Source organism: Ascaphus truei, chromosome 5, assembly GCF_040206685.1.
Source record: "Ascaphus truei isolate aAscTru1 chromosome 5, aAscTru1.hap1, whole genome shotgun sequence".
NCBI lineage: Eukaryota > Metazoa > Chordata > Amphibia > Anura > Ascaphidae > Ascaphus > Ascaphus truei.
The window spans coordinates 13961-158139 of record NC_134487.1 but is presented as its reverse complement, the minus strand read 5'-3'; the positions used below and the strand labels follow the sequence as shown (position 1 = coordinate 158139).

The 144179-nt window shown below is 45.5% G+C and overlaps 1 long non-coding RNA gene across 8 annotated transcripts; it reads left to right on the top strand.

Moving 5' to 3' along the window:
• Window positions 1–77772: 77772 nt before the first annotated feature.
• LOC142494773 (uncharacterized) lies at window positions 77773–133694 on the top strand. 8 transcript variants are annotated; one of them, XR_012801574.1, is made up of 32 exons: window positions 77780–78017; window positions 79383–79502; window positions 81651–81754; window positions 82983–83093; window positions 85536–85655; window positions 86676–86771; window positions 88216–88319; window positions 89548–89658; window positions 92110–92229; window positions 93250–93345; window positions 94790–94893; window positions 96122–96232; window positions 98656–98775; window positions 99796–99891; window positions 101336–101439; window positions 102672–102776; window positions 105175–105294; window positions 106316–106411; window positions 107856–107959; window positions 109192–109296; window positions 111696–111815; window positions 113235–113330; window positions 114773–114876; window positions 116101–116211; window positions 118620–118739; window positions 119761–119856; window positions 121299–121410; window positions 125028–125147; window positions 126134–126231; window positions 127796–127906; window positions 131219–131330; window positions 132693–133694. It is a non-coding gene; the product is annotated as an uncharacterized LOC142494773 (long non-coding RNA). The 8 variants fall into 8 exon arrangements; XR_012801581.1 differs by lacking the exon at window positions 93250–93345 and having other exon boundaries at window positions 77773–78017; window positions 92110–92231; XR_012801579.1 differs by lacking the exon at window positions 114773–114876 and having other exon boundaries at window positions 77779–78017.
• Window positions 133695–144179: the final 10485 nt, after the last annotated feature.

Sequence of the window (144179 nt, the reverse complement as noted above, 5' to 3'; positions counted from 1 at the left end):
ATGCTGGGGAAAATGGGGATCGATGGGAAGATCATGGGGGACGCTGGGGAAAATGGGGAATGATGGGAAGATCATGGGGGATGCTGGGGAAAATGGGGAACGATGAGAAGATCATGGGGGATGCTGGGGAAATGGAGAACAATGGGAAGATCATGGGGAACGCTGGGGAAAATGTAGAATGGTGGGAAGATCATGGGGGACGCTGGGGAAAATGGGGAACGATAGGAAGATCATGGGGACGCTGGAGAAAATGGGGAGCAAGGGGAAGATTATGGGGGATGCTTGGGATAATGGGGAAGGATGGGAAGATGATAAGGGATGCTGGGAAAAATGGGGAGGGATGGGAAGATCATGGGGTATGCTGGGGAAAATGGGAAACGATGGGAAGATCATGGGGGATGCTGGGGAAAATGGGGAAATATGGGAAGATCATGGGGGACACTGGGGAAAATGGGGAAAGATGGGAAGATTATGGGGGACGCTGGGGAAAATGGAGAATGATGGGAAGATCATGTGGGATGCTGGGGAAAATGGGTAGCGATGAGAAGATCATGGGGGATGCTGAGGAAAATGGGGAAATATGGGAAGATCATGGGGGACGCTGGGGAAAATGGGGAACGATGGGAAGATCATGGGGGATGCTGGGGAAAATGGGGAGTGATGGGAAGATCATTGGGGACATTGGGGAAAATGGGGAACGATGGGAAGATCATGGGGGACGCTTGGGAAAATGGGGAACGATGGGGAGATCATGGGGAATGGTGGGAAGATCATAGGGTACGCTGGGGGAAATGGGGAAATATGAGAAGATCATGTGGGACGCTGGGGAAAATGGGGAACAATGGGAAGATCCTGGGGGATGCTGGGGAAAATGGGGAGCGATGGGAAGATCATGGGGGACGCTTGAGAAAATGGGGAAGGATGGGAAGATCATGAGGGATGCAGGGGAAAATGGGGAAATATGGGAAGATCATGGAGGACGCTGTGGAAAAGGGGGAATGATGGGAAGATCATGGGGGACGCTAGTGAAAATGGGGAATGGGGGGAAGATCATGGGGGAAGCTGGGTAGAATGGGGAACGATGGGATGATCTTGGGGGATGCTGGGGAAAATGGGGAGCGATGGGAAGATCATGGGGACGCTTGGGAAGAATGGGAAGATCATGATGATGCTGGGGAAAATGGGGAGCGATGGGAAGATCATGGGGGACACTGGGGAAAATGGGGAACGATGGGAAGATCATGGGGACGCTGGGGAAAATTGGGAAATATGGGTAGATCATGGGGGACGCTGTGGAAATGGGGAATGATAGGAAGATCATGGGGGACGCTGGGGAAAATGGGGAATGGTGGGAAGATCATGGGGGACGCTGAGGAAAATGGGGAGCGATGGGAAGATCATGGGGACGCTTGGGAAAATGGGGAACGATGGGAAGATCATGGGGAATGGTGGGAAATCATAGGGGACGCTGGGGAAAATGAGAAAATATGAGAAGATCATGTGGGACACTGGGGAAAATGGGGAACGATGGGAAGACCCTGGGGGATGCTGGGGAAAATGAGGAAATATGGGAACATCATGTGGGACGTTGTGGAAAATGGGGAATGATGGGAAGATCATGGGGAATGCTGGGGAAAATGGGGAACGGTGGGAAGAACATGGGGGACGCTGGGGAAAATGGGGATGGATGGGAAGATCATGGAGGATGCTGGGGAAAATGGGGAACGATGGGATAATCCTGGGGGACGCTGGGGAAAATGGGGAGCGATGGGAAGATCATGGGGACGCTGGAGAAAATGGGGAAATATGGGTAGATCATGGGGGACGCTGTGGAAATGGGGAATGATGGGAAGATCATGGGGGATGCTGGAGAAAATGGGGAAATATGGGTAGATCATTGGGGACGCTGTGGAAATGGGGAATGATGGGAATATCATGGGGGACGCTGGGGAAAATGGGGAACGGTGTGACGATCATGCGGGATGCTGGGGAAAATGTGGATCGATGGGAAGATCATGGGGGACGCTGGGGAAAATGGGGAATGATGGGAAGATCATGGGGGATGCTGGGGAAAATGGGGAACGATGAGAAGATCATGGGGGATGCTGGGGAAAATGGGGAACAATGGGAAGATCATGGGGGACGTTGGGGGAAATGGGGAACGATGGGAAGATCATGGGGAACGCTGGGGAAAATGTAGAATGGTGGGAAGATCATGGGGGACGCTGGGGAAAATGGGGAACGATAGGAAGATCATGGGGATGCTGGAGAAAATGGGGAGCAAGGGGAAGATTATGGGGGATGCTTGGGAAAATGGGGAAGGATGGGAAGATGATAAGGGATGCTGGGAAAAATGGGGAGGGATTGGAAGATCATGGGGTATGCTGGGGAAAATGGGGAACAATGGGAAGATCATGGGGGATGCTGGGGAAAATGGGGAAATATGTGAAGATCATGGGGGACACTGTGGATAATGGGGAATGATGGGAAGATCATGGGTGATGCTGGGTAAAATGGGGAATGGTGAGAAGATCGTGGGGGACGCTGGGGAAAATGGGGAAATATGGGAAGATCATGGGGGACGCTGGGGAAAATGGGGAACGATGGGAAGATCATGGGGGATGCTGGGGAAAATGGGGAGTGATGGGAAGATCATTGGGGACATTGGGGAAAATGGGGAACGATGGGAAGATCATGGGGGACGCTTGGGAAAATGGGGAACGATGGGGAGATCATGGGGAATGGTGGGAAGATCATAGGGTACGCTGGGGGAAATGGGGAAATATGAGAAGATCATGTGGGACGCTGGGGAAAATGGGGAACAATGGGAAGATCCTGGGGGATGCTGGGGAAAATGGGGAGCGATGGGAAGATCATGGGGGACGCTTGAGAAAATGGGGAAGGATGGGAAGATCATGAGGGATGCAGGGGAAAATGGGGAAATATGGGAAGATCATGGAGGACGCTGTGGAAAAGGGGGAATGATGGGAAGATCATGGGGGACGCTAGTGAAAATGGGGAATGGGGGGAAGATCATGGGGGAAGCTGGGTAGAATGGGGAACGATGGGATGATCTTGGGGGATGCTGGGGAAAATGGGGAGCGATGGGAAGATCATGGGGACGCTTGGGAAAATGGGGAAGAATGGGAAGATCATGATGATGCTGGGGAAAATGGGGAGCGATGGGAAGATCATGGGGGACACTGGGGAAAATGGGGAACGATGGGAAGATCATGGGGACGCTGGGGAAAATTGGGAAATATGGGTAGATCATGGGGGACGCTGTGGAAATGGGGAATGATAGGAAGATCATGGGGGACGCTGGGGAAAATGGGGAATGGTGGGAAGATCATGGGGGACGCTGAGGAAAATGGGGAGCGATGGGAAGATCATGGGGACGCTTGGGAAAATGGGGAACGATGGGAAGATCATGGGGAATGGTGGGAAATCATAGGGGACGCTGGGGAAAATGAGAAAATATGAGAAGATCATGTGGGACACTGGGGAAAATGGGGAACGATGGGAAGACCCTGGGGGATGCTGGGGAAAATGAGGAAATATGGGAACATCATGTGGGACGTTGTGGAAAATGGGGAATGATGGGAAGATCATGGGGGATGCTGGGGAAAATGGGGAACGGTGGGAAGAACATGGGGGACGCTGGGGAAAATGGGGATGGATGGGAAGATCATGGAGGATGCTGGGGAAAATGGGGAACGATGGGATAATCCTGGGGGATGCTGGGGAAAATGGGGAGCGATGGGAAGATCATGGGGACGCTGGAGAAAATGGGGAAATATGGGTAGATCATGGGGGACACTGTGGATAATGGGGAATGATGGGAAGATCATGGGTGATGCTGGGTAAAATGGGGAATGGTGAGAAGATCGTGGGGGACGCTGGGGAAAATGGGGAAAGATGGGAAGATTATGGGGGACGCTGGGGAAAATGGAGAACGATGGGAAGATCATGGGGACGCTGGGGAAAATGGGGAACGATGGGAAGATCCTCGGGGATGCTGGGGAAATGGGGAGTGATGGGAAGATCATTGGGGACATTGGGGAAAATGGGGAACGATGGGAAGATCATGGGGGATGCTTGGGAAAATGGGGAACGATGGGGAGATCATGGGGAATGCTGGGGGAAATGGGGAACGATGAGAAGATCATGGGGAATGGTGGGAAGATCATAGGGTATGCTGGGGGAAATGTGGAAATATGAGAAGATCATGTGGGACGCTGGGGAAAATGGGGAACAATGGGAAGATCCTGGGGGATGCTGGGGAAAATGGGGAGCGATGGGAAGATCATGGGGGACGCTTGAGAAAATGGGGAAGGATGGGAAGATCATGAGTGATGCAGGGGAAAATGGGGAAATATGGGAATATCATGGAGGACGCTGTGGAAAATGGGGAATGATGGGAAGATCATGGGGGACGCTAGGGAAAATGGGGAATGGGGGGAAGATCATGGGGGACGCTGGGAAAAATGGGGAACGATGGGATGATCCTGGGGGACGCTGGGGAAAATGGGGAGCGATGGGAAGATCATGGGGACGCTTGGGAAAATGGGGAAGAATGGGAAGATCATGATGATGCTGGGGAAAATGGGGAGCGATGGGAAGATCATGGGGGACACTGGGGAAAATGGGGAACGATGGGAAGATCATGGGGACGCTGGGGAAAATTGGGAAATATGGGTAGATCATGGGGGACGCTGTGGAAATGGGGAATGATAGGAAGATCATGGGGGACGCTGGGGAAAATGGGGAATGGTGGGAAGATCATGGGGGATGCTGGGGAAATAGGGGATCGATGGGAAGATCATGGGGGATGCTGGGGAAAATGGGGAATGATGGGAAGATCATGGGGGACGCTGGGGAAAATGGGGAATGGTGGGAAGATCATGGGGGATGCTGGGGAAATAGGGGATCGATGGGAAGATCATGGGGGATGCTGGGGAAAATGGGGAACGGTGGGAAGAACATGGGGGATGCTGGGGAAAATGGGGATGGATGGGAAGATCATGGGGGATGCTGGGGAAAATGGGGAACGATGGGATAATCCTGGGGGACGCTGGGGAAAATGGGGAGCGATGGGAAGATCATGGGGACGCTGGAGAAAATGGGGAAATATGGGTAGATCATGGGGGACGCTGTGGAAATGGGGAATGATGGGAAGATCATGGGGGACGCTGGAGAAAATGGGGAAATATGGGTAGATCATTGGGGACGCTGTGGAAATGGGGAATGATGGGAATATCATGGGGGACGCTGGGGAAAATGGGGAACGGTGTGTTGATCATGCGGGATGCTGGGGAAAATGTGGATCGATGGGAAGATCATGGGGGATGCTGGGGAAAATGGGGAATGATGGGAAGATCATGGGGGATGCTGGGGAAAATGGGGAACAATGAGAAAATCATGGGGGATGCTGGGGAAAATGGGGAACAATGGGAAGATCATGAGGGACGTTGGGGGAAATGGGGAACGATGGGAAGATCATGGGGAACGCTGGGGAAAATGTAGAATGGTGGGAAGATCATGGGGGACAATGGGGAAAATGGGGAACGATAGGAAGATCATGGGGACGCTGGAGAAAATGGGGAGCAAGGGGAAGATTATGGGGGATGCTTGGGAAAATGGGGAAGGATGGGAAGATGATAAGGGATGCTGGGAAAAATGGGGAGGGATTGGAAGATCATGGGGGATGCTGGGGAAAATGGGGAACAATGGGAAGATCATGGGGGATGCTGGGGAAAATGGGGAACAATGGGAAGATCATGGGGGATGCTGGGGAAAATGGGGAAATATGTGAAGATCATGGGGGACACTGTGGATAATGGGGAATGATGGGAAGATCATGGGTGATGCTGGGTAAAATGGGGAATGGTGAGAAGATCGTGGGGGACGCTGGGGAAAATGGGGAAAGATGGAAAGATTATGGGGGACGCTGGGGAAAATGGAGAACGAGGGGAAGATCATGTGGGACGCTAGGGAAAATGGGGAGCGATGAGAAGATCATGGGGGATGCTGAGGAAAATGGGGAAATATGGGAAGATCATGGGGGATGCTGGGGAAAATGGGGAACGATGGGAAGATCCTCGGGGATGCTAGGGAAATGGGGAGTGATGGGAAGATCATTGGGGACATTGGGGAAAATGGGGAACGATGGGAAGATCATGGGGGATGCTTGGGAAAATGGGGAACGATGGGGAGATCATGGGGAAATCATGGGGAATGCTGGGGGAAATGGGGAACGATGAGAAGATCATGGGGAATGGTGGGAAGATCATAGGGTACGCTGGGGGAAATGTGGAAATATGAGAAGATCATGTGGGACGCTGGGGAAAATGGGGAACAATGGGAAGATCCTGGGGGATGCTGGGGAAAATGGGGAGCGATGGGAAGATCATGGGGGACGCTTGAGAAAATGGGGAAGGATGGGAAGATCATGAGTGATGCAGGGGAAAATGGGGAAATATGGGAATATCATGGAGGACGCTGTGGAAAATGGGGAATGATGGGAAGATCATGGGGGATGCTAGGGAAAATGGGGAATGGGGGGAAGATCATGGGGGACGCTGGGTAAAATGGGGAACGATGGGATGATCCTGGGGGATGCTGGGGAAAATGGGGAGCGATGGGAAGATCATGGGGACGCTTGGGAAAATGGGGAAGAATGGGAAGATCATGATGATGCTGGGGAAAATGGGGAGCGATGGGAAGATCATGGGGGACACTGGGGAAAATGGGGAACGATGGGAAGATCATGGGGACGCTGGGGAAAATTGGGAAATATGGGTAGATCATGGGGGACGCTGTGGAAATGGGGAATGATAGGAAGATCATGGGGGACGCTGGGGAAAATGGGGAATGGTGGGAAGATCATGGGGGACGCTGAGGAAAATGGGGAGCGATGGGAAGATCATGGGGTCGCTTGGGAAAATGGGGAACGATGGGAAGATCATGGGGAATGGTGGGAAGATCATAGGGGACGCTGGGGAAAATGAGAAAATATGAGAAGATCATGTGGGACACTGGGGAAAATGGGGAACGATAGGAAGACCCTGGGGGATGCTGGGGAAAATGAGGAAATATGGGAAGATCATGTGGGACGTTGTGGAAAATGGGGAATGGTAGGAAGATCATGGGGGACGCTGGGGAAAATGGGGAATGGTGGGAAGATCATGGGGGACGCTGGGGAAATAGGGGATCGATGGGAAGATCATGGGGGATGCTGGGGAAAATGGGGAACGATGGGAAGATCATGGGGGATGCTGGGGAAAATGGGGAACGATGAGAAGATCATGGGGGATGCTGGGGAAAATGGGGAATGATGGGAAGATCATGGGGGACATTAGGGGAAATGGGGAACGATGGGAAGATCATGGGGAACGCTTGGGAAAATGGGGAACGATGGGAAGATCATGGGGGATGCTGGGGATAATGGGAAACGATGGGGAGATCATGGGGAACGCTGGGGAAAATGGGGAATGATGAGAAGATCATGGGGAATGGTGGGAAGATCATAGGGGACGCTGGGGAAAATGGGGAAATATGAGAAGATCATGTGGGACGCTGGGGAAAATGGGGAACGATGGGAAGATCCTGGGGGATGCTGGGGAAAATGGGGAAATAAGGGAAGATCATGTGGGACGTTGTGGAAAATGGAGAATGATGGGAAGATCATGGGGGATGCTGGGGAAAATGGGGAATGGTGAAAAGATTATGGGAGACGCTGGGGAAAATGGGGATGGTTTGGAAGATCATGGGGGATGCTGGGGAAAATGGGGAATGGTGGGAAGATCATGGGGGACGCTGGGGAAAATGGGAAACGATGGGAAGATCATGGGGGACGCTGAGGGAAATGGGGAACGGTGGGAAGATCATGCGGGATGCTGGGGAAAATGGGGAATGATGGGAAGATCATGGGGGACGCTGGGGAAAATGGGGAAATATGGAAATATCATGGGGGACGCTGTGGAAAATGGAGAACAATGGGAAGACCTTGGGGGACACTGGGAAAAATGGAGAATGATGGGAAGATCATGGGGGAAGCTGGGGAAAATGGGGAATGATGGGAAGATCATGGGGGATGCTGGGGAAAATGGGGATGGATGGGAAGATCATGGGGGATGCTGGGGAAAATGGGGAGCGATGGGAAGAACATGGGGACGCTTGGGAAAATGGGGATGAATGGGAAGATCATGATGACGCTGGGGAAAATGGGGAGTGATGGGAAGATCATGGGGGACACTGGGGAAAATGGGGAACGATGGGAAGATCATGGGGACGCTGGGGAAAATGGGGAAATATGGATAGATCATGGGGGACGCTGTGGAAATGGGGAATGATGGGAAGATCATGGGGGACACTGGGGAAAATGGGGAACGGTGGAAAGATCATGGGGGACAATGGGGAATATGGGGATCGATGGGAAGATCATGGGGGACACTGGGGAAAATGAGGAACGATGGGAAGATCATGGGGGACGCTGGGGAAAATGGGGAATGATGAGAAGATCATGGGGGATGCTGGGGAAAATGGGGAACGATGGGAAGATCATGGGGGACATTGGGGAAAATGGGGAACGTTTGGAAGATCATGGGGAATGCTGGGGAAAATGTAGAATGGTGGGAAGATCATGGGGGACGCTGGGGAAAATGGGGAACGATAGGAAGATCATGGGGACGCTGGAGAAAATGGGGAGCAATGGGAAGATCATGGGGGACACTTGGGAAAATGGGTAAGGATGGGAAGATGATAAGGGACGCTGGGGAAAATGGGGAACGATGGGAAGATCATGGGGGATGCTGGGGAAAATGGGGAACGATGGGAAGATAATGGGTGACGCTGGGGAAAATGGGGAATGGTGGGAAGATCATGGGGGACACTGGGGAAAATGGGGAAAGATGGGAAGATCATGGGGGACGCTGGGGAAAATGGAGAACGATGGGAAGATCATGGGGGACGCTGGGGAAAATGGGGAGCGATGAGAAGATCATGGGGGATTGTCATGGGACAGGAATACCCCTGTCTGCACTTCTGTTTCGCCCCCCCCTTTCATCGCAGCCCTGCTTGCCAGCTTATTAGTGCCAGCTGTATGTTTTTGGTTCTGCACACAAACACAGTGCTTGTGTGATAAAAACAGTGCCATTTCCCCTCTCCCAGCAGCTTGCTGTATTAGAGATGCAACATTATTGCTACATGTTGTAGCTCCCCCAGACACTCCTGTGAGTTGCCATAGCAGCCCCAGCCTTTCTTTCAAATGGGCTAGACGGCTTTCTCCCCCTCTGCTCTGCCCACAGATGGTCTGTCCCCAGACTATCTTACTACCCAGCATACATTGCCATTTCCTTTTCCACCATTCCTCTGGACTCGGGAGTACCTTGCTGTAACCCCTGTAATGGTGCTGCAGGATTATCTTTTCACCTCCCTTTACTACTAAGCACACACAGAGATATTTAGACCTACACCTCTACACAAGAGACTGTTTTTCCCTGCTTTCTCCAAAATAAAGTAAAAGAAGTAACAGACCTTGTCGTGCTTGGAAAAGAGGGCGAGTTGACACTATCTGAGCTAAGTCATCACCACGTGACCCTCTGGCTTCTAGAATAGTGAAAAGATATCGTGTGCCTTACAGACACTTACAGGAGCTGCTACTCCAGACTCCATGATAAAATAGGTAAACTTAACGTGATTTGTAACCGGTGCTAACCACACCCAATCTGTGATAGATAGTGCACAAAAATTAAAACTATGTGTAAAGGTGATCTCTGGTAAATTTCTCAACCTTCCAGGAATGTGTACAGATTCCTTTCAATGATAGCTTGTCCAAGGTGGGAAGGGAGCGAAGATAGCAGGGATACACCATAAAAAATAAAGAACATATAATAGTGCAGCAAATTAACACAATCTGGATAGCAGGTCAGATAATAAGCCGCATTGATCTACACAACTGGTAGAAAGGGGTCAGGATCTTCAATAACAGCAGTGGTTTACAGCATGGGATGTAGGCAGATCAGCTCAAATGTCAGGAGATGTAGTAGGATCAATAGCATGCAAAACAAGGGCAGACCATGGTGCAGATCAAAAATAAAATTTATATATAAAACAGCAATATAACTTTAGGAATCGTACTCACAATAGGTACATATTCAGTGTTCACGTAAGATTTTACTTGAGGCAAAGGGAGTGCCGGCCCAGTGTGGAACAGCTCGCAGTTGGTCTTCTCCTTGACTCACATCAGACCGGGTGAAAGATGGCGTCTGACGTCACATCCGCTGTGTGAGAGACGGCGTCCGGTCTTGGAGCTTTGGAGAGGAGCAGTGAGGGAACTCGGCAGCTCAGGAGCCTTCAGTTGAAAGGGCAGCTGCAGCAACTGTGAATGGCTCTACGCGTTTCGTTGTGAATAACAACTTCCTCAGGAGCACGAATATTCCCCTAATGGGTTCTTAAGGGTATATATAGGGTAAATAATTAACTAATCAATTTAATAAATAGTTTAATTTAATAGGCACGCTGGTTCTCCGATTATAGCCGGTACATAACTCAGCGGTCAAAAAACGACGCGAAAAAATGCAATGATAAAATGAAATACAATATAAAAATACAATATAAAAAAACAATATAAAAAGGACCAAACTATTTAATTATAAAGAGCTTTAATAGACTTGATCATATGTACTCATGGTATAGCAGGGGAGAGAGAGAGGAAATAGAGAGGATGAGTTAGTATCAACATTTAAATTTTAATTAAAATGCACACTAAATATTATACGTCGAAGAGTTAAAATAAAAATTAATAGTTAATAAATAAAAGACCCAATGTATAATTCAATAGTAACCAAATAAAGACACACTGAACATATACTAATAAGAGAACAGTGTCAATGAGAGAGGTCGCAGCAGAGGAAAACGATCTGAGTAGTGGGTGTATTAAGTGAGAAAAGGAATTATTTAGAAATCAGCATTAAGTCCATTGGGTATTAAGGTTTTTAGTTTGTGTATCCAATACATCTCACGCTTACTCAGATCCGTGTCTCTGCTGCGGCCCCTCCAATGTTGCTGCACATTTTCAATGGCAGTGAATTTTAGACCTTTTGTGTTTGAATTATGGTACTTAGCAAAATGTTTAGACACACTAAGTGTCAGTATGCCTCTCCTAATATTGCTAAGGTGTTCTACAATACGTGTTCTGATTGCTCTTTTAGTTTTCCCCACTGGCACTCTAATAAGTAAATAACATAGTCTGTATGGCAATTCATATATTGTTTTAATTTAAAAATGTCTTTATTTATATTGCACATAAAATTATTTTTGTCTGTTTGCTTATATTCACATGCCTTGCACATTGTACATCCAAAGAAACCTTCCAACTTTTGGAGCCATCCTTTATTTTTTGTTACTATCTTTTTTAAGGCACTTGGAGCAACAATACTTTTTAAGTTTTGCGCCTTTTTAAAGATGATTTTTGGGTTCTCTGGAAGTGTGCTATTTAAACTTGGGTCACTCTTTAAAACATGCCAATGTTTTCGAATAATTTTACTGATGTTATTAGCTTCCTTATTATACAGTGGCGACCAAATTTATTCTTACTTGGCTAGCTAAGCGAATTTCAGAGTATCCCGGTGATGTGCGGTTTTGTGTCATTTTCTCCCGCGGTGTATAGCGTTATTTCCGCGGCTGTGATTTAAGCATTTTATTCCGGCTGGCTGCAATACTGCAATGTCGTGTAAAAACGCATGGGGGCGTTTGCGAGCTGTTGTCTTTGAAGCCGAGAAATTCATGAATTGTAATGCAGTATAAACTGTATATATACAGTATATACTGTATAACAACAACCCCTATAACCCCTAACATACGCATACAGTACTGTATATGCACATCAATGATACTATAGGCCGGGGGGGCGAGATGTGTTTGCAGCAGAGAGAGAACAGCTGCTCTCTCTGCGCAAACATCGGCACATTAAAAATGATTTAAAATAAATTTTTATTGATGGTGTAGATATGCAGGGGGTCTCCGGAGCTGAACCGCGTTGGTTTCAGGTCTGGGGACCGCCTGCTTCCCGAGATACAGCCCCCTTTATGAGGTGCCTGTATCCCTCTGCGTTTAAAGGTCCCGATCACGTGATCGCGGCCTGTAAACAAAGCAGAGGGATACCGGCACCCCCTAAAGGGGCCTGTTTCTCGGGAAGCAGGGGGTCCCCAGACCTAAAACCAAAATGTTTCTGCTCCGGAGACCCTCTGCACATGTACAGTATGAATAAAAAACATATATAAATAAACACTCGTTCCTTACCTTAGCGGCTATGTGCTACGGTAATGAAGCAGCATTTCTCTATTTTAATAATATTGTACAGTAAGCAGGGGGTTCCCTGAGCCAGAAATTAAAGCTCAGGGACCCCCTGCTCCTGCACAATATTATTAAAATACAGAAATGCTGCTTCATTACCATAGCGGATAGCCGCTAAGGCAATGAAGGGGTTAACTCACCGTGCCCGCTTTATTGTGGGTAGCGGGGGTGGGTGAAGGGGGTATTTGGCCCTTGGTGTGAGTTTAGGACTTGCGGGGGGGTTGCGGGTGCACTTAACCCCTTCACGACCGTAGCAGTTAATACCACTATGGTCATGAAGGGGTTAAGCCCTCCCGCTACTCCCCCGCAAGCCCTAAACAAGCACCGTTAGGGCTAATACCCCCTTCACCCACCCCCGCTACCCACAATAAAAAAAAACTCACACACAGCAGCCGCCAAAAAATAAATAAATAAATCTAAATAAATAAATAAATAAATGACTATAAATAAATACATTTGAAATACATTTTTATTTATAGTGTAGATGTGCAGGGGGTCTCCAGAGCTGAGCCGCATTGGTTTCAGGTCGGGTGACCCCCTGCTTCCCGAGATACAGCCCCCTTTATGAGGTGCCGGTATCCCTCTGCGTTTAAAGGGCCCGATCACATGATCGCGGCCTGTAAACCAAGCAGAGCAGAGGGATACCGGCACCCCCTAAAAGGGCCTGTATCTCGGGGAGCAGGGGGTCCCCAGACTGAAAACCACAGCGGTTCAGCTCCGGAGACCCTCTGCCAATAAAAATGTATTTTAAATGTATTTATTTATATTCATTTATTTATTTAGATTAATTTATTAATTGTACTGCTGCTGCTGTGTGTGAATTTTTTTTATTGTGGGTAGTGGGGGTGGGTGAAGGGGGTATTAGCCCCATCGGTGGTTGTTTAGGGCTTGCGGGGGGGTAGCGGGTGCACTTAACCCCTTCACGACCGTAGCGGTACTAACTGCTACGGCCGTGAAGGGGTTAAGTGCACCCACAACCCCCTCGCAAGTCCTAAACTCACACCAAGGGCCAAACACCCCCTTCACCCATCCCCGCTACCCACAATAAAAAAAAATCACGCACAGCAGCCCCACAATTAATAAATAAATCTAAATAAATAAATAAATACATGAAGAGAAATAAATATATACTGTATATATATACTGTATATATATAGTATATATATAATAACAATCCCTATACATATACAGTATATACTGTGTATATATATATACTGTATATATACATATATATATATATATATATATATATATATATTTATATATATATATATATATATATATATATATATATATATATATACACACAGTATATACACACACATGATGAACAAATATACAAATAAATGTAGAATGGTTATCAAAATCATACTGTCCTACAAATAACGCTTCTCCATACAGACAATAATAATAATAATAATCCATTTAATAATCCTAACTGATCTTACAATATAAAACATAACATTCCAATCCACACAGTACATTGCATTTACATTGTATAAATGATGCATAAAATCTATGCACCATATACATTCTGCAAATGAATGTTAACAATATCATTGCAAGCTACTGTACCAGTAAATACAAACACTTCCAAACAAGTCAACTATTTTAACCAATCAAGTAAACAAAAATCAATATACTGTAAGTACCAACCAGAAAACACAATTTAAAACCAATGCTAACCCTTACAATACCAAGGATTACATCTATCTAATTGTAAAAAACATTATACATTATACACACATTGAAGCATTGCAATAAACAACATACAGTACAGTACATCCCCTGTATCTCCCTGCCTTCAGTGTAATCTGTTTAAAGCCCCCTACCCCCTAATGTTTCTGTTAAATTTTTCAGCCTTCAGTGTAATCTGTTTAAAGCCCCCTCCCCCCTAATGTTTCTGTTAAACAGATTACACTGAAGGCAGAGAAATTTAACAGAAAAATTAGGGGGGAGGGGGCTTTAAACAGATTACACTGAAGGCAGAGAGATTTAAAGCCCCCTCCCCCTAATGTTTCTGTTAAACAGATTACACTGAAGGCAGAGAGATTTAACAGAAACATTAGGGGGGAGGGGGCTTTAAACAGATTACACTGAAGGCAGAGAAATTTAAAGCCCCCTCCCCCCTAATGTTTCTGTTAAATCTCCCTCCCTGCCTGTAATGCTGTGAGTGCAGTGTATGTAAATGTGGGGAGGGGGGGGACACAATGTGCATACTTTGAGGTCTAACCACCCTCACCCCCTACCCACATACCTTTACCCCCCCCCCATCCTGGCCATGGCCCCTCCGCTTCTGCAAAACAGACACAAAAATTAAAACATCCAAAGTAATGTCCCCTAACCCCTTAATCACCATAGCGGTTATTAACCGCTACAGTCATTAAGGGGTTAACCCACCCTCACCCACCACTCGGGATGCCTACATACCCTCCCACACTAACCCCCCCACCCCGTGAGGCCTAACCACCCAGTCAGTACCCACAAGGAGGCCTACCCACATACCGTTGGGGAAACACCCCCCCCACCCCCAGTACCCACAATAAAAACAGTACAATGACCCACAATAAACAGCATTATATTTATTAAATACATTACCCACCCCATGTGCCCCCCATAAATACAAGATTTATTCTTTTACATACAGGGTTCATAACGCAGCCCACATGAGTCCCCGGTGGGCTGGCAGGGCACCTGGACAGACATACAGTTTACCAGCAGCCCTTTTTACACAGGTTCTGGAGGCCTGCTGGTGGATCCTGCCAGCACCATGGCCCCCAGGTGGTCTCCTTGGGTCACCGTGGGCCACAATTTGGTCCCCACGGTAGGCCCAAGGATGTCTGGGAGCCCCGGGTCAGACCCACAGGTGTCTGTGGGGCCTCGGGTGGTTCCCTCTGGGGTCTGGGGAACTCACGGGTGCTCACTACGGGTCCGCGGTGCCCCCACAGAAGTGGGACCACACATCATCATCCCCGCACCTACGGGTCGGCTGTGCCCCCACAGAAGTGGGACCACACATCGTCATCCCCGCAGACTACGGGTCGGCGGTGCCCCCACAGAAGTGGGACCACACATCGTCAACCCCGCATGTGTCACCCGTGGAACCACCAGCCTGATACCCTTGGGATAACCAGGTGGTCTCCAGAGGTCCCACGCAGAACCACGGAACCCTTCCACCATGCTCACCAGCCTGACAACAGACCCCGGGAACGGGAGGACCACCCGGTTAGAGCATCTGAGAGGATCGCAGATCAGAGGCAGTCCAGGGAGAGATGACGGGTGTCCCCTGCACAAAGAGAGGCCCTCCCGGGAGATTTCCACCTTCTTCTCTAACACCACCTAAAATGGCGTCGGGAGGGTCCCCGCCACATGCCTCTGTACAAGAAGCGCCAGACGAAGCTACACCACTTACCTTTCCACAGGGGTGCCCAGCAGCATCCAGAGGAGCGACCGGCTCCACCCCCGCTGGCACCATGAAGGAACCACCCGCGGCATCACTGGAGATCGATGAGGCGAGTCCACCTCGTGCGCACCGTATTCCCCCAAGATGGCGTCCGGGGACTCTTCATTCCGCTGTGAAGCAGACGTCATCACCGCGCGCGACCTCCGACCTTCAGACTCCACTCTCTGCATCACGTGGCCCCGACCTGTTGTTCCAGACCAGAGGCGTCGCGCGCACAGCGCCAGAGGAGTCCATGCAACAGCCCGGTTCCCAGATGGCATGCCGGTGCCCCCCCCCCCTCGGCCGAGGGGGGGTCGGAAGGTCTCGCTGGCGGTCTAACCCCTGACGGTCCCACGGGACCATGACTCCCCCCCTCTGCGGAGGGGCGGACGGCACAGGACATCCCGGTCGCTCCCAGCTGTGAGGCGTCCACAGAGGGTCTGTAGCACTGTTCCCCCCATGTTACCCCTGGTTATTATATATCCCATCACCCCCAGTTTGACAACAGGCCTTAATTATCCCAACGTCCACGTCCTCCAAGTTAGAAGGGCCCACAAAGACCTCGAAGGGTATCCCCCCACCCCCCCCCTCCTCGCCAGTCTCTCCCCCCCCCTACCCACCCCCCCTCCATTGTCCTATTGCTCCCCGCATCCCACCCCCCCTAATACCAACACCCCCATCCCCTCCCTCCTGCCCAATAACTGCCTCACCTTTCCCCTCTCTTCTCCCTGCCCCCCCCCTCTCGTCCTTGCTAACCCCTTCCACCCCATCCCCCTTTGCAGCTCAACCCCCCCCCCCTCCTATCCCCCCCCTCCATCCTACCCCCCCTCCTCCACCTTCCCCCCTGCCCCCTAACCTCCCTCTCAACCCCTCCTCCAGCCCATCAGCCCCCCCGAGAGAGGATGCACGCATCCCAGCTACAACCCAGTGACAATCACAAGTGACTCAGGACGTGAAGCTAACATTTTTCTGAGCCGACACAAAAGGCTGTACTAATCCGGTATTATTGTCACTGCTAGATACCTACAGTATTGTATGTTTACTCAGTATAATGTGTTGGGCGCAATGGTCGAGGTGGCCCTACCCCCCTCCCCCCACCTCAGCCCCCCCTACCCCCACTTCCTCGCCCCATCCCCCCTGCGAGGTACCCCCAAAGCCTCCCAACCCCCCCCCCCCACCACCCCTTCCTGCCACTCGCCCCCCCCCCCCGGCTCCCCGACCCAGAACTACCTACACCTCAGCTCCACCATACCTCGGCAGGTAATTCAGGCTTAGACTACCGCTTCCCTCATGGGAGGATCTGAAGGGTGTATTACCCCCATAGTACCGCAGAAATCTGACACATATCGAATGGGTGGGAGAATGTGTTAAGTATGTAGGGCACAAAGACCGGTGTTACCCTCGCCCCGCCCCTCCCCCCCTCTCCCTCCCCCATTACCCCAGGTTCCCCCCCACCCCCGCCTCCTCCCCCCCTCCCCCTACTCTTCCCTGTCCCAGGACCAACTCCCTACCCCCCTGTCTCCCAAATACCCTGCCCCTCCCTCTCCCTGCCCCCTCTCTAACCCCACCCCCGTCCCCCCGGGCTGGACCACTCCACCTTGAATCTGCTTGGTTAAGCACGCTCCCAATTGTGGACCCGACGGGCGCATTACCAGGGTTTACCACATGAGGCCGCACAACGCTGGTGCTAAGGCAAATGTATAAGGTGTATACTGCTATATGTGATTCATGTACAATGCTGAAGATTCAATGTTTAAGCCTGAACACCCCCCCTACCCTCTAGCCCCGCCCCCCCCCCACCCCCTCCCCTTCCACCCACCCCCACCCCGGTTCCCCTGAGCAGGAACATCTTCGAGACTGATTGTTACCTGATGAATATATAGGATGCTGAAGATAACCGATGTTGTTTGCGAATTAGACTTATGGCAACCTGTCCAAGCCTCAAGCCCCCTTCTCCCCCCCCTCCCCCTTAATCTCCCCCACTCCAGGACCAACTCCCCACCCCCCCTGTCCTCCAATTACCCTACCCTTCCCTACCGCTGCCCCCCCCAACCCCACCCCCCCTCCCCCCCGGGCTGGACCACTCTCCCTTGAATCAGCCTGGCTAAACATGCCCACGCATATGAACTCGATAGGCGCATTACCCAGGTTTACCACACGAGGTCGCACAACACTTGTGCTAAGGCAAATGTATAAGGTATAAACTATTATATGTGATTCATGTACAATGCTGAAGGTTCAATGTTTAAGCCTGTACCCCCCCCCTACCCTCTATCCCCACCCCCCCCACCCCCCTCCCCTTCCACCCACCCCCACCCCGGTTCTCCTGAGCAGGATCATCTCCGAAACTGATGGTTACCTAAGGAGAATGGAGATATGTTTTTTGATGTCTTGCCTATGCTCCATCCCCTGTTCCCTCCTTCCCACCATACCCCTTCCTCTCCCAAGACCTGCCCCCTCCCCCCTTCCCCCCCCACCAGCTACTAAGCACTTCAGATAGATAACATTGCTATACAACAGGGTCCACCAACCGAAAGCCCAAAACGAGAACCCATCCCCCCCTCTCCCCAACCACCCCCCCTCCCTACACCCCCCCCCCATGCTCTCCCATCACTACCCCCTCCCTCCCTCCTGGCCCCCCCTCCCCCCTCCGCCCCCTAGGGCAACCATTCCCACAGCGACCTTTAACGCCCCCATCCCCTCACTTCCCAACCCAGTTCCCCCTCCCTTGTCCAATCCCGCCCACACACGGCTAGATAGAGCAAAAAGCCCTGCGGGCCTGTCATCTCACCGAATAAGCCAACCCGGCGATGCGGAAGCCGGTTGAAGTCACAGAATCTTCTGGGTCTCCACCCGGCCCGCCTTCACTGGAGACCGTTCTCGGACCCGCCCCCAAGGGTCTTATACCCCACTAACCGGCTCTTTCTCTAAGACCGGTCAAACACCTTTAGACCCCATTAGGGTCAATTTTCCTCCCTTTTTCCAGCCACTGTCACTGTCCCAGCGGCCCCTCTCCCGACCCCTCTCCCCCTCGCCCATTTTGACTGCTCCCCCCAGCACTACTCCAACGATAACACAAGCGTTCTTAGCTGAGAGATAACAATGTCCCACCAAAAAGCTCTAAAAATTGTCTCCCTCAACGTGAAGGTACTCCACAATAATAGAAAGCGCTGCCTGGCCCTCCAGGAGTTAAAGAAAATAGGAGGGGACGTTGTTTTCCTCCAGGAGACGCACTTCACATCGCAAGAGCCACCTAAAATATTCCAGCAAGCATTCCCAATGAGTTATTTCTCATCATTCAGCAGCAAACGCAGAGGGGTTGCCATTCTGTTACGTCAGGGCACCCAATTTAATTTAAAAAAATCCAAGCAGATCCAGAGGGGAGATTTATGGTAGTCTACGGCTCACTATCCGGCACGTCAATCGCCCTTATTAACCTATACGCCCCAAACGAAAACCAGACAGAATTTCTTAAAAAGGTTCTGGAAGAAATTGACCCACGATACCTATCCTCAATACTCATTGCAGGGGATTTAAACATGGCTCTCAACCCAAAAGAAGACAAATCGAGCCAACCAGGAAGGCAGCACTCCACTCAGTCACAAAGACTGGGGAAAAAATTTAAGGACATTATGGGAGACTTTTCTCTGGTAGACATTTGGAGAACACAACATCAGGGACAGAGAGATTATACTTTTTACTCCGCGCCTCACCAGTCTTACTCCCGTATTGACTACTTCCTTGCTTCCAAGAACGTGCTAGAGGCCACCACTGACACAGATATCGGCCCAATTACATGGTCAGATCATGCTCCCATCACCATGACCCTGTCCATCCCCTTCGGGAAAACTATCTCATACTGCTGGAAATTAAACGATTCCTTACTGAACCACTCCGGGACAGTGATGGAACTCAAAAAATCCCTTAAGGAATACTTCAGAATAAACAAAGGCTCCGTAGCCTCTCCAGCAAGCCTGTGGGATGCCCATAAGGCGACAATTCGAGGAAATTTTATCTCGATTGCCTCCCACCGGAAGAAAACTAAACTCAGATTATCTAAAGAGCTCACAGACAAAATAATCGACTTAGAGCAACAGCATAAAAATAACCCCTCCCGGAGAATTTATAAACAGTTGACAACTGCTCGAAACGATTTAAGGATCATCCAATTAGAAGATGTAGAAAAAGCTCTTAGATGGACGGGTCAAAGGTATTATGATAAAGGGAACAAGGCCGATAGACTTCTTGCCAGCAAGCTACGAGGCATACAGAAAAGATCGCAAATCACGGCGATCAGGAATAACTCTGGTGAACTCCAATATAACGGAAAAAAAATAGCAGAGGAATTCACCAAATTCTACACTAAATTGTATAACCTAAGAACCCACTCTGCTAACTCTAAAGAGACAGATACGGCTTTAGCCGCCGGTTACCTAACCGAATGCGACCTCCCTTCATTAACAGAGGAGGAAAATACTTACCTAAATGCGAAAATAACGTTAGACGAATTAGAAATGGCTGTGAGAGCCTCCAAAAATTCCAAGGCGCCGGGCCCTGATGGCTTCACAAATGCATATTACAAAAAATTCTTCCCCAATCTATCCAAACATCTATTAAGTTTGTTCAACTCATTTCTAGAAGGGAGTCCTATCCCGTCCACAATGTCGTCCGCAAATTTGGCAATAATACTTAAAGACGGGAAGGACCCCACCCAATGCGGAAGTTATAGACCAATTTCATTGTTGAACAACAACCTTAAACTATATAGTAAAATTTTGGCGAACAGACTTAATCCCATCCTCCCGAGATTAATACACAAGGACCAGGTCGGGTTTGTCCTGGGCCGCCAGGCCTCAGACAATACACGCAAGATAATAAACTTAGTAGACCATGCCCACCTATCAGGCTCAAAGGCAATGTTATTAAGCCTTGACGCAGAGAAGGCATTTGACAGGATTGATTGGATATTTCTAAACCAAACACTGATTAAATTCGGCTTCAGAGACTCGTTCTTAAAGGGCGTTCAAGCACTTTACCAGAACCCCTCAGCCTCGGTACGCCTCTCGGGCGGAGGATCTGAACGATTCCTAATCCAGAACGGTACCCATCAAGGATGCCCCCTATCTCCCCTTCTCTTCGCCCTCACGATTGAACCACTAGCGTCTAAAATAAGACGGAACCCGAACATCCAGGGAATCCCGATCGATAAAACACAATACAAAATTTCCCTATTCGCTGATGACATCATCCTTGCTTTGACCAAACCTCTAACTTCCCTCCCCAACCTCCAGAGGGAACTGGCGGAGTTTTTTGCAGAGTATCAGGATATAAGATAAACAGCGACAAATCAGAGGCCCTAAATCTTAGTCTCCCTGATCCCGAAGTCAATCTCCTCAAAACCAATTTTAGCTACAGATGGTGCCCTTCATACATTAAATATCTGGGAGTTAATGTGTCAAGGCACTACCGGGATTTATACCGGGATAACTACCCGCGATTATGGGACAAGATCAAAAAGGATCTAGATCAGTGGGAAGGTTACCAGATATCGTGGTTCGGTCGAATGATTTCCACTAAGATGAATATACTCCCAAGAATGTTATACCTCTTTCAAACACTCCCGACCCATGTCCCGGGCGCTGATCTCAAAAACATGCAAAACAGAATATTTCACTTTATTTGGCAGGGCAAAAGACCCCGAGTCGCCAGATCGGTCCTGATGGCAGCAAGATCTAGGGGAGGTCTGGGGGTACCGGACTTACACAGATATTACCTAGCTGCACAGCTAAAGCAGGTGGTAATGTGGAATTCTGACCCGACCCGTTGTAGTTGGGTGGAGATAGAGACTCAGTGTGCCAAAATGCCTTCTCTGCAAGCCTGCCTCTGGAGCCTGGACAGAGGAGAGGGACATCCACACAACCTGAAACTACAGGCCTCTCGTTTCACATGGGATGTGTGGTTACGTTGTAAATACAAATATGGCCTCACCACTAAAAGCTCCCAATTGACCCCTATTCTTAACAATCCAAAGTTCCCCCCGGGATGTGGATCTAAACTGTTCGAACAATACAGCACAAGGGGTATAGAGGCGATTGCGGATTTTCTGAGCCTAGGGAGGCTTCTGAGTTTCCAAGAGATAAGGACCAAATATAAAATCAGAGAATTGGACACATTCAAATATCTTCAAATCAGAAACTTTATTAGAACAACTTGCCCTCTCCCAGAATACCCCACTCTCACATCGTTTGAACTTCTCTGCGAGACAAAGACCCATCAGAAAGGTCTAATCTCAGACATATACGGGGCTCTAGAACGCTTCTCGACCCCAAAAGAGCACGATTATATGCTCAAATGGGCAGCTGACCTGAACACAGATATAGACAGAGAGACTTGGGAAGAAATCTGGGAGACAGCCTCGGAGACCTCCCTATGTACAACAATAAAGGAAAACATTTATAAAATTATGTTCGGCTGGTATCATACCCCAGCTCGATTAAACCAAATTTACCCTCTGGCATCAGATCTATGTTGGAGAGGCTGTGGTCATAGAGGGGACATGGTCCACATCTGGTGGTCCTGTCCAGAAATTGTAAAGTACTGGGCCAAGGTCCAAATTTTAATAAAAGAGGTACCCGATCTGGAATTGCCTATTGAACCACTGACCTACCTGCTGGCTGCACCATTGAAGGACATTGTCCGGCCAGTCAGGAATTTGATATCCTTCATTTTTACCGCGGCTCGATGCTGTATTGCGGCCTCCTGGAGGAAGACAACGACGCCGCACTGGGAACGATCAGAAAAAGAGTCGACGAGGTGATGGTCATGGAACGGCTCACCGCCATCGTTAGACAAAAAATGCTGGCATACGAGGACATCTGGGACCCATGGATCTCCAACAATTGGGCCAGACAGCCAACCCCAGCGCTCCAAAGACTGGTCACCCCACCATAGGCGCTCGACCAATGCTCTATAGCTCATACCCCCAAACAGTCAGATGGGTCCCCCTCCCACCCTCATCCCTCCCCCCTCTCTACTCCCCCCCCCTCCCCTCACCCCCCAGTTCCCCCCCCCCCCTCTGCCTTCCTTCTCTGAAGGCTTCCCCCTCCTTTTCTAAGGACAACGGCGGTTGTCTATCTGTTTCCCCCCCAAAAAAACAGTGGAATGGAAAATGTTAGGCTTTTTTGCACAACACCACTGTATGTATACCTGAATGCCTAATAAAATTGTTTGGAAAAAAAAAAATTAGATAGATGTATTCCTTGGTATTGTATTGTGTGTTGCCTTGGTTTTAAAGGTTGTATTCTGGTCGGTACTGTATTTTTTCACAGGCTAAATTGTTCTGCTCCAGGCGTGAATTAGTTAATTGTTTCATTGTTCTTGATGGAGTGTGAATTGTTTAGGGATGTAAATAATGATTGCTAATTGATTTTTGTTTACTTGGTTGATTCATTTGCAGAATGTATATGGTGCATAGATTTTATGCATCATATATATTGGAATGTGAGGTTTTTCATTGGTTTGTGATGATATAGATTGTGAGATCAATTAGGATTATTAAAGGAAATTGATTTTAATGTAGTGTCTGTATGGAGAAGTGTTTGGTTGTAGGACAGTATGCTTTTGATAACCCTTCTACATTTATTTGTATATTGGTTCATCGTGTATATATATACTGTGTATATGTATATACTGTATATATATATATATATATATATATATATATATATATATATATATATATATATATATCTGTATATATACAGTATATATATATATATATATATATACTGTATATAGTTGCATGATGAAGCCACTGTACAAATTCATGGGTGAAGGGTGGGTATCGGGCCTGTGTGGCTTAACCCCTTAATCACCTTTGCGGTTATTATCTGATAAGGTGTTTAAGGGGTTAATTGATATCTGAATGTACTTGCAATGTATTGGCTTTGTATTGGCAATGTATTTTGTGGACAAGACAAGGGTGTTGCTGGCCATGGACACTTCGTATTGATGAGGTCAGTAGTACTTTATTTATTTGTATATGCTAGTTAATGTTTTTAATAATGGGCAATTAATCTATTATCCATATCTGGATAATAGTTATTTTGCACATTATTGTACTGTAGGTGTTGGGGGGGAGGGTGTATGTATTGAATGTATAGGCCAGGTTTATTTTTTTTACATTCAGGGTTGGTTCCGTGGTTCTGCGTGGGACCTCTGGAGACCACCTGTGGTATCTTCGGGTATCCCAAGGGTATCAGGCTGGTGGTTCCACGGGTGACACATGCGGGGATGACAATGTGTGGTCCCACTTCTGTGGGGGCACCACTGACCCGTAGGTGGGGGGATGATGATGTGTGGTCCCACTTCTGTGGGGGCACCGCAGACTCGTAGTGAGCACCCGTGAGTTTCCCAGACCCCAGAGGGAACCACCCGAGGCCCCGCAGACACCTGTGGGTCTAACCCGGGGCTCCCAGACATCCTTGGGCCTACCGTGGGGAACCAATTGTGGCCCACGGTGACCCAAGGAGACCACCTGGGGGCCATGGTGCTGGCAGGATCCACCAGCAGGCCTCCAGAACCTGTGTAAAAAGGGCTGCTGGTAAACTGTAGGTCTGTCCAGGTGCCCTGCCAGCCCACCGGGGACTCGCGTGGGGCTGCGTTATGAACCCTGTATGTAAAAGAATAAATCTTGTATTTATGGGGGGGCACAGGGGGTGGGTAATGTATTTAATAAATATAATGCTGTTTATTGTGGGTAATTGTACTGTTTTTATTGTGGGTACTGGGGGTGGGGGGGGTGTTTCCCCAACGGTATGTGGGTAGGCCTCCCTTGTGAGTACTGACTGGGTGGTTAGGCCTCACGGGGGGGGGGTTAGTGTGGGAGGGTATGTAGGCATCCCGAGTGGTGGGTGAGGGTGGGTTAACCCCTTAATGACTGTAGCGGTTAATAACCGCTATGGTGATTAAGGGGTTAGGGGACATTACTTTGGATGTTTTAATTTTTGTGTCTGTTTTGCAGAAGCGGAGGGGCCATGGCCAGGATGGGGGGGGGTAACGGTATGTGGGTAGGGGGTGAGGGTGGTTAGACCTCACAGTATGCACATTGGGTCCCCCACCCCCTCCCCTAATTTACATACACTGCACTCACAGCATTACAGGCAGGGAGGGAGATTTAACAGAAACATTAGGGGGGAGGGGGCTTTAAATCTCTCTGCCTTCAGTGTAATCTGTTTAAAGCCCCCTCCCCCCTAATGTTTCTGTTAAATCTCTCTGCCTTCAGTGTAATCTGTTTAACAGAAACATTAGGGGGGAGGGGGCTTTAAACAGATTACACTGAAGGCAGGGAGATACAGGGGATGTACTGTACTGTATGTTGTTTATTGCAATGCTTCAATGTGTGTATAATGTATAATGTTTTTTTACAATTAGATAGATGTAATCCTTGGTATTGTAAGGGTTAGCTTTGGTTTTAAATTGTGTTTTCTGGTTGGTACTTACAGTATATATTGATTTTTGTTTACTTGATTGGTTAAAATAGTTGACTTGTTTGGAATTGTTTGTATTTACTGGTACAGTAGCTTGCAATGATATTGTTAACATTCATTTGCAGAATGTATATGGTGCATAGATTTTATGCATCATATATATTGGAATGTGAGGTTTTTCATTGGTTTGTGATGATATAGATTGTGAGATCAATTAGGATTATTAAAGGAAATTGATTTTAATGTAGTGTCTGTATGGAGAAGTGTTTGGTTGTAGGACAGTATGCTTTTGATAACCCTTCTACATTTATTTGTATATTGGTTCATCGTGTATATATATACTGTGTATATGTATATACTGTATATATATATATATATATATATATATCTGTATATATACAGTATATATATATATATATATATATATACTGTATATAGTTGCATGATGAAGCCACTGTACAAATTCATGGGTGAAGGGTGGGTATCGGGCCTGTGTGGCTTAACCCCTTAATCACCTTTGCGGTTATTATCTGATAAGGTGTTTAAGGGGTTAATTGATATCTGAATGTACTTGCAATGTATTGGCTTTGTATTGGCAATGTATTTTGTGGACAAGACAAGGGTGTTGCTGGCCACGGACACTTCGTATTGATGAGGTCAGTAGTACTTTATTTATTTGTATATGCTAGTTAATGTTTTTAATAATGGGCAATTAATCTATTATCCATATCTGGATAATAGTTATTTTGCACATTATTGTACTGTAGGTGTTGGGGGGGAGGGTGTATGTATTGAATGTATAGGCCAGGTTTATTTTTTTTACATTCAGGGTTGGTTCCGTGGTTCTGCGTGGGACCTCTGGAGACCACCTGTGGTATCTTCGGGTATCCCAAGGGTATCAGGCTGGTGGTTCCACGGGTGACACATGCGGGGATGACAATGTGTGGTCCCACTTCTGTGGGGGCACCACTGACCCGTAGGTGGGGGGATGATGATGTGTGGTCCCACTTCTGTGGGGGCACCGCAGACTCGTAGTGAGCACCCGTGAGTTTCCCAGACCCCAGAGGGAACCACCCGAGGCCCCGCAGACACCTGTGGGTCTAACCCGGGGCTCCCAGACATCCTTGGGCCTACCGTGGGGAACCAATTGTGGCCCACGGTGACCCAAGGAGACCACCTGGGGGCCATGGTGCTGGCAGGATCCACCAGCAGGCCTCCAGAACCTGTGTAAAAAGGGCTGCTGGTAAACTGTAGGTCTGTCCAGGTGCCCTGCCAGCCCACCGGGGACTCGCGTGGGGCTGCGTTATGAACCCTGTATGTAAAAGAATAAATCTTGTATTTATGGGGGGGCACAGGGGGTGGGTAATGTATTTAATAAATATAATGCTGTTTATTGTGGGTAATTGTACTGTTTTTATTGTGGGTACTGGGGGTGGGGGGGGTGTTTCCCCAACGGTATGTGGGTAGGCCTCCCTTGTGAGTACTGACTGGGTGGTTAGGCCTCACGGGGGGGGGGTTAGTGTGGGAGGGTATGTAGGCATCCCGAGTGGTGGGTGAGGGTGGGTTAACCCCTTAATGACTGTAGCGGTTAATAACCGCTATGGTGATTAAGGGGTTAGGGGACATTACTTTGGATGTTTTAATTTTTGTGTCTGTTTTGCAGAAGCGGAGGGGCCATGGCCAGGATGGGGGGGGGTAACGGTATGTGGGTAGGGGGTGAGGGTGGTTAGACCTCACAGTATGCACATTGGGTCCCCCACCCCCTCCCCTAATTTACATACACTGCACTCACAGCATTACAGGCAGGGAGGGAGATTTAACAGAAACATTAGGGGGGAGGGGGCTTTAAATCTCTCTGCCTTCAGTGTAATCTGTTTAAAGCCCCCTCCCCCCTAATGTTTCTGTTAAATCTCTCTGCCTTCAGTGTAATCTGTTTAACAGAAACATTAGGGGGGAGGGGGCTTTAAACAGATTACACTGAAGGCAGGGAGATACAGGGGATGTACTGTACTGTATGTTGTTTATTGCAATGCTTCAATGTGTGTATAATGTATAATGTTTTTTTACAATTAGATAGATGTAATCCTTGGTATTGTAAGGGTTAGCTTTGGTTTTAAATTGTGTTTTCTGGTTGGTACTTACAGTATATATTGATTTTTGTTTACTTGATTGGTTAAAATAGTTGACTTGTTTGGAATTGTTTGTATTTACTGGTACAGTAGCTTGCAATGATATTGTTAACATTCATTTGCAGAATGTATATGGTGCATAGATTTTATGCATCATATATATTGGAATGTGAGGTTTTTCATTGGTTTGTGATGATATAGATTGTGAGATCAATTAGGATTATTAAAGGAAATTGATTTTAATGTAGTGTCTGTATGGAGAAGTGTTTGGTTGTAGGACAGTATGCTTTTGATAACCCTTCTACATTTATTTGTATATTGGTTCATCGTGTATATATATACTGTGTATATGTATATACTGTATATATATATATATATATATATATATCTGTATATATACAGTATATATATATATATATATATATATACTGTATATAGTTGCATGATGAAGCCACTGTACAAATTCATGGGTGAAGGGTGGGTATCGGGCCTGTGTGGCTTAACCCCTTAATCACCTTTGCGGTTATTATCTGATAAGGTGTTTAAGGGGTTAATTGATATCTGAATGTACTTGCAATGTATTGGCTTTGTATTGGCAATGTATTTTGTGGACAAGACAAGGGTGTTGCTGGCCACGGACACTTCGTATTGATGAGGTCAGTAGTACTTTATTTATTTGTATATGCTAGTTAATGTTTTTAATAATGGGCAATTAATCTATTATCCATATCTGGATAATAGTTATTTTGCACATTATTGTACTGTAGGTGTTGGGGGGGAGGGTGTATGTATTGAATGTATAGGCCAGGTTTATTTTTTTTACATTCAGGGTTGGTTCCGTGGTTCTGCGTGGGACCTCTGGAGACCACCTGTGGTATCTTCGGGTATCCCAAGGGTATCAGGCTGGTGGTTCCACGGGTGACACATGCGGGGATGACAATGTGTGGTCCCACTTCTGTGGGGGCACCACTGACCCGTAGGTGCGGGGATGATGATGTGTGGTCCCACTTCTGTGGGGGCACCGCAGACTCGTAGTGAGCACCCGTGAGTTTCCCAGACCCCAGAGGGAACCACCCGAGGCCCCGCAGACACCTGTGGGTCTAACCCGGGGCTCCCAGACATCCTTGGGCCTACCGTGGGGAACCAATTGTGGCCCACGGTGACCCAAGGAGACCACCTGGGGGCCATGGTGCTGGCAGGATCCACCAGCAGGCCTCCAGAACCTGTGTAAAAAGGGCTGCTGGTAAACTGTAGGTCTGTCCAGGTGCCCTGCCAGCCCACCGGGGACTCGCGTGGGGCTGCGTTATGAACCCTGTATGTAAAAGAATAAATCTTGTATTTATGGGGGGGCACAGGGGGTGGGTAATGTATTTAATAAATATAATGCTGTTTATTGTGGGTAATTGTACTGTTTTTATTGTGGGTACTGGGGGTGGGGGGGTGTTTCCCCAACGGTATGTGGGTAGGCCTCCCTTGTGAGTACTGACTGGGTGGTTAGGCCTCACGGGGGGGGGGGTTAGTGTGGGAGGGTATGTAGGCATCCCGAGTGGTGGGTGAGGGTGGGTTAACCCCTTAATGACTGTAGCGGTTAATAACCGCTATGGTGATTAAGGGGTTAGGGGACATTACTTTGGATGTTTTAATTTTTGTGTCTGTTTTGCAGAAGCGGAGGGGCCATGGCCAGGATGGGGGGGGGTAACGGTATGTGGGTAGGGGGTGAGGGTGGTTAGACCTCACAGTATGCACATTGGGTCCCCCACCCCCTCCCCTAATTTACATACACTGCACTCACAGCATTACAGGCAGGGAGGGAGATTTAACAGAAACATTAGGGGGGAGGGGGCTTTAAATCTCTCTGCCTTCAGTGTAATCTGTTTAAAGCCCCCTCCCCCCTAATGTTTCTGTTAAATCTCTCTGCCTTCAGTGTAATCTGTTTAACAGAAACATTAGGGGGGAGGGGGCTTTAAACAGATTACACTGAAGGCAGGGAGATACAGGGGATGTACTGTACTGTATGTTGTTTATTGCAATGCTTCAATGTGTGTATAATGTATAATGTTTTTTTACAATTAGATAGATGTAATCCTTGGTATTGTAAGGGTTAGCTTTGGTTTTAAATTGTGTTTTCTGGTTGGTACTTACAGTATATATTGATTTTTGTTTACTTGATTGGTTAAAATAGTTGACTTGTTTGGAATTGTTTGTATTTACTGGTACAGTAGCTTGCAATGATATTGTTAACATTCATTTGCAGAATGTATATGGTGCATAGATTTTATGCATCATTTATACAATGTAAATGCAATGTACTGTGTGGATTGGAATGTTATGTTTTATATTGTAAGATCAGTTAGGATTATTAAATGGATTATTATTATTATTATTATTATTGTCTGTATGGAGAAGCGTATTAGGGACAGTATGATTTTGATAACCATTCTACATTTATTTGTATATTGGTTCATCATGTGTGTGTATATACTGTGTGTGTGTGTATATATATATATATATATATATATATATATATATATGTATATATACAGTATATATATATATATATATATATACAGTATATACTGTATATGTATAGGGATTGTTATAATATATATACTGTATATATACAGTATATATATACAGTATATATTTATTTCTCTTCATGTATTTATTTATTTATTTAGATTTATTTATTCATTGTGGGGCTGCTGTGCGTGATTTTTTTTTATTGTGGGTAGCGGGGATGGGTGAAGGGGGTGTTTGGCCCTTGGTGTGAGTTTAGGACTTGCGGGGGGGTTGCGGGTGCACTTAACCCCTTCACGGCCGTAGCAGTTAGTACTGCTACGGTCGTGAAGGGGTTAAGTGCACCCGCTACCCCCCCGCAAGCCCTAAACAACCACCGATGGGGTTAATACCCCCTTCACCCACCCCCACTACCCACAATAAAGTATCCCCGAGACGGTCCCCCCAGAATCACAACCATCAAAAACGTCTTCTTAAAGCTGGTACCTGACCTCACAGAACACGAGCTCCAACTCGACAGGGCGCACAGAGCCCTTGGCCCTAAATCGCCAGACCCAAAGCGCCCAAGGGATGTCATTATGAAGTTCCACACATACACGGGGAAAGAAAAGATCTCTGCAGCTGCGAGAAGGGATGGCGGCATCAAAACGGATACTTACACGATTCAAGTATTCAACGACCTCTCCAGATGGACCGTCCTGAAAAGACAAGGGATGAAACCCCTTACGGCAATTCTCAGGGATCGCGGAATCCCCTACCGCTGGGGCTTCCCCTTCAAGCTCATTGTCCCGAGGAACGGGCGGTTCTTCACCATCACCGATCCTGACGACATCAAGGAGTTCCTCGAGGCGATAGGAGTCCCCAGCCGAAGAGACGGGGAGAGAGAGAGAAGCCCCCCCCAGAGCACTACGAGCAGACCCGGCGGAAACACCAAGAGTGTCGGAACGAATCGCCAGCCAAAAGACCCAGGGAGCAACAAAGCCTGCCTCGCAAGAACAAGATGGCTGACCCGTGTGCTTCAACCAAACCTCCATACCACACTGACCTCTCGCCCCACTTAGTCTATCCCTCCAGCACTACCCTCTCTCAACCCTCCTTACCACAAGCACCGGGAATTACCCCCACCCCCCTCCCCCCCTAGAACCCAGTCCCCCCTGCCCCGCCCCCCCCTCTACCCCCCCCCCCAAGCCTCCCCTTCCCCCCCACTCCCTATTGCCCTCCCCCCCACCCCTCACTCCCCCCCCTCCCCTATCCTTACCTTGCCCGCCCCGAGCCGTCCGGAGCCCCAGCACAAGCCAGCAGATGACGGGCCTATCTCCGCTGAGATAGCAAAGTAGATTCATCCACCAACGGGCCCACCATGGGACGGGGAGAAGTCGCTAACGTCATCAGCTCCGAGGAACGAGTCCCAAGATCAGGACGACAAGGCCCGCACGTGCGCAATGGCGCAATTCCACCGAGGGGGGGGGGGGAAAGGAGGGGAAAAAAAAAAAAAAGAGAGAGAAAAAGAAGCCCCCCCCCTACCTCCCCCCCTCATACTATTTCTCCCCCCCCGGCCATTCATCCCGAAAGCCAGGAGACCCAGCACCGAGGCGCCCGCGTGGACAGGGCCGCCGGCCCCCTGAACTCCTTTTGGGCAAGGGAATCCTCCCCCTCTCCTCCCTCCCAAGCTGAAACCACCAAGAGACAGGTCGTATGAAAATAACACCCTCACCTCCTCCCCCCCACTCCCCCCCCCCCGACAACCCCTAAAGGTACCGTGGATGTTCACCCAAGCGCCCCTCCCCCCCCTGTCCCATCCCCCAGATACACCTGGGACCCTAGAACTGCTGAGGCCCCGATCAATGGCATGAACTCAATTAACCCCTCATGGGGTCGCGAACTGCCGCATATAGGAGATGCCATAACAACGTGATATGCAAACCCAAATGTGTGTCCAGATGTCTCCCCTTGCCCCCTCCCCCCCGCCCCGTGAAAGAACAGAATTCGCAACCGATATAATGCCTAGTAATGGGCGACAAAGACCCACAGTTGGTTAAAGAATGAGTAATAAAAACTCATAACAAGGGTTTACAGCACTCACAAACGGCCAAAAAGATTTCCCATAAGTTGAAAAATTTACCTATGCCTAGAGAGATAACCCAGCTCCCCCCCCACCTACCCCCTTTCCTTGCCTTTCCCCCCCCCTCCTACTCCCCCCGGTTCCCCTATCAGGATAAGCATTCAGAGCAACGGGCTCTTAAATACAGCATATGCACACCCATACCCGGTCAAAATGTATTTCTCAAATATTGTGAGATTGAAGTTCCTCTCTGACAAAAAAAGAGAAATAATGAGGGAATGAGAGTCTGGAGATAAACATGGTGGTGATTTTCCTTTCTGCGCTTACCTGTGTCTAGCAATGTAACCCATTAGTCTGTATAGTGCACTGCAGTGAAATGTGTAGATGAAATGGAACAGGTCATTAAACCCCAAGCTCTCTCCTCCCCCCCTCCAACCCCTCCCCCCCTACCCCCCACTACCCCCCACCCAGCCCACCTACTCCACATCCTCTCCCCCTCCCTTCTCCCCCTCCCCCCCTACACTCCTCCTCTTCCCCACTACCCCCCCATCACCCCCCACCCAGCCTGCCTACTTCACAGCCTTTCCCCCCTCCCTCCACTCCCCCCCCTACCCCACCCCCTCCCCCCCCACCTCCACAAAGCTCCTCAAACTAGAGAACACAAATCTCTTCCCAAGGCTATACCCAACCTCAATACCCCCCTCCCCCCCCCTCCTCACCCCCACCTGCCATTCTTTATGTGGAGGGTGCAGGACCTCCAATCCTGGAAGTCTACCATGACCGACGTCACGGAAAGATCTCCCGGGGACTCCCCCCTCAACCCCTGGACACGAAGGTGCCACAGGGAAAAACAAATGGGCCCTCAGAAAGCCCACTTCTTACTTTCCTCTTGTGTGCCCCCCCCTTCCCCCTTTCCTCCCCCCGTCCAACTCCCTCCCACCCAACCCCCCCCTGAGCTCCTCAGGACACAATGACTCACGAACCAAGCTGCGCCCCAATCAACCCCCCCCCCAATAATAAACAAACCAACCCCCGTCATGGGATAAATACGGGGTCCAGGCCTCTCAATCCTGGAAGCACGACCCCACAATAATGTCATCAATTAAAATCACTTCCCTAAATGTTAAAGGACTCAACTCAACTAAAAAACGTAAGTTAGCACTCCAGGAACTTAAAAAACTCCGGAGCGATATCATATGCTTACAAGAGACACATTTCAACTCTAATGATCCCCCAAACACATTCAAGCAGACCTTTCCCCAGGCCTACTACGCCTCCTCCCAGGTTAAAAAAAGAGGAGTAGCCATTCTAATAAGGAACAGTGTTTCATTTGCCCTCTCCAAGATTAACAGAGATCCAGATGGCCGATACCTGCACATTCAAGGTTCCCTCTCTGGAAACCCTATTTCTATAATAAATATATACGCCCCAAACGAAAATCAAGTTCAATTTATCCAGGTCCTGCTAGACTCCCTTGATCAATCAGCTCTAGCTTCGTTGCTCATAGTTGACGATTTCAACATGGCCCTATCCCCCGATCAGGATAGAACCACCCAACCGTCCACCCAATATGTAGCCCAGACCCAACAAAAAGCGACAAAACTTAGAGAGGTCTTAAAAAGTTTCTCCCTCACAGATATTTGGAGGGCCCAGCACGTCGGCCAGAGGGACTATACGTTCTTCTCGGCCCCGCACCAATCATACTCGCGGATCGACTATTTCATAGGTTCCACAAATGTCCTCCAGGTGTCCTCCCACTCCAATATAGGACCAATAACGTGGTCTGACCATGCCCCGATAGATTTGACCCTAACTCTCCCGTTTGTGAAACACACCTCCTATAATTGGAAACTTAATGATACCTTACTGAACGACCCCCAAACAGTAGATACGATTCGACACAAACTAAATATGTTCTTTGAACAAAACAAAGGGTCAGTCCCCCTAGCGTCAACACTGTGGGAAGCCCACAAAGCTCAAATCAGAGGGGATCTAATCTCCCTAGCATCTTATAAAAAAAAGCAGAAACTAAAAATGCAAAAAGAGCTAACTGAAAAAATAACTACCTTGGAACACCAGCATAAAAAGTCACCCTCCAAGAAACTACTCAGAATACTTGAAAAAACTAGGACCGAACTACTGCACCGACACACTTTATTCGAGCAAATACCCAGTATGTACCTAGCAGATACCTGGAATGCGCCGCTCCTCACCTCTGACAAGCCCCGTTGCGTTTGCCTTCCCAGCCTGGGTTCATGCCTGGCTGACGGGCGGCTGATCTGTTAAATGATAATGATTAGGATTTAATAGGCTGCAATGCTTCGCGTGTCTACCAGATGGCATAAATTCATGAATTGTAATGCAGTATATATATATATACTGTGCAGTATTGCAGCCAGCGGGAATAAAATGCTTCAATCCCTGCCTGGAAAATAACGCAATGCACTCGGGCAGAAAACAGTCACAAACCTCAATACACCCGGGTATACCCGAATTCGTGGGACTAGCCGAGCTCGAATAAAGTGTGTCGCCAGTGTAAGACAATCCCAATTAGAGGAGGTGGAGAGAAAACTTAAATGGTCCAACCAGAAGTTTTATGACAAAGGCAACAAAGCTGATAAACTATTAGCATCAAAACTTCGGGGCATAAAAACAAGGGGCCAAATTACTAGAATCCACACTAAAGGAGGCCACACCACTTACATCGAAAAAGAAATAGCCCAAGAATTTGCAAAATATTATACAGATCTCTACAATCTCCACCCCCCCAACCAAGACCCAGTAGACGTAGACTATATCTCGCAATTTTTAGCAAGATGTAATCTACCATCTCTCACGGAAGAGGAACTCAAAGCCCTAAATGGTAAGATCACCCAGGAGGAATTGGCACAAGCCATAAGCACCCTTAAGATAGCCAAAACCCCTGGTCCAGACGGTTTCTCAAACGCCTATTATAAAAAAATTAGCATGCCCCTCTCCCCCTTTCTACTCGATATGTTCAACTCTTTCCTAGAAGGAGCCCCGGTCCCAGGCACAATTACAGCTGCCAACCTAGCAATTATACACAAGGAAGGAAGGGACCCGCTGCAATGCGGTAGCTACAGACCAATCTCCCTGCTTAACACAGACCTGAAACTCTTTAGCAAGATCCTAGCAAACCGGTTAAACCCTATTCTCCCCAGACTAATTCATATAGACCAAGTGGGATTTGTGTCAGGAAGACAGGCCTCTGACAACACCCGCAAGATTATTAATATCATTGACCACGTGCATCTCAACAAACTTCATGCCATGATCCTCAGTCTAGACGCCGAGAAGGCCTTTGATCGGATCAAATGGACCTTCCTAGACAAAACCCTGCTCAAATTCGGCTTCTCAGGCCCGTTTCTATAGGGGGTCAGAGCACTCTACCAGAACCCCACGGCATACTTAAAATTACCAGGAGGACAATCCAGTCCGATCCACATTAGAAACGGAACCAGACAGGGCTGCCCCCTATCCCCCTTGCTATTCGCAATATCAATAGAACCTCTGGCGGCCCAAGTTAGAGCAGACCCGAACATCACAGGTGTTACTATAGCTGACAAAAACTACAAAATATCCCTTTTCGCGGACGACGTCATTCTGACCATAGCTAATCCACATATCTCCCTGCCCAATCTCCACAAATTATTAGATGAATTTAGTCAGGCCTCAGACTACAAGATAAACAGGGACAAATCTGAGGCACTGAATATATCCCTCCCCGAAGCCACATGGAAACTTCTCCAATCAAACTACAAATATAGATGGAACTTGTCCCATATAAAATACCTAGGAATAAAAATCACTAAAAAGTACTCCATGCTATATAAAACAAACTATCCCCCCCTATTTAGTCAAATCAAGAGAGACCTAGAGACATGGAATACATACCAGATCTCCTGGTTCGGCAGAATCATCTCCGCTAAAATGAATATCCTTCCCCGACTGTTATACTATTTCCAAACCCTCCCAATCCCAATACCGTTAGCCGACCTAAAGGATATTCAAAAGCAAATAATGCAATTTATATGGAAGTATCGGAAACCCCGAGTCCCGAGGTCAGTGCTCTTAGCAGCTAAAACGAGGGGTGGACTAGGGGTACCAGATGTGGTCAGATATTACCACGCAACCCAGCTCAGACAAGCAGTAGTCTGGAACAGCCCCCCGAGTACAACCTGCTGGTTAGAAATGGAGGCTAGCTATATATCCCCTCTCCCCCTCCCTATATTGCTATGGTCCCCAGAATATAAAGGAAAACCTCCCCGGAAATTTGAGTTAGGAGCAATGAAATGCACGTGGTCTATCTGGTCCAAAAACAGAGGGAAATATGGCCTAACTTCTCCCCCCTCCCAACTCACCCCCATACTTGGGAACCCTGAATTCCCTCCGGGATGCACCCAAGCCCAAATCGGTCTATTTCAGGACCTTCATATTAGCACGGTAGCGGATCTGCTGGAGAATAATGAAGCTCTGTCCTTCCAGGAGCTCAAAAACAAATTAGCGGCCCCCCACCTCCCCATTTTTGCATTCCTACAGCTACGACACTTTCTCAGAGCTCTGTCCGCGTCCTCAAAATTCCCCCCCATAACCAAATTTGAGTCCCTCTGCCAAGTGAGAGAATACCAGAAGGGACTAATTACGTCAATTTACAGAATAATCGAAAATTCCCTCCCCTCGCCCACACATGCCTATATGCAAAAATGGTGTATAGACCTGGGCGTACCCCTAGACCTCGAGGAGTGGGAGGACATCTGGGAGGCAGCCCCCAAAACTTCAATCTGCACAGTAACAAAAGAAAACATATACAAAATACTATTTCAATGGTACCTGACCCCGAGTAGACTGAGCCAGATCTTCCCCGGCGCATCGGACCTGTGCTGGAGGGGATGTGGACAGAAAGGGGACATGGCCCACATATGGTGGACATGCCCCGAAATCCAGAAATTCTGGACTAGAATCCAGAGCTTGCTAGACGAGACCCTGGGCCTGGAGGTCCCGCTGGACCCTCTGACATACGTGCTGGGCAGCCCAATGGAGGACATCCCGGCCCCCGAGGCCAGACTGATGTCGGCCATACTCACGGCCGCGAGATGTACAGTTGCAGCAGCCTGGAAACAACTGAAAGCACCCTCACGAAGGACAGTAGTAAACAGAATAAACCTAGTCATGAGCATGGAAAGGCTAACAGCAATGCTCAGGCAAAAAATGCCACAATTCCACAACACCTGGGAACCATGGATAAGTCTAGGAATCTCGACACCAGACTAGACCCAACTACATAAAATAACCCATCTCCCCTCACTTACCCCCCGGCACTGACAATAAGAGGGGAACTCCCCAACGCCTCCCCCCCCTCCTCCGACCCTCCCCGAAACTTGCCCCCCCCAACCCATCTTTTGTCGTTCCCATCTATCCCCCCCCAACCTGAGTCTCCCCCTACCCATCTCTTTTTTTGACATAAAACTGAGAAAAGGCTTTATTGAGACTGTCTCCATAGAACACAACCAAGTCAACTTAATCCTATCCGATTGTTAAATACTGTACTGATTGTAACCCCTGAATGTACCAACTTTTATTTGTCTCCAATAAAGGAAAAAAGATTGTTAAAAAAAAAAAAAAAAAATTTTGACAGTTAATTTTCTAAGGTATTTATTGGCATCTAAAAAGAGCTCGAAGTTATTAGGCCCTGTGGTCGGCGCAAATGACAATCCTTTTGAAATAAGGTTTTGTTGTGACGTAGAAAGTGTGGCTGAACTTAAATTAAAAATACTATTGTTTTCTTTGGAGTCTATATGTTTTACTCTTTCTTTTTTCTTTCCTCTCCCCCGTTTCCCTCTTTCTTTTTTTCCCCTTTGGGCTGAGAGAGTCTCTCTTCGATCTCCTGAAGTGGGGTGAATGAGTTTGGGGTCTCCCAAATTTTGAGAGGATCTTCTAACTCTAAAAAATCACTTAATCCTGTTGCTCCAATAGGGGAACGTGATCTGCTTGTTTTGTGCTGTCTTCTAGAATGACTTCTATCTCTCTCTTTTTTCCTTTCCTCTCTCTCTCTTCTTAGTTCTCTCTCTCTTTTTAATTCTTTCTCGTTGAGATGTTCTCTTTCCCTTACTTCTTGATCTCTTCATTCTCTCTCTCTATGATCAATCTTAGCATCTTTTGATCTTTGATATTCTCTTTCTCTGAAAGTATCTCTCTCTCTATTTGTCTTCTCTCTTTGTTCTTTTTCTCTTAAGAGTTCTTTCTCTCTCTCTCTCTCAAATGTTCCCTCTCTCTTTCTCTCTCCCTCTCCACTCTGCTCTCTCTCTCTCTTTCGTAGACTCTGTCTCTCTGATATTCCTGTTCTCTTTGATATTCTCTATCTCTAGAACTTTTTGTGTCTGTATTAGATACATATGGTCTAGGTAGAGTATTAGATTTGAAATGTGAATGATCTGATCTAGAATCTCTGTTCCCTTTCCATTGTAGATTAGGTTTGTAATAGGTATTGATATTGGTATTCTCCTTATTATTAGAACTAATAGTGGAGTAAAGTTTACTTTGATCAGAAGTTCTGAAATAATGGTCATTTTTGTAATTGTCTGATTGATAATTACCTTTCTTTTTTTTCCATTCTCTTTGTTCTCCTCTCTGATAATCTATTTCATCTCTTGTAAATTTAGTAGATTTGTTAGTGTAAAGATCATTTTCTAATTTATCTATTTTTCTCTTCAATTCACGGTCTTTTATCTTGAATTCTGCTGTGTCTTCTAAGTGTGCTAATTTTTCTTCTATAAAAGTGACTTCTTTATCAATTGTCCTGGAACTAGATTCCATATTCCTCTGTCCTCCCCTTTAGTTATGGGATTCATTTCTCCCTTCTTTAGTTGCCTGTCAGTTTCCCCTGTCCCAGCAGCAACGCTGTATGTAAAATGCAACATTATTGCAACATGTCGTTTACACAGCCTGTGTTGGTTGCCTGCAGCTCATATTCTCCTAGCAGAGAGTGGGCTATTCCTACCCCCCTGTCCTTGCTGACAGTTAGTATAGTCCCACTTCCTATCTAGTGTGACCCTTACTCCTCATTTCCTTTTGACCCTGGACTCTGAGTGAGTAACTGCCTGCTATCACCCCAGCAAGGCCTTTTTGTTTTACACTGTCTCATTATTGATACACTGCACAGCAGACAGAGAAGCCCTCTCTCCCCACACTCCATCTACAAGCACCTATCTCCCTGTGTTTTCCCTCAATAAAACCAAGAAAGAGAAAAGGACTTGTTTGTGCTTTGGAAGAGGTGAGACACGAGTTAAGCTACCTGGAGTCATTCATACACCATTCGTGACCCTGGCTTCAGGATAGTAAAACAAAGACCTGAGTTGGGGAATCACACAGCAGCTACTACTCAAAGACTTTATGCTATACAGAATAGTCCCTGCACACAAGGCAGCAGCTTTGCAAACAGACTGTACACACAAACCTAACTGCCTTTTTCTCTGTCTGAGTCCACCCGCTGCTCAGCCCCACAGTGAGGAGCCTACGGACACCTGTAAGTACAGCTACCCCAACGCTGCACGCTGCAGGACACCGCTCGGCACCATCTGAGACAGACGCCCTACGCTGACAAGGTAAAAGACCGCACGCCACACGCACTGGCAAAGGCCTACACACACCTACAGCATGGCAGAACTCAGAGCCTCACCAGACATCACGCAGGAAAGCGATCTCTCAGATACAGAGACCGCTGCGCATCTGCAACAGGCGCAGGCAGGCGCAAGGCCCAAACGGACAGTCACACTGACACAAAAGGGCCGCGAAAAATATGAGAGCGACATTGAAGCGCACCGCGCTAAATTAGAGTTGGCCTGGGAAACAACCGCATTGGAGTTACGCAATGTCGTTAGTATTGGCGATAATGCACAACAGCTCGCGCAGGCAATTATTCAAATAAAGTCTGATCACTCGTGCTACCAAGGGCTGTCAGAAACATACATCACCTACTTGACCAGAACCAACACCGGCGAAAGCCTGCAAGAAAGAGACTTACAAAATAACATTGATCTTGCACGTGACAGCCGCGTGCGGGCCGCCATCACAGACGCTCAAAGCGTGAGAAAAGAGCTCCTCCTGGAGACTGCATCGCAGCGCTCAAGCATATCCAGGCACTCATCTAGATCAGCAAGATCAGCGCAGTCTAACGCGTCCAGTGCAAGCACAAACGCTACCAAGGCACGAGCCGCCGCAGAGGCCGCACGTGCCAGGGCTGAATATAGTCGCAGAGAGGCAGCCGTAAGGACAGAAAGAGCGCGCATAGAAGAGGAGGAGCAGAATGCCACTGCCAACGCCGCCGCCGCTGCCACTGCCGCCGCTGCCAATGCCGCCGCTGCAGCTACCGCCGCCGCTGCAAATGCCGCCGCTGCCGCGGCGCGTAAAAAGGCCGAATTGGACGCGGATCTAGAGGCACTAAATCAAGAGAAGGAAGCCGCCGCCGCTATAGCCCAAGCCGAAGTCCTAGAAGCAGCCGCGCAACAGGACGGCGGGGAGCAACTGTACAGACGGATTGCCTCAGAGGATCCGGCCCGACGCACTGAAGACTACGTAAGGAGCCTCTTCAGTGTAAACACCAGCGCACCATCTCAACACGGATGGAGCGACTCCACAGATACCGAAGACCTGCTAGGCCCACGAGGAGAAGACGCTGCTCCGTCAATGGTACATGCTGCCTGGGATAGCCACAGCCACAAGAGTGATCCACACGCCAGCGCGCACACGGATGCACCACAACAGGCTCGCAATCCAGGTACACCCACGCGGGAGAAAACAGCCCCTCACACTGGCCAGCAGCCATCACGCATCCACGCCAAGGAAGAGGCGACCGCACAGACCGTCCCAGCAACTACCTCAGAACGGGGCAAACGCGCCGACGTCTCAGGTCTGACAGACATAGCCAAGTACATGATCCGGCGCGACTTGGTGCACGCAGGACTCATCAGCTTCGACGACCGCCCTGAGAACTACCGGACGTGGAAGTTCACGTTCAAAGACGCAATCGACAGCTTGGACTTCTCAGCAAGGGAAGAGCTCAACCTGTTAGTTAAGTTCTTGGGGAACGTATCCAGGGAGCAAGCGCAGAGACTTCGGACGGCAAACGCACATCAACCCCAAGTAGGTCTGGACCTAGTGTGGGAAAGGCTAGAAGAGACCTATGGCAGCCCTGAAGCAGTCGAGGATTCACTCTTCAAAAGAATCGAGAGCTTCCCCAAGATCACGAGTAAAGACTACTCGAAGTTACGAGATCTTGGAGACCTGCTGCAAGAACTGGAGTTCGCAAGGAAAGACCATTCCTTAATAGGTCTCAACGCCCTAGATTCAGCTCGTGGAGTGAGACCCATCCTGGAGAAGCTACCCTTCAACCTCCAAGAAAGGTGGCTTTCATAAGGTTCCAAATACAAAAGGGAGAAGCAGGTTGTCTTCCCCCCATTCTCATTCTTCGTGAGCTTCATCTGCGAAGCGGCAAAGACAAGAAACGACCCCAGCTTCGTCTTAGGGGCGCAAACCACATCCAGCGTTAGCCACCCGAGGAACGAAAGGTCAACAGCAAGGTGCAAGGACTCCAGAACACCCATCTCGGTCCACAGGACGGACGTGCCCCCTACGACCCACGCGATTCCCAGCCAGACGGCCGACAGGGACAAAAAACCAAGGGACCTTAACAAAGAATGCCCTATCCACAAAAAGCCGCATCCACTTAACAAGTGCTTCGGATTCAGGATGAAACCCATAGAGGAGCGAAAGAACCTACTCAGGGAATGGGGAGCCTGTTTCAAATGTTGTGCTTCCACAACTCATTTATTCAAGGACTGCAAAGAAGCTATGAAATGCACAGAGTGTGATAGCGACAGGCACATAGCCGCTCTACACCCGGAAGCTATGAAGCCCAAAGCAAGCAAAGCCCCTAACCCTCCGACAAAGCAGGGCGGGGAGGAAGAAGTGGGAGACACACCCCCCCCGACGTCAGTAGCATCCAAATGCACAGAAGTATGCGGAGAAGGAGACGACGGTAGATCTTGCTCTAAAATATGTCTGGTAGCAGTGCACCCAGAGGGACAACCCCAAAGAGCCAAACGGATGTATGCAATCATCGACGACCAGAGCAACCGATCGCTGGTCAGGTCAGAATTCTTCGATATGTTCGGCATACAAGACAGTACTTCTCCTTACACTCTCAGAACGTGCGCAGGGTGAATGGAGACTACAGGGAGAAGAGTGAATGGCTACACCATATGCTCAATAGACGGCAAAGTGAGCATGCCCCTTCCCACACTCATCGAGTGCAATCACATGGCGGAAGATAGGACTGAGATCCCCACTCCAGACGTGGCGCGACACCATCCCCATCTAAAAACCATTGCCGATCATATCCCACCACTAGACGAAGATGCCCAGATCCTGCTGCTACTTGGCAGAGACATCATGAGAGCACACAAGATCCGCGAACAGCGAAATGGGGACCACAACGGCCCAAGCGCCCAAAGGCTCGATCTAGGATGGGTGGTAGTTGGAGAAGTATGCATAGACAGGATACGAGGACCCGACAACGTAGGCGCCCTACAGACGAACTTGTTGGAGAACGGTCGTATATCCCACTTCAAACCTTGTCCGAACCACTTTCAGGTCCACGAGAAGCTCGAGACCAAAAGGAACTACGGAGACGCGCCTGTGGCAAGAAAATACCCCAATGACCTAGGGAGTACAGTGTTCCAGACAACAAAGGACGACGACAAACAGGCGCCATCAATGGAAGACAAAGAATTCTTGAGGTTAATGGATAAGGAGCTCTTCAAGGACGAATTGGGCAGTTGGGTGGCCCCACTACCTTTCCGCTCGCCAAGAAGACGCCTCCCAAACAACAGAGACCATGCTATGTCTAGGCTCGCTTCGCTCCGCCGTAACCTACAAAGGAAACCGGAGACCAAGGAACACTTTGTGGCCTTCATGCAAAAAATCTTCCACAGTGGCCATGCAGAGTCGGCGCCCCCAATGAAAGAAGGCGAAGAATGCTGGTACCTCCCGTCGTTTGGCGTCTACCACCCCCAGAAACCTGGCCAAATCCGAGTGGTATTCGACTCCAGCGCTCAGCATCAGGGAGTCTCCCTAAACGATGTTCTCCTCACCGGGCCGGATCTGACGAACAGTCTTCTGGGAGTGCTGATCCGCTTCCGCAAGGAACCTATCGCCGTAACCGCAGACATTCAACAGATGTTCCACTGCTTCCTTGTGCGAGAAGACAACCGTAACTACCTAAGATTCCTGTGGTACCAAGATGACGACGTAGAAAAAGAAATCACGGAGTACCGCATGAAAGTACATGTCTTCGGGAACAGCCCATCACCTGCAGTGGCAGCCTACGGCCTCAGAAGAACGGCCCAAGACGGAGAAGCAGAGTTCGGGAAAGACGCCAGGAGCTTCGTTGAAAGAGACTTCTATGTGGACGACGGATTAAAATCAGTTCCCACCGAAGAAGAAGCCGTAGATCTACTCAAGAGGACACAAAAGATGTTAGCGAAGGCCAACCTAAGGTTGCACAAAATAGCTTCCAACAGTGCCACAGTGATGAAGGCGTTTCACGCAGATGATCAAGCACCAGATCTCAAGAATTTGGATCTGGGGACCGACACGCCTCCCATACAGCGGAGCCTGGGGATAAGCTGGAATCTTAAAACAGACACCTTTACGTTCCAGGTAGCCATCGAAGAAAAACCCTTCACACGTCGCGGAGTCCTGTCCACCGTTAGTCTCTACGACCCGCTAGGATTCGTGGCTCCTGTCACTATACAAGGGAAGTCCCTCCTCAGAGAAATGTCCTTCGAAAAACAGGAATGGGACACCCCACTACCTCCAGAAAAACGGAAAGAGTGGGAAACGTGGAAACACTCCCTGAAGGCCCTCGAGCAACTTCAAATCCCACGCCCCTATTCACCTATATCTCTCACCGCCGCACACAGCAAAGAGCTTTGCGTGTTCTCAGATGCCTCCACCAAAGCTATAGCAGCGGTGGCCTACCTAAAAACCACGGACGTGGATGGAAGTTGCCACATCAGGTTCATCCTTGGCAAAGCTAAGCTGGCGCCACAACCTGACCATACTATACCCAGACTCAAGCTGTGTGGTGCAGTGCTAGCAGTAGAACTGGCGGAGCTTATCGAGAATGAGATGGACAGCAAACCAGATGCCGTCAAACTCTACACAGATAGCAAGGTGGTACTGGGATACATCTACAATAAGAAAAGGAGATTCTATGTATACGTAGCTAACCGTGTAGAAAGAATCAGGAAGTCAACCCAACCAGAACAATGGCACCACGTGCCCACAGAGCAAAATCCCGCAGATCACGCCACCAGATCAGTACCCGCATCTCAACTGCAGAATACGTCGTGGCTCACAGGACCAATGTTTCTTGCGCAGCCTGCGGAAACGCTACCAACCCCAGTTGACGATTTTGAACTCGTGGATCCCGAAAAGGATACGGAGATAAGGCCCCCACAAGTATCCGTGGTACTCACCAATGTATCGCACAAAAACGCATTCGGATCACATCGATTCCAACGCTTCTCAAAGTGGACGGCCCTTCTGCGAACAGTAGCCCATCTCGGGCATATAGCCTCCTCCTTCCGCCAGACACCAGACGGTAAAACTACCGGTTGCCACGGCTGGCACATCTGCAAAGAGCTGCGCACCGTAGAGGAAATTACAAAGGCTAAGGAAACTGTTCTCAGTCATGTTCAAAGGGAAACATATGCGGAAGAGATCAATTGCATTCGCGGAAAGAAGAGTGTTAACAAAAACAGTCCACTTTGGAAGTTGAATCCCTTCATCGACAACGACGGCCTCATGAGAGTAGGAGGCCGCCTCAATAAGTCCCAACTGAGCAGGGAGGAAAGCAACCCTCTTATCATCCCTGGCCGGCATCACATCGCCACTTTGTTGGTGCGCCACTACCACGAACAAGTCGTATGCATCAGGGACGACACTTCACCGAAGGCGCCATTAGGGCGGCGGGCATTTGGGTCGTTGGCATGAAAAGGTGCGTGGCCAGTAATCTCCACAAATGTGTTAGGTGCCGAATGCTGAGAGGCAAAAGCCAAGACCAAAGGATGGCGGATCTACCTGTCGACAGACTTAATACAGAACCCCCCTTTACCTATGTAGGACTTGATGTATTTGGGCCCTGGATGGTCATCTCGCGTAGAACTAGGGGCAGACTAGCAAACAGCAAACGATGGGCGGTACTCTTCACCTGCATGAGTATGCGAGCGATACACATCGAGGTTATAGAATATATGGATGCTTCAAGCTTCATAAATGCCCTCAGAAGGTTCTTTGCAGTCAGAGGACCAGTTAAACAAATACGCTCCGATTGTGGTACCAATTTCGTTGGAGCATGTGAGGAATTACAAATAGACACTAAAGATAATAAAGACAATAGTATCAAAAGATACTTGCGCGACCAAGAGTGCCGTGGACTTTTAAGAGACATTGTGGTGCATCAAGCTAACCAAGAGCTACGCACCCACCTGGCTTCCCTTACTGGAAAGCCTGGCCAAAGGACTTTGATGCCAGTGGTACCGACCGGTATCACGTTGCTATGGAAATATGGACCTTTGCAGTATATCGTTATGTTGTATGTATTGCACATATGTTCCACATAGCTTGTTATATAGTGGTATCTACAGATACCAGACGGGGAGTGTCCTGGAACTAGATTCCATATTCCTCTGTCCTCCCCTTTAGTTATGGGATTCATTTCTCCCTTCTTTAGTTGCCTGTCAGTTTCCCCTGTCCCAGCAGCAACGCTGTATGTAAAATGCAACATTATTGCAACATGTCGTTTACACAGCCTGTGTTGGTTGCCTGCAGCTCATATTCTCCTAGCTGAGAGTGGGCTATTCCTACCCCCCTGTCCTTGCTGACAGTTAGTATAGTCCCACTTCCTATCTAGTGTGACCCTTACTCCTCATTTCCTTTTGACCCTGGACTCTGAGTGAGTAACTGCCTGCTATCACCCCGGCAAGGCCGTTTTGTTTTACACTGTCTCATTATTGATACACTGCACAGCAGACAGAGAAGCCCTCTCTCCCCACACTCCATCTACAAGCACCTATCTCCCTGTGTTTTCTCTCAATAAAACCAAGAAAGAGAAAAGGACTTGTTTGTGCTTTGGAAGAGGTGAGACACGAGTTAAGCTACCTGGAGTCATTCATACACCATTCGTGACCCTGGCTTCAGGATATCAATGATATTTAACTTTTTCTTATGTTGATTGATTAAAGATTCCATTAGGTCAAAAGAGCATTTGTCTATAATGGCATACCAGTTTTTTACAAGCTAAATTGGATGATGGATTTTTGGAGATTCTTAAACCTCTAGGGATCCTATTGCAATCAACATATTTATTGAGAAAACTCAAATCAAGCCATCTTCTAGTGTCCTTAATTAGTAATCTGTCCAGTTTGTGGAACTCTTCTTCTAAAAGGCTATGTGAAGTAGGTGTTTGTGTAGTGTTTTTATCATTAAAATTAAAGTGTAACTTTCTGGAGTGTCTTTTTTCAAAAATATTTGGTGAAACAATATCCATAGTGAAATTAAACTAAACAAAGTGTGAAAGCAGCCACCAAATCAAATACAGAAAAACAAGTAAACTTAACGTGATTTGTAACCGGCGCTAACCACACCCAATCTGTGATAGATAGTGCATAAAAATTAAAACTATGTGTAAAGGTGATCTTTAGTAAATTTCTCAACCTTCCAGGAATGTGTACAGATTCCTTTCGATGATAGCTTGTCCAAGGTGGGAAGGGAGCGAAGATAGCAGGGATACACCATAAAAAATAAAGAACATATAATAGTGCAGCAAATTAACACAATCTGGATAGAACATATGAATCTTGGCTCTGTAGCAGTGCGTACTTACAGCAGGTCAGATAATAAGCCGCATTGATCTACACAACTGGTAGAAAGGGGTAAGGATCTTCAATAACAGCAGTGGTTTACAGCATGGGATGTAGGCAGATCAGCTCAAACGTCAGGAGATGTAGTAGGACGTGGGAGGGGCTTAAAAACGGTGGGAGGGGCTAAAAAAATGGGTGTGGCTTAATAGAAAAGTGGGAGGGGCTTAATAGAAAAGTGGGAGTGGCTTAAAAATGGTGGGAGTGGCTAAAAACCGGTGGGAGGGGCTTAAAAACGGGTGTGGCTTAATAAAAAAAATGGGAGGAGCTTAATAGAAAAGTGGGAGGGGCTTAATAGAAAAGTGGGAGGGGCTTAAAAACAATGGGAGGGGCTTAAAAACGGGTGTGGCTTAATAGAAAAGTGGGCGGGGCTTAATAGAAAAATGGGAGGGGCTTACAAATGGGTGTGGCTTAATAGAAAAGTGGGAGGGCTTAATAGAAAAGTGGGAGGGGCTTAAAAACGGCAAGAGGGGCTTAAAATGGGTGTGGCTTAATAGGAAAGTGAGAGGGGCTTAATAGAAAAGTGGGCGGGGCTTAATAGAAAAGTGGGGGGCTTAAAATGGGTGTGGCTTAATAGAAAAGTGGGCGGGGCTTAATAGAAAAGTGGGGGGCTTAAAATGGGTGTGGCTTAATAGAAAAGTGGGCGGGGCTTAATAGAAAAGTGGGAGGGGCTTAAAAACGGTGGGAGGGGCTTAAAACGGTGGGAGGGGCTTAAAAATGGGTGTGGCTTAATAGAAAAGTGGGCGGGGCTTAATAGAAAAGTGGGAGGGGCTTAATAGAAAAGTGGGAGTGGCTTAAAAACGGTGGGAGGGGCTTAAAAACGGTGGGAGTGGCTTAAAAATGGGTGTGGCTTAATAGAAAAGTGGGAGGGGCTTAATAGAAAAGTGGGAGGGCTTAAAAGTGGGTGGAGTTAGGGTTAGGGTTAAAAGTGAGGGTTGGATTAGGGTTAGGGTTAGGGTTAGGGTTGAAAGTGAGGGTTGGGTTAGGGTTAGGGTTGAAAGTGAGGGTTGAAAGTGGGTGGGGTTTAAAAGGGGAGGGGCTTAAAAAACAGTGGGAGTGGCTTAAAAATGGGTGTGGCTTAATAGAAAAGTGGGAGGGGCTTAATAGAAAAGTGGGAGGGGCTTAAAAGTGGGTGGGGTTAGGGTTAGGGTTAAAAGTGAGGGTTGGATTAGGGTTAGGGTTAGGGTTAGGGTTGAAAGTGAGGGTTGGGTTAGGGTTAGGGTTAGGGTTGAAAGTGAGGGTTGAAAGGGGGTGGGGTTTAAAAGGGGAGGGGCTTAAAAACACAGTGGGGGGGGCTTAAAAATGGGTGTGGTTTAATAGAAAAGTGGGAGGGGCTTAATAGAAAAGTGGGAGGGGCTTAAAAAGGACAGGAGGGGCTTAAAAATAGGCGTGGCTTAATAGAAAAGTGGGAGGGGCTTAATAGAAAAGTGGGAGGGGCTTTAAAACGGTGGAAGGGGCTTAAAAACGGTGGGAGGGCTTAAAAATGGGTGTGGCTTAATAGACAAGTGGGAGGGGCTTAATAGAAAAGCGGGAGTGGCTTAAAACCGGTGGGAGGGGCTTAAAAACGGTGGGAGTGGCTTAAAAATGGGTGTGGCTTAATAGAAAAGTGGGAGGGGCTTAATAGAAAAGTGGGAGGGGCTTAAAAACGGTGGGAGTGGCTTAAAAATGGGTGTGGCTTAATAGAAAAGTGGGGGGGCTTAATAGAAAAGTGGGAGGGGCTTAAAAACGGTGGGAGGGGCTTAAAACGGTGGGAGGGGCTTAAAAATGGGTGTGGCTTAATAGAAAAGTGGGAGGGGCTTAATAGAAACGTGGGGGGGCTTAATAGAAAAGTGGGAGGGGCTTAAAAGTGGGTGGAGTTAGGGTTAGGGTTAAAAGTGAGGGTTGGATTAGGGTTAGGGTTAGGGTTAGGGTTGAAAGTGAGGGTTGGGTTAGGGTTAGGGTTGAAAGTGAGGGTTGAAAGTGGGTGGGGTTTAAAAGGGGAGGGGCTTAATAGAAAAGTGGGAGGGGCTTAATAGAAAAGTGGGAGGGGCTTAAAAGTGGGTGGAGTTAGGGTTAGGGTTAAAAGTGAGGGTTGGATTAGGGTTAGGGTTAGGGTTAGGGTTGAAAGTGAGGGTTGGGTTAGGGTTAGGGTTAGGGTTGAAAGTGATGGTTGAAAGTGGGTGGGGTTTAAAAGGGGAGGGGCTTAAAAAACAGTGGGAGGGGCTTAAAAATGGGTGTGGCTTAATAGAAAAGTGGGAGGGGCTTAATAGAAAAGTGGGAGGGGCTTAAAAGTGGGTGGAGTTAGGGTTAGGGTTAAAAGTGAGGGTTGGATTAGGGTTAGGGTTAGGGTTAGGGTTGAAAGTGAGGGTTGGGTTAGGGTTAGGGTTAGGGTTGAAAGTGAGGGTTGAAAGTGGGTGGGGTTTAAAAGGGGAGGGGCTTAATAGAAAAGTGGGAGGGGCTTAATAGAAAAGTGGGAGGGGCTTAAAAACGGTGGGAGGGGTTTAAAACGGTGGGAGGGGCTTAAAAACGATGGGAGTGGCTTAAAATGGGTGTGGCTTAATAGAAAAGTGGGAGGGGCTTAATAGAACAGTGGGAGTGGCTTAAAAACGATGGGAGTGGCTTAAAAACGGTGGGAGGGGCTTAAAAACGGTGGGAGTGGCTTAAAAATTGGTGTGGCTTAATAGAAAAGTGGGAGGGGCTTAATAGAAAAGTGGGAGGGCTTAAAAGTGGGTGGAGTTAGGGTTAGGGTTAAAAGTGAGGGTTGGATTAGGGTTAGGGTTAGGGTTAGGGTTGAAAGTGAGGGTTGGGTTAGGGTTAGGGTTGAAAGTGAGGGTTGAAAGTGGGTGGGGTTTAAAAGGGGAGGGGCTTAATAGAAAAGTGGGAGGGGCTTAATAGAAAAGTGGGAGGGGCTTAAAAACGGTGGGAGGGGTTTAAAAATGGGTGTGGCTTAATAGAAAAGTGGGAGGGGCTTAATAGAAAAGTGGGAGTTGCTTAAAAACGATGGGAGTGGCTTAAAAACGGTGGGATGGGCTTAAAAACGGTGGGAGTGGCTTAAAAATGGGTGTGGCTTAATAGAAAAGTGGGAGGGGCTTAATAGAAAAGTGGGAGGGGCTTAAAAGTGGGTGGAGTTAGGGTTAGGGTTAAAAGTGAGGGTTGGGTTAGGGTTAGGGTTAGGGTTGAAAGTGAGGGTTGGGTTAGGGTTAGGGTTAGGGTTGAAAGTGAGGGTTGAAAGTGGGTGGGGTTTAAAAGGGGAGGGGCTTAAAAATGGGTGTGGCTTAATAGAAAAGTGGGAGGGGCTTAATAGAAAAGTGGGAGTGGCTTAAAAACGATGGGAGTGGCTTAAAAACGGTGGGAGTGGCTTAAAAATGGGTGTGGCTTAATAGAAAAGTGGGAGGGGCTTAATAGAAAAGTGGGAGGGGCTTAAAAACGGTGGGAGGGGCTTAAAACGGTGGGAGGGGCTTAAAAATGGGTGTGGCTTTATAGAAAAGTGGGAGGGGCTTAATAGAAACGTGGGGGGGGCTTAATAGAAAAGTGGGAGGGGCTTAAAAGTGGGTGGAGTTAGGGTTAGGGTTAAAAGTGAGGGTTGGATTAGGGTTAGGGTTAGGGTTAGGGTTGAAAGTGAGGGTTGGGTTAGGGTTAGGGTTGAAAGTGAGGGTTGAAAGTGGGTGGGGTGTAAAAGGGGAGGGGCTTAATAGAAAAGTGGGAGGGGCTTAATAGAAAAGTGGGAGGGGCTTAAAAGTGGGTGGAGTTAGGGTTAGGGTTAAAAGTGAGGGTTGGATTAGGGTTAGGGTTAGGGTTAGGGTTGAAAGTGAGGGTTGGGTTAGGGTTAGGGTTAGGGTTGAAAGTGATGGTTGAAAGTGGGTGGGGTTTAAAAGGGGAGGGGCTTAAAAAACAGTGGGAGGGGCTTAAAAATGGGTGTGGCTTAATAGAAAAGTGGGAGGGGCTTAATAGAAAAGTGGGAGGGGCTTAAAAGTTAGGGTTAGGGTTAGGGTTAGGGTTAGGGTTAGGGTTAGGGTTAGGGTTAGGGTTAGGGTTAGGGTTGGGGTTGGGGTTGGGGTTGGGGTTGGGGTTGGGGTTAGGGTTAGGGTTAGGGTTAGGGTTAGGGTTAGGGTTAGGGTTAGGGTTGAAAGTGAGGGTTGGGTTAGGGTTAGGGTTAGGGTTGAAAGTGAGGGTTGAAAGTGGGTGGGGTTTAAAAGGGGAGGGGCTTAATAGAAAAGTGGGAGGGGCTTAATAGAAAAGTGGGAGGGGCTTAAAAACGGTGGGAGGGGTTTAAAACGGTGGGAGGGGCTTAAAAACGATGGGAGTGGCTTAAAATGGGTGTGGCTTAATAGAAAAGTGGGAGGGGCTTAATAGAACAGTGGGAGTGGCTTAAAAACGATGGGAGTGGCTTAAAAACGGTGGGAGGGGCTTAAAAACGGTGGGAGTGGCTTAAAAATTGGTGTGGCTTAATAGAAAAGTGGGAGGGGCTTAATAGAAAAGTGGGAGGGCTTAAAAGTGGGTGGAGTTAGGGTTAGGGTTAAAAGTGAGGGTTGGATTAGGGTTAGGGTTAGGGTTAGGGTTGAAAGTGAGGGTTGGGTTAGGGTTAGGGTTGAAAGTGAGGGTTGAAAGTGGGTGGGGTTTAAAAGGGGTTAGGGTTAGGGTTAGGGTTAGGGTTAGGGTTAGGGTTAGGGTTAGGGTTAGGGTTAGGGTTAGGGTTAGGGTTAGGGTTAGGGTTAGGGTTAGGGCTATTAAGGTTTTGAACAGTATTGTTATTAGGGTTAGGGTTAGGGTTAGGGTTAGGGTTAGGGTTAGGGTTAGGGTTAGGGTTAGGGTTAGGGTTAGGGTTAGGGTTAGGGTTATAGGGGAATACGAAAATTTAGGTATGTGACTCATTTGGGTACTAACCAATCAGAGAAGAGTTAGGGTTGAAAGTTAGGGTTGAAAGTTAGGGTTGAAAGTTAGGGTTGAAAGTTAGGGTTGACACTTAGGATTATTTTTCTATTTTTGTTTGGCCCAGGGTTATAGGGGAATACGAAAATTTAGGTATGTGACTCATTTGGGTACTAACCAATCAGAGAAGAGTTAGGGTTGAAAGTTAGGGTTGAAAGTTAGGGTTGAAAGTTAGGGTTGAAAGTTAGGATTATTTTTCTATTTTTGTTTGGCCCAGGGTTATAGGGGAATACGAAAATTTAGGTATGTGACTCATTTGGGTACTAACCAATCAGAGAAGAGTTAGGGTTGAAAGTTAGGGTTGAAAGTTAGGGTTGAAAGTTAGGGTTGAAAGTTAGGGTTGAAAGTTAGGATTATTTTTCTATTTTTGTTTGGCCCAGGGTTATAGGGGAATACGAAAATTTAGGTATGTGACTCATTTGGGTACTAACCAATCAGAGAAGAGTTAGGGTTGAAAGTTAGGGTTGAAAGTTAGGGTTGAAAGTTAGGGTTGAAAGTTAGGGTTGACACTTAGGATTATTTTTCTATTTTTGTTTGGCCCAGGGTTATAGGGGAATATGAAAATTTAGGTATGTGACTCATTTGGGTACTAACCAATCAGAGAAGAGTTAGGGTTGAAAGTTAGGGTTGAAAGTTAGGGTTGAAAGTTAGGGTTGAAAGTTAGGGTTGACACTTAGGATTATTTTTCTATTTTTGTTTGGCCCAGGGTTATAGGGGAATACGAAAATTTAGGTATGTGACTCATTTGGGTACTAACCAATCAGAGAAGAGTTAGGGTTGAAAGTTAGGGTTGAAAGTTAGGGTTGAAAGTTAGGGTTGAAAGTTAGGGTTGAAAGTTAGGGTTGAAAGTTAGGATTATTTTTCTATTTTTGTTTGGCCCAGGGTTATAGGGGAATACGAAAATTTAGGTATGTGACTCATTTGGGTACTAACCAATCAGAGAAGAGTTAGGGTTGAAAGTTAGGGTTGAAAGTTAGGGTTGAAAGTTAGGGTTGAAAGTTAGGGTTGGCACTTAGGATTATTTTTCTATTTTTGTTTGGCCCAGGGTTATAGGGGAATACGAAAATTTAGGTATGTGACTCATTTGGGTACTAACCAATCAGAGAAGAGTTAGGGTTGAAAGTTAGGGTTGAAAGTTAGGGTTGAAAGTTAGGGTTGAAAGTTAGGGTTGAAAGTTAGGATTATTTTTCTATTTTTGTTTGGCCAAGGGTTATAGGGGAATACGAAAATTTAGGTATGTGACTCATTTGGGTACTAACCAATCAGAGAAGAGTTAGGGTTGAAAGTTAGGGTTGAAAGTTAGGGTTGAAAGTTAGGGTTGAAAGTTAGGGTTGACACTTAGGATTATTTTTCTATTTTTGTTTGGCCCCGCGTATTAGGGTTAGGGTTAGGGTTAGGGTTAGGGTTAGGGTTAGGGTTAGGGTTAGGGTTATAGGGGAATACGAAAATTTAGGTATGTGACTCATTTGGGTACTAACCAATCAGAGAAGAGTTAGGGTTGAAAGTTAGGGTTGAAAGTTAGGGTTGAAAGTTAGGGTTGAAAGTTAGGGTTGAAAGTTAGGGTTGACATTTAGGATTATTTTTCTATTTTTGTTTGGGTTAGGGTTAGGGTTAGGTTTAGGGTTAGGGTTAGGGTTAGGGTTAGGGTTAGGGTTAGGGTTATAGGGGAATACGAAAATTTAGGTATGTGACTCATTTGGGTACTAACCAATCAGAGAAGAGTTAGGGTTGAAAGTTAGGGTTGAAAGTTAGGGTTGAAAGTTAGGGTTGAAAGTTAGGGTTGAAAGTTAGGGTTGACAGTTAGGATTATTTTTCTATTTTTGTTTGGCCCAGGGTTATAGGGGAATACGAAAATTTAGGTATGTGACTCATTTGGGTACTAACCAATCAGAGAAGAGTTAGGGTTGAAAGTTAGGGTTGAAAGTTAGGGTTGAAAGTTAGGGTTGAAAGTTAGGGTTGACACTTAGGATTATTTTTCTATTTTTGTTTGGCCCAGGGTTATAGGGGAATACGAAAATTTAGGTATGTGACTCATTTGGGTACTAACCAATCAGAGAAGAGTTAGGGTTGAAAGTTAGGGTTGAAAGTTAGGGTTGAAAGTTAGGGTTGAAAGTTAGGGTTGACACTTAGGATTATTTTTCTATTTTTGTTTGGCCCAGGGTTATAGGGGAATACGAAAATTTAGGTATGTGACTCATTTGGGTACTAACCAATCAGAGAAGAGTTAGGGTTGAAAGTTAGGGTTGAAAGTTAGGGTTGAAAGTTAGGGTTGAAAGTTAGGGTTGAAAGTTAGGGTTGACACTTAGGATTATTTTTCTATTTTTGTTTGGCCCAGGGTTATAGGGGAATACGAAAATTTAGGTATGTGACTCATTTGGGTACTAACCAATCAGAGAAGAGTTAGGTTTGAAAGTTAGGGTTGAAAGTTAGGGTTGAAAGTTAGGGTTGAAAGTTAGGGTTGACACTTAGGATTATTTTTCTATTTTTGTTTGGCCCAGGGTTATAGGGGAATACGAAAATTTAGGTATGTGACTCATTTGGGTACTAACCAATCAGAGAAGAGTTAGGGTTGAAAGTTAGGGTTGAAAGTTAGGGTTGAAAGTTAGGGTTGACACTTAGGATTATTTTTCTATTTTTGTTTGGCCCAGGGTTATAGGGGAATACGAAAATTTAGGTATGTGACTCATTTGGGTACTAACCAATCAGAGAAGAGTTAGGGTTGAAAGTTAGGGTTGAAAGTTAGGGTTGAAAGTTAGGGTTGAAAGTTAGGGTTGAAAGTTAGGGTTGAAAGTTAGGATTATTTTTCTATTTTTGTTTGGCCCAGGGTTATAGGGGAATACGAAAATTTAGGTATGTGACTCATTTGGGTACTAACCAATCAGAGAAGAGTTAGGGTTGAAAGTTAGGGTTGAAAGTTAGGGTTGAAAGTTAGGGTTGAAAGTTAGGATTATTTTTCTATTTTTGTTTGGCCCAGGGTTATAGGGGAATATGAAAATTTAGGTATGTGACTCATTTGGGTACTAACCAATCAGAGAAGAGTTAGGGTTGAAAGTTAGGGTTGAAAGTTAGGGTTGAAAGTTAGGGTTGAAAGTTAGGGTTGACACTTAGGATTATTTTTCTATTTTTGTTTGGCCCAGGGTTATAGGGGAATACGAAAATTTAGGTATGTGACTCATTTGGGTACTAACCAATCAGAGAAGAGTTAGGGTTGAAAGTTAGGGTTGAAAGTTAGGGTTGAAAGTTAGGGTTGAAAGTTAGGGTTGAAAGTTAGGGTTGAAAGTTAGGATTATTTTTCTATTTTTGTTTGGCCCAGGGTTATAGGGGAATACGAAAATTTAGGTATGTGACTCATTTGGGTACTAACCAATCAGAGAAGAGTTAGGGTTGAAAGTTAGGGTTGAAAGTTAGGGTTGAAAGTTAGGGTTGAAAGTTAGGGTTGAAAGTTAGGGTTGGCACTTAGGATTATTTTTCTATTTTTGTTTGGCCCAGGGTTATAGGGGAATACGAAAATTTAGGTATGTGACTCATTTGGGTACTAACCAATCAGAGAAGAGTTAGGGTTGAAAGTTAGGGTTGAAAGTTAGGGTTGAAAGTTAGGGTTGAAAGTTAGGGTTGAAAGTTAGGATTATTTTTCTATTTTTGTTTGGCCCAGGGTTATAGGGGAATACGAAAATTTAGGTATGTGACTCATTTGGGTACTAACCAATCAGAGAAGAGTTAGGGTTGAAAGTTAGGGTTGAAAGTTAGGGTTGAAAGTTAGGGTTGAAAGTTAGGGTTGACACTTAGGATTATTTTTCTATTTTTGTTTGGCCCCGCGTATTAGGGTTAGGGTTAGGGTTAGGGTTAGGGTTAGGGTTAGGGTTAGGGTTAGGGTTATAGGGGAATACGAAAATTTAGGTATGTGACTCATTTGGGTACTAACCAATCAGAGAAGAGTTAGGGTTGAAAGTTAGGGTTGAAAGTTAGGGTTGAAAGTTAGGGTTGAAAGTTAGGGTTGAAAGTTAGGGTTGACATTTAGGATTATTTTTCTATTTTTGTTTGGGTTAGGGTTAGGGTTAGGTTTAGGGTTAGGGTTAGGGTTAGGGTTAGGGTTAGGGTTAGGGTTATAGGGGAATACGAAAATTTAGGTATGTGACTCATTTGGGTACTAACCAATCAGAGAAGAGTTAGGGTTGAAAGTTAGGGTTGAAAGTTAGGGTTGAAAGTTAGGGTTGAAAGTTAGGGTTGAAAGTTAGGGTTGAAAGTTAGGGTTGACAGTTAGGATTATTTTTCTATTTTTGTTTGGCCCAGGGTTATAGGGGAATACGAAAATTTAGGTATGTGACTCATTTGGGTACTAACCAATCAGAGAAGAGTTAGGGTTGAAAGTTAGGGTTGAAAGTTAGGGTTGAAAGTTAGGGTTGAAAGTTAGGGTTGACACTTAGGATTATTTTTCTATTTTTGTTTGGCCCAGGGTTATAGGGGAATACGAAAATTTAGGTATGTGACTCATTTGGGTACTAACCAATCAGAGAAGAGTTAGGGTTGAAAGTTAGGGTTGAAAGTTAGGGTTGAAAGTTAGGGTTGAAAGTTAGGGTTGACACTTAGGATTATTTTTCTATTTTTGTTTGGCCCAGGGTTATAGGGGAATACGAAAATTTAGGTATGTGACTCATTTGGGTACTAACCAATCAGAGAAGAGTTAGGGTTGAAAGTTAGGGTTGAAAGTTAGGGTTGAAAGTTAGGGTTGAAAGTTAGGGTTGAAAGTTAGGGTTGACACTTAGGATTATTTTTCTATTTTTGTTTGGCCCAGGGTTATAGGGGAATACGAAAATTTAGGTATGTGACTCATTTGGGTACTAACCAATCAGAGAAGAGTTAGGGTTGAAAGTTAGGGTTGAAAGTTAGGGTTGAAAGTTAGGGTTGAAAGTTAGGGTTGACACTTAGGATTATTTTTCTATTTTTGTTTGGCCCAGGGTTATAGGGGAATACGAAAATTTAGGTATGTGACTCATTTGGGTACTAACCAATCAGAGAAGAGTTAGGGTTGAAAGTTAGGGTTGAAAGTTAGGGTTGAAAGTTAGGGTTGACACTTAGGATTATTTTTCTATTTTTGTTTGGCCCAGGGTTATAGGGGAATACGAAAATTTAGGTATGTGACTCATTTGGGTACTAACCAATCAGAGAAGAGTTAGGGTTGAAAGTTAGGGTTGAAAGTTAGGGTTGAAAGTTAGGGTTGAAAGTTAGGGTTGAAAGTTAGGATTATTTTTCTATTTTTGTTTGGCCCAGGGTTATAGGGGAATACGAAAATTTAGGTATGTGACTCATTTGGGTACTAACCAATCAGAGAAGAGTTAGGGTTGAAAGTTAGGGTTGAAAGTTAGGGTTGAAAGTTAGGGTTGAAAGTTAGGGTTGAAAGTTAGGGTTGAAAGTTAGGGTTGACACTTAGGATTATTTTTCTATTTTTGTTTGGCCCAGGGTTATAGGGGAATACGAAAATTTAGGTATGTGACTCATTTGGGTACTAACCAATCAGAGAAGAGTTAGGGTTGAAAGTTAGGGTTGAAAGTTAGGGTTAGGGTTAGGGTTAGGGTTAGGGTTAGGGTTAGGGTTATAGGGGAATACGAAAATTTAGGTATGTGACTCATTTGGGTACTAACCAATCAGAGAAGAGTTAGGGTTGAAAGTTAGGGTTGAAAGTTAGGGTTGAAAGTTAGGATTATTTTTCTATTTTTGTTTGGCCCAGGGTTATAGGGGAATACGAAAATTTAGGTATGTGACTCATTTGGGTACTAACCAATCAGAGAAGAGTTAGGGTTAGCGTTGAAAGTTAGGGTTAGGGTTGACCCTTACGATTATTTTTGTATTTGTGTTTGGTTAAAAAAGAATAGAACATTTTTAGTTATGTGACTCATTTAGGTACTTGGCCAATGAGAGTTAAGTTCTGAACAATTTAGGGAGGGTGTGGTTTGGGGTTGAAAGTGTGGTAAGAAAAAGTGTAAGTGGGTAAGCACGTGAGGGAGGTTGTGGGTAGGTGGGTGAGGGAGGTTTAGGGATGTATGGTGGGTGTGGGTAAGGAGGTTGAAGGTTTTTGAGGGAAGGTGGATGATGAAGAGAGTGGGTAGGTGGTGTTGAAGGTGGATTAGGGAGGGTGAGTAAATGTGTCTGGGAGGGTGAGGATGAAGGTGGGTGAAAAAAGTGTGGGTCAGTTCAGGTATGGGTGAGTGGGCAAGGGTGAGGCTGGGTATTGGTGTGCAGGTAAGGGTGGTGAAGGTGAATTTTAATATGGATGATGAGGGTAGAAGGTGGGTGAGGGAGGTTGGGTGAAGGAGGGTGTGGGAAGGTGATGTTGAAGGTGGGTGAGGGATGGTTAATATGGGTATAGGAGGCTTTGTAGGTAAGGTTGAGGCCAGTAAGGTAGAGTGAACGTGGGTGAGGGAGGGTGAGGATTAAGGTGGAAGAGGGAGGGTGTGTTTAAGTGGGGTTAAAGGTTGGTGAATGTAGGTGAGGTAGGGGGATGAGTGAAGGTGTGGGTGAGTGAAGGTGTTGGTGAGGGGGCAATGGTGGGTGGGTGAAGGTGGATGAGTGTGAGGGTGAAGGTGGATGAGGTGGTGGGTGATAGTGAACATGGGTCAAGAGCGGGTGAGGGAGGGCATGGAATCAGTCTGTGAGCCTGCCCTTTCTATTTTGTTGTATATATTCTATTCCCTATCCAATTGACATGTTGCATTTATATGCAGTTAGTCATTCAAAAATTTGAAAACTCTTGCATTCGTTGCATGTTAGCGAGAGGCACCCTTAGAGGTAAAGAGCTAGCTTTTACCTCACTACTAAGTACTTGGACATTGAGGACTAGATCCGTTTTGTACAGAGCGGAGCTTCTCCTCTGCCGTATGCTAGGAGTGAAGAAGCACTACTGTCTATCGTCCGTAAAGGGGTATGCTTTCTTCCCCCAATTTACAGTCGAGCTAGCGCTGCAGATGGGACAGTAGCGAAGAGTTCACTGCCTGACTCTAAAAGGGCACACTCGTGTAAAGGGAGAGAAATCAACTCAAAGCTTTATATCCTGAGAGATAAAAGCAATGCATTGTGTAGGTGTACTCACTTACCTCAACTACTTACCTCCTTGTTAGTATGTCCTTTGTGAACATCATCTTGATAGACGAACTTACCTATTTTCATACTGCAAATAAATTTTACCCAAGATAAGTGAAAAAATATAATGCAATCCCCTTTAGAGCAATGCAGTTGAGGACCCTCTTTCACTGATGAACTAAATAAACAATGCTTAGACTGAGTGAGAGAGGGGTTTGTGAGAGAGGGGAGAGTGGTAGTCCTTGAAAGAGAGAGAGAAAGAAAGGACATTTGTGAGAGTAAAATACAGGTGATTTAGAAGGAGCAGGGATGCTAGTCAGGGAGAGTAATAGAGAGCAGGGAGAGAAAAAGAGGGTTTGAGAAAGAAAAAGAGAGAGAGAGAAGTGGAAGAAAGAAATGTGTGTGAGAGCAAGAGACGGGTTGAAGTGAAAGAGATAGAGTGGGAGTAAGAGAGAAAAAAATTGAGAGAAGGGAGAGGGAGAGAGAAGGGAGAGGGAGAGAGAAGGGAGAGGGAGAGAGAAGAGAGGGAGAGAGAAGGGAGAGAGAGAAAGCAGGGAGAGACAAGTGTGAGAGGAGGGACAGAGAAGGGAGAGGGAGAGAGAAGGGAGAGGGAGAGAAAAGGAAAAGGGAGAGAAAATGAAAAGGGAGAGAGAAGGAAATGGAGATAGAAGGAAAAGGGAGAGAGAAGGAAGAGGGAGAGAGAATGGAGAGACAAGGGAGAGGGAGAGACAAGGAAAGGGAGAGAGAAGGGATAGTGAGAGAGAAGGGAGAGGGAGAGAGATGGAAGTGACAAGGGAGAGAGGAGGGAGAGAGAAGGGAGAGGGAGAGCGAAGGAAAGGAGAGGGGAAAGGAAAAGGGAGAGAATGGAGAGACAAGGAAAAGGGAGAGAGCATGGAAAGTGAGAGAGAAGGAAGAGGGAGAGAGAAGGAAGAGGGAGAGAGATGGGATAGGGAGAGAGAAGGGAGAGAGAAGGCAGAGGGATAGAGAAGGAAGTGAGAAAAGGGAGAGAGAATGGAGAGAGAAAGAAAAGGGAGAGAGAAGGGAGAGGGAGACAAGGAAAGGGAGAGAGAAGGGATAGGGAGAGAGAAGGAAGAGGGAGAGAGAGAAGGGATAGGGAGAGAGAGAAGGGATAGGGAGAGAGAGAAGGGATAGGGAGAGGAAGAAGGGATACGGAGAGAGAGAAGGTAGATGTAGAGAGAAGGGAGATGGAGAGAGAAGGGAGAGGGAGAGAGAAGGGTGAGGGAGAGAAAAGGAAAAGGGAAAGAAAAGGAAAAGGGAGAGAAAAGGAAAAGGGAGAGAAAAGGAAAAGGGAGAGAAAAGGAAAAGGGAGAGAAAAGGAAAAGGGAGAGAAAAGGAAAAGGGAGAGAAAAGGAAAAGGGAGAGAAAAGCAAAAGGGAGAGAAAAGCAAAAGGGAGAGAAAAGGCAGAGAAAGGGGAGAGAAAAGGGAGAGAGAAGGCAAAATGAGAGAGAAGGTAAAGGGAGAGAGAAGGAAAAGGGAGAGAGAAGGAAAGGGAGATAGAAGGAAAAGGGAGAGAGAAGGAAGAGGGAGAGAGAAGGAAGAGGGAGAGAGAATGGAGAGACAAGGGAGAGGGAGAGACAAGGAAAGGGAGAGAGAAGGGATAGGGAGAGAGAAGGGAGAGGGAGAGAGATGGGAGTGACAAGGGAGAGAGGAGGGAGAGCGAAGGAAGAGGGAGAGAGAAAAGGGAGAGAGAGACAAAAGGGAGAGAGAGAGAGAAGGGAGAGAGAGAGAGAGAGAGAGTGATGAGGGAGTGACAAGGAAAAGGGAGAGAGAAGGGAGAGGGAGAGAGAAGGGAGAGGGAGAGAGGAGAGAGAGAGAGAGAAGGGAGAGGGAGAGACAGAGAGAAGGAAGAGGGTGAGAGAGAAGGGAAAGGGAGAGAGAGAGAAGGGAGAGGGAGAGAGAGAGGTAGAGGGAATTATGAGGGAGTTATAAGGGAGAGGGAGAGAGAAGGGAGGGGGAGAGAGAGAGAGAGAGAAGGGAGTGGAGAGAGAGAGAAGGGAGAGGGAGAGCGAAGGAAAGGGGAGGGGAAAGGAAAAGGGAGAGAATGGAGAGATAAGGAAAAGGGAGAGAGCATGGAAACAGGAGAGAGATGGGATAGGGAGAGAGAAGAGAGAGAGAAGGCAGAGGGATAGAGAAGGGAGTGAGAAAAGGGAGAGAGAAAGAAAAGGGAGAGAGAAGGAAGAGGGAGAGAGAAGGAAAAGGGAAAGAGAAGGAAAGGGAGAGAGAAGGAAAAGGGAGAGAGAATGGAGAGACAAGGGAGAGGGAGAGACAAGGAAAGGGAGAGAGAAGGGATAGGGAGAGAGAAGGGAGAGGGAGAGAGAAGGGGGTGACAAGGGAGAGAGGAGGGAGAGAGAAGGGAGAGGGAGAGAGAAGGAAAAGGGAGGGGAAAGGAAAAGGGAGAGAGAATGGAAAGGGAGAGAGAAGGAAGAGGGAGAGAGAAGGAAGAGGGAGAGAGAGAAGGGATAGGGAGAGAGAGAAGGGATAGGGACAGAGAGAAGGGATACGGAGAGAGAGAAGGTAGATGTAGAGAGAAGGGAGATGGAGAAAGAAGGAAGATGGAGAAGGGAGAGAGAGAGAAGGGAGAGAGAGAGTGATGAGGGAGTGACAAGGAAAAGGGAGAGAGAAGGGAGAGGGATAGAGAAGGTAGAGGGAGAGGGAGAGAGAAGGAAGAGGGTGAGAGAGAAGGGAAAGGGAGAGAGAGAAGGGAGAGGGAATGACGAGGGAGTTATAAGGGAGAGGGAGAGAGAAGGGAGGGGGAGAGAGAGAGAGAAGGGAGTGGAGAGAGAGAGAAGGGAGAGGGAGAGCAAAGGAAAGGGGAGGGGAAAGGAAAAGGGAGAGAATGGAGAGACAAGGAAAAGGGAGAGAGATTGGAAAGGGAGAGAGAAGGAAGAGGGAGAGAGAAGGAAGAGGGAGAGAGAAGGAAGAGGGAGAGAGAATGGATAGGGAGAGAGAAGGGAGAGAGAAGGCAGAGGGATAGAGAAGGGAGTGAGAAAAGGGAGAGAGAAAGAAAAGGGAGAGAGAAGGAAAAGGGAGAGAGAAGGAAAAGGGAGAGAGAAGGAAAAGGGAGAGAGAAGGAAAGGGAGATAGAAGGAAAAGGGAGAGAGGAGAAGGGATAGAGAATGGAGAGACAAGGGAGAGGGAGAGACAAGGAAAGGGAGAGAGAAGGGATAGGGAGAGAGAAGGGAGAGGGAGAGAGAAGAGGGTGACAAGGGAGAGAGGAGGGAGAGAGAATGGAGAGGGAGAGAGAAGGAAAAGGGAGAGAGAAGGGAGAGGGATAGAGAAGGTAGAGGGAGAGGGAGAGAGAAGGAAGAGGGTGAGAGAGAAGGGAAAGGGAGAGAGAGAAGGGAGAGGGAATGACGAGGGAGTTATAAGGGAGAGGGAGAGAGAAGGGAGGGGGAGAGAGAGAGAGAAGGGAGTGGAGAGAGAGAGAAGGGAGAGGGAGAGCAAAGGAAAGGGGAGGGGAAAGGAAAAGGGAGAGAATGGAGAGACAAGGAAAAGGGAGAGAGATTGGAAAGGGAGAGAGAAGGAAGAGGGAGAGAGAAGGAAGAGGGAGAGAGAAGGAAGAGGGAGAGAGAATGGATAGGGAGAGAGAAGGGAGAGAGAAGGCAGAGGGATAGAGAAGGGAGTGAGAAAAGGGAGAGAGAAGGGAGAGAGAAAGAAAAGGGAGAGAGAAGGAAAAGGGAGAGAGAAGGAAAAGGGAGAGAGAAGGAAAAGGGAGAGAGAAGGAAAAGGGAGAGAGAAGGAAAGGGAGAGAGAAGGAAAGGGAGATAGAAGGAAAAGGGAGAGAGAAGGAGAAGGGATAGAGAATGGAGAGACAAGGGAGAGGGAGAGACAAGGAAAGGGAGAAAGAAGGGATAGGGAGAGAGAAGGGAGAGGGAGAGAGAAGAGGGTGACAAGGGAGAGAGGAGGGAGAGAGAATGGAGAGGGAGAGAGAAGGAAAAGGGAGGGGAAAGGAAAAGGGAGAGAGAATGGAAAGGGAGAGAGAAGGAAGAGGGAGGGAGAAGGAAGAGGGAGAGAGAAGGAAGAGGGAGAGAGAAGGAAGAGGGAGAGAGAAGGAAGAGGGAGAGAGAAGGAAGAGGGAGAGAGAAGGAAGAGGGAGAGAGAAGGAAGAGGGAGAGAGAAGGAAGAGGGAGAGAGAAGGAAGAGGGAGAGAGAAGGAAGAGGGAGAGAGAATGGAGAGACAAGGGAGAGGTAGAAACAAGGGAGAGGGAGCGACAAGGGATAGGGAGCGACAAGGGATAGGGAGAGAGAAGAAAGAGGGAGAGAGAGAAGGGATAGGGAGAGAGAGAAGGAATAGGGAGAGAGAGAAGGTAGATGTAGAGAGAAGGGAGATGGAGAAGAAGGAAGGTGGAGAAGGGAGAGAGAGAGAGAGAGAGAGAGAGAAGGGAGAGAGAGAGAGTGATGAGGGAGTGACAAGGAAAAGGGAGAGAGAAGGGTGAGGGAGAGAGAAGGGAGAGGGAGAGAGGAGAGAGAAGGGAGAGAGAGAGAAGAGAGAGGGAGAGACAGAGAGAAGGAAGAGGGTGAGAGAGAAAGGAATGGTTGAGAGAGAGAGAAGGGAGAGGGAGAGGGAATGACGAGGGAGTTATAAGGGAGAGGGAGAGAGAAGGGAGACGGAGAGAGAGAGAAGGAAATGGAGAGAGAGAGAAGGGAGAAGGAGAGCGAAGGAAAGGGGAGGGGAAAGGAAAAGGGAGAGAATGGAGAGATAAGGAAAAGGGAGAGAGCATGGAAAGGGAGAGAGAAGGAAGAGGGAGAGAGAAGGAAGAGGGAGAGAGAAGGGATAGGGAGAGAGAAGGGAGAGAAAGGCAGAGGGATAGAGAAGGAAGAGGGAGAGAGAAGGGATAGGGAGAGAGAAGGGAGAGAAAGGCAGAGGGATAGAGAAGGGAGTGAGAAAAGGGAGAGAGAAAGAAAAGGGAGAGAGAAGGGAAAAGGAGAGAGAAGGAAAAGGGAGAGAGAAGGAAAGGGAGAGAGAAGGAAAAGGGAGGGAGAATGGAGAGACAAGGGAGAGGGAGAGACAAGGAAAGGGAGAGAGAAGGGATAGGGAGAGAGAAGGGAGAGGGTGGGAGAAGGGGGTGACAAGGGAGAGAGGAGGGAAAGAGAAGGGAGAGGGAGAGAGAAGGAAAAGGGAGGGGAAAGGAAAAGGGAGAGAGAATGGAGAGACGAGGGAGAGGTAGAAACAAGGCAGAGGGAGCGACAAGGGATAGGGAGAGAGAAGGAAGAGGGAGAGATAAAAGGGATAGGGAGAGAGAGAAGGGATACAGAGAGAGAGAAGGTAGATGTAGAGAGAAGGGAGATGGAGAAAGAAGGAAGATGGAGAAGGGAGAGAGAGAGAGAAGGGAGAGAGAGAGAGAGAGAGAAGGGAGAGAGAGAGAGTGATGAGGGAGTGACAAGGAAAAGGGAGAGAGAAGGGAGAGGGAGAGAGGCGAGAGAGAAGGGAGAGAGAGAGAAGGGAGAGGGAGAGAGAAGGAAGAGGGTGAGAGAGAAGGGAATGGGAGAGAGAGAGAAGGGAGAGGGAATGACGAGGGAGTTATAAGGGAGAGGGAGAGAGAAGGGAGGGGGAGAGAGAGAGAGAAGGGAGGGGGAGAGAGAGTGAATGGAGAGGGAGAGAGAGAGAGAGAAGGGAGAGAGAAGGGAGAGGGAGAGGTTGAGAAGAGAGAGAGAGAGAAGGGAAAGGGAGAGAGAGAAGGGAGGTCAGGTGTTCAGGATATCCAAGCTTCAACACAGATGCTTTAATCAGTCCCTGCTTCAGCACAGGTGGCTCAATCAGGGTCTCTGTCTTCAAACAAGCCTCTGTTTGAGCCACTTGTGCTGAAGCTGTAAAATTGTGCTGAAGCTGTAAAATCCTGAAATTCAGACCAGTTTGGGGGATTAAGGACTTGAGTTGAGCAGCCATGTGTTCAAATTCTATGATACCTATTATTTACATTTGCATCTAGAGTGCTCTTTAGAAGCGGTTTGTCTCACTTAAGAGTGATTAGAATAGGCCGCAAAATCTTTTGCTGTGTACAGGAAAAAAGAGGCATAACAAACCAAGGCTGCCATCTCTTTATATCACAAGGTTACTCAGCAAACATAACAGAAAAACACAGAGAATACACAGAACAATGCAAAGAGCCACCCACAAACAGAACTGGTTGATGATAAACCAATGAATACCAAATTTCAAACCACAGAAACATTAACATTCACAGTATTTACAATCTTTAACAGAACTCTTATGGAGACAATAAAGGGGGTAGGTGCTCTGGGGAATTTCATACACAAGAGCCCCACAAACAGGGCTGGTTGATGATAAACCAATGAATACCATATTTAAAACCACATAAACATTACAAGTTACAGTACTTACAATCTTTATCAGAACTCTTATAGACAATAAATGTGGATATAAACACACACATTACAGTATGTGGGTGTATATGTGTACATTATCTCTAGGGGTAGGTGCTCTGGGCTATTTCACACAAAAGAGCCCCACAAACAGGGCTGGTTGATGATAAACCAATTAATACCATATTTCAAACTGCATAAACATTACAAGTTACAGTACTTACAATCTTTATCAGTACCCTTGTAGACAATAAATGTGGATATACACACACACACACACACACACACACACACACACATTACAGTATGTGGGTGTGTATGTGTACATTATCTCTAGGGGTAGGTGCTATGGACTATTTCATACACAAGAGCCACCCACAAACAGGGCTGGTTGATGATAAACCAATGAATACCATATTTCTAACCGCATAAACATTACAAGTTACAGTACTTACAATCTTTATCAGAACTCTTATAGTCAATAAATGTGGATATGGAGAAGGGAGAGAGAAAGAAAAGGGAGAGAGAAGGGAAAGGGAGAGAGAAGGAAAAGGGAGAGAGAAGGAAAGGGAGATAGAAGGAAAAGGGAGAGAGAAGGAAAAGGAAGAGAGAATGGAGAGACAAGGGAGAGGTAGAAACAAGGGAGAGGGAGCGACAAGGAAAGGGAGAGAGAAGGGATAGGGAGAGAGAAGGGAGAGGGAGAGAGAATGGAGTGACACGGGAGAGAGGAGGGAGAGAGAAGGGAGAGAGAAGGAGAGAGAAGGAAAAGGGAGGGGAAAGGAAAAGGGAGAGAGAAGGAAGAGGGAGAGAGAAGGAAGATGGAGAGAGAAGGAAGAGGGAGAGAGAAGGAAGAGGGAGAGAGAAGGAAGAGGGAGAGAGAAGGAAGAGGGAGAGAGAATGGAGAGACAAGGGAGAGGTAGAAACAAGGGAGAGTGAGCGACAAGGGATAGGGAGAGAGAAGGAAGAGGGAGAGAGAGAAGGGAGAGAGAGAGAGAAGGGAGAGAAAGAGAGTGATGAGGGAGTGACAAGGAAAAGGGAGAGAGAAGGGAGAGGGAGAGAGAAGGGAGAGGGAGAGAGGAGAGAGAGAAGGGAGAGAGAGAGAAGGGAGAGGGAGAGACAGACAGATGGAAGAGGGTGAGAGAGAAGGGAAAGGGAGAGAGAGAGAAGGGAGAGGGAGAGAGAGAGGTAGAGGGAATTATGAGGGAGTTATAAGGGAGAGGGAGAGAGAAGGGAGGGGGAGAGAGAGAGAGAAGGGAGTGGAGAGAGAGAGAAGGGAGAGGGAGAGCGAAGGAAAGGGGAGGGGAAAGGAAAAGGGAGAGAATGGAGAGACAAGGAAAAGGGAGAGAGATTGGAAAGGGAGAGAGAAGGAAGATGGAGAGAGAAGGAAGAGGGAGAGAGAAGGAAGAGGGAGAGAGAAGGGATAGGGAGAGAGAAGGGAGAGAGAAGGCAGAGGGATAGAGAAGGGAGTGAGAAAAGGGAGAGAGAAGGGAGAGAGAAGGGAGAGAGAAAGAAAAGGGAGAGAGAAAGAAAAGGGAGAGAGAAGGGAAAGGGAGAGAGAAGGAAAAGGGAGAGAGAAGGAAAGGGAGAGAGAATGGAGAGACAAGGGAGAGGGAGAGACAAGGAAAGGGAGAGAGAAGGGATAGGGAGAGAGAAGGGGGTGACAAGGAAGAGAGGAGGGAGAGAGAAGGGAGAGGGAGAGAGAAGGAAAAGGGAGGGGAAAGGAAGATGGAGAGAGAAGGAAGATGGGGAGAGAAGGAAGAGGGAGAGGGAAGGAAGATGGAGAGAGAAGGAAGATGGAGAGAGAAGGAAGATGGAGAGAGAAGGAAGATGGGGAGAGAAGGAAGATGGGGAGAGAAGGAAGAGGGAGAGGGAAGGAAGAGGGAGAGAGAAGGAAGAGGGAGAGAGAATGGAGAGACAAGGGAGAGGTAGAAACAAGGGAGAGGGAGCGACAAGGGATAGGGAGAGAGAAGGAAGAGGGAGAGAGAGAAGGGATAGGGAGAGAGAGAAGGGATAGGGAGAGAGAGAAGGGATACGGAGAGAGAGAAGGTAGATGTAGAGAGAAGGGAGATGGAGAAGAAGGAAGATGGAGAAGGGAGAGAGAGAGAGAGAGAGAGAGAGAGAGAGAGAGAGAGGGAGAGGGAGAGAGAGAGAGTGATGAGGGAGTGACAAGGAAAAGGGAGAGAGAAGGGAGAGGGAGAGAGAAGGGAGAGGGAGAGAGGAGAGAGAAGGGCGAGAGAGAGAAGAGAGAGGGAGAGACAGAGAGAAGGAAGAGGGTGAGAGAGAAAGGAATGGTTGAGAGAGAGAAGGGAGAGGGAGAGGGAATGACGAGGGAGTTATAAGGGAGAGGGAGAGAGAAGGGAGGGGGAGAGAGAGAAGGGAGAGGGAGAGAGAGAGAGAAGGGAGAGGGAGAGGTTGAGAATGGAAAGAGAGAGAAGGGAAAGGGAGAGAGAGAAGGGAGGTCAGGTGTTCAGGATATCCAAGCTTCAACACAGATGCTTTAATCAGTCCCTGCTTCAGCACAGGTGGCTCAATCAGGGTCTCTGTCTTCAAACAAGCCTCTGTTTGAGCCACTTGTGCTGAAGCTGGAAAATCCTGAAATTCAGACATGTTTCGTGGCTTAAGGACTTGAGTTGAGCAGCCATGTGTTCAAATTCTATTATACTTTTTATTTACATTTGCATCTAGAGTACTCTTTAGAAGCGGTTTGTCTCACTTCAGAGTGGCTAGGATAGGCCGCAAAAGCCATTGAGGTTTACAGGGAAAAAAAGAGGCATAACAAACTAAGGCTGCCATCTCTTTATATCACAAGGTTACTCAGCAAACTTAACAGAAAAAACACAGAGAATACACAGAACTATGCAAAGAGCCTCCCACAAACAGGGCTGGTTGATGATAAACCAATGAATACCATATTTCAAACCAAAGAAAAATTAACATGTACAGTATTTAAAGTACGTGAATGTGACCGCAATCACCATTATGAATAGGTATATAGGATCAAACGACAGGTGCTCAAGGGGTATAGATATAATGTTTATCAGAGTTGATCAAAAAAGATTTGATCAGAAGAGTTCCCCTTATATACAGCACTCTATTGTCATTCGTATGGTAAAGGTAGACAACAATTGGTCTTGCAGTATATTACTGCAGATCTGTCAGGTTGGCCAGAATCACTGCGGATATCAGAAAATAATAAAATTTTATTAATTCTACATAGATAATTAAAAACACATATACATTATTAAAAATCCCTTTTTGTGGCTGATATGTAAATAGGATGAGGATTATTTGAATCTATTGCCATATATCATCATATCATGACTCTCAGAGTAATAACAGCAGGTCTGTAATTGATTTGCATGTGGCTAGCTAGCAAACAAATTGGTCTTGCAGTATATTACTGCAGATCTGTCAGGTTGGCCAGAATCACTGCGGATATCAGAAAATAATAACATTTTATTAATTCTACATAGATAATTAAAAACACATATACATTATTAAAAATCCCTTTTTGTGGCTGATATGTAAATAGGATGAGGATTATTTGGATCTCTTGCCATATATCATCATATCATGACTCTCAGAGTAATAACAGCAGGTCTGTAATTGATTTGTATGTGGCTAGCTAGCAAACAAATGTTGGCAAAAATCACAGTTTGAGATCATATCATAACTCACAGAGTAATAACAGCAGGTCTGTAAATGTTTTGTATGTTATTAACTCGCAGATAGATACTTGCAAAATTCACCATTCAAACCACAATCACTGTCTAACATATATACTGGTATTGCTGCTCTGAATAGATAATTTACAGGGCAACTCTTCTGATCAAATCTTTTTTGATCAACTGATAAACATTTACAGTATTTACAATCTTTATCAGAACTCTTATAGAGACAATAAAAAGTGGATATATACACACACACACACACACACACACACACACACACACACACACACACACACACACACACACACACATTACAGTATGTGGGTGTGTATGTGTGTATATTATCTCTAGGGGTAGTTGCTCTGGGCTATTTCATACACAAGAGCCCCACAAACAGGGGTGGTTGAGCCTTTCAGGTACAGACACATCTCAAATAAACACTGATACCTTATGAATATTTCTCTATTAAACAGAAAGTAATCAGCAGCTTTGTGCTTTTTCAGTAACAGACCCTCTTTAATCACAGAAGATTCCCAGAGATAAAAAAATAAAGCAACTTACTGTATTTGAGACACACACCACTCGGTTAAACACTTTGAATTGAAGCCCAGGCCCATCTGACATCACATGATCAGTGACCAATTAGAGAATTTGTAGCAGAGACAAAAAAACTACAGTGCCCATGAAGCTTTGCTGCAAACTCATCCTGGAGTTCAAGAGTTTACAATGATTGATGTCTTACAACTGGGAGTGAGACAAATTGTAACAAAAACTAAATGTATCTATTCTGCTTATTGTAATGTCAGTGTGTGTGTCTGAGGTCCAGGGATATGTCATTTAATTGTGTGTGTGTGTGTGTGTGTGTGTGTATGTGTGTGTGTCATCTTAAATCAATCTATTCTTAACAAATAAAAATATTTTACATGTACTAATTCTCTAATTTCTTTTAATTCACTATGAATTGACTGAATTATTTTAGTATTTTTCTCTCCGCTCTTAATTATTGCTTAATTATATATTTTTTCATGTTTGTGGTTCTGAATCCACACATTAGGAAGTATAGACAGTTGCTTTCTTTCTTTCTTGCACTCTTGCACTCTTGCACTCTTGCACTCTTGCACTCTTGCACTCTTGTGGAGAGGGAGTGGCTCAGTGAGTAAAAGACACTGAATGGCACTGAGAGTTTGAAGCCTGGGGCCTGGTTCAATTCCTGGTGTCAGATCCTTGTGACCTTGGGCAAGTCACTTTATCTCCCTGTGCCTCAGGCACCAAAAACATAGATTGTAAGCTCCATGGGGCAGGGACCTATATTATATTATTATAAATTATATTATTGAGCATTTCCCATTTTAAATGCAAAATTACTAACTAATATGTTTTTCTCCTTGTGCTATGAAATGCCTTATTTGAATCCAAAACTCATTGTATGAGGATAGACGCCATTGATTTTTCTTTCATTATTGCACATATGAATGTACAGCTGCAGCAGCAGCGGCCTTTATTCGAACACTTCACGCTGTGTATACTTCAGAATACCCATGTAGTGGCACGTGATCTCTTCCAACCTTCCCGCCTTATCACCCACTATCACTGCTTACTGAATAGCAGTAGGCATTAAGTGCTTGATAAGTGGCTTATGAACGCTTACTGCATAGGCGTGTGTGTGTGTCTGTGTCTATCTGAGGTACTGAGATACAGTAGGTCATTTAATTGTGTGTGTGTGCATGTACAAACTAAAAAAAAGTAACAGTGTTATTATAGCAATTACCAGTGTTACAAATATAGAAGTGCAAATAGCTAAAATGTAAGGAATCTACCGTTTTTTTTAAAAAAGGGGGGGACTATTCCATTGTGCATTTCACTTAATGTGACTTATTACCTTGCAATTAGATTTCTAGATATCTCTTGTATTTTCTAGGGTTACTCTTTGGGAGTATGTGTGAGAGCAAGAGACGGGTTGAGTGAAAGAAATAGAGTGGGAGTCAGGGTGAAAAAATGGAGAGAAGGGAAAGTGAGAGAGAAGGGAATGTGAGATAGAAGGGAAAATGAGAGAGAAGGGAGAGGGAGAGAGAAGGGAGAGGGAGAGAGAGCAGAGGTAAAGAGTGGTGTTTAAAGAGGGGGCAGTTTTAGTCGGGGAAGTAAGGCAAGGGTCATATCGAGAGAGATAAAGGGGGAGTGAGTGATAAAGGGAGAGAGAAAGGGGGAGAGAATGAGCTCTTAAAACAGGACTGCTTTAATGTTTTTAAAGCCTAAGAAATCAGATCAACATACACTGAAAATGAAGGATTTTTTAAAACCGATCGAATTGGCAGAACCAGACTGAAACAGCTTCGTACAAAGCCTTTTTAGATACAGATTGGACATGCGAGAAGGGCTTGCAGCATAGCAAACCATGCCAATTCGCATCTAGAGTGCTCTTTCGAAGTGATTTGTCTCACTTCAGAGTTTCTAGACTAGGCCGCAAAATCCTTTACGGTGTACAGGAAAAAAGAGACATAAAATACCAAGTCTATTTCAAAACAATGAATGCAACTTAAAGACTCAACATATCTGGCTGATGAATGCAAGGGTTAAACCTGGGAATACTATATTTTCAGTGTGACATGACCCTATTAAGATGCATTTCTCAAGGTTTACAAGTTACTGTATGGTTATTTTGCTGTTTAAAGTTTTTCTACCTTTTTTTGTTTAATTTCTTGAAATTACCTATGTACTGGTAGGAAGATAAATGTTTGAACAGGGGTTCTCAACTCCAGTACTCAAGCCTGTCCAACAGGTCAGGTTTTCAGGATATCCCACCTTAAGCACATGTGGTTCCATCAGGGGCTCAGTTTTCAACCAAGCCTCTGATTGAGCCAAGATATATGACACATATTACTAATGCAGGAATAAGTCATCAGAAATAGGCCCCTTGTTCAAAACAATATAACCATTTTCTCCTGGGATGTTGGAAGCATTAATATGCCTGATGACGCCATATGCTGGGCACAATGACCGAGATAGCAGCTGAGAGAAAGAGCAGAGAATGTAATAGTGTTTAAAATTGTTTCCCAATAGCTCAGATATAGCGATCAGTGAAAGAACAGTGTCCCATCAGCAGTGGCTGGACTGGATGTCTTGCTCACAAGTGCTATGTAATGTGGAAAAATGTTGCACACCAAAAATCAAAATAAATCTGAGATACTAATACCAGTGGGAGTCCAAGTGAAAAAATGGAGAGAAGGGAGAGTGAGAGAGAAGGGAGCGAGAAGGGAGTGGGAGAGGGAGAAGAGGTAGAGAGAGGTGATTAAAGATTGATTAGTTTGAGTCAGGGGAAGTGAGGCAAGGGTCATATAGAAGGAGATAAAGGGGGAGTGAGTGATAAAGGGAGAGAGAAAAGTTGAGAGATAAAGGGGGAGAGAATGAGCACTAAAAACAGGACTGCTATAACGTCTTGAAAGCCTAAGAAATCAGATCAACATACATAGACCTGAAAATGGAGGATTTTTTAAACCGATCGAATTGGCAGAACCAGACTGAAACAGCTTCTTATCAGCCGTCTACCACTGAGATGTATATTCTTTCAGTGGTAGAGAATGTATCATACCCTCCATTAGCAGTGTCTGATTACAATGGCTGCAGTGAAAGAAGTTAGGGTTAGGGTATCCTGAAAACCTGGCCTGTTTGCGGCTCTCGAGGACTGGAACTGTGCAGGCCTGGCTTACAGCATAGCAAAGTAGGCCAATTCACATAAAGAGAGCTATTTAGAAGTGGTTTGCCTCACTTCAGAGTTACTAGAATAGGCCACAAAATCCTTTGCGGTGTACAGGAAAAAAGAGGCATAACATACCAAGGCTGCCATCTCTTAATATTACAAGGTTACTAGATGCTCTGCAGAATTTTATAAATGCAGTAATTAATTGAAGCCAACTAAAGTGTCACTAATTTTAAATATCTTGGCATTTGGTTTCACTCCCATTTAAAATTTGAGTTGCATATTGATAATCTGACATCCAAAATCATTGCCAAACTGGGTGTACTTTATAGGAACAAATCCTCCCTAGGCCAAGGTGCATGATGGGTTAACTTTTGTATCTTACAGACATGCTTAAATGTAGTTAGTACTGCATTGCTGTGAACAGGACACATAGTGGAAAGTTACCTTAATTAAGAGAAACTCTCCAGAGTTGTATGGGATTCTCCTGGGCCCTCCCCTAGGTCATGCTTATAGTGCCAGCAACGCGACTGGCGAAGTGACGGGTGACGTCACCTGCGAAAGTTATAATTTAACTTTCGGGGATGTCGCTGGCGACATGGGCATTGATTGGTTCAGAGGCTGTCACATGTGGCGACAGCCTCTGAAAAATCTGATTTCCCCAGCTCCAAATTTTGAGTCGCCAGCGTTACTCCCGTCGCGTCGCACTTACTATAAGCGCTGCCTAACTGGGATGTATACTGAATGCCTGGATGTGTTCTCTGACACATTTGTACAGCAGAGAAATGTGCCAGACTCTCAACTGTGGCAAAGCTGATAGTATACTCAGGACTGCGTGCAGTAAAAATTGATCACATAATAGCAACTATTGGGAGTCCCCTGGTTGTTGATGACATCATGAGCGCTATCCTGAGTGTCATAGAATGCTGAAATATATCCAAAGCTATGTATCCAATAAATTGAGCAGAAAGAGATAGGGGAAACTGTCCAAGCATTGCTGGAGTCAGAGGTAATATGGACCGCAGCCAGTTTGTTCAACTATCTGGGCTGTGGAAATACCAGATGGGTAGTGTAGGGTGGCTGTGCACTGTAGAACCCTAAACACAGTAGTGCCACTGTTGGTCGCTGTCATCGCTGACGTAGTTACTTTGGTGGAACATATGCTGTGAAGTATGTATATACAATTATACCAAGGTACAAAAATAGGAGAATGAGAAAAGGAACATAGAGTAGTACGTCTTTGGCTAAGAGAAGAAGAAACCACTTGATTGTCTCTCTCTCTCTCTCTCTCTCTTTTTATATATATATAAAAATATAAAAAAGTGTAAAATGGGGGGGTTTGCGAGGTGTGAAATAGGCCTTGCAACACTACCATTTGAGTAAAAGTTGTGCCCTAAAAAAAATGTCATGGTAGGTGTGCTATGGGGTAGGGAGGGGGGCCTGATCCTTGCATTTGTCCTGGGCCCCAAGATTTCTGCTGGCGGCCCTACTGACAAGGGATTCCTCAAATTGGGCCCAGCAGAAGCTACTTCCCAAGCAAGCAATTGCCTTTTTATATTATTTGTTCTGCTTTTTACTATTATCAGTATATATATGTAACATCGCCAAAAGAAGGGTCGTGCGGTCACTGCTGTATTTCATCTCCTGTCTGCACCGCTGATAAGAGGCATAGAGGAATTTGTGAGGGCGGACCCTCGCTCTCGCAGAGGGGAGGGGTTTGATGTCTGTCTGTCTGTGTGTGTGTGTGAGAGGGAGAGAGAGAGTGTGTGTGTAAGAGGGAGAGTGTGTGTGTGTGTGTGTGTGTGTGTGTGTGTGTGTGTCACCCACCCTGTTTCCCTCTGTCTCACTTTCTGTCGCCCTCTGTCTCACTTTCTGTCACCCTCTGTCTCACTTTCTGTCACCCTCTGTTTCCCCCTGTCACCCTCTGTCTCACCCTGTCACCCTCTGTCTCACCCTGTCACCCTGTGTCACACCATGTCACCCATTTTCTCCCTGTCAACCTCTGTATCTCTCGGTATCACCCTGTCATTCTCTGTCTCACCCTGTCACCCTCTGCCTCACCCTGTCACCCTCTGCCTCACCCTATCTCACACACTCTCTGTGTCTCACACACTCTCTGTGTCTCACACACTCTCTGTGTCTCACACACTCTCTGTGTCACACACACACGCACACTCTCTCTGTGTCACACACACACTCTTAACAAGGACTAATTGTAGTATAATGTAATACAATAAATAAACATGTCAAAAACGAATGTTGTTCTTACTAGGAATTTATTCAATTTTTTTTAAAGCGGGCCTGGGGCGGGGCTAGGTGATGAGTAGATTTTTTTGTTCAGCGAGTAGATTTTTGGGTGATTTGTCAACCACAATATATATATATATATATGTAAGGGGGCCACTCCCGGCTTCCCTGATGTTCCTTTGCCCCTTGCCTTACCCCTGTGGCAGTGGGGGAAGGGGATGGCGACTTTTCCCAGTTGGCGCCGCTATCTATGCCGGCGCCGTCGGGGGCCCTGATGCTCGAGCATGCGCAGATAGCCACAGCGGCCATGTTGTGTTTGGTGCGAGGTTCGCGCAATACGCAGAGGTTGGCAAGGGTAGTGGTGGCCATTACAAGTGTACAGGAGATCTGGTAGGTTGCGCAGGTGCAGTTATGTGTAGCGGTGGCCACTACAGCTTTGCACAGGTGCAGTAGAGACCGCGCACACAGTCCCCATAGGAAAGAGGTTCTGAGTGGACTACATCCCCCAGCAGCCTCTGGTGAATGCCCTATGTTCCCTGTCACCTGCAACCAACCAGCCACTGAGACTTGCAGATTCTCTGCAGCAGGGAATTTGATACATTGTTTTGTGCAGTCAGGAAGCAGACTGGGAAGCACGTGAGTGAGTGAGACTTAGGGGACAAAGGGGGAAAGAAGGTGGGCAGAGAGCTGCGAGATTCTGCCCTAGGCCAGAAATCCCCAGGCTAGAGTTGAGGCCCTGACTTCCCACTAGTGAGGGTGGGTGGTCACAGGGACAGGCCCTAGTACAGGAACCTGTCACTTTAGAGAGAGAGAGAAGTGAAGGAAGCAGAGACTGTCGCAGCACCATTACAGAGGTTTAGGATCAGACCTCTTCAAGCACAGCAGCAACCAACCGGGTGGGATCGCCCTGGAAGGTAACCCTGACGTATCTTCACCGTCGGATCCTTTGCGAAGTCTGTTTGCAGGTCCTAGCGCTGGAGCGCTCGGCAGGTAACATCCATAAGTGCACCAACTATAAATCAGTACATAGTGGCTGTGCAGTCACACACACACATACCTTACTTTGGGGGTGGGGTTGTGGTGTGGGGAGTTGGACATGGTGTGGGTACACGGTGAGGGGTTGCATCCTGCGAGACACGTGAGTTACTGTGTCTCCTAGAAGAGAGACACTTAATGTATGACATGCATAGTTATGTTACTGTTAGAAAAGTCACTGTTCTTTTATATGCTGTGTGCGTGATATTATATTATTGTCCTGTGAGGAACAACTCCCGCTCTGCTTGGAGCCATCACAGGTGGAGGCGCTGCACCATATAGTATTGTTCAGGAGGATACACCCCAGGTTCTCATTGGCGGAGGCTCAGGCCTCCTGTGAGCCTCACAGGTAAAGCACCACACTGGGTAATACATATAGCTCCCCTCACATGCACCCTATCTGCGATTGGGTGGGGGAATATGGGTTACATATATATATATATATATATATATATATATATATATATATATATATAGTACCGACACACTTTATTCGAGTGTGGCCGGTACCGCAAGCCGGGAGATTTCCCGGCTTGCTAGTGGCCGCCCCTCGGCGTGCCGCGCGTCATAGACGCGCGGTCACGTGTCTTCGGGAGCGTGCGCCCCCTGCACTCGCGTCCAGGGGCTCCCCGAGGGAGCCCTGGTGTCCCGCGATCGCGGGACAGCGGCAGGGGGTTCCGGGGGACCCGGCGGACCCGGCAGCGGTAGGGAGAGCGCCCCGATCGGAGGGCGCTCTTCCGCTGCTTCGGCGCGCGCCCGTCACTCTCGGGCGCGCGCCAGGCTACTGCTGCGGCCAAGAACGGGCAAATGCTCGAATAAACTTGGCCGCAGCAGTATATATATATATATATATATATATATACAGTGGTTGACAAATCACCAAAAAATCTACTCGCCACACAAAAAAATCTACTCGCCACCTAGTACCAAACGTGTGCTGCTTGGGCCAATATTTACTCGCCCGGGGGTTAAATCCACTCGCCCGGGGCGAGCAAATGTATAGGTTTGTCGAACACTGTATATATATATATATATATATATATATATATATATATATATATATATATACTTATTATTAGGCTATAACTGCAGCACTGATTATTGTGCTACCTAGTTCTTGTTGGTTCTTAATAGATTGCTATGAGGGATATTGTTATATGCACTTATGATATAATACACCTCATTTAGCAATCAGGACGCCACACTCCATATATTTTAGCACCCTCCCCATCAGTTACATATGTTGCTGGTACCATGGTTTTTTACCTCACTACTTCTTATTGGGACTCACACTGGTACTGTCATTTAGCGCATGAATATTTATTTTGTTCTAACAAAATTAACACAGTATAGGAAAATATGCATTTGTCAGAGGGAAAGGCCAATAATCTGGAGTCAGGTCACCCTAATGTATATTAAAAATAAACACAGGCCTGTCTGATACTCCCTGATATTATAAAGTAAAGAGGCCACTCTATAATAAATATTTACACAGGCCTTTTTAAGTCTGTCCCTAATAATCTGTAATCAGGAGGTCATTATAAGTGTTAAAACAGTAGTGGTACTGTGATATTAAAGTGACAATCCCATACAAGTTTAATTCAGCCCAAATCCACACAATAATGTTAATAAATGCATTATAAATATCACATGACCATATGTATACTGTCTTAGTTCATGGCTGTGTTATTACATCATTACATGTGTAATTAAATCCGTGACATTCTCAGGCTCCCCCCTTCTGTGACAATCATACAGCCGGGCCGTTACATTGCAACACACTAATCCCGCCCCTAGTGACATCACGTGATCAGTAACCAGTCAGAGAAGCTAGCAGGCAAAGAACTACATTTCCCACAATGCACCTCGTGGAGTGTGGCTAGCAGCTACACCTTCTCTCACTAGTTTGTCTCCTGCGAGCTTCCGTACACAGCGTCTTGTTAGAGTGGGGCGTGGACATGTGTAAACTTCAATGGTGGGAAAATGAGACAGTTTTAGCTGCTAGCTGAGCAGTGGTACAGCGCTCTGTAGAAGGCGCTCTCAGTCGGGTGAGTGATTTTTCAATGTGTGTGTTTATTTTATTTCATTTCTCATTTTACTTTCACTTTAAGTACTGCATGCTTATTTTTTTCTGTGGGCATTTAGGGATTTAAGTGCTCCGTGAGCCGAGTCCTCCATTGAAGGAGGAGCTATGAGGCCAACCTATCACAGCTACTGTACCATCTTCAGTTGCTTTCAGTATACTGATTAATCCACGGCACAGAATATGCAACTTCAAATACATCTATCAACTGTCTATATGTTAAGCCCCCGGACAAGCATTTGCTTGTTAGTTATACACTAGTTTCATACAAGCACTTCACACAGGGGGCTTCAACTTAGGTAGTACTTGACCGGCCGGTCTGAGTGTTCTCATTTCCATATATTTCTTGCCTCTACACTTTATTTACATACTTTGTACTTATTACTGCAGTGTAGCATTTTTCCCCACACCTTAAGGTTCAGTTTATAACAGCTTTGTAGGTCACCACTGCTCCTCATTTTAACCATTTATGTGTATGTGATTAATAAACCTTTATTGATACAATTTGTGTATGTTAGAGTGCTATTCAGGGGATTCTTTTTTTCTGTGTTAGTTTTCATATATATGTGTGTGTGTGTGTGTGTGTGTGTGTGTGTGTGTGTGTGTGTGTGTGTGTGTGTGTATATATGTATATATTTATGTATATATATTTGTGTGTGTGTGACCTTGGGCAAGTCACTTCATATCCTCTGTGCCTCAGGCACCAATGTCATAGATTGTAAGCTCTATGGGGCAGGGACTTGTGTCTGCAAAATGTCTCTGTATAGCGCTACGTAAAACTAGCAGCGCTTTAAAAGAACATGCTGTTATTATTATTATATATAAATGTGTATGTATTTATTTATATAGCACTATTAATGTATATAGCGTTTCACAGTAGTAATACATGTGAAAATCCTATAAATAACAAATACAAATATCAGGTCATGGGAATAAGTGATTTGGACATAAAAGTAACATTTCGGAAGTGTGGACAACTAATACATCTTGTAGATTGCCTTTACAGTGTGATGTCATTGATTCAGTAGATTGTGTGCAGACCAGGACTGCAGTACAGTGTCACTCACATGGATGACTTGCGTGGTAGAAGCTCAAGAACAAGGATGTCAAACTCCAGTCCTCGAGGGCAGCAAACAGGCCAGGTTTCCAGGATATCCCTACTGAAAACCTGGCCTGTTTGGGACCCTCGAGGACTGGAGTTTGACATGCATGCTCTAGACGGAGCACAGCTGTGGGTGGGAGGTGGATTTGCTTTGCATCAAATGGTTTGGAGCAAGGTTTATTGTATGTATTATCATAATAACAATGCAATGCTTAACTTTTATTTCAGGAGGGATGACTGCAGAACAGAAGTGAATATTGAAGCCATGTGTTCCTTTTCTTGCAAAAGAGAAAATTTGAAGGACAGTTGAACAGAATGAAAATTACTACACAGAGACAGATAAGCAATGTGTATATTTCTCATTTACCATTTAGTATTTGTCGTTTTATTGACTCCACACAATCCGGCTGCTACGGGTTTCACATTGAACATTTTCATCTCTACTCTACCCCTTCCTGTGATCTGAACCATGCAAGTTTTCATTGATTCAATACATCATGAGTAGAGTGTGGCTACAGTATGAAGTAAAGACCCAAGGACCACATCTACTACCATTCATAACAAGAACATGTGCAGTAGCGCACAGCTGCAGTTCTATGTGATTGTTATGAAAGGTTGAGGTGGTTCAATTCTATGAATCTGGTGTGGGATGGACCATGTTTGCATCACATGGTTTCATCTAGGCCAGTAGATTATATAACTCTCAGTACAGGTTACACATGGCATCAGTATTAGTGATGTAAAGAGGAGGAAAGCTTCAATGTGGAGAACAAAGCCAAGTAATGTTGAAGTTACTCCTTTTACCATTTACTTGGTCAGTCTGTACTGTCTACTCCCCACACAGCTGCTAAGGGTCTTCCATTTTAAATACTTTCACCTCCTATTCTGCACTGCTTTGCTGCCCATTATTTAGACATGCGTTCCAGTCATGTTTACCACTCTGAATCTCTCTGCAGTCATTGATTCAGCACATCATGGGTAGAGCATGGCTACAGATACAGAAAGCTTTTATTATTTTACCGGCTGATCATCCATAATATTGCATTAAAACATAGAATATCACTTAATTTCCAAAAGATTCAGTGATGCTGATAATGCAGAATCTCACAACATTTCCCATCATAATGCCATAATGCACCAGAGGAAGAAATAATCCTTGCTATATCTGTACATTGTGTGACGTATTACCTCCATGACCATTGATAGCAAGTACATCTTCTGTATAGAGCGGCTGTGTTATGATGCAGTTATTGATCATCATTGACATAATCACAAGAATCTTATGCAAAGGGAAATTGTCCGCAGCGAAGTGAGATGTGTGCCTGTTTTAAGTCCTCCAGCTTAACGCCCCTACACCTCCCACTACACAGACATACTTACTTATGCATACACTGACATCTGGCATACCTACACACACCCCAGGGCCACTTCCTTCCCCTGATGTCAGGGAGAGGATGGGCATGCAGAGTGCAGTAAGTCTCCACGTTACTCTGGCCAACAGTCTTGGCCTACCCCCAGCATCTGTCACCCACAACATCTGTTCCCTCCTTGTAAAGTGCTGAACTATCTCACCTGGGTCAGTGCTATAGCTGATCACAGTGCCCGATCATGATGTCACTGTGACAGGCAGCAGTGCAGATTGACCGGTCAATCAATGCAGTGCCGCACCATATGCACTAAATGAGATTTCCGTGCCCCCTGTCAGGTTACTCCCTGGGCAGTGACCCTGCTCACCCCCTCCCCTAGTTCCACCTCTGACCACAATTATCTCTCTTGGAGAGTGTAGCAAATTGGTGTTGGTGGAATCTCACCTCTGCCATGCATGGTCACAATCTGGGCACAGGACCCAAATAGTGGGCAATGTGGCACTTCTTACAGTAGAGAATAAGTAACTATATTCTTTACTTGTGTATTAAGGACCTTATTTGCATTAAAATTCAGTCCCCATGGGACCAAGACTTTCTGGCTTACTGAACAAAGTGGAATTGTTTCGTAGAGGGTGGAGAATTGTATTTTATCTGAAATTACCCCCTCTGCACAAAATACAAACAATTATACACATACAAGTACCTTGTGGAAGTTGTTGCCCTCTATCTTCCTGTGGTCTCTCCCTGTTTCTCACCGTGCCTCCTCCCATTTCCTTGCACCTCTGCGTCTCCGCATATATCCCTATACTCAGAGCCGGCTCCGGTCAGTGACATGGGATGCCCAAATATGAGCATATCCATACATGGGCATCCATGCCACTGACCGGAGCCCACTCTGTTGCGGATATGGAGAGAGACTGGGAGATTTACATCCCCTTATAATTCATATGGTGCATAGTACCGGCACGTATTGTTTTACCGTTACTGTGTACCTTCCTACTTTCACACTGGTACAGTATGTGCTGCAGTGGGACTGAGAGGGATATATTGGTAACACATAGTTATTGTTGGGGGAATTCAATCCATTTTGAAAATAGTAATGCAATGTTTTATACTTTTTTTTTTGCAGTAATGAAGAATGAAAAAGTTCTGTTAAAATTGAATTGGAGGTGAACTGGAATCATCATCAACTCTGCACCAGTGTGAATTGATGTTCTTTAATGTTCTGATAAGGTACATGCAACATCTCTTCCTCAACCCCTACACCACTCTCTGCCTCTTGCCTCTCTCTCTCCACCTCCCTGCTAAGCGTATTAACCCATCTAATGTAATCCACATTCCATGTCTCACTTTACTCTTCACTTCTCACGTGCCCTCTGGAATGTCTGCTCTCTGACTAACAAGGTCTATTTGTACATGACCTATTCTGCTCTCATCATCCACCACTTCTCATTCCCCTCACCCCTGTCCTACTCGATACCTCAGCTTAATTGAACTCTCTCCTCTGACATCTACCCTTATCTCTAACCTCTCCTCACTTTCTGCTTAAACTAACTATCTTGTTAACTTTTACAATGCTATCATCTCCTCCTCCTCCCTCCTCCCTCCTCCATTATATATTTATATGCCCCTTCTAGGCTCTGACACACTCATCCCTCTAAGGCCATGATTATCATGGGCACATGCTTGGTCATCCACAGTGCGTGCGAGCGATGCAGAGCCGCCTCGGACCTCAGTGCAGGGATTGCTGCATACCCCAGCATCTGTCACCCACAAACAATACACACACTAATACTCCCCACAATACACACTATAATACCTCCTCAATACTAATCTCTCCAATAATATTATAGCTCCAAACACAATATACACAACACCCTTACACAAGATACACAATCTAGTACTCTCCTCTGCACCTCTACACACAATATAATACTCCCACACACACAATATACACACTACCCTCCTACCCCCATAAAATACAACCAATAATACACACACACTTTGTGGATGTTGGGACCAGCTCCCGGCATGCACCAGTGAAAGAGAGAGGCCCGCAGAAGCTCGGAAGAACTCCCTCCATCCGTGCCTTCCTCCGTTTCACATCTTCTCCCTGTCTCTCTCCCTCCCTTTCCTTGCATCTCCCTGCGTCTTTACGTATACCCAGTCAGTGACGGCTCTGGTCACGTGATGCCTTAATATGGGCTTATCCATATATGTTCATCCACGTCACTAATGTGATGCCCGCACTGTTGCGGAGCTGGTACTTACGACGCGCACTTATTGTTTTTTCAGTAATGCGTACCTGACTCTACCGGCCTACTTTCAACACTAGTACAATATGTGCTTCACTACGAGTGAGTGGGGAATATTGGCATCACACAGTCACTGTTGAATATGCCATTCAATCCATTTTGAAAATAGTAATGCAATGTGGTTTTGTTTTGTTTGCTTTTTGCAGTAATGAAGAATGGATAAGTTATATTAAAATTAAATTGGAGGGGAACTGGATTCAGCATTTCATCATGAACTCTGCACTTGTGAGAATTTACCTTCTTGAATGCCCTGAGAGGTACACGCAACTTTAAGACTATAATCTGCTGTGCAAGCTTTCGTGCTATACCTCCCCCTCAGGTTTTGATTTATACATTTGCTCCCTCAAGTCATGTCCTCTAATATTTGAAAGCTCTCTCCTAGCATTTTCTCTCTACCACAGAACGTCATCCCAATGTAACCTCTCTCTTGTTCTCTCTGCTTGCTGTTTCCTCACTTTTCTGTTAAACTTTTCTAATTTCTCTAACTTCCACACTCCTGCTTTTATCCACATGTTCTCCTCTTTCCTTCCCCTACCTTTGCATGTGTCTACACACTGCACCATTTGTACAGACCTCTATTGCAGCTATTTCTGCACTGCTCAATGAAAAGCACTCATGTACATCCTATTCTCTGCGCCCCCTCTCTCTCTGCGCCCCCTCTCTCTCTGCGCCCCCTCTCTCTCTGCGCCCCCTCTCTCTCTGCGCCCCCTCTCTCTCTGCGCCCCCTCTCTCTCTGCGCCCCCTCTCTCTCTGCGCCCCCTCTCTCTCTGCGCCCCCTCTCTCTCTGCGCCTATCTGTCTCTCTCTACACCTATCTCTGTGTCTCCTTCTATGTTTGCTGATGTGTGGGATATCTCTTATAATCTTGAACCTGCTCATATACACATCGGGTCTCCCTGCCTCTGCCTCCCTGCTAAGAGTGTTAACCTATCTAATGTAATCCACATTCCTTTCCTTACTTTTCTCTTCCCTTCTCCTATGCCCTCTGGAATGTCCGTTCTCTGACTAACAAGGCTCTAGTTGTACATGACCTCTTCTGCTCTCATCATTCACAATCAGTCATTCCCCTCACCCCATCTTACCTGTCCCACTGATTTTCCTCTGCTTAATTAAACTCTCCTCTGACATCTACTCTAACCTCTCTGCTCTCTCTCTCTCTTTCTGCTTAAACTGACAATCTTATTAACTCTTACAATGCTATCCTCTATATGCCCCTTCAAGCTCTGACACACACGTCCCTCTAACCCACACCCTTGGCTAAATTCCCAAACATGTTCATCACACTTCCACTCACTGTTCTTAATGCCTATGAAGGAAATCTCACACTTGATGTTTGATTTTTCTACAGTAAAAATGTCTCCAGTCCTGTATAAAGCTGCTCTCTGGGGCCAAACCACACTACTTTTTTTTCCACATTCATCAACACACAAATTTAATTTACGCTGTCTTTTTTCCCCTGTATTTGACTCCCTCCACTAACCTTCTTCTCACACTTGCCATCCTTCCTTCACTTCTCCTCAAGCATTTGACTACTTCAGAGGCAAGGTGGATGCCACCCACAAGGAGATTCCTTCTGTCCCTTCCCCCTTCTCTCCTTCTACCTAATTCTCCTTCTGCATTTGACTCATTTTCTTCTCTTACAGAGCTGGAAGCTAATCATCTTCTCTTCTCCCTCTACCACATGCCCTCTAGATCGTATCCCCTCACACCTTACTGCATCTCTTAGTCCCCACTCTCACCCACATCTTCAAGTCCTCCCTATTCTCTGGCTCTTTACCCTCTTACTTTAAGCCTGTAGTGGTCACCCTTTTCTCAGAAACAACCTACACCCTATGTGCCTTACTAACTACCGCCCTATATCCCTCCTGCTGTTTGTCTCCTAATTGCTAGAATGTCAACATTCTTAAATCACATGCCCTCCTGGATCCTTTACAACCTGCCTTTCGTACAGCTCGTTCTACAGACTGTGCTTAAAGCAAATTCCCAAGGTCACTTTTCCCTACTAATCCTACTTGATCTATCTGCTGCGTTTGATGCTCTCAATCACTCTCCTCCTTCATATTCTAAACTCTCTCTTGGTATCCGTAACACAGTTCTATCCTGGTTTTCATCATAACTTTCCTGTCACACATTCTCCATCTCTGTTGCTAACATGTCTTCGTCTTCTATTGATCTGTCTGTGGGTATACATCAGGGCTCTGTTCTGAGATCTCTCTTTCTCTCTACATACTATCATTTGGTGACCTCATCAACTCTTTGTGACAATCCTATAAATAACAAATACAAATATCAGGTCATGGGAATAAGTGATTTGGACATAAAAGTAACATTTCGGAAGTGTGGACAACTAATACATCTTGTAGATTGCCTTTACAGTGTGATGTCATTGATTCAGTAGATTGTGTGCAGACCAGGACTGCAGTACAGTGTCACTCACATGGATGACTTGCGTGGTAGAAGCTCAAGAACAAGGATGTCAAACTCCAGTCCTCGAGGGCAGCAAACAGGCCAGGTTTTCAGGATATCCCTACTGAAAACCTGGCCTGTTTGGGACCCTCGAGGACTGGAGTTTGACATGCATGCTCTAGAAGGAGCACAGCTGTGGGTGGGAGGTGGATTTGCTTTGCATCAAATGGTTTGGAGCAAGGTTTATTGTATGTATTATCATAATAACAATGCAATGCTTAACTTTTATTTCAGGAGGGATGACTGCAGAACAGAAGTGAATATTGAAGCCATGTGTTCCTTTTCTTGCAAAAGAGAAAATTTGAAGGACAGTTGAAGAGAAGGAAAATTACTACACAGAGACAGATAAGCAATGTGTATATTTCTCATTTACCATTTAGTATTTGTCGTTTTATTGACTCCACACAATCCGGCTGCTACGGGTTTCACATTGAATATTTTCATCTCTACTCTACCCCTTCCTGTGATCTGAACCATGCAAGTTTTCGTTGATTCAATACATCATGAGTAGAGGGTGGCTACAGTATGAAGTAAAGACCCAAGGACCACATCTACTACCATTCATAACAAGAACATGTGCAGTAGCGCACAGCTGCAGTTCTATGTGATTGTTATGAAAGGTTGAGGTGGTTCAATTCTATGAATCTGGAGTGGGATGGATCCTGTTTGCATCATATGGTTTCATCTAGGCCAGTAGATTATATAACTCTCAGTACAGGTTACACATGGCATCAGTATTAGTGATTTAAAGAGGAGGAAAGCTTCAATGTGGAGAACAAAGCCAAGTAATGTTGAAGTTACTCCTTTTACCATTTACTTGGTCAGTCTGTACTGTCTACTCCCCACACAGCTGCTAAGGATCTTCCATTTTAAATACTTTCACCTCCTATTCTGCACTGCTTTGCTGCCCATTATTCAGAGATGCGTTCCAGTCATGTTTACCACTCTGAATCTCTCTGCAGTCATTGGTTCAGCACATCATGGGTAGAGCATGGCTACAGATACAGCAAGCTATTATTATTTTACCGGCTGATCATCCATAATATTGCATTAAAACATAGAATATCACTTAATTTCCAAAAGATTCAGTGATGCTGATAATGCAGAATCTCACAACATTTCCCATCATAATGCCATAATGCACCAGTGGGAGAAATAATCCTTGCTATATCTGTACATTGTGTGACGTATTACCTCCATGACCATTGAGAGCAAGTACATCTTCTGTATAGAGCGGCTGTGTTATGATGCAGTTATTGATCATCATTGACATAATCACAAGAATCTTATGCAAAGGGAAATTGTCCGCAGCGAAGTGAGATTTCAGCCCCCAAACGTCTGTAATATTAATGCAATGTCTTACTTTTGTTGCAGTGAACACTGAAGAGACGGATCTACTACAACACTGTACAGGATGAGCATACGCTACAAGCAGCAAAATGATCTTGCAGTTGACAGTATGTTGTTCTGGTAATGTGCACAATTATTATTTATGGGCTACACACCACAGTGCTGGACATATTCTGTTAACTTCAACTCTACTCCTAACATGGAGATGTCTTCCTGGTGTTACTGATTCAGTACATCATATGCACAGTGTGGTTATGATATGATGGATTGATTTAATGAACCCACCAACCAATGATGACATCTGCATCATCTTCTGTAAAGTGCAGCTACAGCATGATATTATCAGCATTTGGTGCGGTATAATCAGAGGTATCTATGTGCTTTTGTGCCTGTTTTAAGTCCTCCAGCTTAACGCCCCTACACCTCCCACTACACAGGCATACTTACTTATGCATACACTGACATCTGGCATACCTACACACACCCCAGGGCCACTTCCTTCCCCTGATGTCAGGGAGAGGATGGGCATGCAGAGTGCAGTAAGTCTCCACGTTACTCTGGCCAACAGTCTTGGCCTACCTCCAGCATCTGTCACCCACAACATCTGTTCCCTCCTTGTAAAGTGCTGAACTATCTCACCTGGGTCAGTGCTATAGCTGATCACAGTGCCCGATCAGGATGTCACTGTGACAGGCAGCAGTGCAGATTGACCGGTCAATCAATGCAGTGCCGCAACATATGCACTAAATGAGATTTCCGTGCCCCCAGTCAGGTTACTCCCTGGGCAGTGACCCTGCTCACACCCTCCCCTAGTTCCACCTCTGATCACAATTATCTCTCTTGGAGAGTGTAGCAAATTGGAGTTGGGGGAATCTCACCTCTGCCATGCATGGTCACAATCTGGGCACAGGACCCAAATAGTGGGCAATGTGGCACTTCTTACAGTAGAGAATAAGTAACTTTATTCTTTACTTGTGTATTAAGGACCTTATTTGCATTAAATTCAGTCCACATGGGACCAAGACTTTCTGGCTTACTGAACAAAGTGGAATTGTTTCGTAGAGGGTGGAGAATTGTATTTTATCTGAAATTACCCCCTCTGCACAAAATACAAACAATTATACCCATACAAGTACCTTGTGGAAGTTGTTGCCCTCTATCTTCCTGTGGTCTCTCCCTGTTTCTCACCGTGCCTCCTCCCATTTCCTTGCACCTCTGCGTCTCCGCATATATCCCTATACTCAGAGCCGGCTCCGGTCAGTGACATGGGATGCCCAAATATGAGCATACCCATATATGGGCATCCATGCCACTGACCGGAGCCCGCTCTGTTGCGGATATGGAGAGAGACTGGGAGATTTACATCCCCTTATAATTCATATGGTGCATAGTACCGGCACGTATTGTTTTACCGGTACTGTGTACCTTCCTACTTTCACACTGGTACAGTATATGCTGCAGTGGGACTGAGAGGGATATATTGGTAACACATAGTCATTGTTGGGGGAATTCAATCCATTTTGAAAATAGTAATGAAATGTTTTTAACTTTTCTTTTTTTTCAGTAATGAAGAATGAAACATTTCTGTTAAAATTGAATTGGAGGTGAACTGGATTCATCATCAACTCTGCACCAGTGTGAATTGATGTTCTTTAATGTTCTGATAAGGTACATGCAACATCTCTTCCTCAACCCCTGCACCACTCTCTGCCTCTTGCCTCTCTCTCTCCACCTCCCTGCTAAGCGTATTAACCCATCTAATGTAATCCACATTCCATGTCTCACTTTACTCTTCACTTCTCACGTGCCCTCTGGAATGTCTGCTCTCTGACTAACAAGGTCTATTTGTACATGACCTATTCTGCTCTCATCATCCACCACTTCTCATTCCCCTCACCCCTGTCCTACTCGATACCTCAGCTTAATTGAACTCTCTCCTCTGACATCTACCCTTATCTCTAACCTCTCCTCACTTTCTGCTTAAACTAACTATCTTGTTAACTTTTACAATGCTATCATCTCCTCCTCCTCCCTCCTCCCTCCTCCATTATATATTTATATGCCCCTTCTAGGCTCTGACACACTCATCCCTCTAAGGCCATGATTATCATGGGCACATGCTTGGTCATCCACAGTGCGTGCGAGCGATGCAGAGCCGCCTCGGACCTCAGTGCAGGGATTGCTGCATACCCCAGCATCTGTCACCCACAAACAATACACACACTAATACTCCCCACAATACACACTATAATACCTCCTCAATACTAATCTCTCCAATAATATTATAGCTCCAAACACAATATACACAACACCCTTACACAAGATACACAATCTAGTACTCTCCTCTGCACCTCTACACACAATATAATACTCCCACACACACAATATACACACTACCCTCCTACCCCCATAAAATACAACCAATAATACACACACACTTTGTGGATGTTGGGACCAGCTCCCGGCATGCACCAGTGAAAGAGAGAGGCCCGCAGAAGCTCGGAAGAACTCCCTCCATCCGTGCCTTCCTCCGTTTCACATCTTCTCCCTGTCTCTCTCCCTCCCTTTCCTTGCATCTCCCTGCGTCTTTACGTATACCCAGTCAGTGACGGCTCTGGTCACGTGATGCCTTAATATGGGCTTATCCATATATGTTCATCCACGTCACTAATGTGATGCCCGCACTGTTGCGGAGCTGGTACTTACGACGCGCACTTATTGTTTTTTCAGTACTGCGTACCTGACTCTACCGGCCTACTTTCAACACTAGTACAATAAGTGCTTCACTACGAGTGAGTGGGGAATATTGGCATCACACAGTCACTGTTGAATATGCCATTCAATCCATTTTGAAAATAGTAATGCAATGTGGTTTTGTTTTGTTTGCTTTTTGCAGTAATGAAGAATGGATAAGTTATATTAAAATTAAATTGGAGGGGAACTGGATTCAGCATTTCATCATGAACTCTGCACTTGTGAGAATTTACCTTCTTGAATGCCCTGAGAGGTACACGCAACTTTAAGACTATAATCTGCTGTGCAAGCTTTCGTGCTATACCTCCCCCTCAGGTTTTGATTTATACATTTGCTCCCTCAAGTCATGTCCTCTAATATTTGAAAGCTCTCTCCTAGCATTTTCTCTCTACCACAGAACGTCATCCCAATGTAACCTCTCTCTTGTTCTCTCTGCTTGCTGTTTCCTCACTTTTCTGTTAAACTTTTCTAATTTCTCTAACTTCCACACTCCTGCTTTTATCCACATGTTCTCCTCTTTCCTTCCCCTACCTTTGCATGTGTCTACACACTGCACCATTTGTACAGACCTCTATTGCAGCTATTTCTGCACTGCTCAATGAAAAGCACTCATGTACATCCTATTCTCTGCGCCCCCTCTCTCTGCGCCCCCTCTCTCTGCGCCCCCTCTCTCTCTGCGCCCCCTCTCTCTCTGCGCCCCCTCTCTCTCTGCGCCCCCTCTCTGCGCCCCCTCTCTCTCTGCGCCCCCTCTCTCTCTGCGCCCCCTCTCTCTCTGCGCCCCCTCTCTCTCTGCGCCTATCTGTCTCTCTCTACACCTATCTCTGTGTCTCCTTCTATGTTTGCTGATGTGTGGGATATCTCTTATAATCTTGAACCTGCTCATATACACATCGGGTCTCCCTGCCTCTGCCTCCCTGCTAAGAGTGTTAACCTATCTAATGTAATCCACATTCCTTTCCTTACTTTTCTCTTCCCTTCTCCTATGCCCTCTGGAATGTCCGTTCTCTGACTAACAAGGCTCTAGTTGTACATGACCTCTTCTGCTCTCATCATTCACAATCAGTCATTCCCCTCACCCCATCTTACCTGTCCCACTGATTTTCCTCTGCTTAATTAAACTCTCCTCTGACATCTACTCTAACCTCTCTGCTCTCTCTCTCTCTTTCTGCTTAAACTGACAATCTTATTAACTCTTACAATGCTATCCTCTATATGCCCCTTCAAGCTCTGACACACACGTCCCTCTAACCCACACCCTTGGCTAAATTCCCAAACATGTTCATCACACTTCCACTCACTGTTCTTAATGCCTATGAAGGAAATCTCACACTTGATGTTTGATTTTTCTACAGTAAAAATGTCTCCAGTCCTGTATAAAGCTGCTCTCTGGGGCCAAACCACACTACTTTTTTTTCCACATTCATCAACACACAAATTTAATTTACGCTGTCTTTTTTCCCCTGTATTTGACTCCCTCCACTAACCTTCTTCTCACACTTGCCATCCTTCCTTCACTTCTCCTCAAGCATTTGACTACTTCAGAGGCAAGGTGGATGCCACCCACAAGGAGATTCCTTCTGTCCCTTCCCCCTTCTCTCCTTCTACCTAATTCTCCTTCTGCATTTGACTCCTTTTCTTCTCTTACAGAGCTGGAAGCTAATCATCTTCTCTTCTCCCTCTACCACATGCCCTCTAGATCGTATCCCCTCACACCTTACTGCATCTCTTAGTCCCCACTCTCACCCACATCTTCAAGTCCTCCCTATTCTCTGGCTCTTTACCCTCTTACTTTAAGCCTGTAGTGGTCACCCTTTTCTCAGAAACAACCTACACCCTATGTGCCTTACTAACTACCGCCCTGTATCCCTCCTGCTGTTTGTCTCCTAATTGCTAGAATGTCAACATTCTTAAATCACATTCCCTCCTGGATCCTTTACAACCTGCCTTTCGTACAGCTCGTTCTACAGACTGTGCTTAAAGCAAATTCCCAAGGTCACTTTTCCCTACTAATCCTACTTGATCTATCTGCTGCGTTTGATGCTCTCAATCACTCTCCTCCTTCATATTCTAAACTCTCTCTTGGTATCCGTAACACAGTTCTATCCTGGTTTTCATCATAACTTTCCTGTCACACATTCTCCATCTCTGTTGCTAACATGTCTTCGTCTTCTATTGATCTGTCTGTGGGTATACATCAGGGCTCTGTTCTGAGATCTCTCTTTCTCTCTACATACTATCATTTGGTGACCTCATCAACTCTTTGTGACAATCCTATAAATAACAAATACAAATATCAGGTCATGGGAATAAGTGATTTGGACATAAAAGTAACATTTCGGAAGTGTGGACAACTAATACATCTTGTAGATTGCCTTTACAGTGTGATGTCATTGATTCAGTAGATTGTGTGCAGACCAGGACTGCAGTACAGTGTCACTCACATGGATGACTTGCGTGGTAGAAGCTCAAGAACAAGGATGTCAAACTCCAGTCCTCGAGGGCAGCAAACAGGCCAGGTTTTCAGGATATCCCTACTGAAAACCTGGCCTGTTTGGGACCCTCGAGGACTGGAGTTTGACATGCATGCTCTAGAAGGAGCACAGCTGTGGGTGGGAGGTGGATTTGCTTTGCATCAAATGGTTTGGAGCAAGGTTTATTGTATGTATTATCATAATAACAATGCAATGCTTAACTTTTATTTCAGGAGGGATGACTGCAGAACAGAAGTGAATATTGAAGCCATGTGTTCCTTTTCTTGCAAAAGAGAAAATTTGAAGGACAGTTGAAGAGAAGGAAAATTACTACACAGAGACAGATAAGCAATGTGTATATTTCTCATTTACCATTTAGTATTTGTCGTTTTATTGACTCCACACAATCCGGCTGCTACGGGTTTCACATTGAATATTTTCATCTCTACTCTACCCCTTCCTGTGATCTGAACCATGCAAGTTTTCGTTGATTCAATACATCATGAGTAGAGGGTGGCTACAGTATGAAGTAAAGACCCAAGGACCACATCTACTACCATTCATAACAAGAACATGTGCAGTAGCGCACAGCTGCAGTTCTATGTGATTGTTATGAAAGGTTGAGGTGGTTCAATTCTATGAATCTGGAGTGGGATGGATCCTGTTTGCATCATATGGTTTCATCTAGGCCAGTAGATTATATAACTCTCAGTACAGGTTACACATGGCATCAGTATTAGTGATTTAAAGAGGAGGAAAGCTTCAATGTGGAGAACAAAGCCAAGTAATGTTGAAGTTACTCCTTTTACCATTTACTTGGTCAGTCTGTACTGTCTACTCCCCACACAGCTGCTAAGGATCTTCCATTTTAAATACTTTCACCTCCTATTCTGCACTGCTTTGCTGCCCATTATTCAGAGATGCGTTCCAGTCATGTTTACCACTCTGAATCTCTCTGCAGTCATTGGTTCAGCACATCATGGGTAGAGCATGGCTACAGATACAGCAAGCTATTATTATTTTACCGGCTGATCATCCATAATATTGCATTAAAACATAGAATATCACTTAATTTCCAAAAGATTCAGTGATGCTGATAATGCAGAATCTCACAACATTTCCCATCATAATGCCATAATGCACCAGTGGGAGAAATAATCCTTGCTATATCTGTACATTGTGTGACGTATTACCTCCATGACCATTGAGAGCAAGTACATCTTCTGTATAGAGCGGCTGTGTTATGATGCAGTTATTGATCATCATTGACATAATCACAAGAATCTTATGCAAAGGGAAATTGTCCGCAGCGAAGTGAGATTTCAGCCCCCAAACGTCTGTAATATTAATGCAATGTCTTACTTTTGTTGCAGTGAACACTGAAGAGACGGATCTACTACAACACTGTACAGGATGAGCATACGCTACAAGCAGCAAAATGATCTTGCAGTTGACAGTATGTTGTTCTGGTAATGTGCACAATTATTATTTATGGGCTACACACCACAGTGCTGGACATATTCTGTTAACTTCAACTCTACTCCTAACATGGAGATGTCTTCCTGGTGTTACTGATTCAGTACATCATATGCACAGTGTGGTTATGATATGATGGATTGATTTAATGAACCCACCAACCAATGATGACATCTGCATCATCTTCTGTAAAGTGCAGCTACAGCATGATATTATCAGCATTTGGTGCGGTATAATCAGAGGTATCTATGTGCTTTTGTGCCTGTTTTAAGTCCTCCAGCTTAACGCCCCTACACCTCCCACTACACAGGCATACTTACTTATGCATACACTGACATCTGGCATACCTACACACACCCCAGGGCCACTTCCTTCCCCTGATGTCAGGGAGAGGATGGGCATGCAGAGTGCAGTAAGTCTCCACGTTACTCTGGCCAACAGTCTTGGCCTACCTCCAGCATCTGTCACCCACAACATCTGTTCCCTCCTTGTAAAGTGCTGAACTATCTCACCTGGGTCAGTGCTATAGCTGATCACAGTGCCCGATCAGGATGTCACTGTGACAGGCAGCAGTGCAGATTGACCGGTCAATCAATGCAGTGCCGCAACATATGCACTAAATGAGATTTCCGTGCCCCCAGTCAGGTTACTCCCTGGGCAGTGACCCTGCTCACACCCTCCCCTAGTTCCACCTCTGATCACAATTATCTCTCTTGGAGAGTGTAGCAAATTGGAGTTGGGGGAATCTCACCTCTGCCATGCATGGTCACAATCTGGGCACAGGACCCAAATAGTGGGCAATGTGGCACTTCTTACAGTAGAGAATAAGTAACTTTATTCTTTACTTGTGTATTAAGGACCTTATTTGCATTAAATTCAGTCCACATGGGACCAAGACTTTCTGGCTTACTGAACAAAGTGGAATTGTTTCGTAGAGGGTGGAGAATTGTATTTTATCTGAAATTACCCCCTCTGCACAAAATACAAACAATTATACCCATACAAGTACCTTGTGGAAGTTGTTGCCCTCTATCTTCCTGTGGTCTCTCCCTGTTTCTCACCGTGCCTCCTCCCATTTCCTTGCACCTCTGCGTCTCCGCATATATCCCTATACTCAGAGCCGGCTCCGGTCAGTGACATGGGATGCCCAAATATGAGCATACCCATATATGGGCATCCATGCCACTGACCGGAGCCCGCTCTGTTGCGGATATGGAGAGAGACTGGGAGATTTACATCCCCTTATAATTCATATGGTGCATAGTACCGGCACGTATTGTTTTACCGGTACTGTGTACCTTCCTACTTTCACACTGGTACAGTATATGCTGCAGTGGGACTGAGAGGGATATATTGGTAACACATAGTCATTGTTGGGGGAATTCAATCCATTTTGAAAATAGTAATGAAATGTTTTTAACTTTTCTTTTTTTTCAGTAATGAAGAATGAAACATTTCTGTTAAAATTGAATTGGAGGTGAACTGGATTCATCATCAACTCTGCACCAGTGTGAATTGATGTTCTTTAATGTTCTGATAAGGTACATGCAACATCTCTTCCTCAACCCCTGCACCACTCTCTGCCTCTTGCCTCTCTCTCTCCACCTCCCTGCTAAGCGTATTAACCCATCTAATGTAATCCACATTCCATGTCTCACTTTACTCTTCACTTCTCACGTGCCCTCTGGAATGTCTGCTCTCTGACTAACAAGGTCTATTTGTACATGACCTATTCTGCTCTCATCATCCACCACTTCTCATTCCCCTCACCCCTGTCCTACTCGATACCTCAGCTTAATTGAACTCTCTCCTCTGACATCTACCCTTATCTCTAACCTCTCCTCACTTTCTGCTTAAACTAACTATCTTGTTAACTTTTACAATGCTATCATCTCCTCCTCCTCCCTCCTCCCTCCTCCATTATATATTTATATGCCCCTTCTAGGCTCTGACACACTCATCCCTCTAAGGCCATGATTATCATGGGCACATGCTTGGTCATCCACAGTGCGTGCGAGCGATGCAGAGCCGCCTCGGACCTCAGTGCAGGGATTGCTGCATACCCCAGCATCTGTCACCCACAAACAATACACACACTAATACTCCCCACAATACACACTATAATACCTCCTCAATACTAATCTCTCCAATAATATTATAGCTCCAAACACAATATACACAACACCCTTACACAAGATACACAATCTAGTACTCTCCTCTGCACCTCTACACACAATATAATACTCCCACACACACAATATACACACTACCCTCCTACCCCCATAAAATACAACCAATAATACACACACACTTTGTGGATGTTGGGACCAGCTCCCGGCATGCACCAGTGAAAGAGAGAGGCCCGCAGAAGCTCGGAAGAACTCCCTCCATCCGTGCCTTCCTCCGTTTCACATCTTCTCCCTGTCTCTCTCCCTCCCTTTCCTTGCATCTCCCTGCGTCTTTACGTATACCCAGTCAGTGACGGCTCTGGTCACGTGATGCCTTAATATGGGCTTATCCATATATGTTCATCCACGTCACTAATGTGATGCCCGCACTGTTGCGGAGCTGGTACTTACGACGCGCACTTATTGTTTTTTCAGTACTGCGTACCTGACTCTACCGGCCTACTTTCAACACTAGTACAATAAGTGCTTCACTACGAGTGAGTGGGGAATATTGGCATCACACAGTCACTGTTGAATATGCCATTCAATCCATTTTGAAAATAGTAATGCAATGTGGTTTTGTTTTGTTTGCTTTTTGCAGTAATGAAGAATGGATAAGTTATATTAAAATTAAATTGGAGGGGAACTGGATTCAGCATTTCATCATGAACTCTGCACTTGTGAGAATTTACCTTCTTGAATGCCCTGAGAGGTACACGCAACTTTAAGACTATAATCTGCTGTGCAAGCTTTCGTGCTATACCTCCCCCTCAGGTTTTGATTTATACATTTGCTCCCTCAAGTCATGTCCTCTAATATTTGAAAGCTCTCTCCTAGCATTTTCTCTCTACCACAGAACGTCATCCCAATGTAACCTCTCTCTTGTTCTCTCTGCTTGCTGTTTCCTCACTTTTCTGTTAAACTTTTCTAATTTCTCTAACTTCCACACTCCTGCTTTTATCCACATGTTCTCCTCTTTCCTTCCCCTACCTTTGCATGTGTCTACACACTGCACCATTTGTACAGACCTCTATTGCAGCTATTTCTGCACTGCTCAATGAAAAGCACTCATGTACATCCTATTCTCTGCGCCCCCTCTCTCTGCGCCCCCTCTCTCTCTGCGCCCCCTCTCTCTCTGCGCCCCCTCTCTCTCTGCGCCCCCTCTCTCTCTGCGCCCCCTCTCTCTCTGCGCCCCCTCTCTCTCTGCGCCCCCTCTCTCTCTGCGCCTATCTGTCTCTCTCTACACCTATCTCTGTGTCTCCTTCTATGTTTGCTGATGTGTGGGATATCTCTTATAATCTTGAACCTGCTCATATACACATCGGGTCTCCCTGCCTCTGCCTCCCTGCTAAGAGTGTTAACCTATCTAATGTAATCCACATTCCTTTCCTTACTTTTCTCTTCCCTTCTCCTATGCCCTCTGGAATGTCCGTTCTCTGACTAACAAGGCTCTAGTTGTACATGACCTCTTCTGCTCTCATCATTCACAATCAGTCATTCCCCTCACCCCATCTTACCTGTCCCACTGATTTTCCTCTGCTTAATTAAACTCTCCTCTGACATCTACTCTAACCTCTCTGCTCTCTCTCTCTCTTTCTGCTTAAACTGACAATCTTATTAACTCTTACAATGCTATCCTCTATATGCCCCTTCAAGCTCTGACACACACGTCCCTCTAACCCACACCCTTGGCTAAATTCCCAAACATGTTCATCACACTTCCACTCACTGTTCTTAATGCCTATGAAGGAAATCTCACACTTGATGTTTGATTTTTCTACAGTAAAAATGTCTCCAGTCCTGTATAAAGCTGCTCTCTGGGGCCAAACCACACTACTTTTTTTTCCACATTCATCAACACACAAATTTAATTTACGCTGTCTTTTTTCCCCTGTATTTGACTCCCTCCACTAACCTTCTTCTCACACTTGCCATCCTTCCTTCACTTCTCCTCAAGCATTTGACTACTTCAGAGGCAAGGTGGATGCCACCCACAAGGAGATTCCTTCTGTCCCTTCCCCCTTCTCTCCTTCTACCTAATTCTCCTTCTGCATTTGACTCCTTTTCTTCTCTTACAGAGCTGGAAGCTAATCATCTTCTCTTCTCCCTCTACCACATGCCCTCTAGATCGTATCCCCTCACACCTTACTGCATCTCTTAGTCCCCACTCTCACCCACATCTTCAAGTCCTCCCTATTCTCTGGCTCTTTACCCTCTTACTTTAAGCCTGTAGTGGTCACCCTTTTCTCAGAAACAACCTACACCCTATGTGCCTTACTAACTACCGCCCTGTATCCCTCCTGCTGTTTGTCTCCTAATTGCTAGAATGTCAACATTCTTAAATCACATTCCCTCCTGGATCCTTTACAACCTGCCTTTCGTACAGCTCGTTCTACAGACTGTGCTTAAAGCAAATTCCCAAGGTCACTTTTCCCTACTAATCCTACTTGATCTATCTGCTGCGTTTGATGCTCTCAATCACTCTCCTCCTTCATATTCTAAACTCTCTCTTGGTATCCGTAACACAGTTCTATCCTGGTTTTCATCATAACTTTCCTGTCACACATTCTCCATCTCTGTTGCTAACATGTCTTCGTCTTCTATTGATCTGTCTGTGGGTATACATCAGGGCTCTGTTCTGAGATCTCTCTTTCTCTCTACATACTATCATTTGGTGACCTCATCAACTCTTTGTGACAATCCTATAAATAACAAATACAAATATCAGGTCATGGGAATAAGTGATTTGGACATAAAAGTAACATTTCGGAAGTGTGGACAACTAATACATCTTGTAGATTGCCTTTACAGTGTGATGTCATTGATTCAGTAGATTGTGTGCAGACCAGGACTGCAGTACAGTGTCACTCACATGGATGACTTGCGTGGTAGAAGCTCAAGAACAAGGATGTCAAACTCCAGTCCTCGAGGGCAGCAAACAGGCCAGGTTTTCAGGATATCCCTACTGAAAACCTGGCCTGTTTGGGACCCTCGAGGACTGGAGTTTGACATGCATGCTCTAGAAGGAGCACAGCTGTGGGTGGGAGGTGGATTTGCTTTGCATCAAATGGTTTGGAGCAAGGTTTATTGTATGTATTATCATAATAACAATGCAATGCTTAACTTTTATTTCAGGAGGGATGACTGCAGAACAGAAGTGAATATTGAAGCCATGTGTTCCTTTTCTTGCAAAAGAGAAAATTTGAAGGACAGTTGAAGAGAAGGAAAATTACTACACAGAGACAGATAAGCAATGTGTATATTTCTCATTTACCATTTAGTATTTGTCGTTTTATTGACTCCACACAATCCGGCTGCTACGGGTTTCACATTGAATATTTTCATCTCTACTCTACCCCTTCCTGTGATCTGAACCATGCAAGTTTTCGTTGATTCAATACATCATGAGTAGAGGGTGGCTACAGTATGAAGTAAAGACCCAAGGACCACATCTACTACCATTCATAACAAGAACATGTGCAGTAGCGCACAGCTGCAGTTCTATGTGATTGTTATGAAAGGTTGAGGTGGTTCAATTCTATGAATCTGGAGTGGGATGGATCCTGTTTGCATCATATGGTTTCATCTAGGCCAGTAGATTATATAACTCTCAGTACAGGTTACACATGGCATCAGTATTAGTGATTTAAAGAGGAGGAAAGCTTCAATGTGGAGAACAAAGCCAAGTAATGTTGAAGTTACTCCTTTTACCATTTACTTGGTCAGTCTGTACTGTCTACTCCCCACACAGCTGCTAAGGATCTTCCATTTTAAATACTTTCACCTCCTATTCTGCACTGCTTTGCTGCCCATTATTCAGAGATGCGTTCCAGTCATGTTTACCACTCTGAATCTCTCTGCAGTCATTGGTTCAGCACATCATGGGTAGAGCATGGCTACAGATACAGCAAGCTATTATTATTTTACCGGCTGATCATCCATAATATTGCATTAAAACATAGAATATCACTTAATTTCCAAAAGATTCAGTGATGCTGATAATGCAGAATCTCACAACATTTCCCATCATAATGCCATAATGCACCAGTGGGAGAAATAATCCTTGCTATATCTGTACATTGTGTGACGTATTACCTCCATGACCATTGAGAGCAAGTACATCTTCTGTATAGAGCGGCTGTGTTATGATGCAGTTATTGATCATCATTGACATAATCACAAGAATCTTATGCAAAGGGAAATTGTCCGCAGCGAAGTGAGATTTCAGCCCCCAAACGTCTGTAATATTAATGCAATGTCTTACTTTTGTTGCAGTGAACACTGAAGAGACGGATCTACTACAACACTGTACAGGATGAGCATACGCTACAAGCAGCAAAATGATCTTGCAGTTGACAGTATGTTGTTCTGGTAATGTGCACAATTATTATTTATGGGCTACACACCACAGTGCTGGACATATTCTGTTAACTTCAACTCTACTCCTAACATGGAGATGTCTTCCTGGTGTTACTGATTCAGTACATCATATGCACAGTGTGGTTATGATATGATGGATTGATTTAATGAACCCACCAACCAATGATGACATCTGCATCATCTTCTGTAAAGTGCAGCTACAGCATGATATTATCAGCATTTGGTGCGGTATAATCAGAGGTATCTATGTGCTTTTGTGCCTGTTTTAAGTCCTCCAGCTTAACGCCCCTACACCTCCCACTACACAGGCATACTTACTTATGCATACACTGACATCTGGCATACCTACACACACCCCAGGGCCACTTCCTTCCCCTGATGTCAGGGAGAGGATGGGCATGCAGAGTGCAGTAAGTCTCCACGTTACTCTGGCCAACAGTCTTGGCCTACCTCCAGCATCTGTCACCCACAACATCTGTTCCCTCCTTGTAAAGTGCTGAACTATCTCACCTGGGTCAGTGCTATAGCTGATCACAGTGCCCGATCAGGATGTCACTGTGACAGGCAGCAGTGCAGATTGACCGGTCAATCAATGCAGTGCCGCAACATATGCACTAAATGAGATTTCCGTGCCCCCAGTCAGGTTACTCCCTGGGCAGTGACCCTGCTCACACCCTCCCCTAGTTCCACCTCTGATCACAATTATCTCTCTTGGAGAGTGTAGCAAATTGGAGTTGGGGGAATCTCACCTCTGCCATGCATGGTCACAATCTGGGCACAGGACCCAAATAGTGGGCAATGTGGCACTTCTTACAGTAGAGAATAAGTAACTTTATTCTTTACTTGTGTATTAAGGACCTTATTTGCATTAAATTCAGTCCACATGGGACCAAGACTTTCTGGCTTACTGAACAAAGTGGAATTGTTTCGTAGAGGGTGGAGAATTGTATTTTATCTGAAATTACCCCCTCTGCACAAAATACAAACAATTATACCCATACAAGTACCTTGTGGAAGTTGTTGCCCTCTATCTTCCTGTGGTCTCTCCCTGTTTCTCACCGTGCCTCCTCCCATTTCCTTGCACCTCTGCGTCTCCGCATATATCCCTATACTCAGAGCCGGCTCCGGTCAGTGACATGGGATGCCCAAATATGAGCATACCCATATATGGGCATCCATGCCACTGACCGGAGCCCGCTCTGTTGCGGATATGGAGAGAGACTGGGAGATTTACATCCCCTTATAATTCATATGCTGCATAGTACCGGCACGTATTGTTTTACCGGTACTGTGTACCTTCCTACTTTCACACTGGTACAGTATATGCTGCAGTGGGACTGAGAGGGATATATTGGTAACACATAGTCATTGTTGGGGGAATTCAATCCATTTTGAAAATAGTAATGAAATGTTTTTTACTTTTCTTTTTTTTCAGTAATGAAGAATGAAACATTTCTGTTAAAATTGAATTGGAGGTGAACTGGATTCATCATCAACTCTGCACCAGTGTGAATTGATGTTCTTTAATGTTCTGATAAGGTACATGCAACATCTCTTCCTCAACCCCTGCACCACTCTCTGCCTCTTGCCTCTCTCTCTCCACCTCCCTGCTAAGCGTATTAACCCATCTAATGTAATCCACATTCCATGTCTCACTTTACTCTTCACTTCTCACGTGCCCTCTGGAATGACTGCTCTCTGACTAACAAGGTCTATTTGTACATGACCTCTTCTGCTCTCATCCACCACCTCTCATTCCCCTCACCCCTGTCCTACTCGATACCTCAGCTTAATTGAACTCTCTCCTCTGACATCTACCCTTATCTCTAACCTCTCCTCACTTTCTGCTTAAACTAACTATCTTGTTAACTTTTACAATGCTATCATCTCCTCCTCCCTCCTCCTCCTTCCTCCTCCCTCCTCCATTATATATATACCCCTTCTAGGCTCTGACACACTCATCCCTCTAAGGCCATGATTATCATGGGCACATGCTTGGTCGTCCACAGTGCGTGCGAGCGATGCAGAGCCGCCTCGGACCTCAGTGCAGGGATTGCTGCATACCCCCAGCATCTGTCACCCACAAACAATACACACACTAATACTCCCCACAATACACACTATAATACCTCCTCAATACTAATCTCCCCAATAATATTATAGCTCCAAACACAATATACACAACACCCTTACACAAGATACACAATCTAGTACTCTCCTCTGCACCTCTACACACAATATAATACTCCCACACACACAATATACACACTACCCTCCTACCCCCATAAAATACAACCAATAATACACACACACTTTGTGGATGTTGGGACCAGCTCCCGGCATGCACCAGTGAAAGAGAGAGGCCCGCAGAAGCTCGGAAGAACTCCCTCCATCCGTGCCTTCCTCCGTTTCACATCTTCTCCCTGTCTCTCTCCCTCCCTTTCCTTGCATCTCCCTGCGTCTTTACGTATACCCAGTCAGTGACGGCTCTGGTCACGTGATGCCTTAATATGGGCTTATCCATATATGTTCATCCACGTCACTAATGTGATGCCCGCACTGTTGCGGAGCTGGTACTTACGACGGGCACTTATTGTTTTATCAGTACTGCGTACCTGACTCTACCGGCCTACTTTCAACACTAGTACAATATGTGCTTCACTACGAGTGAGTGGGGAATATTGGCATCACACAGTCACTGTTGAATATGCCATTCAATCCATTTTGAAAATAGTAATGCAATGTGGTTTTGTTTTGTTTGCTTTTTGCAGTAATGAAGAATGGAAAAGTTATATTAAATTGGAGGGGGACTAGATTCAGCATTTCATCATGAACTCTGCACTTGTGAGAATTTAACTTCTTGAATACCCTGACAGGTACACGCAACATTAAGACTATAATCTGCTGTGCAAGCTTTCGTGCTATACCTCCCCCTCAGGTTTTGATTTATACATTTGCTCCCTCAATTCATGTCCTCTAATATTTGAAAGCTCTCTCCTAGCATTTTCTCTTTACCACAGAACGTCATCCCAATGTAACCTCTCTCTTGTTCTTTCTGCTTGCTGTTTCCTCACTCCTCTGTTAAACTTTTCTAATTTCTCTAACTTCCACACTCCTGCTTTTATCCACATGTTCTCCTCTTTCCTTCCCCTACCTTTGCATGTGTCTACACACTGCACCATTTGTACAGACCTCTATTGCAGCTATTTCTGCACTGCTCAATGAAAAGCACTCTTTAATATCCTATTCTCTGTGCCCCCTCTCTCTGCGCCCCCTCTTTTGGCGCCTCCTCTCTCTGCGCCCCCTCTCTCTGCGCCTATCTGTCTCATTCTCTCTACGTCCCTCTCTCTCTACATAGAGCTATCTCTGTCTCTCTCTACCCCTATCTCTGTGTCTCCTTCTATGTTTGCTGATGTGTGGGATATCTCTTATAATCTTGAACCTGCTCATATACACATCAGGCCTCCCTGCCTCTGCCTCCCTGCTAAGAGTGTTAACCTATCTAATGTAATCCACATTCCTTTCCTTACTTTTCTCTTCCCTTCTCCTATGCCCTCTGGAATGTCCGTTCTCTGACTAACAAGGCTCTAGTTGTACATGACCTCTTCTGCTCTCATCATTCACAATCAGTCATTCCCCTCACCCCATCTTACCTGTCCCACTGATTTGCCTCTGCTTAATTAAACTCTCCTCTGACATCTACTCTAACCTCTCTGCTCTCTCTCTCTTTCCGCTTAAACTAACAATCTTATTAACTCTTACAATGCTATCCTCCTATCTATATGCCCCCTCTAGGCTCTGACACACTTGTCCCTCTAGCCCACACCCTTGGCTAAATTCCCAAACATGTTCATCACACTTCCACTCGCTGTTCTTAATGCCTATGAAGGAAATCACACAATTGATATTTGATTTTTCTACAGTAAAAATGTCTCCAGTCCTGTATAAAGCTGCTCTCTGGGGCCAAACCACACTACTTTTTTTTCACATTCATCAACACTCAAATTTAATTTATGCTGTCTTTTTTTCCCTGTATTTGACTCCCTCCACTAACCTTCTCCTCACACTTGCCATCCTTCCTTCACTTCTCCTCAAGCATTTGACTACTTCAGAGGCAAGGTGGATGCCACCCACAAGGAGATTCCTTCTGTCCCTTCCCCCTTCTCTCCTTCTACCTAATTCTCCTTCTGCATTTGACTCCTTTTCTTCTCTTACAGAGCTGGAAGCTAATCATCTTCTCTTCTCCCTCTACCACATGCCCTCTAGATCGTATCCCCTCACACCTTACTGCATCTCTTAGTCCCCACTCTCACCCACATCTTCAATTCCTCCCTATTCTCTGGCTCTTTACCCTCTTACTTTAAGCCTGTAGTGGTCACCCTTTTCTCAGAAACAACCTACACCCTATGTGCCTTACTAACTACCGCCCTGTATCCCTCCTGCTGTTTGTCTCCTAATTGCTAGAATGTCAACATTCTTAAATCACATTCCCTCCTGGATCCTTTACAACCTGCCTTTCGTACAGCTCGTTCTACAGACTGTGCTTAAAGCAAATTCCCAAGGTCACTTTTCCCTACTAATCCTACTTGATCTATCTGCTGCGTTTGATGCTCTAAATCACTCTCCTCCTTCATATTCTAAACTCTCTCTTGGTATCCGTAACACAGTTCTATCCTGGTTTTCATCATAACTTTCCTGTCACACATTCTCCATCTCTGTTGCTAACATGTCTTCGTCTTCTATTGATCTGTCTGTGGGTATACATCAGGGCTCTGTTCTGAGATCTCTCTTTCTCTCTACATACTATCATTTGGTGACCTCATCAACTCTTTGTGACAATCCTATAAATAACAAATACAAATATCAGGTCATGGGAATAAGTGATTTGGACATAAAAGTAACATTTCGGAAGTGTGGACAACTAATACATCTTGTAGATTGCCTTTACAGTGTGATGTCATTGATTCAGTAGATTGTGTGCAGACCAGGACTGCAGTACAGTGTCACTCACATGGATGACTTGCGTGGTAGAAGCTCAAGAACAAGGATGTCAAACTCCAGTCCTCGAGGGCAGCAAACAGGCCAGGTTTTCAGGATATCCCTACTGAAAACCTGGCCTGTTTGGGACCCTCGAGGACTGGAGTTTGACATGCATGCTCTAGAAGGAGCACAGCTGTGGGTGGGAGGTGGATTTGCTTTGCATCAAATGGTTTGGAGCAAGGTTTATTGTATGTATTATCATAATAACAATGCAATGCTTAACTTTTATTTCAGGAGGGATGACTGCAGAACAGAAGTGAATATTGAAGCCATGTGTTCCTTTTCTTGCAAAAGAGAAAATTTGAAGGACAGTTGAAGAGAAGGAAAATTACTACACAGAGACAGATAAGCAATGTGTATATTTCTCATTTACCATTTAGTATTTGTCGTTTTATTGACTCCACACAATCCGGCTGCTACGGGTTTCACATTGAATATTTTCATCTCTACTCTACCCCTTCCTGTGATCTGAACCATGCAAGTTTTCGTTGATTCAATACATCATGAGTAGAGGGTGGCTACAGTATGAAGTAAAGACCCAAGGACCACATCTACTACCATTCATAACAAGAACATGTGCAGTAGCGCACAGCTGCAGTTCTATGTGATTGTTGATGAAAGGTTGAGGTGGTTCAATTCTATGAATCTGGAGTGGGATGGATCCTGTTTGCATCATATGGTTTCATCTAGGCCAGTAGATTATATAACTCTCAGTACAGGTTACACATGGCATCAGTATTAGTGATTTAAAGAGGAGGAAAGCTTCAATGTGGAGAACAAAGCCAAGTAATGTTGAAGTTACTCCTTTTACCATTTACTTGGTCAGTCTGTACTGTCTACTCTCCACACAGCTGCTAAGGATCTTCCATTTTAAATACTTTCACCTCCTATTCTGCACTGCTTTGCTGCCCATTATTCAGAGATGCGTTCCAGTCATGTTTAGCACTCTGAATCTCTCTGCAGTCATTGGTTCAGCACATCATGGGTAGAGCATGGCTACAGATACAGCAAGCTATTATTATTTTACCGGCTGATCACCCATAATATTGCATTAAAACATAGAATATCACTTAATTTCCAAAAGATTCAGTGATGCTGATAATGCAGAATCTCACAACATTTCCCATCATAATGCCATAATGCACAAGTGGGAGAAATAATCCTTGCTATATCTGTACATTGTGTGACGTATTACCTCAATGACCAATGAGAGCAAGTACATCTTCTGTATAGAGCGGCTGTGTTATGATGCAGTTATTGATCATCATTGACATAATCACAAGAATCTTATGCAAAGGGAAATTGTCCGCAGCGAAGTGAGATTTCAGCCCCCAAACGTCTGTAATATTAATGCAATGTCTTACTTTTGTTGCAGTGAACACTGAAGAGACGGATCTACTACAACACTGTACAGGATGAGCATACGCTACAAGCAGCAAAATGATCTTGCAGTTGACAGTATGTTGTTCTGGTAATGTGCACAATTATTATTTATGGGCTACACACCACAGTGCTGGACATATTCTGTTAACTTCAACTCTACTCCTAACATGGAGATGTCTTCCTGGTGTTACTGATTCAGTACATCATATGCACAGTGTGGTTATGATATGATGGATTGATTTAATGAACCCACCAACCAATGATGACATCTGCATCATCTTCTGTAAAGTGCAGCTACAGCATGATATTATCAGCATTTGGTGCGGTATAATCAGAGGTATCTATGTGCTTTTGTGCCTGTTTTAAGTCCTCCAGCTTAACGCCCCTACACCTCCCACTACACAGGCATACTTACTTATGCATACACTGACATCTGGCATACCTACACACACCCCAGGGCCACTTCCTTCCCCTGATGTCAGGGAGAGGATGGGCATGCAGAGTGCAGTAAGTCTCCACGTTACTCTGGCCAACAGTCTTGGCCTACCTCCAGCATCTGTCACCCACAACATCTGTTCCCTCCTTGTAAAGTGCTGAACTATCTCACCTGGGTCAGTGCTATAGCTGATCACAGTGCCCGATCAGGATGTCACTGTGACAGGCAGCAGTGCAGATTGACCGGTCAATCAATGCAGTGCCGCAACATATGCACTAAATGAGATTTCCGTGCCCCCAGTCAGGTTACTCCCTGGGCAGTGACCCTGCTCACACCCTCCCCTAGTTCCACCTCTGATCACAATTATCTCTCTTGGAGAGTGTAGCAAATTGGAGTTGGGGGAATCTCACCTCTGCCATGCATGGTCACAATCTGGGCACAGGACCCAAATAGTGGGCAATGTGGCACTTCTTACAGTAGAGAATAAGTAACTTTATTCTTTACTTGTGTATTAAGGACCTTATTTGCATTAAATTCAGTCCACATGGGACCAAGACTTTCTGGCTTACTGAACAAAGTGGAATTGTTTCGTAGAGGGTGGAGAATTGTATTTTATCTGAAATTACCCCCTCTGCACAAAATACAAACAATTATACCCATACAAGTACCTTGTGGAAGTTGTTGCCCTCTATCTTCCTGTGGTCTCTCCCTGTTTCTCACCGTGCCTCCTCCCATTTCCTTGCACCTCTGCGTCTCCGCATATATCCCTATACTCAGAGCCGGCTCCGGTCAGTGACATGGGATGCCCAAATATGAGCATACCCATATATGGGCATCCATGCCACTGACCGGAGCCCGCTCTGTTGCGGATATGGAGAGAGACTGGGAGATTTACATCCCCTTATAATTCATATGGTGCATAGTACCGGCACGTATTGTTTTACCGGTACTGTGTACCTTCCTACTTTCACACTGGTACAGTATATGCTGCAGTGGGACTGAGAGGGATATATTGGTAACACATAGTCATTGTTGGGGGAATTCAATCCATTTTGAAAATAGTAATGAAATGTTTTTTACTTTTCTTTTTTTTCAGTAATGAAGAATGAAACATTTCTGTTAAAATTGAATTGGAGGTGAACTGGATTCATCATCAACTCTGCACCAGTGTGAATTGATGTTCTTTAATGTTCTGATAAGGTACATGCAACATCTCTTCCTCAACCCCTGCACCACTCTCTGCCTCTTGCCTCTCTCTCTCCACCTCCCTGCTAAGCGTATTAACCCATCTAATGTAATCCACATTCCATGTCTCACTTTACTCTTCACTTCTCACGTGCCCTCTGGAATGACTGCTCTCTGACTAACAAGGTCTATTTGTACATGACCTCTTCTGCTCTCATCCACCACCTCTCATTCCCCTCACCCCTGTCCTACTCGATACCTCAGCTTAATTGAACTCTCTCCTCTGACATCTACCCTTATCTCTAACCTCTCCTCACTTTCTGCTTAAACTAACTATCTTGTTAACTTTTACAATGCTATCATCTCCTCCTCCCTCCTCCTCCTTCCTCCTCCCTCCTCCATTATATATATACCCCTTCTAGGCTCTGACACACTCATCCCTCTAAGGCCATGATTATCATGGGCACATGCTTGGTCGTCCACAGTGCGTGCGAGCGATGCAGAGCCGCCTCGGACCTCAGTGCAGGGATTGCTGCATACCCCCAGCATCTGTCACCCACAAACAATACACACACTAATACTCCCCACAATACACACTATAATACCTCCTCAATACTAATCTCCCCAATAATATTATAGCTCCAAACACAATATACACAACACCCTTACACAAGATACACAATCTAGTACTCTCCTCTGCACCTCTACACACAATATAATACTCCCACACACACAATATACACACTACCCTCCTACCCCCATAAAATACAACCAATAATACACACACACTTTGTGGATGTTGGGACCAGCTCCCGGCATGCACCAGTGAAAGAGAGAGGCCCGCAGAAGCTCGGAAGAACTCCCTCCATCCGTGCCTTCCTCCGTTTCACATCTTCTCCCTGTCTCTCTCCCTCCCTTTCCTTGCATCTCCCTGCGTCTTTACGTATACCCAGTCAGTGACGGCTCTGGTCACGTGATGCCTTAATATGGGCTTATCCATATATGTTCATCCACGTCACTAATGTGATGCCCGCACTGTTGCGGAGCTGGTACTTACGACGGGCACTTATTGTTTTATCAGTACTGCGTACCTGACTCTACCGGCCTACTTTCAACACTAGTACAATATGTGCTTCACTACGAGTGAGTGGGGAATATTGGCATCACACAGTCACTGTTGAATATGCCATTCAATCCATTTTGAAAATAGTAATGCAATGTGGTTTTGTTTTGTTTGCTTTTTGCAGTAATGAAGAATGGAAAAGTTATATTAAATTGGAGGGGGACTAGATTCAGCATTTCATCATGAACTCTGCACTTGTGAGAATTTAACTTCTTGAATACCCTGACAGGTACACGCAACATTAAGACTATAATCTGCTGTGCAAGCTTTCGTGCTATACCTCCCCCTCAGGTTTTGATTTATACATTTGCTGCCTCAATTCATGTCCTCTAATATTTGAAAGCTCTCTCCTAGCATTTTCTCTTTACCACAGAACGTCATCCCAATGTAACCTCTCTCTTGTTCTTTCTGCTTGCTGTTTCCTCACTCCTCTGTTAAACTTTTCTAATTTCTCTAACTTCCACACTCCTGCTTTTATCCACATGTTCTCCTCTTTCCTTCCCCTACCTTTGCATGTGTCTACACACTGCACCATTTGTACAGACCTCTATTGCAGCTATTTCTGCACTGCTCAATGAAAAGCACTCTTTAATATCCTATTCTCTGTGCCCCCTCTCTCTGCGCCCCCTCTTTTGGCGCCTCCTCTCTCTGCGCCCCCTCTCTCTGCGCCTATCTGTCTCATTCTCTCTACGTCCCTCTCTCTCTACATAGAGCTATCTCTGTCTCTCTCTACACCTATCTCTGTGTCTCCTTCTATGTTTGCTGATGTGTGGGATATCTCTTATAATCTTGAACCTGCTCATATACACATCGGGCCTCCCTGCCTCTGCCTCCCTGCTAAGAGTGTTAACCTATCTAATGTAATCCACATTCCTTTCCTTACTTTTCTCTTCCCTTCTCCTATGCCATCTGGAATGTCCGTTCTCTGACTAACAAGGCTCTAGTTGTACATGACCTCTTCTGCTCTCATCATTCACAATCAGTCATTCCCCTCACCCCATCTTACCTGTCCCACTGATTTGCCTCTGCTTAATTAAACTCTCCTCTGACATCTACTCTAACCTCTCTGCTCTCTCTCTCTTTCCGCTTAAACTAACAATCTTATTAACTCTTACAATGCTATCCTCCTATCTATATGCCCCCTCTAGGCTCTGACACACTTGTCCCTCTAGCCCACACCCTTGGCTAAATTCCCAAACATGTTCATCACACTTCCACTCGCTGTTCTTAATGCCTATGAAGGAAATCACACAATTGATATTTGATTTTTCTACAGTAAAAATGTCTCCAGTCCTGTATAAAGCTGCTCTCTGTGGCCAAACCACACTACTTTTTTTTCACATTCATCAACACTCAAATTTAATTTACGCTATCTTTTTTTCCCTGTATTTGACTCCCTCCACTAACCTTCTCCTCACACTTGCCATCCTTCCTTCACTTCTCCTCAAGCATTTGACTACTTCAGAGGCAAGGTGGATGCCACCCACAAGGAGATTCCTTCTGTCCCTTCCCCCTTCTCTCCTTCTACCTAATTCTCCTTCTGCATTTGACTCCTTTTCTTCTCTTACAGAGCTGGAAGCTAATCATCTTCTCTTCTCCCTCTACCACATGCCCTCTAGATCGTATCCCCTCACACCTTACTGCATCTCTTAGTCCCCACTCTCACCCACATCTTCAATTCCTCCCTATTCTCTGGCTCTTTACCCTCTTACTTTAAGCCTGTAGTGGTCACCCTTTTCTCAGAAACAACCTACACCCTATGTGCCTTACTAACTACCGCCCTGTATCCCTCCTGCTGTTTGTCTCCTAATTGCTAGAATGTCAACATTCTTAAATCACATTCCCTCCTGGATCCTTTACAACCTGCCCTTCGTACAGCTCGTTCTACAGACTGTGCTTAAAGCAAATTCCCAAGGTCACTTTTCCCTACTAATCCTACTTGATCTATCTGCTGCGTTTTGATGCTCTCAATCACTCTCCTCCTTCATATTCTAAACTCTCTCTTGGTATCCGTAACACAGTTCTATCCTGGTTTTCATCATAACTTTCCTGTCACACATTCTCCATCTCTGTTGCTAACATGTCTTCGTCTTCTATTGATCTGTCTGTGGGTATACATCAGGGCTCTGTTCTGAGATCTCTCTTTCTCTCTACATACTATCATTTGGTGACCTCATCAACTCTTTGTGACAATCCTATAAATAACAAATACAAATATCAGGTCATGGGAATAAGTGATTTGGACATAAAAGTAACATTTCGGAAGTGTGGACAACTAATACATCTTGTAGATTGCCTTTACAGTGTGATGTCATTGATTCAGTAGATTGTGTGCAGACCAGGACTGCAGTACAGTGTCACTCACATGGATGACTTGCGTGGTAGAAGCTCAAGAACAAGGATGTCAAACTCCAGTCCTCGAGGGCAGCAAACAGGCCAGGTTTTCAGGATATCCCTACTGAAAACCTGGCCTGTTTGGGACCCTCGAGGACTGGAGTTTGACATGCATGCTCTAGAAGGAGCACAGCTGTGGGTGGGAGGTGGATTTGCTTTGCATCAAATGGTTTGGAGCAAGGTTTATTGTATGTATTATCATAATAACAATGCAATGCTTAACTTTTATTTCAGGAGGGATGACTGCAGAACAGAAGTGAATATTGAAGCCATGTGTTCCTTTTCTTGCAAAAGAGAAAATTTGAAGGACAGTTGAAGAGAAGGAAAATTACTACACAGAGACAGATAAGCAATGTGTATATTTCTCATTTACCATTTAGTATTTGTCGTTTTATTGACTCCACACAATCCGGCTGCTACGGGTTTCACATTGAATATTTTCATCTCTACTCTACCCCTTCCTGTGATCTGAACCATGCAAGTTTTCGTTGATTCAATACATCATGAGTAGAGGGTGGCTACAGTATGAAGTAAAGACCCAAGGACCACATCTACTACCATTCATAACAAGAACATGTGCAGTAGCGCACAGCTGCAGTTCTATGTGATTGTTATGAAAGGTTGAGGTGGTTCAATTCTATGAATCTGGAGTGGGATGGATCCTGTTTGCATCATATGGTTTCATCTACTGCACCGACACACTTTATTCGAGCAAATACCCAGTATGTACCTGGCAGATACCTGGAATGCGCCACTCCTCACCTCTGACAAGCCCCGTTGCCTTTGCCTTCCCAGCCTGGGTTCATGCCTGGCTGATGGGCGGCTGATCTGTTAAATGATAATGATTAGGATTTAATAGGCTGCAATGCTTCGCGTGTCTACCAGATGTCATAAATTCATGTATTGTAATGCAGTATATATATATATACTGTGCAGTATTGCAGCCAGCGGGAATAAAATGCTTCAATCCCTGCTTGGAAAATAACTCAATGCACTCGGGCAGAAAACAGTCACAAACCTCAATACACCCGGGTATACCCGAATTCGTGGGACTAGCCAAGCTCGAATAAAGTGTGTCGCCAGTGTAGGCCAGTAGATTATATAACTCTCAGTACAGGTTACACATGGCATCAGTATTAGTGATTTAAAGAGGAGGAAAGCTTCAATGTGGAGAACAAAGCCAAGTAATGTTGAAGTTACTCCTTTTACCATTTACTTGGTCAGTCTGTACTGTCTACTCTCCACACAGCTGCTAAGGATCTTCCATTTTAAATACTTTCACCTCCTATTCTGCACTGCTTTGCTGCCCATTATTCAGAGATGCGTTCCAGTCATGTTTAGCACTCTGAATCTCTCTGCAGTCATTGGTTCAGCACATCATGGGTAGAGCATGGCTACAGATACAGCAAGCTATTATTATTTTACCGGCTGATCACCCATAATATTGCATTAAAACATAGAATATCACTTAATTTCCAAAAGATTCAGTGATGCTGATAATGCAGAATCTCACAACATTTCCCATCATAATGCCATAATGCACAAGTGGGAGAAATAATCCTTGCTATATCTGTACATTGTGTGACGTATTACCTCAATGACCAATGAGAGCAAGTACATCTTCTGTATAGAGCGGCTGTGTTATGATGCAGTTATTGATCATCATTGACATAATCACAAGAATCTTATGCAAAGGGAAATTGTCCGCAGCGAAGTGAGATTTCAGCCCCCAAACGTCTGTAATATTAATGCAATGTCTTACTTTTGTTGCAGTGAACACTGAAGAGACGGATCTACTACAACACTGTACAGGATGAGCATACGCTACAAGCAGCAAAATGATCTTGCAGTTGACAGTATGTTGTTCTGGTAATGTGCACAATTATTATTTATGGGCTACACACCACAGTGCTGGACATATTCTGTTAACTTCAACTCTACTCCTAACATGGAGATGTCTTCCTGGTGTTACTGATTCAGTACATCATATGCACAGTGTGGTTATGATATGATGGATTGATTTAATGAACCCACCAACCAATGATGACATCTGCATCATCTTCTGTAAAGTGCAGCTACAGCATGATATTATCAGCATTTGGTGCGGTATAATCAGAGGTATCTATGTGCTTTTGTGCCTGTTTTAAGTCCTCCAGCTTAACGCCCCTACACCTCCCACTACACAGGCATACTTACTTATGCATACACTGACATCTGGCATACCTACACACACCCCAGGGCCACTTCCTTCCCCTGATGTCAGGGAGAGGATGGGCATGCAGAGTGCAGTAAGTCTCCACGTTACTCTGGCCAACAGTCTTGGCCTACCTCCAGCATCTGTCACCCACAACATCTGTTCCCTCCTTGTAAAGTGCTGAACTATCTCACCTGGGTCAGTGCTATAGCTGATCACAGTGCCCGATCAGGATGTCACTGTGACAGGCAGCAGTGCAGATTGACCGGTCAATCAATGCAGTGCCGCAACATATGCACTAAATGAGATTTCCGTGCCCCCAGTCAGGTTACTCCCTGGGCAGTGACCCTGCTCACACCCTCCCCTAGTTCCACCTCTGATCACAATTATCTCTTGGAGAGTGTAGCAAATTGGAGTTGGGGGAATCTCACCTCTGCCATGCATGGTCACAATCTGGGCACAGGACCCAAATAGTGGGCAATGTGGCACTTCTTACAGTAGAGAATAAGTAACTTTATTCTTTACTTGTGTATTAAGGACCTTATTTGCATTAAATTCAGTCCACATGGGACCAAGACTTTCTGGCTTACTGAACAAAGTGGAATTGTTTCGTAGAGGGTGGAGAATTGTATTTTATCTGAAATTACCCCCTCTGCACAAAATACAAACAATTATACCCATACAAGTACCTTGTGGAAGTTGTTGCCCTCTATCTTCCTGTGGTCTCTCCCTGTTTCTCACCGTGCCTCCTCCCATTTCCTTGCACCTCTGCGTCTCCGCATATATCCCTATACTCAGAGCCGGCTCCGGTCAGTGACATGGGATGCCCAAATATGAGCATACCCATATATGGGCATCCATGCCACTGACCGGAGCCCGCTCTGTTGCGGATATGGAGAGAGACTGGGAGATTTACATCCCCTTATAATTCATATGGTGCATAGTACCGGCACGTATTGTTTTACCGGTACTGTGTACCTTCCTATTTTCACACTGGTACAGTATATGCTGCAGTGGGACTGAGAGGGATATATTGGTAACACATAGTCATTGTTGGGGGAATTCAATCCATTTTGAAAATAGTAATGAAATGTTTTTTACTTTTCTTTTTTTTCAGTAATGAAGAATGAAACATTTCTGTTAAAATTGAATTGGAGGTGAACTGGATTCATCATCAACTCTGCACCAGTGTGAATTGATGTTCTTTAATGTTCTGATAAGGTACATGCAACATCTCTTCCTCAACCCCTGCACCACTCTCTGCCTCTTGCCTCTCTCTCTCCACCTCCCTGCTAAGCGTATTAACCCATCTAATGTAATCCACATTCCATGTCTCACTTTACTCTTCACTTCTCACGTGCCCTCTGGAATGACTGCTCTCTGACTAACAAGGTCTATTTGTACATGACCTCTTCTGCTCTCATCCACCACCTCTCATTCCCCTCACCCTGTCCTACTCGATACCTCAGCTTAATTGAACTCTCTCCTCTGACATCTACCCTTATCTCTAACCTCTCCTCACTTTCTGCTTAAACTAACTATCTTGTTAACTTTTACAATGCTATCATCTCCTCCTCCCTCCTCCTCCTCCCTCCTCCATCATATATATGCCCCTTCTAGGCTCTGACACACTCATCCCTCTAAGGCCATGATTATCATGGGCACATGCTTGGTCATCCACAGTGTGTGCGAGCGATGCAGAGCCGCCTCGGACCTCAGTGCAGGGATTGCTGCATACCCCCAGCATCTGTCACCCACAAACAATACACACACTAATACTCCCCACAATACACACTATAATACCTCCTCAATACTAATCTCCCCAATAATATTATAGCTCCAAACACAATATACACAACACCCTTACACAAGATACACAATCTAGTACTCTCCTCTGCACCTCTACACACAATATAATACTCCCACACACACAATATACACACTACCCTCCTACCCCCATAAAATACAACCAATAATACACACACACTTTGTGGATGTTGGGACCAGCTCCCGGCATGCACCAGTGAAAGAGAGAGGCCCGCAGAAGCTCGGAAGAACTCCCTCCATCCGTGCCTTCCTCCGTTTCACATCTTCTCCCTGTCTCTCTCCCTCCCTTTCCTTGCATCTCCCTGCGTCTTTACGTATACCCAGTCAGTGACGGCTCTGGTCACGTGATGCCTTAATATGGGCTTATCCATATATGTTCATCCACGTCACTAATGTGATGCCCGCACTGTTGCGGAGCTGGTACTTACGACGGGCACTTATTGTTTTATCAGTACTGCGTACCTGACTCTACCGGCCTACTTTCAACACTAGTACAATATGTGCTTCACTACGAGTGAGTGGGGAATATTGGCATCACACAGTCACTGTTGAATATGCCATTCAATCCATTTTGAAAATAGTAATGCAATGTGGTTTTGTTTTGTTTGCTTTTTGCAGTAATGAAGAATGGAAAAGTTATATTAAAATTAAATTGGAGGGGGACTAGATTCAGCATTTCATCATGAACTCTGCACTTGTGAGAATTTAACTTCTTGAATACCCTGACAGGTACACGCAACATTAAGACTATAATCTGCTGTGCAAGCTTTCGTGCTATACCTCCCCCTCAGGTTTTGATTTATACATTTGCTCCCTCAATTCATGTCCTCTAATATTTGAAAGCTCTCTCCTAGCATTTTCTCTTTACCACAGAACGTCATCCCAATGTAACCTCTCTCTTGTTCTTTCTGCTTGTTGTTTCCTCACTCCTCTGTTAAACTTTTCTAATTTCTCTAACTTCCACACTCCTGCTTTTATCCACATGTTCTCCTCTTTCCTTCCCCTACCTTTGCATGTGTCTACACACTGCACCATTTGTACAGACCTCTATTGCAGCTATTTCTGCACTGCTCAATGAAAAGCACTCTTTAATATCCTATTCTCTGTGCCCCCTCTCTCTGCGCCCCCTCTCTCTCTGCGCCCCCTCTTTTGGCGCCTCCTCTCTCTGCGCCCCCTCTCTCTGCGCCTATCTGTCTCATTCTCTCTACGTCCCTCTCTCTCTACATAGAGCTATCTCTGTCTCTCTCTACACCTATCTCTGTGTCTCCTTCTATGTTTGCTGATGTGTGGGATATCTCTTATAATCTTGAACCTGCTCATATACACATCGGGCCTCCCTGCCTCTGCCTCCCTGCTAAGAGTGTTAACCTATCTAATGTAATCCACATTCCTTTCCTTACTTTTCTCTTCCCTTCTCCTATGCCATCTGGAATGTCCGTTCTCTGACTAACAAGGCTCTAGTTGTACATGACCTCTTCTGCTCTCATCATTCACAATCAGTCATTCCCCTCACCCCATCTTACCTGTCCCACTGATTTTCCTCTGCTTAATTAAACTCTCCTCTGACATCTACTCTAACCTCTCTCTCTCTTTCCGCTTAAACTAACAATCTTATTAACTCTTACAATGCTATCCTCCTATCTATATGCCCCCTCTAGGCTCTGACACACTTGTCCCTCTAGCCCACACCCTTGGCTAAATTCCCAAACATGTTCATCACACTTCCACTCGCTGTTCTTAATGCCTATGAAGGAAATCACACAATTGATATTTGATTTTTCTACAGTAAAAATGTCTCCAGTCCTGTATAAAGCTGCTCTCTGGGGCCAAACCACACTACTTTTTTTTCACATTCATCAACACTCAAATTTAATTTACGCTGTCTTTTTTTCCCTGTATTTGACTCCCTCCACTAACCTTCTCCTCACACTTGCCATCCTTCCTTCACTTCTCCTCAAGCATTTGACTACTTCAGAGGCAAGGTGGATGCCACCCACAAGGAGATTCCTTCTGTCCCTTCCCCCTTCTCTCCTTCTACCTAATTCTCCTTCTGCATTTGACTCCTTTTCTTCTCTTACAGAGCTGGAAGCTAATCATCTTCTCTTCTCCCTCTACCACATGCCCTCTAGATCGTATCCCCTCACACCTTACTGCATCTCTTAGTCCCCACTCTCACCCACATCTTCAATTCCTCCCTATTCTCTGGCTCTTTACCCTCTTACTTTAAGCCTGTAGTGGTCACCCTTTTCTCAGAAACAACCTACACCCTATGTGCCTTACTAACTACCGCCCTGTATCCCTCCTGCTGTTTGTCTCCTAATTGCTAGAATGTCAACATTCTTAAATCACATTCCCTCCTGGATCCTTTACAACCTGCCTTTCGTACAGCTCGTTCTACAGACTGTGCTTAAAGCAAATTCCCAAGGTCACTTTTCCCTACTAATCCTACTTGATCTATCTGCTGCGTTTGATGCTCTCAATCACTCTCCTCCTTCATATTCTAAACTCTCTCTTGGTATCCGTAACACAGTTCTATCCTGGTTTTCATCATAACTTTCCTGTCACACATTCTCCATCTCTGTTGCTAACATGTCTTTGTCTTCTATTGATCTGTCTGTGGGTATACATCAGGGCTCTGTTCTGAGATCTCTCTTTCTCTCTACATACTATCATTTGGTGACCTCATCAACTCTTTGTGACAATCCTATAAATAACAAATACAAATATCAGGTCATGGGAATAAGTGATTTGGACATAAAAGTAACATTTCGGAAGTGTGGACAACTAATACATCTTGTAGATTGCCTTTACAGTGTGATGTCATTGATTCAGTAGATTGTGTGCAGACCAGGACTGCAGTACAGTGTCACTCACATGGATGACTTGCGTGGTAGAAGCTCAAGAACAAGGATGTCAAACTCCAGTCCTCGAGGGCAGCAAACAGGCCAGGTTTTCAGGATATCCCTACTGAAAACCTGGCCTGTTTGGGACCCTCGAGGACTGGAGTTTGACATGCATGCTCTAGAAGGAGCACAGCTGTGGGTGGGAGGTGGATTTGCTTTGCATCAAATGGTTTGGAGCAAGGTTTATTGTATGTATTATCATAATAACAATGCAATGCTTAACTTTTATTTCAGGAGGGATGACTGCAGAACAGAAGTGAATATTGAAGCCATGTGTTCCTTTTCTTGCAAAAGAGAAAATTTGAAGGACAGTTGAAGAGAAGGAAAATTACTACACAGAGACAGATAAGCAATGTGTATATTTCTCATTTACCATTTAGTATTTGTCGTTTTATTGACTCCACACAATCCGGCTGCTACGGGTTTCACATTGAATATTTTCATCTCTACTCTACCCCTTCCTGTGATCTGAACCATGCAAGTTTTCGTTGATTCAATACATCATGAGTAGAGGGTGGCTACAGTATGAAGTAAAGACCCAAGGACCACATCTACTACCATTCATAACAAGAACATGTGCAGTAGCGCACAGCTGCAGTTCTATGTGATTGTTGATGAAAGGTTGAGGTGGTTCAATTCTATGAATCTGGAGTGGGATGGATCCTGTTTGCATCATATGGTTTCATCTAGGCCAGTAGATTATATAACTCTCAGTACAGGTTACACATGGCATCAGTATTAGTGATTTAAAGAGGAGGAAAGCTTCAATGTGGAGAACAAAGCCAAGTAATGTTGAAGTTACTCCTTTTACCATTTACTTGGTCAGTCTGTACTGTCTACTCTCCACACAGCTGCTAAGGATCTTCCATTTTAAATACTTTCACCTCCTATTCTGCACTGCTTTGCTGCCCATTATTCAGAGATGCGTTCCAGTCATGTTTAGCACTCTGAATCTCTCTGCAGTCATTGGTTCAGCACATCATGGGTAGAGCATGGCTACAGATACAGCAAGCTATTATTATTTTACCGGCTGATCACCCATAATATTGCATTAAAACATAGAATATCACTTAATTTCCAAAAGATTCAGTGATGCTGATAATGCAGAATCTCACAACATTTCCCATCATAATGCCATAATGCACAAGTGGGAGAAATAATCCTTGCTATATCTGTACATTGTGTGACGTATTACCTCAATGACCAATGAGAGCAAGTACATCTTCTGTATAGAGCGGCTGTGTTATGATGCAGTTATTGATCATCATTGACATAATCACAAGAATCTTATGCAAAGGGAAATTGTCCGCAGCGAAGTGAGATTTCAGCCCCCAAACGTCTGTAATATTAATGCAATGTCTTACTTTTGTTGCAGTGAACACTGAAGAGACGGATCTACTACAACACTGTACAGGATGAGCATACGCTACAAGCAGCAAAATGATCTTGCAGTTGACAGTATGTTGTTCTGGTAATGTGCACAATTATTATTTATGGGCTACACACCACAGTGCTGGACATATTCTGTTAACTTCAACTCTACTCCTAACATGGAGATGTCTTCCTGGTGTTACTGATTCAGTACATCATATGCACAGTGTGGTTATGATATGATGGATTGATTTAATGAACCCACCAACCAATGATGACATCTGCATCATCTTCTGTAAAGTGCAGCTACAGCATGATATTATCAGCATTTGGTGCGGTATAATCAGAGGTATCTATGTGCTTTTGTGCCTGTTTTAAGTCCTCCAGCTTAACGCCCCTACACCTCCCACTACACAGGCATACTTACTTATGCATACACTGACATCTGGCATACCTACACACACCCCAGGGCCACTTCCTTCCCCTGATGTCAGGGAGAGGATGGGCATGCAGAGTGCAGTAAGTCTCCACGTTACTCTGGCCAACAGTCTTGGCCTACCTCCAGCATCTGTCACCCACAACATCTGTTCCCTCCTTGTAAAGTGCTGAACTATCTCACCTGGGTCAGTGCTATAGCTGATCACAGTGCCCGATCAGGATGTCACTGTGACAGGCAGCAGTGCAGATTGACCGGTCAATCAATGCAGTGCCGCAACATATGCACTAAATGAGATTTCCGTGCCCCCAGTCAGGTTACTCCCTGGGCAGTGACCCTGCTCACACCCTCCCCTAGTTCCACCTCTGATCACAATTATCTCTCTTGGAGAGTGTAGCAAATTGGAGTTGGGGGAATCTCACCTCTGCCATGCATGGTCACAATCTGGGCACAGGACCCAAATAGTGGGCAATGTGGCACTTCTTACAGTAGAGAATAAGTAACTTTATTCTTTACTTGTGTATTAAGGACCTTATTTGCATTAAATTCAGTCCACATGGGACCAAGACTTTCTGGCTTACTGAACAAAGTGGAATTGTTTCGTAGAGGGTGGAGAATTGTATTTTATCTGAAATTACCCCCTCTGCACAAAATACAAACAATTATACCCATACAAGTACCTTGTGGAAGTTGTTGCCCTCTATCTTCCTGTGGTCTCTCCCTGTTTCTCACCGTGCCTCCTCCCATTTCCTTGCACCTCTGCGTCTCCGCATATATCCCTATACTCAGAGCCGGCTCCGGTCAGTGACATGGGATGCCCAAATATGAGCATACCCATATATGGGCATCCATGCCACTGACCGGAGCCCGCTCTGTTGCGGATATGGAGAGAGACTGGGAGATTTACATCCCCTTATAATTCATATGGTGCATAGTACCGGCACGTATTGTTTTACCGGTACTGTGTACCTTCTTACTTTCACACTGGTACAGTATGTGCTGCAGTGGGACTGAGAGGGATATATTGGTAACACATAGTCATTGGTGGGGGAATTCAATCCATTTTGAAAATAGTAATGCATTGTTTTTTACTTTTTTTTTTGCAGTAATGAAGAATGAAAAAGTTCTGTTAAAATTGAATTGGACGTGAACTGGATTCAGCATTTCATCATCAACTCTGCACCAGTGTGAATTGACGTTCTTTAATGTTCTGACAAGGTACATGCAACATCTCTTCCTCTACCCCTACACCACCCTCTGCCTCTTGCCTCTCTCTCCACCTCCCTGCTAAGCGTATTAACCCATCTAATGTAATCCACATTCCTTGTCTCACTTTACTCTTCCCTTCTCACGTGCCCTCTGGAATGTCTGCTCTACGACTAACATGGTCTATTTGTACATGACCTCTTCTGCTCTCATCATCCACCACTTCTCATTCCCCTCACCCCTGTCCTACTCGATACCTCAGCTTAATTGAACTCTCTCCTCTGACATCTACCCTTATCTCTAACCTCTCCTCACTTTCTGCTTAAACTAACTATCTTGTTAACTCTTACAATGCTATCATCTCCTCCTCCCTCCTCCTCCATCATCTATATGCCCCTTCTAGGCTCTGACACACTCATCCCTCTAAGGCCGTGATTATCATGGGCACACGCTTGGTCGTCCACAGTGCGTGCGAGCGATGCAGGGCTTCCCCGTCGCCTCGGACCTCAGTGCGGGGATTGCTGGAGCGACAGGCATGCGCTAACTTTGCCTTCTGTTGCGTGCTTACTATAGACGCAGCCTAACCCATGCATTGGTTTAATTCACAAGCACGCTCTCATCACACTTCATCACATCACACTGCTGCTCTTAACACCTATGGAGGAAATCTCACAGTCTGATTTTCTACACTAAACCTTTGTCCTGTTCTGTAAAACTCTGCTCCTTTTTTTAAGGTCAAACACTACTTTTTCCTCACTCATCAACACTCCAATTTCATTCACACTGTCTTCTATGTATTTGAGTCCCACCACTGACTTTCTCCTCCCACTTAACATCCATCCTTTATTTCTCCTCAAGCCTTTGCTCACTTGAGGCAAGGTGGATGCCATCCACAAGTAGATTCGTTCTCTCCCTTCCCCCTCTCTCTTTTTCTATCTAGATCTCATTGCACTCTTGACTCCTTTTCTCCTGTCACAAAGCTGGAACCTGATCTTCTCTTCTCCCTCTACCACATGCCCTCTCAATCCTATATTCTCACTCTCACCCACATCTTCAATTCCTCCATATCCTTTGGCTCTTTCAACTCTTCCTTTTAAGCATGCAGTGGTCACCCCTATTCTCAAAAATAACCTTGACCTTGTGTGAATTTCTAACTATCGCCCTGTATCCGTCCTACCATTTGCCTCCTAATTGCTAGAACGTCTTGTGATCTCCCGTTTGATCAACATTCTTAAATCACATGCTCCTCTGGGCCCTTCACAATCTGCCTTTCCCAATGTAACCAATTATGTACATAAAGAAAATTCCCAAGGTCCATTTTACTTACTAATCCTGCTTGATCTCTCTTCTGCTTTTGATACTGTCAATCACTCTTCTCATTCATATTCTAAACTCTTTCTTCGTATCCGCAGCAAACTTATATCCTGGTTTTCATCATACTTCTCCATCACACATTCTCCATCTCTGTTGCTAACGTGTCTTTGTCTCCTGTTGTTTTGTCTGTTGGTATACCTCAGGACTCTGTTCTGGGACCTCTCTCACTACATACTATCACTAGTTGACCTTATCAACTATTTTGGCCCTTGATATCATCTCTATGCAGATGATACACACCTATCCACCCTACCGTCACTCCTGCAATTTAGTTCCTAGTTTCGGGTGGCCTCCTGGCTATATCCTCCATGGATGACACTCTTCTGCCTTAAACCTAATGTCTAAAACTGAGCTCCTCATATTTCCCCCTAAATCTGGCCTAATATCACCTTTCTCCATCGCAGTAAACAGTACTACCATCATCCTGTCATGAAAGCACATTGCCTAGGAGTAACATTTGACTCTTCCCTTTCCATCTTCATTCACGACACTGGCTAAAGTTTGTCGATTCTTCTCTGTAATATTTCCAAGATTTGCCCTTTTCTCTGTCAATCTACTGCTAAAACGCCAATGCATGCCCTTATCGTATGGGTTAACATACTGCTAACAGGGCTCCCTGCTTCACAACTTTCTCATTTGCAATCTATCCAAAACTCTGCTGCTTGAATAATTTCCCTTTCTCCCACAACAGTATCTGCTCATCTCCTCCTCCTCCTTAAATCCCTCTCCTTGCTTCCCATCAAGTTTCAGATCACCTACAAAGTTCTCCTCCTTACCTTTTTGTTAAGGTTCTCTATTAGTGGTGTACCGAGTACCCGGCGTTACCCGACACATTTCCAGCTACCCGGACATTACTCGAAACCGGCCACTGAGAAGCGGACTTGGCCGGGTAATACCCGGCGTCGGGTAATGTCAGGGCAGCTGGAAATAATCTTTTATACTTACCTTTCCTAAGACATCTAGGATCAGCAGCAGCAGTCCTCTGATGTTGGCAGCATCAGAGGTGTCTTCACCTGGCGGGGGGAGCTGCAGGAATCACTTCCACAGCACCGAAGCAGGTAAGCTGTGTCTGTGAGCCTGCAGCTCCCCCGCCGGCTGAAGACACCACAGATGCTGCCACCGTCACAGGACTGCTGCTGATCCTAGATGTCACCGCCACCCGGAAGGTAAGTGCCAAACCGTGTACCCGACCGGGTAGAACCTTTCATTTTGGCCGGGTACCCGTTACCCATTTTTTTATAGTTGAGGACCCAGTCCAACACTATTCTCTATTCATCTGCTCCTTCCTACATATCATCTTTGGTCTCGTTATGCCCTTCCTCGTCTCCTAAGCTCTACTAATAACTGTCTCCATTATACTTCTTACACCTCTACTGCGCACTCGCTCTCTTGCCTGAAACCCTTTCCCATCAATTTACCTGTGAAACTCACACACACTCAGTATATGCCAACATACCCTCTTCCACCCACATTTAAGATCAACCTTAAAATTCACAACTTAAATGAAGCATTTCAATAGCTTTTACTCGTTGCTACTGTCACTCATTCAGTCACTAACTATTGTTCCCAAGAAGTGCTTTATACTACAAGTACCCACCATTAAGGACAAGCATTGTCATCTACTGCACTTGTTCCCCCACCTGTTGTCTCTCTGTAAGTCTCCTTACATTTCTCTTAGATTGTAAACTACCCAGGACAGGGATTTACTTTCCTATTGTCTGTTTTTGTTTGTTGAACTTATTGTATAATAATTTCCTGTACTTTTTGGTCTCTCTTGTAAAGCGCTGAGTACACAATGGGTGGTATATAAATAGAGATATTTGCAGAGTCTAGAGACAAGGCACACGTGTATAGGTAGCTACAGTTTATCCGGGACCGTATGCATCCTTGAAGTGCCTGTCCCAGTTATTTTCTATTGATTGCAATGTAGGAGTGTCTGTCCTGTCTTATTTTTTTTATTATTATTATTATTATTATATATACAAAGATATATACAAAGATTGTTTCCTGTCGTTAGCATGACATTGTGTGACACAGTGTGATGTCATTGATTCAGTAGATTGTGTGCAGACCGGGACTGCAGTACAGTTTCACTGACATGAATAACTTGTGTGGTAGAAGCTCTAGAAGGAGCACAGCTGTGGGAGGGAGGTGGATTTGCTTTGTATCACATGGTTTGGAGCAAGGTTCATTGTATGTATCGTCAATAATAATTATAATAATAATAATGCAATGCTTAACTTTTTTATTTCAAGAGGAAAGACTGCAGAACAGAAGTGAATATTGAAGCCATGTGTTCATTTTCTTGCAAAATAGAAAATTGAAGGACAGTTGAAGAGGAGGAAAATGACTACACAGAGACAGATAAGCAATGTGTATATTTCTCATTTAGTATTTGTCGTTTTATTGACTCCAAAAAATCCGGCTGCTAAGGGTTTCGCATTGGACATATTCACCTCTACTCCACCCCTTCCTGTGATCTGTACCATGCAGATTTTTGTTGATTCAATACATCATGAATAGAGTGTGGCTACAGTATGAAGTACTGACCCAAGGACCACATCTACTACCATTCATAACAAGAACATGTGCAGTAGCGCACTGCTGCAGTTCTATGTTATTGCTATGAAAGGTTGAGGTGGTGCAATCATATGAATCTTGAGTGGGAGGGATCCTGTTTGCATCATTTAATTTGATCTAGGCCAGTAGAGTATATAACTCTCAGTACAGGTTACATATGGCATCAGTATTAGTGATTTAAAGAACAGAAAAACAGGAGTGGAGAACAAAACCAAGTAATGTTGAAGTTACTACTTTTTACTATTTACTTGGTCAGTCTGTACTGTCTACTCCCCACACAGCTGCTAAGGGTTTCCATTTGAGATACATTCACCTTCTACTCTGCACTACTGTGCTACCCTCTATTCAGAGATGAGTTCAAGTCATGTTTACCACTCTAAATCGCTCTGCAGTCATTGATTCAGCACATCATGGGTAGAGCATGGCTATAGATACAGCAAGCTTTATTTTACCCTAATATTGCATTAAAAAATAGAATATCACTCAGTTTCCTACAGATTTACTGATGCTGATAATGCAGAATCTCACCCTCCCATCATAATACACCAGAGGAAGAAATAATCCTTGCTATATATGTACATTGTGTGACATATTGCCTCCATGACCATTGATGGCAAATACATATTCTGTATAGAGCAGCTGTGTTATGATGTAGTTGTTATTGATCATCATTGAGATATAATCACAAGAATCTTATGCAAAGGGAAACTGTCATTAGCATAGTGGGATTTCAGCCCCCAAACTTCTGTAATATTAATGCAATGTCTTACTTTTATTGCAGTGAACACCGAAGAGACGGATCTACTACAACACTGCACAGGACAAGAGTATACACTACAAGCAGCAAAATGATCATGCAGTTGACAATATGTTGTTCTGGTAATGTGCACAATTATTATGTATGGGCTCCACACCACAGTGCTGGACATATTTTGTTAACTTCAACACTACCCCTACCATGGAGATGTCTTCCTGTGATTGGTGTTACTGATTCAGTACATCATATGCACAGTGTGGCTATTATATGATGGATTGATTTAATGAACCCACCAAACACTGATGACATCTGTATCATCTTCTGTAAAGTGCATCTACAGCAGGATATTATCAGCATTTGGGGTGATATAATCAGAGGCATCTATGTGCTTTTGTGCTGGGTAAAGTCCTCCAGCTGAACCGCCCCCCGCCCCCCACCCCCCTACACCTCCTGCCACACAGGCAAACTTACTTACACACACAGCACACTTACTTATGCACACTGACACTTGGCATACCTACACACACACACCCCACAGCCACTGGCATGCATGCAGAGTCCTGGGCATGCAGGATGGGCATGCAGAGTACAGAATATCTCCACCTTGCTCTGGCCCGTACTCTTGGCCTACCCCCAGCATCTGTCACCCACAACCTCTGTTCCCTCCCTGTAAATTGCTGCACTAACACACCTTGGTCAGCGCTGCAACCGATCACAGCACCGGATCATGTCACTGTGATAGGAAGCAGTGCTAATTGACCGGTCAATCAATGCCACGTGGCAACATACGCACCAAAAGAGATTTCCATGCCCCCTGACAGGCTACTCCCTGGGCAGTGACCCTGCTCATCTTCCACCTCTGATCACAATATTCTCTCTTGGAGAGTGTAGCAAATTGGAGTTGGGGGAATTTCACCTCTGCAGTGCATGTAGAGTCCTGTATGCAGAGTACAGAAAGTCTCCACCTTAGTCTGGCCCGTACTCTTGGCCTACCCACAGCATCTGTCACCCACAAATAATACATACACTAATACTCCCCACAATACACACTTTAATACCTCCTCAATAATAATCTCCCCAATAATATTATAGTCTTAAACACAATATACACAATACCCCCTAACACAAGATACCCAATCTAACACTCTCCTCTGCACCTCAACATAATATACACACTATAATACCCTACACACAATATAATACTCCCACACACACACACAATATACACACTATCCTCCTACCGCCATAAAACACAACCAATAATACACACACACTTTGTGGATGTTGGGACCAGCTCCTTGCATGCACCAGTGAAAGAGAGAGGCCTGCCATCAGTGCCTCCCTCCGTTTCCCATCTTCTCCCTGTCTCCCTCCCTTTCTTTGCATCTCCCTGCATCTTTGCGTATACCCAGTCAGTGACGGCTCCGGTCACGTGATGCCTTAATATGGGCTTATCCATATATCTGTTGCAGAGATGGAGAGAGACCTGGAGATTTTACATTTCCTTATAATTCATATTGGTACTTAGTACGGGCACTTATTGTTTTATCAGTACTGGGTACCTGACCGTACTGGCCTACGAGTGAGAAGGCAATATTGGCATCACACAGTTACTGTTGAATATGTCATTCAATCCATTTTGAAAATATTAATGCAATGTGGTTTTGTTTTGTTTGCTTTTTGCAGTAATGAAGAATGAAAAAGTTATATTAAAATTAAATTGGAGGGGAACTGGATTCAGCATTTCTTCATGAACTCTGCACTTGTGAGCATTGACCTTCTTGAGTGCCCTGACAGGTACACGCAACTTTAAGACTATAATCTTCATCAACTGCTGTGCAAGCTTTCGTGCTATACCTCCCCCTCCGGTTTTGATTTATACATTTGCTCTCTCAATTCATGTCCTCTAATATCTGGAGGCTCTCTCCTAGCATTTCTCTCTACCACAGCACGTCATCCCAATGTAACCTCTCTCTTGTTCTTTCTGTTTACTGTTTCCTCACTCCTCTGTAAAACTTTTCTAATTTCTCTAACTTCCACACTCCTGCTTTTATCCACATGTTCTATACACTTTCCTTCCCCTACCTTTGCATGTGTCTACACAAAGCACCATTTGTACAGACCTCTATTGCAGCTATTTCTGCACTGCTCAATGAAATGCACTCCTGCACATCCTATTCTCTTCCACCTTCCCTCATTCTCTACGCCCCCCTCTCAAAGCCCCCTCTCTCTATGTCTCCTCTCTCTACGCCTATCTGTCTCATTCTCTTGACGCCCTTCTCTCTCTACATATCCCTATCTCTGTCTCTCTCTACACCTATCTCTGTGTCTCCTTCTATGCTCGCTGATGTTGGGGGATATCTCTTATAATCTTGGACCGGCTCATATACACATCAGGCCTCCCTACTAAGAGTGTTAACCTATCTAATGTAATCCACATTCCTTTCCTTACTTTTCTCTTCCCTTCTCCTGTGCCCTCTGGAATGTCCACTCTTACTAACAAGGCTCTAGTTGTACATAACCTCTTCTGCTCTCATCAGTCACAATCAGTCATTCCCCTCACCGCATCTTACCTGTCCCACTGATTTGCCTCTGCTTAATTAAACTCTCCTCTGACATCTACTCTAACCTCTCTTCTCTCTTCTCTCTCTTTCTTTCTGCTTAAACTAACAATCTTATTAACTCTTACAATGCTATCCTCCTATCTATATGCCCCCTATAGGCTCTGACACACTCATCCCTCTAACCCACACCTTTGGCTAAATTCCCAAACACACTCATCACACTTCCACTCGCTGTTCTTAATACCTACGGAGGAAATCTCACACTTTGTTTGATTTTTCTACAGTAAAAATGTCTCCTGTCCTGTATAAAGCTGCTCTCTAGGGCTAAATACACTACTTTTTTCCACACTCATCAACACTCAAATTTAATTTACGCTGTTTTTTTTCTCTGTATTTGACTCCCTCCACTGACCTTCTCCTCCCACTTGCCATCCTTCCTTCACTTCTCCTCAAGCATTTGACTACTTCAGAGGCAAGGTGGATGCCACCCAAAAGGAGATTCCTTCTGTCCCTTCCCCCTTCTCTCCTTCTACCCAAATCTCCTTCTGCACTTGACTCCTTTTCTTCTCTTACAGAGCTGGAAGCTAATCATCTTCTATTCTCCCTCTACCACATGCCCTCTAGATCGTATCCCCTCACACCTTACTGCATCTCTTAGTCCCCACTCTCACCCACATCTTCAATTTCTCCCTATTCTCTGGATTTTTGCCCTCTTACTTTAAGCCTGTAGCGGTCACCCTTTTGTCAGAAACAAACTACACCCTATGTGCCTTACTAACTACCGCTCTGTATCCCTCATGCTGTTTGCCTTCTAATTGCTAGTGTCAACATTCTTAAATCACATGCCCTCCTGGATCCTTTACAACCTGCCTTTCGTACAGCACGTTCTACAGACTGTGCTTAAAGCTAATTCCCAAGGTTTTTCCCTACTAATCCTACTTGATCTATCGGCTGCGTTTGATGCTCTCAATCACTCTCCTCCTTCATATTCTAAACTCTCTCTTGGTATCAGTAACAAAGTTCTATCCTGGTTTTCATCATAACTTTCCTGTCACACATTCTCCATCTCTGTTGCTAACATGTCTTCGTCTTCTATTGATCTGTCTGTGGGTATACATCAGGGCTCTGTTCTGAGATCTCTCTTTCTCTCTACATACTATCATTTGGTGACTTCATCAATGCTTTTGGCCTTAGATATAATCTCTATGCGGATGATACACACACAAATCTATCCACCCCTGTTCTCACTCCTGCAATCCAGTCCCTACTCTTGGGTTGTCTCCTGGCTATATGCTCATGGATGGCACTCCACTGCCTTAAACTTAATGTCTAACACTGGGCTCATATTATCCCCTTTCTCCATCACAGTAAACAGTACTACCATCTATCTTGTCATCAAACATGTTGCATAGGAGTAACATTTGGCTCTTCAATTCCATCTCCATTCACATGCACGGCTATGGGTAAAATGTGTTGCCTCTTTCTCTGTAATATTGCCAAGATCTTCCCTTTCCCCTCTCAACCTACTGCTAAAACTCCAATGTATACTGTTATCCTATAGGTTATTTTAACATACTACTAACAGGCCTCCATGCTTCACAACTTTCTCCTATGCAAAACTCTGCTGCTTGAATTATCTCACTTTCTCCCACAACAGTCTCTGCTCATCTCCTTAAATCCCTGTCCTGGCATCCCATCAAGTTTTTGTATCACCTACAAAGTTCTCCTCCTTACCTTTTTGTTAAGGCTCTCCATTAATCTGCTCCTTCTTGCATATCATCTTTGATCTCTCGTTATGCCCTTGCTTGTCTCTTGCACTATAACCATAACTGTCTCCTGTAAACTTCTTTCACCTCTACTGTTCTCTCACTTGCCTGAAACCATTTTCCATCACTGCACCGTACATGTGAAACTTCCTCACACTCAGTATATGCCAACATAACCTCTTCCACCCACATGTAAGACCAATCTTAAAATTCACGACTTAAATCAAGCATTTAAAAAACTTTGACTCGTGGCTACTGTCCCACACCCACAGTCACTGCTAACAACTATTGTTCCCAAGATGTGCTTTCTACTAATTGTACCCACCATTAAGGACAAGCATTGTCATCTACTGCACTTCTTCCCCCAACTGCTGCCTCTCTTTAAGTCTTCTAACATTTCTATTAGATTGTAAAGTTCCCAGGGCAAGGATTTACTTTCCTATAATCTGTTTTTATTTGTCGCACTTATTTTTTAATTATTTTTCCCCTCTCCCCTAATGATATACATATAGGTTTTCCTGTCATTTGCATGACAGAGTTATTATGGTTAACTATTGCATCATGTAGACTGCCTTTTCAGTGTGATGTAATTGATTCAGTACTTTGTGTGCAGACTGTGACTGCAGTACAGTGTCACGAACATTAATGACTTGTGTGGTAGAAGCTCTAGAAGGAACACAGCTATGGGAGGGAGGTGGATTTACTTTGGATCACATGGTTTGGCGCAAGGTTCATTGTATGTATGATCATAACCATGCAATGCTTAACTTTTATTTCAGGAGGGAAGAACAGTGAATATTGAAGCCATGTGTTTCTTTTCTGTCAGAAGAGAAATTTTGAAAGACAGTTGAAGAGGAGGAAAATGACTACACAGAGACAGATAAGCAATGTGTATATTTCTCATTTAGTATTTGTCGTTTTGTTGACTCCACACAATCCAGCTGCTAAGGGTTTCGCATTGGACATATTCCCCTCTACTCTACCCTTCCTGTGATCTGTACCATGCAGGTTTTTGTTGATTCAATACATCATGAGTAGAGTGTGGCTGCTGTATGAAGTATTGACCCAAGGACCACATCTACTACCATTCATAACAAGAACATGTGCAGTAGCGCACTGCTGTAGTTCTATGTGTTTTATTAAAGGTTGAAGTGGTGCAATCATATGAATCTGGAGTGGGATGAATCCTGTTTGCATCATATGGTTTCATCTAGGCCAGTAGAGTATATCTCTCAGTACAGGTTACACATGGCATCAGTAGTAGTGATTTAAAGAACAGAAAAAACAAGAGAAACTTCAATGTTGATAACAAAGCCAAGTAATGTTGAAGATACTCCTTTAACTATTTATTTGATCAGTCTGTACTGTCTACTCCCCACACAGCTACTAAGTCTTCCATTTGAGATACATTCACCTCCTACTCTGCACTGCTGTTCTGTCCTCTATTCAGAGATGAGTTCCAGTCATGTTTACCACTCTGAATCACTCTGCAGTCATTGATTCAGCACATCATGGGTAGAGCATGGCTACAGATACAGTAAGCTTTATTTTACCGGCTGATCATCCATAATATTGCATTAAAACATAGAATATTACTCAGTTTCCAAAAGATTCAGTGATGCTAATAATGCAGAATCTTACAACACATCCCATCATAATGCACCAGAGGAAGAAATAATCCTTGCTACACTACCGACACGTTTTATTGAAGCACGGCTAGCACCGCAAGCCGGGGGGTGCCCCGGCGTGCTAGCCGCACTCCCTCAGCGTGCCGCGCATCACCGATGCACGGTCACGCGTCATCGGGTGCCTGCGCCCCCTGCACGCGCGTCCAGGGCTCCCCGAGGGAGCACTGGTGTCCCGCGATGTGGGGGACAGCGGCAGGGGGTTCCGGGGGACCCCGACGGACCCGGCAGCGGAAGGGAGAAAGCCCCGATCGGAGGGCGCTGCTTCGGCGTGCGCCCGGCACCCTCCGGCGCGCGCCAGGTTACTGCTGCGGCCAAGAACGGGCAAATGCTCGAATAAACTCGGCCGCAGCAGTATATCTGTACATTGTGTGACGTTTGGCCTCCATGACCATTGATAGCAAATACATATTTTGTATTGAGCGGCTGTGTTATGATGTAGTTGTTATTGATCATCATTGAGATATAATCACAAGAATCTTATGCAAAGGGAAAATGTCTGCAGCATAGTGGGATTTCAGCTCCCAAACTTCTGTAATATTAATGCAATGTCTTACTTTTATTGCAGTGAACACTGAAGAGACGGATCTACGACAACACTGCACAGGACAAGAGCAAACACTACAAGCAGCAAAATGATCTTGCAGTTGCAAGTATGTTCTGTAATGTGCACAATTATTATTTATGGGCTACACACCACAGTGCTGGACATATTCTGTTAACTTCTACCCCTACCATGGAGATGTCTTCCTGTGATTGATTCAGTACATCATATGCACAGTGTGGCTATGATATGATGGATGGATTTAATGAACCCACCACCCACTGACATCTGCATCATCTTCTGTAAAGTGCAGCAGGATATTATCAGCATTTGGGGTGGTATAATCTGGGGCATCTATGTGCTTTTGTGCCTGGATAAGTTCCTCCAGCTGAACCACCCCCCTATACCTGCCACACAGGCATACTTACAGAGCACACTTACTTATGCACACTGACACTTGGAATACACACACACACACACACACACAGACACTGTCATGCATGCAGTGTCCTGTATGCAGAGTACAGAAAGTCTCCACCTTACTCTGGCCCGTACTCATGGCCTATCCCCAGCATCTGTCATCCACAACCTCTGTTCCCTCCCTGTAAAGTGCTGCACTAACACACCTGGGTCAGCGCTGCAGCTGATCACAGTGCCGGATCATGATGTCAATGGGATAGGCAGCAGAGCTGATTGACAAGTCAATCAATGCAGCTCCGCAATATATGCACCAAAAGAGATTTCTGTACCCCCTGTCAGGCTACTCCCTGGGCAGCGACCCTTCTCACCCCTCTCATTCCACCTCTGATCACAATAATCTCTCTTGGAGTGTGTAGCAAATTGGAGTTGGGGGAATCTCACCTCTGTAGTGCATGGTCACAATCTGGGCACTGTACCCAAATATTGGGCAATGTGGCACGTCTTACAGTAGAGAATAGAATAAGTAACTATATTCTTTACTTGTGTATTAAGGAACTTATTTGCAATAAAAATTCAGTCCACCTGGGACCAAGACTTTCTGGTTTTCTGAACAAAGTGGAATTGTTTTCCTATAATTTTATATTCTCTGAAATGTAACATCACAATAAAGTACTCCTATTTTTTTCCTTTGTGCTTTTTTATGGACTATTCCTTTATGTATTTCACTTAATGGGACTAATTACCTTACGATTAGATTTCACTTGTATTTTCTTGGGTTACTCTTTGGAATTTCTCTCTGTGTTCATTTATACTATCTTATTTAGAGCAGTCTTTGCCATTGGACCCCATTTCTTGCCAGAGAGATCTGTAACACAGAGTATTGAAGAGAGTACAGAACAGTGGTGAAGTAGATTTTTATGCTTCTAGGCAGCCTCCCTTCTCACCATGTATTCTGCCCCCGACGGTCTCTTGCACTGCTCCCTCCTACACCCACTCTCCTCACTCTTCCCTCCCCTCCCCGCTATCACTCAATGACCCCCTCTCATTCAATCCTGCTCCCTTACTCCCCCCTCACTCATTCTTCCTTCTGCACACACAATCCTCCCGAATATCACTCCCAAACAACACACACACACTAATTCTCCCCACAATACACACTATAATACCTCCTTGTGACGATAGCTTCCACAGGCTTATTAATATTACACAAAAATAATTGGGTTTGAACTGAACGAGGCTTAAGATATAATAAATTGTATTTATTCCTTAGAATATAGGTGAACACAACAGATAATACAGTAACGAACAAGAAGTACACTTACTTAAGGGTTGGGGAATGAGAAGTATGATGTAGCATTTCTTTCAGCAGTGAGGAAATCATTCAGGTGATATCAGGTAACCATATCAGCAAACGAAGACAAAGGATATATGGGTGGACAGCAGTTTATAAACCATTCTCCTTCTATTCTTAACCTTAAGCACAGGGGATTGGTTTACAATTACCTCCAGCCACTCACTAACGTGGGAAAGCATTATGACCCATGCCCCCCTGCTAGTTGGCACATGCGCAGTAGAACTCTGGGGGTCTCATTTCTGAAGCCCCACATTTACGTCAGGAATGCCAGACAGTCTACCATTTGGAGTTCTGGCAGGAAAACCTTTGTTGAAAGGTGTTAACTGGAACACTTAAGACCTGCCCTGGTTTGGGCTTCGGATAAACAGTGAGGGTGATAAAACTCTTTGAACAGCACTTAAATCCTAGACATAGCGGCGTCCCCAGGGCCATCTGCTACCTTATGGCCCAAAAGAATCTCTTCTGGGTCTTTGTCCATACCTTAAGATACACTATTAAGCATAAAACATAAACGTAAAACATAAACGTATTAAAATATCCGGTTCCGTTAGGTTTAGCAGGTCCAAACTTCCCAGTTCGCATTGCCAGAACTGGGACACCATATGGTCCAAAAAGCGACTTGCTACGACCTAAGAAACCGAAGTTACACCAATGCACATTAAATCATTTTAATACAAAAATCTCCATTGAAAAAGAAATCTCAGCTTTTCACTAAATCCCCATTGAAAACAACGGGCAGCTCCGCCATAGACTTTCAATGGTAAATCGCCGCCATTGAAGTCAATGGGGGTTTTCTGCCATTGAAGTTTATGGGAAAAGTCCCGAACTTCAAGGGGGTCCATACTCCGTCGGGTTGGTCCAAGCGGGTCAAGGATGGTTCTGCAGCGATGCCGGAGCAGTGGCTACAGATACCCCAAACCCTGATCCGCTGAACCCTCCGGAACCGGAGATATGGATTCCTAAAATTCAGCATTTCTCACTTAGTCATTTTTCTGAGCCGTTTCTGCCGCCGCCGGCAAAGCCTATGGCGCGACCCGCTCTATCTGGTTCGACCCTTATCGGGGGTCCAGGATTCGGGGACCCGGTGGTGGTCGAGTGGGGGGACGCTTAGGAACTAGGGGCAAAAATAATTTTATCCCTAGGTGCCCTAAAACAGTTTATTTCCCCGCTAATTGACGTTGAACTTGACCCAGTGATTTTAGCTCTTTTGAAGGACATTGTATCCGCTTTGCGGTTTGCGGTCTGGACGGCAGCCAACTAGGTTACCTCGAGGCATCTCCATTGAAGTCAATGAGCCCATTGACTTTCAATGGGAAACCGCCGCTCTCCCTCTCGGACGCCACCTGCTGGTCACTACAGGAAACAGGACGAAAACAGCACAAATTCCTATTGAAATGCATTGAGCCCTAATGGCGGCCAATGGGGACCTGCAAAATGGTGCCCGAAAAGGCGGGAAACTTACACAAAGAGCTATAATCATTAAAGAATTATTAACCCTTGTGCTCCCGGATGGATTCTAGTGTGTGTGTGATGCAAACACTGAGTAACCAGACATTACAATGGAACAGGGGAAAATACATTTACATGTCATAACAAGGGTTACATCACATTTCTGGACCTCAGCCCAGTTAACCCCTTGTCTCCCTGGTGCGGTCAGGGGTGGCCAAATGGGGTGCAACCCCTTTAATACCGGGCCACCCCCTCTCTCCCTCTACACCTCCCCTTCTTAATGCGTGTCCTGTGGCCCACTGGCCCTGACGGGGAGTGGGGCACTGCTGGCACCATTAATGAATTCAGTCTCAGAGGGATAGTCCTGGCGTGAAAGTCCATCAGCATTGCTGTTTTCACTACCCTTTTTGTGCTGAATGGTGAATTCAAATTCTTGCAAAGCCAAGCTCCATCTCAGCAGTTTGGCATTTTCCCCTGATACCCTCTGTAGCCAGCTCAGGGGATTGTGGTCGGTAATGACCGTGAAAGCCCTCCCATAGACATAGGGCTGGAGCTTTTTGAGTGCCCACACAATGGCCAAGCACTCCTTTTCAATGGTGGCATATGCCACCTCCCTGGGGAGCAGTTTGCGACTGAGATACACCACAGGGTGCTCTTTGCCGTCGTCCCCCACCTGGCTCAACACAGCCCCCACACCAAAGTCTGAGGCATCAGTCTGAATAAGAAAATGCTTGGTATAATCTGGGGCAGCCAGGATGGGGGCCTCAGCAAGCGCAGCTTTCAGTGCCTGGAAAGCAGTTTCACAGCAGGAGACCAGGTAATAAGCACAGGCAGTTGCTTCTTAGTCAGATCAGTCAGGGGTTTGGCCACGGCGCTGTACTGTGGGACAAATTTCCTGTAGTACCCTGCGGTGCCCAAAAAGGCCATGACCTGTTTCTTGGTTTTTGGAACAGGCCACTGAACTATGGCTTCTACCTTGGCTGGCTCTGGCTTGAAATGCCCTCCACCCACCCTGTGCCCTAAGTACAGGACTTCTGCCATACCTACCATACACTTAGTGGGTTTTAAGGTAAGCCCAGCCTCCCTGATTCTATCCAGCACCGCAGCTACATGTCCTATGTGGGATTCCCAGGAATTACTAAAGACAGCAATGTCATCTAAGTAAGCCCTGGCATAGCTCTGCATCCCTTCCAGTAACCTATTGACCAGGCGTTGGAAGGTAGCCGGGGCATTCTTCATCCCAAATGGCATCACCAAAAACTCATAGAGGCCACTTGGAGTGAAGAATGCTGACTTCTCCCTAGCCTCCAGGGTCAGGGGAATCTGCCAGTAGCCTTTGCTCAGATCCATGGTGGTCAGATACTTTGCCCCCGCGAGTTCATCTAGTAACTCATCCATGCGGGGCATGGGGTAAGCATCTGACACCGTCCCAGCGTTGAGCAACCGGTAGTCCACACAAAACCGGGTGGTTTTGTCCTTCTTAGGCACTAGGACTACTGGACTTGCCCAAGGGCTCTGGGACGGAGTAATTACCCCTAGGGTCAGCATCTCCTCAATCTCTCTCTCCATACTTGTCTTGACCTCTGCTGACACTCTATAAGCGTGCTTATGCAGAGGCTGCAGGTCCCCTGTGTGTACTGGGTGTTTGGTGAGATGTGTGGTCCCTGGCATGTCAGTGAAGAGGGCGCTATACTGAGCTAGCATGTCCCTGGCTTCTCCCTTCTGCCTAGCACTCAACTGTGCCCCGATCTCTACCTGCTCAACAGTGTTTCCTTGCTTTGCCTCCCCTAGGAGATCAGGCAGAGCATTGCTCGCCGGATCCTCCAGCAGTGGGCTACAAATGGCCATTACTGCTCCCATACTCGGTGCTCTGTATTCCTTTAACATATTAATGTGATATGTCTTGTGCCTCTCAGGCGCTACCTGTACAACATAGTTGCACTCATTCACCTTTCGGATAACCGGGTACGGTCCCGACCAGGCAGCCATCAGCTTGTTCTCCCGAGTGGGTTTGAGAACAAGCACCTGCTGTCCTGGGATGAATTCTCTGCTACGGCCTGCTGGTCATACCATTGCTTCTGCTTGGTCTGAGCAGCCCTGAGGTGGTCCTGGGCCACCCCCATAAGCATCTCTAACCGGTCTCTGAGATCTACTACATACTGGATCACTGAAGCATCAGTAGCAGTAGTCTCCCCCTCCCATCCCTCACGGAAGAGGTCCAGAGGTCCACGTACCCTGCGGCCATATAGTAGCTCGAAGGGGGAGAAGCCTGTAGATTCTTGCGGTACCTCTCGGTATGCAAACAGCAAGTGCTGCAGGTGAATCTCCCAGTCTTTCCCCTCCGCCTCTATAAAGGTCCGAAGCATCTGCTTCAGGGTACCATTAAACCTCTCACATAATCCGTTTGTTTGGGGATGGTAAGGGGTAGTGCGCTGGTGCTGTACACCGCAGGCATCCCAGAGACAATGTAACAGTTCACTCATGAACTGCGACCCCTGATCAGTTAGGATCTCACTAGGGAAACCTACCCTAGCAAAAATGTTCAGCAAAGCTGCTGCCACTGTCTTGGCACTTATGGTGCCCAGCGCTACCGCCTCAGGGTACCGGGTGGCAAAATCCACCACCGTGAGGATGTAGCACTTCCCTGACCTGCTAGGAATCATGAGGGGTCCTATCAGGTCCATCGCTACCTTCTGGAAGGGTTCCCCTATTATCGGTAGGGGTCTCAGGGGTGCCTTCACACGGTCGCCCGCCTTACCTACTCGCTGGCAGGCATCACAGGAGCGGCAGAAATCAGCCGCATCCCTGGATGCCCCCGGCCAGAAATAACGCTGCAATAACCGGGCTCGCGTTCTGGTGACCCCCTGATGTCCCGCTAACGGAATAGAGTGAGCTACCCGTAACAATTGCTGTCGGTACCCCTGGGGTACTACTAGCTGTCGCTTACCGGTCAATCCCTTCTCTATTCTCGGGTTCCCTTCTTCTCTGTATAGGAGTCCCTTATGCCATAGGCAGCGCTCAGTGCCCTCCCCTGCCTGAGATTCGGACGCCCGAAGTCTCACGCCGGCCAGGGTAGGGTCTGCCTTCACTGCCTCCCTAAACTGGGCTCCTAAATCTGCCCCCCCCCCCAGTCATGTCATTGTCAGGGGAAGGGGACACGGTAAGGGGGAACAGTAAGTCAGCCTGTGGTTGCAACTGATCCTGGCTTACCTCCCTGGGCTCCTCTGTGCCCTCCGCTAACGTTGGTCCCAAAGGCTGGGTGACTGGGGTGGCCACCGCCGACATTGCCGCGGTCTGGCTCCGGGTAACCGCCGCCACTGCAGCGGGCTGGGGCACACGGTCGTAGGTGCAGGTCATCGGTCCCAGGTCATTGCCCAATAGAATTTCAGCATCCAAACCTGGTAAAACCCCCACCTCCTGCACACCCTTGCCCACCCCCCAATCCAAAAAAATGCGGGCCACCTGCAGGAAACGTGGCTCTCCGTCAGCCACAGTGATCTGTATCCCAGGGCCTGGGATCAATTCCTCTGGCCGGACCATATCAGGTCGGACCAGGGTCACTGCAGCTCCTGAATCAAGTAAGCCAACTGCTTGCCGGTCACCGACTGTGACCGGGGTGAGATGCTTGCTCCTGCCGTCCGTCTGCTGCAGGTCTGCGCTGTGATGTCCTCCGCTCCTGGCTGTAGGCACTGAAGAAACCGGGGTAGGGGTGACATGGGACGTCTCGCTGGGAGTTGTTTCCATGACCGGTCCTGGTTCTTTGGTGGAAGCCACCCGCACGCGGGCTACCGGCTTTGCAGCTGGGGTGCGTTGCCCTCGATAGGGTCCGTTGGAACGCAGGGGTTCCGGGCAATCTGGTCTGATGTGACCAGTGCTGTTGTAATTGTAGCACCGGCGCTCATGCCGGAGCTCTCCCGCCTTCTGTGACCCGCTGCCCGCAGGCGGCTTTTGGGTCCACTGGGGGGTACTCACAGCTTTCTTGGCCGGCGCCGGTGGGGTTACCGCTTTGGCTGGTACCTTGGCGGTCATCTGGGACCGGCTGACCACATAGTCATCTGCCATCCTCGCCGCCTCGGTGTAGGTCTTGGGCTTTTTATCATACACAAAAGCCCTCACTGCCGGCGGGCACTGCTGCATGAGCTGCTCCTGAAAGATGAGGTCCAGCAGGCGTTGGTAAGTCTTGGCCTCAGAGCCCTCCACCCAGTGTAACCCATACAAAGCCATGCGGGTCACATAAGTGACATAGGTCTCCTGAGGGTGCCTCTCCTCCAGCCGGAACTTACCCCGGTAAGCTTCAGGGGTAAAACCATGCTGAAACAGCAAAAGTTCTTTCAGGTGGTCATAGTCATCAGCAAACTCCTCTGTAAGCGCCATCAAAGTCTGTTTAGCCAAACTGGAGAGTAGCGGGTCCAGGCGTGCAACCCTATGCTGGGGAAGCACCCCGTACCGCCGGCACTGCGTTTCAAAGTTCCTTAGAAACATGTCAATCCGATCAGTGCCCTCCACATACTTGGTGAGACTGTGCTTGTCCAGTTGGAGTCCATCTCTGGGGGGTCGGACCGGGGGGCAATAAGCGGGTCTGTTCATTGCCATAGAGATAAACGTTAGGGTTAGGGTTATAGGGGAATACGAAAATTTAGGTATGTGACTCATTTGGGTACTAACCAATCAGAGAAGAGTTAGGGTTGAAAGTTAGGGTTGAAAGTTAGGGTTGAAAGTTAGGGTTGACACTTAGGATTATTTTTCTATTTTTGTTTGGCCCAGGGTTATAGGGGAATACGAAAATTTAGGTATGTGACTCATTTGGGTACTAACCAATCAGAGAAGAGTTAGGGTTGAAAGTTAGGGTTGAAAGTTAGGGTTGAAAGTTAGGGTTGAAAGTTAGGGTTGAAAGTTAGGGTTGACACTTAGGATTATTTTTCTATTTTTGTTTGGCCCAGGGTTATAGGGGAATACGAAAATTTAGGTATGTGACTCATTTGGGTACTAACCAATCAGAAGAGTTAGGGTTGAAAGTTAGGGTTGAAAGTTAGGGTTGAAAGTTAGGGTTGAAAGTTAGGGTTGAAAGTTAGGGTTGACACTTAGGATTATTTTTCTATTTTTGTTTGGCCCAGGGTTATAGGGGAATACGAAAATTTAGGTATGTGACTCATTTGGGTACAAACCAATCAGAGAAGAGTTAGGGTTGAAAGTTAGGGTTGAAAGTTAGGGTTGAAAGTTAGGGTTGACACTTAGGATTATTTTTCTTTTTTTGTTTGGCCCAGGGTTATAGGGGAATACGAAAATGTAGGTATGTGACTCATTTGGGTACTAACCAATCAGAGAAGAGTTAGGGTTGAAAGTTAGGGTTGAAAGTTAGGGTTGAAAGTTAGGGTTGAAAGTTAGGGTTGACACTTAGGATTATTTTTCTATTTTTGTTTGGCCCAGGGTTATAGGGGAATACGAAAATTTAGGTATGTGACTCATTTGGGTACTAACCAATCAGAGAAGAGTTAGGGTTGAAAGTTAGGGTTGAAAGTTAGGGTTGAAAGTTAGGGTTGAAAGTTAGGGTTGAAAGTTAGGATTATTTTTCTATTTTTGTTTGGCCCAGGGTTATAGGGGAATACGAAAATGTAGGTATGTGACTCATTTGGGTACTAACCAATCAGAGAAGAGTTAGGGTTGAAAGTTAGGGTTGAAAGTTAGGGTTGAAAGTTAGGGTTGACACTTAGGATTATTTTTCTATTTTTGTTTGGCCCAGGGTTATAGGGGAATACGAAAATTTAGGTATGTGACTCATTTGGGTACTAACCAATCAGAGAAGAGTTAGGGTTGAAAGTTAGGGTTGAAAGTTAGGGTTGAAAGTTAGGGTTGACACTTAGGATTATTTTTCTATTTTTGTTTGGCCCAGGGTTATAGGGGAATACGAAAATTTAGGTATGTGACTCATTTGGGTACTAACCAATCAGAGAAGAGTTAGGGTTGAAAGTTAGGGTTGAAAGTTAGGGTTGAAAGTTAGGGTTGACACTTAGGATTATTTTTCTATTTTTGTTTGGCCCAGGGTTATAGGGGAATACGAAAATTTAGGTATGTGACTCATTTGGGTACTAACCAATCAGAGAAGAGTTAGGGTTAGTGTTCAAAGTTAGGGTTGACCCTTATGATTATTTTTGTATTTGTGTTAGGGTTAGGGTTAGGGTTAGGGTTATAGGGGAATACGAAAATTTAGGTATGTGACTCATTTGGGTACTAACCAATCAGAGAAGAGTTAGGGTTGAAAGTTAGGGTTGAAAGTTAGGGTTGAAAGTTAGGGTTGAAAGTTAGGGTTGAAAGTTAGGGTTGACACTTAGGATTATTTTTCTATTTTTGTTTGGCCCAGGGTTATAGGGGAATACGAAAATTTAGGTATGTGACTCATTTGGGTACTAACCAATCAGAGAAGAGTTAGGGTTGAAAGTTAGGGTTGAAAGTTAGGGTTGAAAGTTAGGGTTGACACTTAGGATTATTTTTCTATTTTTGTTTGGCCCAGGGTTATAGGGGAATACGAAAATTTAGGTATGTGACTCATTTGGGTACTAACCAATCAGAGAAGAGTTAGGGTTGAAAGTTAGGGTTGAAAGTTAGGGTTGAAAGTTAGGGTTGACACTTAGGATTATTTTTCTATTTTTGTTTGGCCCAGGGTTATAGGGGAATACGAAAATTTAGGTATGTGACTCATTTGGGTACTAACCAATCAGAGAAGAGTTAGGGTTGAAAGTTAGGGTTGAAAGTTAGGGTTGAAAGTTAGGGTTGAAAGTTAGGGTTGACACTTAGGATTATTTTTCTATTTTTGTTTGGCCCAGGGTTATAGGGGAATACGAAAATTTAGGTATGTGACTCATTTGGGTACTAACCAATCAGAGAAGAGTTAGGGTTGAAAGTTAGGGTTGAAAGTTAGGGTTGAAAGTTAGGGTTGAAAGTTAGGGTTGACACTTAGGATTATTTTTCTATTTTTGTTTGGCCCAGGGTTATAGGGGAATACGAAAATGTAGGTATGTGACTCATTTGGGTACTAACCAATCAGAGAAGAGTTAGGGTTGAAAGTTAGGGTTGAAAGTTAGGGTTGAAAGTTAGGGTTGAAAGTTAGTGTTGACACTTAGGATTATTTTTCTATTTTTGTTTGGCCCAGGGTTATAGGGGAATACGAAAATTTAGGTATGTGACTCATTTGGGTACTAACCAATCAGAGAAGAGTTAGGGTTGAAAGTTAGGGTTGAAAGTTAGGGTTGAAAGTTAGGGTTGACACTTAGGATTATTTTTCTATTTTTGTTTGGCCCAGGGTTATAGGGGAATACGAAAATTTAGGTATGTGACTCATTTGGGTACTAACCAATCAGAGAAGAGTTAGGGTTGAAAGTTAGGGTTGAAAGTTAGGGTTGAAAGTTAGGGTTGAAAGTTAGGGTTGACACTTAGGATTATTTTTCTATTTTTGTTTGGCCCAGGGTTATAGGGGAATACGAAAATTTAGGTATGTGACTCATTTGGGTACTAACCAATCAGAGAAGAGTTAGGGTTGAAAGTTAGGGTTGAAAGTTAGGGTTGAAAGTTAGGGTTGAAAGTTAGGGTTGACACTTAGGATTATTTTTCTATTTTTGTTTGGCCCAGGGTTATAGGGGAATACGAAAATTTAGGTATGTGACTCATTTGGGTACTAACCAATCAGAGAAGAGTTAGGGTTGAAAGTTAGGGTTGAAAGTTAGGGTTGAAAGTTAGGGTTGACACTTAGGATTTTTTTCTATTTTTGTTTGGCCCAGGGTTATAGGGGAATACGAAAATTTAGGTATGTGACTCATTTGGGTACTAACCAATCAGAGAAGAGTTAGGGTTGAAAGTTAGGGTTGAAAGTTAGGGTTGACACTTAGGATTATTTTTCTATTTTTGTTTGGCCCAGGGTCACCGCGTATTAGGGTTAGGGTTAGGGTTAGGGTTAGGGTTAGGGTTAGGGTTAGGGTTAGGGTTAGGGTTAGGGTTATAGGGGAATACGAAAATTTAGGTATGTGACTCATTTGGGTACTAACCAATCAGAGAAGAGTTAGGGTTGAAAGTTAGGGTTGAAAGTTAGGGTTGAAAGTTAGGGTTGAAAGTTAGGGTTGAAAGTTAGGGTTGACACTTAGGATTATTTTTCTATTTTTGTTTGGCCCAGGGTTATAGGGGAATACGAAAATTTAGGTATGTGACTCATTTGGGTACTAACCAATCAGAGAAGAGTTAGGGTTGAAAGTTAGGGTTGAAAGTTAGGGTTGAAAGTTAGGGTTGAAAGTTAGGGTTGA